The 144,179-nt window shown below is 34.7% G+C and overlaps 1 protein-coding gene across 1 annotated transcript; it reads left to right on the forward strand.

Moving 5' to 3' along the window:
• The first annotated feature begins 42,100 nt into the window (after positions 1-42,100).
• On the forward strand, positions 42,101-105,722 carry LOC145239783 (uncharacterized). Its single transcript, XM_080103280.1, has 3 exons — positions 42,101-42,292; positions 98,811-98,930; positions 103,270-105,722. Exons 1-3 carry the CDS (start codon positions 42,199-42,201, stop codon positions 104,706-104,708), a joined length of 1,653 nt encoding a protein of 550 aa, XP_079959406.1. The 5' UTR covers positions 42,101-42,198; the 3' UTR covers positions 104,709-105,722.
• The last annotated feature ends 38,457 nt before the right edge of the window (positions 105,723-144,179 follow it).

Raw genomic sequence — 144,179 nt, forward strand, 5'->3', positions numbered from 1 at the left:
ACAAAAAAGTGTGTACAAGAAGTACTATTTGTCTTGGTCTCGTTTGCGACGTAGACTGCTACAACTTGTGGGTTCCATTGATATATTTTCAAAAATTGAAGCAAAAAGACTTTTATACATCAAAACTCATTACAACAAGCTAAGAGTAGATTCATACATGCATCTCAAAAGTCATATAAATAACGATATCCAAGGAAGAGATATAGGTCAGATACACATTTTACCTTCTAGCGTCACAGGTAGTCCACGATATATGCATGGAAAGACCCAAGATGCAATGACTTATGTCAGAAATTATGCAAAACCAGATCTTGTTATCACATTCACAAAGAGGCAGGAAATTCACACGAACTTCCTCCTAGACAAACATGCCTCAATCGACAAGATCTATTGGCGAGGGTGTTTCGCTTGAAAATAATCAAAGTGATGAATCTAGTAAAAATCAGAAATCGTTGGCCCACTACAAAAATATTTGTACACAACTGAGTGAAAAAAGAGAGGCTTGCCTCATGCACATATTTTACTGTGGCTTACCAGAAAAATCAACTCCAATCAAATTGATTCCATTATATCAGCTGAGTTACATGATATACAAACTAATTCAACCTTATTTGAAATAGTAAAGATTCACATGGTGCATGGGCCTTGTGGTAATATCATGGCCGATGTACAAAAGGACAACCTAAAAACATTCTACTTGAAACTTAGTTTAGTGAGGCTGGTTATCCCGCTTATAGGAGAAGATCACTTTAAGATAGTGGCTTTGAAACTATGGTTGGCCCGCATGACAATAGGTGGATTATACCTTACTCTCCCTTACTTTCAAAGACATTCAATGCTCACACAAATGTTTATTTTGCAATTTTGTGAAGTTTGTTAAATATGTTTGCAAATACATAAATAAGGGATCTAATGCCTCCATGTTTTCCTTACAAAAAAATGTTAGTCATGAAGTTACTCGAGATGAACTTGGTAAATATATCGGCACTACTGAAGCATTTTAACGTATTTTTGGGTTTTCTATTCATGGAAGGTATCCTCCATTCCAACAGTTTGCAGTTCATTTTGAAAATCCTCAGAGAGTTTATTTCACCCAAGTCGCCCTAAATCCAAAACACGCAACTCATATTGCACTCTTAAATTGTGTGAACAAGATACTTTTGCAAAAATTCTTATTTATAATCAGGTTCCATCTAATTAGACATTGAGCAACAACACATGGCACAGGAGAAAACGAGGAACTGATGGTGTAAAATTTGACACTACAATTGGAAGAGTTTACTTTGTGAATGTTTCTTTTTGAGACTCCTTCTTCATGAAATAAGAAAACCGAATTCGTTTTCCCTTTTAAGAACTATTGATGGAAAAACTGTTGAAAATTACAAGGAAACCTGTTTGACTTTAAATTTGATAGAAAACCACAATCAGTGGGATAGAACTATGGCTGAGACTTCAGTGTTACACACACCTGTTTCTCTAAGAATTCTTTTTTGCAATAATTCGTAAAACTTACAAAGTAAGTAATCCATTAACATTGTGGCAGAAATATAAGGATAATTTATCTGAGGACTATAAATATCAGCACCTACAAAGATTCCCCAGGATTTAGCGAAAAAAAATATATAATATATAATTCTGTGTTGATTGTTATTGAAGCCTATGTGATCGCCATGAGAAGGGAGAAGCTCTACATATCTGGGTTACCTGAAACTCATCGAAGTGGAGTGAATAATTTACAGATGTTTTGCGAAAACTTCATATATTGATTCGCTAACCACGTGATGAAACTTTTGTTCGACTAAAAATATGCATATTGAACATGTGACCGATATAAAAGGAGGATTATATTTTTTAGATGCACCAAGAGGAACTAGAAATCTTTTGTCACCAATTTATTACTGGCCAAAGTCAGGCAAAGAAAGAAAATAACCTTTACTACAACAAGTTCTGGAATTGCTGCAACTTTACTCCCTGGAGATCGAATTGCAACAACTTTACTCCCAGGAGATCGAATTGCAACAACTTTACTCCCTGGAGATCGAATTACAACAACTTTACTACCTGGAGATCGAATTGCAACAACTTTAATCCCTGGAGATCGAATTACAACAACTTTACTCCCTGGAGATCGAATTACAACAACGTTACTCCCTGGAGATCGAATTGCAACAACTTTACTCTCTTGAGATCGAATTGCAACAACTTTACTCCCTGGAGATCGAATTGCAACAACTTTACTCCCTGGAGATCGAATTGCAACAACTTTACTCCCTGGAGATCGAATTGCAACAACTTTACTCCCTGGAGATCGAATTGCAACAACTTTACTCCCTTGAGATCGAATTGCAACAACTTTACTCCCTTGAGATCGAATTACAACAACTTTACTCCCTGGAGATCGAATTGCAACAACTTTACTCCCTGGAGATCGAATTACAACAACTTTACTCCCTGGAGATCGAAGTGCAACAACTTTACTCCCTGGAGATCGAATTACAACAACTTTACTCCCTGGAGATCGAATTACAACAACTTTACTCCCTGGAGATCGAATTGCAACAACTTTACTCCCTGGAGATCGAATTGCAACAACTTTACTCCCTGGAGATCGAATTGCAACAACTTTACTCCCTTGAGATCGAATTGCAACAACTTTACTCCCTTGAGATTGAGTTACAACAACTTTACTCCCTGGAGATCGAATTGCAACAACTTTACTCCCTGGAGATCGAATTACAACAACTTTACTCCCTGGAGATCGAATTACAACAACTTTACTTCCTTGAGATCGAGTTACAACAACTTTACTCCCTTGAGATCGAATTGCAACAACTTTACTCCCTGAAGATCGAATTGCACCAACTTTACTCCCTTGAGATCGAGTTACAACAACTTTACTCCCTGGAGATCGAATTGCAACAACTTTACTCCCTGGAGATCGAATTGCAACAACTTTACTCCCTGGAGATCGAATTACAACAACTTTACTCCCTGGAGATCGAATTGCAACAACTTTACTCCCTGGAGATCGAATTACAACAACTTTACTCCCTGGAGATCGAATTGCAACAACTTTACTCCCTGGAGATCGAATTACAACAACTTTACTCCCTGGAGATCGAATTACAACAACTTTACTCCTTGGAGATCGAATTGCAACAACTTTACTCCCTGGAGATCGAATTGCAACAACTTTACTCCCTGGAGATCGAATTGCAACAACTTTACTCCCTTGAGATCGAATTACAACAACTTTACTCCCGGAGATCGAATTGCAACAACTTTACTCCCTTGAGATCGAATTGCAACAACTTTACTCCCTTGAGATCGAATTACAACAACTTTACTCCCTGGAGATCCAATTGCTCACATATCATTTAACCTTCCTTCGGATCTGAGTACAACTGATAAACCTGTTTGCAATGTATCTAAAAATTCTGCTATTGCTGAAGTTCTCATAAGATGTTCTTTGATAGTGTTGGACGAAGTTACAATGCCTCATAAAAAAGCTCTAGAAACTATTAACAGAACACTGCAGGATTTGCGTAATTCCAACTGTTTGATGAGAAGTGTGACCGAAGTTGATTTTAGGCAAACTTTGACAGTTATTCCCAGGGAAACTAAGGCAGATGATTTGAAAGAATGTTTTTTTTTTTGGGGGGGGGGGGGTTACATGGAGGTTACCACTTATCAAGGCCCGGAAGCCACTCGGGGATAATGGTTATTGCATGTACAGTAATCATTAGTATTGGATATTTGATAGGGTGTCTTACTTAAGAGAGCGGTTTGTCAGGAATTTGTTTATGTTGGACTTGAAGACATCCAAGTTGTAGTCAGGTGGAAAGATGCAAACGGCACAGCGCATGTCACTAAGAAGGTTGTTTCTGCTGAGGTGGTTGACTACTTCTCTATTTAATATGTATTCCTACAATTCACTCATGACACGCAGGAGACTTATTGGTCTGTACTGAGAGGGAGATCGCCTGAATTCTTAAATACAGGGTATACTGATGAGGTTTTCCAGGGTGTTGGAAAGCACTTCTTCTTAAGGCAACGCTTAAACAGTTTTGTAAGTATGGGGGCAAGCTCTGGTTGGAGCTTTTTCAGCACTATAACTGGAATGCCGTCAGGGCCAGTTGCTTTACTGGAATCAAGGTTCTTGATTAGCTTAGCGACCTCACGCACAGATATTTGTATGTTACATAGCATGTTGTCTGTTATAGGAGGAAATACGGAGAGTTGATGGCCTTCGTCGCTTAGGGTAGAATTAGCTGCAAAGTTCTTGGCAAATAGTTTGGCCTTTTCTGATGCTGACGAGATGACCTCAGGTCCATTAATGATGGTTGGGATAGAATGCACGCTTCTGTTCAGGATTCTGTTTGCTATTTGCCAAAACTGGTGGGAACCAAGCTGCTGCTCAGCTACTTTGGATTTAACGGACTGCGAATATAGCTCTGTTGCATTTTTATTACTCTTTTACAGTGGTTGCTGGCAGTCCTGAATGCAGCTTTAGTCTCAGTACATCTATTACGTTGGTAGTAGCTATGAAAAAAGTGATTTCTGTGCACGATGGCAGCAGAACATTCTGGGGAGAACCATGGCTGGCTGTTAGGTTTTTGTTGGATCTGATACTATAGAGGACACATCCTTTTTAAACATGGAATGCAGAGGTAGATCAGATATGAATGTACGGAAGCTATCCCAGTCAGCCATGGAGTATCGATATACAGTACGGTGGAAAGGTACGTCTGAAGACCTGTTTGAAATCCTCTGTACTGTGGAAACGTGCCAAACTTCCTAAAATATGTAGGCACATTTACACAGAGATTTTCTGTCTGGACAATTTTCTAATACTCTTTTGAAACTTTGAAACTTAATATGAAGAACTAATTGAAAAAGTTTTTCCATTATTAATTTCAAATTTTACAAATCATGATTAGTTGTGTGAAAGGGCAATTATGGAACTGAAAATATTTTTTCCGATTCCGATACAATTACTGATTCCATACTAAATTCCCGATTCCGATATAATTACTGATTCCGATTTTTTTTTTATAAATCTCTAAATATTTAACTATAAAATAGTTATTTTATCCCGATTACTGTAAAAAAAAAACACACACACACACATCTTAAATGTGCATATATTTTCTAAAAAAACAAACAAACAAACAAAAAAAACACACTTGTGGGAAATGATCTATAGAGTTTAGTTTCACATGAAGTTTAAATCAACAAATATTTATCCTTTTATTATTATTACTAGATGCGGAAGATTCCGGTAATCGTCCCAACACTACTAATAAGTGAACATTGTTCGCGAGTCGTTTATGACCCAGCCCCTGAATCAAGGAACAACGATTTTACAGGATTATTAAAAGTGTAACAGAAATTCGAGGGTATCTTCTGTATCTTTCCAAATTGATTTAATGAGCGGCGGTAAATTTTTTTTTTCAACATTTTTTGAACAATACAAGAGCTGGATATAGTTTTCTCATTGTAACTAAATAAATATATGTGTTAGTCATTGTTTATATTTTTGGTGTATCTTATACATCCATTTTGTTTTAGTGATTACATGACAATCTTCTATGCAATTCTATAGTTCTATATTTTACAGCTTCATAATTTCTGATTTAAAGCATTTACTTTTGAATTTTGGTTATTAAAAAGTATCTCTAAAATTGAGATTGCGCTAGGAATTCCCCATAAGTGGGAGCAATTCCCCACAGTGAAAGGAACTCTCGTTTCACATAATTTCAATACTTTCTGACAATATTATATTGTTTTGCATGGTTTTACAATCTCTTTGCAATTGAGAAATTGAAATGGGTCAATGGGTGCGGATAATAGAATCTCCGTTTTGTTTCTGCTTTTTCTAAAATCACGATTTTGTTGGTCGCTCTTAGCTATGAAGGGCAACAAATTTGATATAAAAAATATATATATTTCCGCAAGATTTTACTTTTTTTTAAACTCATATTTTGCTTTGGTTTCGATACCCCAAAATTTGAAACTATTTCTTTAGACGCACACCCTCTTTTCATAACCTCTCATACTAACATAAATCAGAATCCATTTTTTAATATATATATATATATATGTGTGTGTGTGTGTGTGTGTGTGTGTGTGTGTGTGTGTGTGTGTGTGTGTGTGTGTGTGTGTGTGTGTGTGTGTGTGTGTTGCGGGTCCGAATGTCGGTGGCAATCGACCCTGTAAATGCAAGAAAAAGACGAAAAACGACGATGGCAAAGAAGAGATGACAAACGCAGTAGATATTGTCGTGAACGAATATAAATCCCTTCAGTTTTATTTTCCCAAAAGAAACTGAATGGTGGTAGGAGGTCTTAGGCTGAGGGTTGGAGTCCAGCTAGTGTTTGAACTAGTACAGCTACGAGGTCGTCGCCAGTGGCTACAGGAAATATGCGCTGACTTGCGATGCTGGGCTACCGGAAATCGAACGAGTCGACGGCGAGTAGTTTCTGCTGCAGCTACTGGGTTCGGCTATCAAGTGAGTCGGCAGCAAGTAGCTGCTGCTACTGCTGGGCTCGGCTGCTGTCTGGGGAGGTAGCCTAGCCCGTTCTGTAGTGGTTCGGCTACTGCTGATACTGTGTTGGGTTGAACTGCTGGTGGGGGCAACCCTCGCTGTCTGACGAGTCAGGCTGATCTGTCCCTTGTTAAAATAACCCGCTGTATTTATACTCGTCCAGCGGACGTAGTTGTAGACAAAAGTGGCTTGCAGCACTGGTCGTCGTTTTCGTTTTTGATTTGTATTTGTTTCTGTGTGTTTTTTTACGTACTGTAGGAAGTCATCTGTTTGAGATTCATGTGTCATATCAGATTGAAGCTGGGAAAGTTGGCAGGAATTTTACTGTTACAGTGTTCCACGGGATAATTATTCATGTCGAAGTACTTGTCAAAAGGTCATCGGCTGTGATGTTTATGTTTCGAATTGGGATCTTTTTTGATGAGCGGTTTTTTTTGGTTGAAAACGGCGACACACACACATTTACATATATATGTGTGTGTGTGTGTGTGTGTGTGTGTGTGTGTGTGTGTGTGTATACAGAGAGAGAGAGGGAGAGAGAGAGAGAGAGAGAGAGAGAGAGAGAGAGGGGGAGGAAGATTGTGTATATGTGCGTACGCGCATTCACGTATATGAATTGATCAACGTTTCCTTATTTTAAACGTACTTACGCTCGGCTTCATTTTATCAATTGTATAATGACAACGAATTGGATTCTTTCTTTTTTTTTTCTGTTTCCTTTTTTCAAACTAGATATAATCAAACCAAATGAAACTTGCTTTTGTTTCTTCTTTTAGGTCGACAAGCGCCATTGTTGAAATGACGCCAATGTCATCTCCAAAGGATTTCCTTTTCATATCTCATTTCTATTTTTGTATATAATATTTATTTATTTATTTATTTATTTGCGTTCCCCTAATGTCATACTCTCACCCTTGCGTTGTTGTCAGTCTTTCATTATTCAACTCACGTGTTTTTTTTTTTTTTGTGTGTTTTTTTACATAAAAACAAGCAAACAAATAAACACTTCATTCATAACGGCTCCTGAAACAAAAACAAAGCACACGGAGAATATAGATCTACACCAAGTGTTATTTCCTTGCCGAATCTGTTTTTTAATGGTATTCGCTCCAGACAAGGCATGAAGCCACTTAATGTAAGGAGCTAAAAATACTACGTCAACGTAAAAAATTATCCAAAGATAACTGTTACATGGATAGATCGCGACCCAGAAAATAGTAATTCTCCCTCCTTTGTCAGAAACAACGCTGATCGAATTTGAGGACTAGAAGACAAAATAAGGGAAAAGAGAGATTTGAGAAGAGCGAAAATAAACCCAAATTCCATTTTCTACTCTCCTTATTTGGTTAGAATAAACTTAAGTGCATGCTTGACTTATCCACCAGACTTGAGTCATAAATACTCACCAATTGTGAGAAATTAATCTCACAAACTCAATACTCCCTAGCTGGGGCAAAAATAATTCCACAATTACAAAACCATACCTTTAAACTCAAATTTTATTCAGTTATAACATCAAAGAAAGGTTATTGGTCCGGGTACAGTCCTTGAAAAATGGTGGGTCCGTTTTGCCTCCCAAATTGGGATCCAGTAGTTAACTCCCTTTGTTGGAGTGATAGCGTGCTTTTCCTTCGAAAAGGTCCATGATAATTCATGGTGTTTTCGGCAAGAGTTCTGGTGCCTTTAATTAGGCATAAATCGAGTCCTTTAGGACCCTAATTGAATTGAGAAAAGTTCAAACATTTAGGTGATATAAACACTATGAAAATGTTCAAACGATGCCATCCTTTAATTGGAATATCGTCGGTACAATATAAAGGTGTCTCTGCTTGTAGAGATTTCAAGTCCTTTTTTCACCAAACATTTAGGTGGTTTAAACCAGAAGAAATTGTTGCGGCTCCATTCTCGATAAGGCATTCTTCTCGAAGCCGACTTTTGGTGAGTCTCGCTCTTGCCGGATATTTTCGTCCACTGAAAAACAAAATGGATGTTTACAAAAGAGGCGCCAAGTAATTATCTTGGCCCATACAAATTAACCAATCACAGTCTGCTTACAAGAAATGTGCTTAAGACATGAAAATGGCATTGTAACTGATTTCTCACACAGTCTTAGCTATTTTACTGTTTAATAAGAAGCACATCTCGATACACTTGCGAGATTGTCAATAACATTGACACATCCCTCTCTTGGCAATTCCCTAATTTGAGCTGTGATAATCTTGGCATTGTTTTCAAAGATATTAACTTTTAGATCATCTTTATACATGCAAACCATCGAACCAATCAGCATCTCGCTTGTAGACGGTACATTGTCATCGTCACTCGTCGACAGGGTTGTCTCTAGAGCAGAACGAGGATGGTTTACATGTCCCGCGACAAAAGAGGGATTCGACCGAGTAATTAACTCCCGTTTGTCTGTTCGCGTGTTCGCACTTTTCTCAATAACCACATCTGAAACTTTTTTGAAATTTTGCACAAACATTAGTTATGATGAAAGTAAATTTTTACCAGAACGGATTCTCTGGTTGCCCTCCGCGCCCTAGGGGGGCATTTAGAGGTAAAATTGCCCCCAAATCTTTCATCCGTTCATTTGTTCGCTCTTTTCTCAATAACCGCGCCTTGAAGTTTTTGAAATTTGCATAAACATTAGTCATGGTGAAAGTAAATTTTTCACCTGTGGAAGGGGACCTAGCATGCTCGGCTTGTTTTATCCATCATTTTATCATTAATGTCAACAACAATAACAACAACAAAAAATAATGTTTAATTTTCAGTTTTAAGAATTGGTTTTGGAATCGAAAAAAAAAAAAAAGGCTCGCGTTTATCTGATTTCGATGCTGATTCCGATACCACAAACGTTCCGATTTTTCGCATTCCGCAACGGGAAAGTTAAACAACTCGAGTTCTTTTGGACTTAACATATACTGTTTTAGGTTGCCGGACTTTTCAACTTAAATTCTTTCAGATGATTTCTTGGTCAGAGGAGGTAAGAGGTGATCTTTTACCTTGTCCTATTGGGGGTCTCCAGCTTGGTTGGTGTGTTAGTTGTTTTTGTTTTACGGCATATCAACTCTTTTTAGGTTATTTAATGTCGAATCCAGTGATTTTTAAGAAAAAGTTTTAATAGAATATATTTGGTTTTTTTTTTCAAGTCGGTTTCTATTTAATTCATAGTTGGGACCCTAACAGGTACTACCACTCCAGGTCAGAATGGACCTGGGAGCAATGGCAATTAAAGGGTGGCTCCACACTCCTCAAAGCCCGCAAGCTGGGGCCTCACCATCGGATGTAGTTTAAAGTCATATCCAGGACCCTCCAGCTTGGACGAGGGTCCAAAAGCTGATGCACACTCTCCGACGGTCAGCAAGCAAGTCCTTTATCTGCTAAAAACAAGGGTCTTTTATGAAAAACTCCAATTCTGACCCCCATCTCTCTGTGATTAGCACTTCCTCCTCTGTCGTTTGGAGATTACTCCTCCTTCTATTTTCTTTCTCCTTAATCTCTTTATTCCTTTCCTTCCTTTTCTCCGAAATCATTTTCTCTATCTCTTAATCTCTCTCTTAATCCATACCTCTTTTTAATTCCCCCCCCTCTCTCACTCGTAATCTTTCCATCTCTTTCTTTCTCTTAACAGAAATGACTATTTTACTTCGTTGACATATTAATTTTTCTCCGAGATGTCTTAACAAAAACATATTATATCATTTCTCTGAAATCTGGGATATCCTAAACCTCCTGTCAAACACGCATCCAACCGCCGAAGTTTGACCAGCAGGATGAATAAATATCGCCCGATATATAATATGGGGTTACATCGTGTTACACACATTTTTTAATTTAATTTTTCTTTTTAGAGAAAAAGTTTGTGACAAGAAAATTACATAACAAATATCAGAAATTTTCTGTAGAAACAATCAAGCTTCTGGGCTTGACCATTACTCCTGATCTGAAATGGAACACGTATATCAAATCTGTTGCCAAGGCCGCTGGAAAAATGGTGGGATCTTTCTATCGATCCAGTAGATATCTCACTTCTGATGCTATTCTCTATCTATATAAGAGCCAGGTACGTCCAAGGATGGAATACTGTTGCCACATCTGGGCAGGAGCTGCTAGAAAGGACTTGTCCTGCCTTGATAGAGTTCAAAATAGACTTCGTAGCCTCGTAGGAGATGTCCTTTTCTCCTCCTTGCAACCTCTATCTCACAGAAGAGATGTTGCGAGTTTGTCTCTGATGTACCGTTATTTTCATGGAAAGTGTTCAACTGAGCTTCAATCTATGGTCCCCCCTCGCCAAACTTTCACAAGAAACACTCGTCTAGCTGTAAACACTATCAATAATTTCCCCCACTCTTTATCTGTGCCTAAACCTAAACGTAGATTCCATGAACAAAGCTTCTTTTTTAGAACTGCACGCCTGTGGAATTGTCTTCCGTTTTCCTGCTTTCCGGCTGACTACAATATGGTTGTGTTCAAGTCTAAAGTAAATAAGTTCTTGATGAGCCGTTCCATATAAGTTATCAAATTTACCAAATTTTCATTACTAATGATTACTATATTGACCAATTTCTACTGTACACTCTTTAACCCTTATCCTTGAGTGGCCTCTGGGCCTTGATAATGTGATGATGCCTATGTAAAAAAAAAAAAAATCAACGCCATTTAACGATCTATTCCGACAAAGGGTCTATAGTGGCGCAGGTGATTAATTTTATATTGTGTCAGGTTTGTCAATGCTGAACGACTGGACACAAGCTCACGTATAAATTTACATAATATTTTGATGTTATGATGTTTAGATTTTATTTTTACTGGTAGTAAAATAAATATTCATAATTCTATTATTATAACCAACAATAAAAATGAAGTTTAATTTTCGGTTTTAAGAATCGTTTTTGGATCGGAAATTGAACTCAATATTTTCTGATTTCGATTCCAATACCCCAAAAGTCCTGATTTTGTTAATTACGATTAATCACCCCAACACTAGTTCATACATGAAGAAAGGGATTATGACAATTTTACCTTTATGTTACGGGAGGATACTTCACTTCTAATTATTAACCCCCGGCTAGTGTTGTGTTAGCGACAGAAACAGCTGTTCGTCTCTCTTGTTACACGTACGTAGTTCCTCGATTAAAAATGACGTTTCTTAGTAGTGCTAATGCAGCATCGCAGTGATGTTGGGCATTTCTTATTTTTTACTTCTCCCTGCTGCTAAAGCAATACAAAAAATTAAATAGAACAACAATCGACTCCATTATGTGCTCTGGGATTTGATTTACTTCTCATAGTAATTTACAGCAAGTACACCAGGAGGAACTATGTCTTCCAGATCAATATCTATAGGGTGAGAGAAGCCTCGTCTATAATGTCGGACTCTGAAACGGTAAAATCCCTCTAGGTCCTCTGTCACGTATTTCCTCTCATGACGCGACTTCCTGTACACGTGGCTCTAATTTGACTTATAATGAAACATTTTATTTTCTCACTTAAACTAATATTACACAGAATTTTTAATTTTTAATCTTGTATTTACATACATATCGTCTAATCTTGCAATATTTAAATATAATTATCATTTGTATTCAGAGTATTGTCCACAAGGACCTGTGACTTAACAAAAAAAGTACTAGTTAACATTCAGTTGTTAGTGACATTCTTCTGGATGTTGAATGTTCAAGTACGGGCGATACTAAGAACCCAATCGTGAATTACTCCTACCCGGTCGTGGCTGACGGAACGAGAGCATGCTATCCTCGGGGATTAAATAAAGAGTTTCGTTCAAAATACCGTGTCGATTCCTGAATCCGACAGAAGGATTCCCGAGTTCGACAAGATACACATGAAGAAGGTCAGAGATTACGTCAGCCGAAACGTTGTGAGAATAACACTCGAGATGAGAGCAGTAGTCTGAATAATACAAATAACACAAATTACAAATTCTCATCTAAAAAAAAAACATCAGAAACAATTACTTTGTCATGTCTACGGATATCAGTTTCCATTACTTATGGGCTGCCGTTTGACAATCAAGCTTTTGTAAGCATTACAGTGTCATAAGAGAAAATAGCCTGCGTCAGAAATGTTCAATGTTTGTTTCTTTTTTTTTTTTAAACTATTTAATAGAGGTACGGTGATCTGTTAAAATATAACGTTACACATATTTACACACACGTTAACGTGTAGACACTTGGGACCCAACGCGTTGTAGACTCAGTCGCAAAGGAGACAAAGAATAGGAAAGAACTTCAACTTTTGTTTCAGTTTTTTTTTTTTTTTTTTTTTACATGGGTGTCACCACTTATCAAGGCCCAGAGGCCACTCAAGGATAAGGGTTAATAGGTATACATTAGTCATTGTGATTTTAGCATAGTAAACAGTGGGAATTTTGTAACTTGGATTACTTAGGGGGATGATTCAATTAGAACTTGTTCACATTGGACTTTTTTTCCATAGGTATCAACACATTATCAAGGTCAAGAGGCCACTCAAGGATAAGGGTTAAAGAGTGTACAGTAGAAATTGGACAATATAATATTTTCAGAAAAGATCTTTATTCCTCATTATCCCACCACGCGTCACTTCTCCTTACGGCTGTGACATCAACCCACGTCTCAAACGTGATCGTCATCTCTAACGTGATTCACTTTTTATAATCTTTTTCCTTGCCTTGTCGTGACGTCACTTCGCACATGGTTCGGTCATTTACATACAGCTGGCATACGCGGGTCCGTTACACACAGAGGCTAATTCTTTCCTTTTTATTATTCAAACTATTTCTTCGGGTGATTTTTACATACTCTTGATTGGATTCAAACTCCTCTGACCACCATTCTATTGTTCATTGTTCCGACATTCGACACTGTTTCTGCTTCGTTGTGTCTAAATATGATTTTGATAGTTTGACTTTCGTTGCTGGTGCTCTTCTGAGAAAAAACTGTTTGAACTTCTTCCTAAAAATGCTCTCAAGTGAATATTCAGTCTCACGCGCTATCGAACCAATCAGCATCTCACTTGTAGACGATACATTGTCACCGTCACTGATGGACGAGGTTGTCTCTAGAGCAAAACGGAGACGGCTTACGTGACGTGAGGTCTCGTCGGTAAATGCGGAATTCACACAGATGATACTAGTGATATGCTCCCTTTTTGAAGTTGGTGGTGTGCCACGTATTAGAAAACTTTATTCTCACGAGATTGTTCATCACGTGCGATTCATGTGCTTCTCAATAATCCTATTTTCTAACATTTATCTCAGCAATTGGTACTAGTCTATATATTAATACGATAGCGTGTGTTATTTTGTGTGTCACGCTTACACCTTTTTTCTTCCGAGTGATTGTCGTTTCATTGTTATGATCTTCTATTTCTTGTAATGAATAATTTTACCAAGTATTCTTTATGCATTTGGGTTTCGGTTTCGATTATAGCTGAAGGAAGTTAATTTATACACACACACACACACACACATATATATATGTATGTATATTCATATATATATACATATATATACATATATATTTACATATATGTATATGCATATACATACATATATATACACATACACACACACACACACACACACACACACATATATATATATATATATATATAGTCTTATTTGTAGTATTTCGAATTTTACTGGGGTTTATATAATTTAGTAATCGTTCATATACACATAAATGTTAAGCAAAAAAAGAGATGACTTAAACTGTAAGTGATTTTTGTTAAAACAATATATATATTTGATTTCGGTTTCGATTCCAGCTGATACATCTAAGTCATATGAATATATTTTTGTTATTTTTGAAATCGTAACTTTATAATCGATAGAACATTAACTCTATAATAATATATGCGAAATCTGTAATAAGAAAAATATCATATTTAAGCGTACTTTACAACCAGGCTATGCCGAGTGTCCCTGCTAGCTTAGCTGTGAAAAATTTCCCCCACTCTATATTTGTGCCTAAATCAAAACGCGGATTCCATGAACAAAGCTTCTTTCTTAGAACTGCACGCCTGTGGAACTCTGTTCCGTCTGCCTGCTTCCCACCGGACTACAACTTGGATGTCTTCAAGTCGAATGTTAACAAATTCCTAATGAACCGCCCCCTTAAGTAAACATTTCATCAAATCTCCACACTAACGTAATGTACTTGCAATAACCCTTATCCCTGAGTGGCTTCCAGGCCTTGATAAGTGGTGATCACTGTGTAAAAAAAAAAAAAAAAGAAAAAGATAAATACTTTTGCAGTTTTAACAAAAGTGCTTCAATAATATCAGGGCATCTCCATTTACGCTGAACATCCACAGAATGCCAACATCAATATATTACATATGAATGAGTCGCCTGTGGAATTTCCATAGGACCCACTAGCTAATAACTAATAGTAGATATACACGCATCAATATTTAACACTTTGGCGGGTTATCCTTTGCTGCCATGTTTTATCTCTACAGCATCGCCATCATCGTTTATTGGTTTCTAGAGGTGATTGAACCTTTCCGCTTTGCTATTCTTATGTCGCACAGAATGCCTAGTGTCTCTACTATTATATGAAAAGAACTTGCGCGCGCGCGTGTGTGTGTGAGAGACAGAGAAGGGGGAGAAAGAGTCTTTTATAGACTTCACAGCGGCTGGGTCGATTTTTTTAATGAAATTTCACACATATGTACTTTATGTACCTGGCAGTGTTCTTAGATATTTATTCGTTTGTTTAAGATGTTGTCTACAAAAAGAAAAAAGAAAAGAAAGCAAAAAAGATATAAATATTCAGTATTCTTTCCTTATTTTCTCAAAATAAACCTTTCCCTGTATCATAAGTCGACTTTACGACGAACAAAAAAGCAACATAGGTTTATGGCTTTTTATTCGTTTGTTTCCAGCGTGCGCAGGTAAACCAGAAGAAACCAGTGTAGATCCGAATTCGTCCCTTCCATATTTGCTTATTTCTGGGGTTCATGAAACCTAATTGATCCTATATTAGATTAGATAGATATGTTTCTCTAAATTTTTAAACATGGCTTCTCGGTTTGCAGCGCAACGTTAGCTGACCGATGTATTTTCTTCAAAGGAAACCGAACCATTTGATCTTCAACCGGCGACAAACTCTTTTCACTTGGATCAGCAGATTTAAAATTAGATGGTGTGAGCAGAAGCCATTACCGTTTTTTTTTTTTTTTTTCTTGTGCGGTGGCACAAATTGTGACCTACGTCTGATTGTGGGTGGACCCGGGCGGTGGGTTATGCAAAGGGCCAATAAAAGGGGTAAAGAAGTATCAATGTGGGTTCATCCCTGCCCCTCTTGTTGAACTGTCTTTGCAACAATGTCGCATTGTGAAGCCGAGTAAATTAACCTCACTTGTTATGCTCTAGATCGCAATTTGCTCAAGCGGAACTTGTTATAGAAGTCACTTATTTTCTTTCTTTCTTATAACTTGTTTCCCCTTCATTTTTTTTTATTTTTCTTTCTTTTTTTATTTCATCTATTCTTCCTTCTTTCACCTTTCCTTTGTCTCTCTTTTTTCCTCTTTCTTTCGTCTTTCCTTTCTTTTCCTTCTTTGTTGTTCGTCGTATATTTCGTTTTCCCTCTTTCTTTATTCTCTTTATTTATTATTTCCCCACTTTTCTTTTACCTACGTTCACCCCTAACAAGACATATCGCCACTTGGACGTAAGGGACCACACCTAGAAAAGATTAGCAAGATATTGGTTTACATTACATTTAAACTTCTGCATATCAATACAGTCAAGGAAGTAGGTAGCAGGAAGGGAATTCCAAAGTCTAGCTATTTGAGGGAAGAAACTATTAGAATAGAAAGCTTCCTAGCATTTAGGGACCTCAACAGTGAAGAGGTGTGATTTTGTTGCTATTTTCTTTCTTTTTTTCCTTTCTTGCAGCTTGTCTTTCGTTGATTTTTGCATTATTTTTCCTTCTTTTTTCATATTTTTTTCTTTTTATTATTTTCTTTCGTTTGTTCTGTTGTTCTCTCATTGTTTCATCTTTTCTTTTCTATTTTTTCTTTATTTTTTCTTTCTTAGATCTATTCTTCCTGCTTTGTTCTTTCTTTCTTTCTTTCTTTCTTTCTTTCCGATGTCTTCCCTATCCCTTCTTTTCAATTTTGTCTTATTTCTCCTCCCTTTCTTTAATCTATTCTTCTCTCTTTCTATTTTTTGAACTTTCCTTTCTTCCTTGTTTTTTCATCAATTCGTTTATTCTTATTCCCATTCTTGCTTTCACCCTTTCTTTATTTTTCTCTGCTTTTTTTTTGCATCAATTCTTCTCCTTTTTCATTTCTTTGTTACCTTAATACTTTCATTCATCTTCCCGTTCCTTCTCTCTTTTCATTTTTACCTCCCTTCCCTTTTTTCTTTATTTCATTTTTTTTCTTCTTTTCTTTAATTTGTCTATATTTCCTTTTATCTTTACGTCTTTCTTTTATTTCTGTTTGTGTTTCTTTCGTTTTGTTTTGCTTTCTTTCTATTTCTATTTCTATTCACACATTTTTATTTCCCTTTTCTTTCTTCTTTCTTTTTAATCTACCTTTCTTTCTCCTTCTTTCTTTCTTTCTTTCTTTTTCTCTCTTTCTTTCTTTTCTTTCTTTCTTTCTTTTTGTTTTGTTTTCTTTTCACACATTATTATTTCCCTTTTCTTTCTTCTTTCTTTTTATTCTTCCTCCATTCTCCTTTTTTTCTTTTTTCCTTCTTTCTTTTGTTTTGTTTTGTTTTCTTTATATTTCTATTCACATATTATTATTTTTTTTTTCGCTTTTTCTTTTTTAAAATTATGCATATGAGCGCGTGAGAAGATATCAGCAGCAGCAAAGGATGACTGGCTTGCAAAGAGATTAGCAGCAGATGCAGTAGCCAAAAAGCGTGCGTATGCAAATTAGATAGCGTGCACGAGTTGGTGCGACAAGAAAAAGAGAAAAAAGACACCATGTGCTCGAGGGAGAAGCAAAGTGCGCATCGACGAAAATGGACATGTTAAGTCGAGGGCGAGAATGGGCCGGCTGTGGCCGGCTTGCGGTCAGATGAAGAAGAAACGCACCAGGCTAGATAGACATATGGCATCAAGAGACTTCTTAAGTTGTGTTGAGACGGGAGAGTGGCGGTAATAAAGACTTTTGTTAAAAAATTTTTTTTAAAAATGCTGACCCAGATTTTTATTTATTTCTTTCCTTTGTTTGTAACTGCTACATTATATTCTTTCTTTCTTTTTTATCTTTATTTTTCCTTTCTTTCTTTTTTCTTTTTTTCCTTTCTTTCTTTTTGTTTTGTTTTCTTTCTATTTCCATTCACACATTATTATTTCTGTTTTCGTTCTTCTTTCTTTTTATTTTTCCTTTCTTTCTCATTTCTTTCTTTCTTTTTCTCTCGCTTTCTTTCTTTCTTTTCGTTTTGTTTCTTTCTATTTCCATTCACACATTATTATTTCCCTTTTCGTTCTTCTTTCTTTTTATTTTTCCTTTCTTTCTCCTTTCTTTATGTCTTTCTTTCTTTCTTTCTTTTTGTCTCTCTTTCTTTCTTTCTTTTTGTTTTCTTTCTATTTCCATTCATACATTATTATTTCCCTTTTCGTTCTTCTTTCTTTTTATTTTCCCTTTCTTTCTCCTTTCATTCTGTCTTTCTTTTTCTCTCTCTTTCTTTCTTTTTGTTTTGTTTTCTTTCTATTTCCATTCGCACATTATTATTTCCCTTTTCGTCCTTCTTTCTTTTTATTTTTCCTTTCTTTCACCTTTCTTTTATCTTTTTTTAATTCATGGACTTATCTTTCCGCCTTTCTTTTTTCACTCATTCTGTGTTTCATCTTTCTTTTTAATTCCTTCTTTCTCTTTATTTTTTCTTCTTTCATTCGTTGCTTTTTCATCTTTTCCTCCCCCTCCCTTCACTATTTCTTTATTTCATTTTTTTATTCTTTTCTTTAATTTTTTTATCCCCCTCCTATTTCTTTACTTTTAACTTTGCTTCTTTTTTTTTTTCTATTTATTCATATTCCATTATTTCGCACTGATGATATTACCAAATCAGACTATTTGAAGTTACCGATTGGAGACACCAAATATTGCGTTGTTGTTGTTTTTTTTCTTTTTCTTTTCTTTAGCAAAACTTAATTGTATGCTATAATGCGAAAAACAGACAAAAGAACACTTTGTCTCTACAAAACAACCAAACCAAACATTTTAAATAAATATTTGAAGATTAAACTTTAAGCAGAAAAACCTTTTCCCAAATTACTGGAATTGGCATTAATGACCTGAGAAGGGTTGATATGCCGTAAAGAGTTTAGTCTCATTACCATTGGGTCCCAATTTCGAATCTCGATAGATTCAGCCACTCTGATGAGTCGTAGACGACGAAACACGTGTCAGCAGATATTTATATTTTGAAAAAAACAAAACAAAACAAAAACAAAAACAAAACAAAAACAATATATATGCGATATGTGGGTATCAAATTGATTAAAGGGAAAATTACTCCCAATTCGCATGAAAAATGCACTTTCGTAAATAATTAAATTCATTCAAAACGTATAGCAAAAACAAATTATATATATATATATATATATATATATATATATATATATATATATATATATAAATCCGTAATCATGTCTGTTTGTTTGTTTGTTTGTTCACAATTTGATTAATATATACAAAACTTCCTGCTGAAAACGGTTATCTATATAAATTTTATTTACTATAAGATTTTCTATATAAATAAATAGCATCACGATCAATATATATACACTATATATACACTATATTAAAGGCAATGTACATAATAGAACTAATCTAATTTGCATATTATATTAAAGAAAATCTTTTTAAATAATTCGCTCAATTAAAATTACTGATTATAGTAATGTAATTGATGTAATTGTTCTATTTAAGAGTATTATTCAAAGTTAATTTATCTAAATTTTTTTAATTCAAGTTATTTTGTACTATTTGCTAAACTGGCACATTTTAAGTAATTTTCACTGATATTTCACTTCTGGTTATGAACGGATATAGTTTTTAACCAAATCGAGAGATATGGTGATAAAATGATTTGTTTTAATTATTTATTTTCTATAAATGTAAAAGTTACAAATATTGATAAAAAATAAATAATTAGACTAAGGATGATTTTATTTTTCGACGAAATATTTTAAATCGTTAGCCCTCTATTAAAGTCTCGGCTATAAATGTCGATTCATTGTAAGGTGTGAGCACATTTACCAAAAGGTTAAAATTTATTTCCTACGGACGATTTTAAAATCATTTTTCAACTATTCACTTGACTGTCTGAATTTTATTATCGTTTCCATAATACTTTGAAAAAGAAACAAGGTAAAGTAATGCTTTTTATATAAGATATATTCCTACGCGTTTTTTTTTTTTTTCACTTTTTTTTCTTCGATTTTCTTTGGAGAAAGATCTTATGTTTTCCTGTCTGAGTAATTGATTTAGTTGATAATATATATTTGTGTGGGGGAGTTTCGACGTAATTATGGGTTTTTTTGTGGGGAGGGGCGTCGCTTTATGTCTCAGCGTCACTCAAAGAAAAATAATTGCAGAAGTACAAAAATGCGGGTGTTTTTATCTGTTTAGTACTTCTGCAGTTTACGAACCGTGCTATTTTTTAGATATGATTTACAAGTGTAATTCAATTTTTGCCGTATCTTTTGTTTATTAAATTTTTATGTGAAAGTCCTTCCTTTATTAAAAATGGGGTACTTTTATATACACAACCACGCATAGTTTATCCGAAAAATCCTAATTTACATTTTTGGGAGCAACACAAACTGAAAACGGACCTGTACAGTTTTCTTTTTTCTACGTAATGTAGAACTTTCGTTTACATTTTTACCAGTGGTACAAGAAATGTCGTTTACCCAGAAGTTTTGGTTTCGAACCTGTAATTACATAAATATTAAAAGAATGCCAATTAGTATTGTGTAATGCAAATATATCCGTAGCAAAGCTCGGGTAAATCGGCTAGTATATATATATATATATATATATATATATATATATATATATATATATAGGATCAATAAGTTTCCAGACTTTTTTGTACAGGGCATTTAAAATTTTCATAGACTCTTGAAAATTCAGTATGTTATTATTATACATCTTTTGAGATGACTGACCAATTTTTATAATTTCAGATTCAAATAGACAGCTACAACAAGGATTGGAATACACCCTACTAAAGCCTGTTTGTCACAGTTGGTGAATTTCAAAAATGCAATCTAGACATGAGGACACTTTAGAATAACAATATGCAATAAAATTTTGTTTTAAACTTGGAAAAATGCCACTGAAACGTATAGAATGCTTCAGACTGCTTTTGGGCCATCTTACATGAATCGAGCATCAGTTTCGGAGTGGCATAGGAGATTCAAGAAAAGCAGGTGGTCTGTGAGGGATGATAGGAGGAGTGGGAGGAGTAAGGAAGTTAGAACACCATAGTTGATTGGCCAAATAAAGAATTTTCTCGATAAGAACCATCGTTTATCTATAAAGACAATAAGTGTTCAGTTTGATGTCAGTGTGGGAACTGTACACACAATTATTGGCGAGGAACTAAAGATGCGGAAGATTTGTGCAAATTTTGTCCCAAGAGTGCTCCATCCTTGTCACAGACGATTTGACCAAGATGGGTATCAAGAAAGTTCCTTACTTTCCCCATAGTCCAGACCTTGCTCCCTGTGATTTTGGGGTATTCTCCAAGCTCAAAGAAAACCTAAAAGACTGTCGTTATGAGACAATCGAGAAGATGAAAGAGGCTGTGACAAGGGTATATTGACATGTTTGCACGAGAGGACTTCTATAGGGCCTTCCAGAAGTTGTTGGAACGATACAACAAGTGCATTGCAGCTAGAGGAGATTACTTTGAAGGGGATTAGAGTTTCATGTGTGTACTATCAATAAAAGTGCCCATATAGGAGCCTATTCGTGACCAGACATACACACAGACCTTCAGCTGTATATATATATATATATATATATATATATATATATATATATATATATATATATATATATATAAAGCGAAAATATATCTATGTATGTGCGTTCGCTTTTTCTGTATGCCTACAAAAGGCTTCTTTCAGAGAAGCGATCGCTCGCCTAACTTTTTAAAACTTTTTATATCACATATAAATCGTAATATCTGACAGTTAACAACGAAGCTCGCCTGTCTATTTAATTTGCTCGATTTCGGGAAGATAAATATTCAACATTTGTCGCTCGCCGCATGTGAGTTAGTCTTTTTCCTATAACATCTTGGAAAAATAAAAATCCCGCAGTCAAACTTGACCTCATTAACTCATTAAAACGGGCACCTGCCAAATTTAAGTAATTAAATAAATTCAAACGCGTTCCCGTTAGCATCTCGCGGTGGGGCAATGGTTAACGTCGCACGCTTTTTTTTCCACACATTAATTTACAACTTTGCCTCAAGGGTTCGGGTTCGATCCTAATACTTACTTTTTTTTAACCCCCACACCTCCAAACACCCGGGCAACGCCGGGTACCCCTCGCTAGTATATATATAAAGCTGAACGTCTGGATGTGTGTCTTGTCACGAATAGGCTCCAATATGGTTGACTATTATAGAAAAATGATCACATATAATGATAGAAGATGTATCGAGACACAGGAATGGGTATGTTTGATCTGGCATAATGATGATTCATTAAAATTGTGAGGTCTGCGTACGCGCCTTGTCCACAAAGTATGAAAATAAAAAATTTAAAAATAAAAAAAAACGTTTACAAGTGTTTTTGATATAGATGTACATAATAATACTTTGATAAGTATGTTTTAACTTAAATAGGGATGGTATAATAAAATTGTGGGGTTTGCGTTCGCGCCTGGCCTCCATAGAATGGAAATAGACACAGACTTTAATAAAGACTTTTCATATCTATCTGCGTAAGTATACTTTGATAATTATGTTTCAGTTTGAAGAAATATGGTATAATAAAATTATGGGGCGTTTAACAAGGTTTTTTAATATAGATCCACAGAATATTGTGATAAGTGTTTCAGTGTGAACAGGTATGGTATAATAAATTATGGGGTTTATCTATTTTATTTTTACTTTCATGATATTTTGATTTGGTTTTGATACCCCCAAATTCGAAGCTATCTCTTTACAACCCATCCTTTTTATAACCTATCATACTTTCATAAATCAGAGTCCATTTTCTGTAGGCTGTTTTTTAACCCAGTCAACGACGGATACTTTTGCTAGTATATATATATACTTTGGGGATTAGAACAAGAGTCTAAAGAGCAGAGTATATTTTAATGTATTATTGCATTCAATAATACAATTAAAATAAAAGAAAAGAAAACAGTGCTCGTTGTAATGTAGATATATAATAAGCTCAATAGGCATGTATATCCTAGAGCTATTTTAATATTAAGTAAGATGATTGATAATTTATAATTAAAATTAAGAATTAAAAATCGATTTCATAAGGAAGAACAAACAAAATCAATAAATTGTACGATCGTTTCAGAAACGATGTTTTTATTGTGATAGACATTGAGTCTTGGACACTAATTTTATCATATAGCACACACACACACACACATATATATATATATATATATACATATATATATATATATATATATATATATACTGGTAGCCAAATTGAATATTGAAATGCTCATATCTTTAGTTCTATGGGAAGATCTACATGAAAATTTGCAGGCTTTTTGAAGATTATTATGCTATTCTATGGTCAAAATTTTATAACAATTAGTAAAAAAAGAAACAATATTTTGAAACCAATAAAATATGCGTAAATTTTTCTACATTTGTATATAAAGTGTCATAAACTCTTATCACACGATTTGGATTCTAGGGAAAATGTCTTAATGATTAAACTTAAAGGGTCTTAAGAAGAAATTGAAATTCAGGGAGTCTTACTGAATTGGTGTCCAATGACTATAGATCAAGCTTAATACAAGTCTGCATCATTAAATAACCCAAAAATGGTTAATAAGACGTAAAATAAAACGAATAAAACAACCAAAACATTATTTTCATTCTCGGCTCCCAAAATCAACGGAGGTTGGACTATTCCTTTAAGGACTTGTTCCCTGTTGATTGCGGTGTAATGCTGATTCTGTGCAGTTCTAGGAGGTTCACCCTTCCAGGCTTTGTCTTCTCTCTTTAAAAAGAGCTTAGTTTATTGCTAATCGCCTGGAGTGCCCTTACTGAGGAATGCTGATGGGGCTTCTCATGTATTTTGTGTAAGTCCCCTCCTCAGGGGCGCTGAGTTCTGAATCCCACTTTCCGACTCTGGTGCCACAGTTCTTGCAGCGGGAGAAAACTAAATATCCCATTTTCCTTTTCTTTCTTTTTTTTTTAATTTTTTTTTTCCTTTCATTTATATTTATTTTTGTCCTTCTTACTTTCGTTCTGTCTATCATCTTTCCCTCTTTCCTTCCTTTTATATACTTTGATTTATTTATCAATTTCATAAATTCTTTCTTTCATTTTACTTCTTTCTTTCCTTCTTTCTTTAATGAATTCTTTTATTTATTTATTTATTTATTTCGTTTTTTTTCTTCTTCCCTTTTATTTCTATCTTTCTTTCTATTTCCCTACACACTTCATTTTAATTTTTCTTTCTTGCATTTTCCCCCTTTTTTTCTTCTTTACTTTGCCTTTTTTATCTTCTTTTTTTTTTTCGATTGTATTTTTGAAAACATTTTCTACACAAAAAACAAAACGAAAAAAAACCAACAAAAGACGAATCGACAAATAAATATGATGTAAGTTAACCATATCACATTACTGGTCTTTAAAATTGGTCGCCTTGTTTTTTTTTTTGTTTTTTTTTTATCGTCGATTATTTTATTTTAAGGTGTGTACAACGGACTTATTCAGGGTCCTTAGCTGACAGGTGACGCCACTGGCGGCATTTCGTTTCGTCCGTTTTAGTATTTTTTTATGCACTGGTGAACCCCAATATCATGCCAACCATGTCTATTCCAGTTTTTAGTTCAACACTGCTTGAGATTTATAACTACATGCAACCTAATAGAATCCATTTATCCAATAAACGCATCATATCTATATAAGAAAAGGATAAGTATGCATACAATATATATTTACTTGTATGTAGGTCAAAAATCATTGGGCCGTTTCTTATAGAATCGGGAACAGAGATTATTTGCACACGCGCGTGCGCACGCACACACAGTGGGTTTGGGTCTGCGTAGAAAGAGAGTGAGAGAGAAAAAGAAAGAGAGAGTAAGAGAGAGATAATACGGAAAATAGATGATGAATATAGAATTCAATAAATTACAAGATTTACTGATCTATTAAATTCAAACAATGAATTATAATAATGAAAATTTTTAATCCATGGATTTTCAAAGATATTCATTTTTCATCAGAGATAAACATTGCATCACTATTAAGCATACATTTGAAAATAGAAAAGTATAATGAAAAAATATATGTCTTGGAGAAAATAAAACGGTTATTAAACAGAATAAAAGAAGTCAAATTAATAACTAAAACAGTATGTGCAGCCAAAGGAAGAATCTAGAATCCCAGCGTAAGACATATCGGTTAGGGATTTTTATCTTCGACCCCCAAAATCAACAGAGATTAGAACATTCCTGTAATGCCCTGGTCCCTGTTGATTGCGGTGGGATGTTAGTGCTGTGCAGTTCTAGGGGGTCTACCTTCCCAGGCTTTGCCCTTTCTTTTTGCAATAAGATAATTGCAGCTTCTCTTCAAAGTTTCGGATTTTTTTTTTTATTCATGTCCAAACGCATTTTATTTCCTTTTGCTGGATTGGTTGTTGCTATTTCTTCTGATGAGTTAAGGGTGAAATAGATTCACTGACTGATATAATAACTGAATGAATGATTTTGCGCTACGAAACAGATACTGTCAAGAATGTTAAGTGTCAACTCAATTAAAAGAATAAATTGTAAGATGGTCAACATAATGAAATTTGGAATATAGACTTTTGTAATTTATTCATTATATGCTCTGTAATTACATTGAGCTTTTTAAAATAAGGATTGGTATATATAAAAAGGAAATGAATAAAGAATGTTTCCACAGGAATATATATATATATATATATATATATATATATATATATATATATATATATATATATAGTCATCCACATACAGTACTGTTTCGCTGTATCATAACTCATCAGTGCGGTTAGACAGGCAATTCTCAAGCCAGGATCAAAACCTGACCGCCCGTACGACAGTCAAGGCTTTGAACCATTACGTCAATCCCTCCGTACAGAAAAGGTTTGTATCATTTTATGTCACCTAACAAATATTAAATTAAGGTATAAAACCTTATACATCGAATCCTTATTCTAGTTTTAATAAAAAGTCATTACACGATTTTGATTCTTGGAAAATGTCCTAATGGTTAAGCTTAAGAAGAAATTGAAATTCAAGGAATCTTATTTACTGTGAATACAAACAATGCAAATCTAAGGCTTGTTCCAAAATTCAGAATTGTCGATTAATTCGGTTGGTCGTAAATCATATAAATAAAAATATATATAAATTTATGGTGACAGTCACATTGTAATTAACAACACGAACTGACGACCTAGGTGTGTTTGGTATAGTATTAAAATTCCTATTAACCGACTATTTAGTGAAATAAAAAAACTATTAATCGATTATTTAGTAAAGTGTAAAATATTATGAATCGATTATTTAATAAGGATAAAAAAGTATTAATCAATTATTTAATAAAATACAGGGTGAAACGATAAAAATGTCGCCCTAAAGAAAACACCACTTTATTTAAAAATTTTTATTGAAATAAAAATTCAGATGACTTGATTATGTAGTAGAGCTGACATCTATTCAATGTAACCGTCTTCAACCTCAATCACCGCCTCGATCTGGGTCTGGAATTGGGAACATACCTTTTCCACAAGCGCTGGTGAGAGCTCGGCGAATACTCGGCGGATGGCGGCGATCAGGCTGGCTTTGGTGTTGTGAGAGGTCATGTTGGTGATGGTTTCGACATATGACCAAACGAAGTAGTCCAGCGTGTTCAGGTCGGAGGGGGGGGTATGAGTGGCCAGTAAGAGAAAGGTACAAAATCGTAGCACTCCTTCTGAAGCCAAGCCTGAGTCTCTTTGGACCTGTGGACCGGCGTCGAGTCCTGCTGCCATGCTCAGAATCTGCCAGCGGCCACCTGATTGCACCAGGAGATCACCATGCTCCTCAGCATATTGTTGACTTTCAAGCCAACTTCGGAGATGTGAGGTGACATGATATGACCCTCACTCAAAACCACACCAAAGACTGTGATCGGAAACTTCGTTGAGCTGTGGCCTCAAGCGTAGAATTATCCGGATGTGCATTTTAAAGGGGCTGGCAATGGTCCTGTTGTTATATTGGTTGGTTGGTTGGTTGGTTGGTCGGTTGTTTTACGGCATATCAACCCTTTTCGGGTTATTTAATGCCGAATCCAAAGATTTTGAAGAAAATTTTTTTTAATAGAATATATTTGTTGTTTTCACGTCGGTTTCTATTTAACCCATAGTTGGGACCCTAACAGGTACTACCACTCCGGGTCAGAGTGGACCTGGGAGCAATGGTAATTAAAGGGTGGCTCCACACTCCCCAAAGCCCACAAGCTGGGGCCTCACCACTGGATATAGTTTAAGGTCATATCCAGGGCCAGGGGGGCAGTCGACGTATTCTAATGCCCCACCGACAGGGCCATCTGTTGTCATAACTTGAATCAGTAGAGAGCATGAGTTGTACAGAGGCGCATCTCCAATCTCACTAGTTGAACATTATGTCACTTTCAGACATGATAGAAGGCTCCTATCGCTCCTGGGATTTGTACACAACTGGCCAACTAGTCGATGGTCGTTAACAAAAGAAAAAAAAAAAAAAAAGAAAGGAAAACCGGTTTTCATTAAACAAAAATGGAATCATGTACTCTTTTTTAGACGACAATTTTATCGTTCCAAACTGTATAAAATACTATGAAGCGATTATTTAATAAGGATAAAATACCATAAATAAATCATTTAGTGAAATATAAATTAAATACTATTAATCGAATATTTGGTAAAATATAAAATACAATACATCTCATATTATAATCGTATAAAATGATATTAATCCATTATTTATTGACGTATGACATACTAATCAATCAATTATTTATGAAATATAAAATAATATTAATCGATTGTTTAGTACAAATATAAATTATCTTTAATCGATTCATAATTGCATAAAAATATTATTAATCATTTATTTAATAACATAAAAGTATTAGACGATTATTTAGTGGAATTCAAAATACTATTAACCGATTATTTAGTGAAATATGACATGATTACAGTCCATTATTTAGTAAAATAAAAATACAATAAATTGATTGAAATTTTTTTTTTGGGGGGGGGATACAAAATTTAATTATGGCTAAATACAGACCAATCAACATAATGATTAAAAAAATAAAAAATGAAAATAAAGGTTAGCTAGCCAGGTTTCGTTCCTCGCTCAACAGAGCTAAATCGAGGAAAATACGATTTTAAAAAAATAGTCATGAATATGGCGCGGGATTAAAAAAAAAAAAAAAACGAAAAATAAGTGGGGGGAAAAAGTACATAGAAACCAAATTAAGCCCTAAAAGATTTTCTTTTTGCTTGCAAAGACAAGGTCTGAAAGACTTAAGAAAAATAGTTTCTAGAATTTTTAGACGAAAGGGTGAGTGCGACTTACTGAAGATCGTAAACATGTCAGCACCGAAATTCGTGGCACGCGCATGGTTATTTATGAGGTGCTCGCAAATCGAAGAACCATACGTATTACTCAGAATATCCGAAGGTGAAAAATTTGAATACCGAATCTTTGATGGTACGTGCTGTTTCAAACGAGAATCCAATCTTTGCGATGTTCGCCCAACGTAGTGCGCTCTGCAACTACATTTGAATAAAGAAATAATGGAATTATTATTGGGAGTGGGGGAACATCTTTACAAATGGATGACAACATAGGTCTGGTTGAAAAAACAACGCGTGGATTCGATGCAAAATAACGCCGTTGTCCAGACAAAAACGGTCACTGATAATACCTTGCCAAGGTAGACGAAGGTACACAGGGCATCTATTAGCTACAATTTTTTTAGATTTGTAAAAATCGGAAACTTTCTTATTAATAGTAGTTTTAACAATATCTAAGGGGTAACCATTATTACAAAGGGTCTTAGTAATAAATTTAAGCTCATCATCCAGATTAACTTCAGAACAAATCTTTTAGATCTTAATTTGGTTTTTATGTAATTTTTCCCCCGCTAATTTTTCTTTTTTGCAGAGTCCATTCTTGCCATTTTCTACTATGGAAAGTCTTTGTGTATGCTCTTTTAGACAATTTTCGTGACACACTTGTTTGGTGTTTCTGTCTCATTTGTGAGGCAGTCTTGTACAAAATGTTTGGCCAGTTTTGTTAAAGGAATTGTTTTCCTGGCTCTTATTTATTGATCTTGGTGTACAGGTTAGAACGTTAAAATTGTCGCCCTAGAAAAGACGACATGATTTCAATTCCGTTTGATGAAAACCGGTGTTCTTTTTTTGTAGCAGACCAGCTACGAGCTATCAGTTGTGTACAAATCCTAACAGCGATAGGAGCTTTCTATCATGTCTGAAAGTGACTCATGTTCTCTACCGATCCAAATTATGACAATAGGACCATTGTCATCCTCAAAATGCAAATCCGGATGACAGGTACGTGCCCAGGGTGATGAAAACAAAGAAAACAAATGAAGAGCGTGGTGATCCCCTGGTGCAATCAGGTGGCCGCTGGCAGACCCTGGGTATGGTAGCACGACCCGGCGCCAGCCCATAAGTCCAAAGAGAATCAGGCTTTGCTCTAGAAGTAGTGCTACGACTTTGTATCCTTCTCTCACTGGACATCCCTTCTCCTCCGACCTGAACCTGCTGGACTACTTCGTTTAGTCATACGTCGAGAACATCACCAACATGACCTCCCACAACACCAAAACCAGCCTGATCGCCGCCATCTGCCGAGTATTGTCCGAGCTCCCAGATCCATTTCGAGGCGGTGATTGGGGCTGAAGGTGGCTACATTGAATAGATATCCGCTCTACTACGTAATAAAGTTACCTGAATTGATTTTTTTCAATAAAAGTTTTAAAATAAAGCTGTAGTATTGTTTTCTTTATGCGACAATTTTATCGTTCCACTCCGTATCACCACAGGTTTTGTGGTACCCACCATACGGATGATAATGAATTCCTCCACTTATCACAAAGACCAAGAGAACAAGTTTCGGCATTATGCACAAGTCGTGCACACGTGGCAGTTGAACTGACGTATAAAAACTCTGTTTGTTGTATTTCCTTTTCTGTTCAACACAGTGCATTTAGCGTTACGGTTGCTCTGCTCGTGTGTGTTGTGATTATAACTGCTACTGTCTTTTGTTGAATACTGTGTGTTTTGTCGTTGCTGGTCTTTTTATATCAGGAAATACCGGCTCCAAATCTGTCTGCTTTCGAATAGAAATAATTGTTAATTCGAAACTATAACCACTTTCGGGGTTTTCTAGAGTTAAATCGTGCGGACGTAGTAGAGAGCACTATCCGTGCCTTCTGAAAATTTTATTTCGCTTCAGAATTCTTTTATTTTCTTTGAGGCTTCTTTTGTGTATACAATGTAATGAAGTATGATTTAGTTCGTGTTTTATTTATTTGTATCCTTCTCATTGTCTCCAAAGTATAGAATTAAAAAAGGTTCTGTATATTAATAAAATATTAAAAATATTGTTCAATATTGGGCTAAGTTTTCTTGTATATGAATTTGTAAAAATAGTTTTACTGAACGGGGCACCCCCCCCCCCAAATAAAACAAAACAAAACAAAACAAAAACAATTTTGCACTTTATCTCATTCTTCGACTCCTAACGCCGTAAACAAATACAGAAGAAATCAAATTAGGGACATTTTTTCGTATTACACCGTCCGTTCTCTCACTTCATATTCTGCTATTACATGGAGAATATATTTTTTAAAAATACCTTAGTCTACAAATAATACATTACAAAATCTTCTTTCAATGGCGTTCTTAGAATGTGTATAGCAAAACGTCCACTACATGTTTTTTTTAAACTCAAACTTAGAAAAAAACCGGTTGTTTTTATGAATTACTAGCATTTCAGTGCGGCGTTGCACAGGTGTTTGGAGGTGTATGTTTAGCAAAAAAAAAAAAAAGCGGTCAATTTTTTAAATTTGACCTCTATTATGACCCCTTAACATTTATTGTTTTGAGCTCATATTAAGTTATTAAGTTAGATCCATGTCCAAGGAATCTATATCTAAAATTTCAAATGTTTAGATCCAAAATTGACGGAGGAGTTTGGTAGAGTTATCCAAGGTCAAATCGTTGAACTTTGACCCCTTAACAGCCAAATTCCTGGCCAAAAATGAATCACAAAGATTTTCCTGAATCTCAGTACCCTGTATATCACATTTCGAGTCTGTAGACTAAAAATTAACAGAATTATTGCGTAGGGAAATGCACACAGATACACAGACACACAGACACGTTCCAAGGAACCTATATCTAAAATTTCAAATGTTTCGACCCTAAAATTTTCGGAGGAGTTTGGTAGAGTTCTCCAAGGTCAAATCGTTGAACTTTGATCCCTTAACAGCCAAATTTCAGGTCGAAACCGATCACATAGATTTTCCCAAATCTCAGTACCCTGTATACCAAATTTCGAGTCTGTAGACTAAAAATTGACAGACTTATTGCGTAGAGAAATGTACACACACACACACACACACACACAGATACGTTCACTTTTATAGATATATAGATATAGACAGTGAAAAAAAAATCCTATGTAGAAAAATTGCTTTCCTCACAAAATATAAGTTGCATATTAAATTATGTCCACCAGGGTGCATTACGATTTCTTAGAAAACAATTCAGTGATTTTAATGAAGTCATTTGTGAAATTCGGTTTTTCTAACTTTAAATTTATTTGATATTCGCCATTTATTATTATAATAATTAATTCCCGGGCTACACCAGGTAGGAACAGCTAGTTAATAATATGCTTTGATTTTATTATTATTTATATTTGATGAGAAAGGGTTGATTTATTGCCTGTAGCTGAAGGATTGTAAAGTGCTTGTGTTTACATCAAGACTGGCCATTTTGAGGGAGATGGATTCCGCACATAAAAAAACTAGCAGGGATGGCCGGAGTTGCCCAGAACCGTATAAAACAAAGAGAATAAATGAAGTTGCGTTTGAACACACCTGCTATTCCTAGCATATTGATGACTATCATTTTCTATGCCGAATAGATCTTGTATAAAAACACTATAACAAATTACAGTTATATTTTTCCCCGGCGACACAATCTTTGTACATATCTGCTCTATCCAGGATATTGAGCACTTTGGATTGACTGACTTATACTCCTTACCATATATGATAATGTGTCATTCCTATTTTAACTCGCAGGAAACACCATGTATTTTGTCTAATATATAGCACAATTAAAATAAATAAATAAATAAAAATAGAAAAATAAATACAAAGAAAGTATTTCTCCCGGGCAACGCTGCGTTTAAACACAACTGCTCTACCTAGGAAATTGTGCACTCTTGCATTACTCTATACGAATTACCAGATAATATACTTGGCCTTGTATTTAAATTTGCCTTACTGGGAATACAAGTAGATAGGGATAATATACAGCATTAATTCCTATGTTGATTTATTTCTTGTCATTTGACAGAACACCAACAGCTACTACACTTTTATCCTATCCTTAAGGCCAGATAGTACTAATAGTTTTGACACACAGCAGTATTAGATAATTCGTAATTACTTTTTTTTTTTGTATTTCATGTTTAGCGATCAAACGATCCCATTTTTTTAATGGGTGTGGAGAGTGATAACGTACATAGGTAATCTTGACTGATCGCTTACTTGTTCATTTTTGGTACCGTGCTGAAATAATAACGTTATTATTTTGAAAGCCATTCTTAACATGGGGAGTGGGATTTGTAACTATTCTGTGCTTCCACTTAATTTAATAATAAAAAAAAAACATTGTGAAACTTGAATTTAACCGGATTTTTTTTTTAAATAGCGCAGTATCAAAAATGCATAAGCACCGTTATGGCTTTCAGTTGTAAAAAAAAAAAAAAAAAAAAAAATGAAGGAATTTATTTTTGCTTTTTTTTTATGAAAATAATGCATCGTAAATTGTAACAATTAAAAAAAAACAAAAAAAATCCTAATTTTTACAGGAACGAAAAAAAAAACCCCTTAAGTCCGTATTAACGAAATCGATATAACTTGAAGAAAAATTAATTTTTCGAACTAACGATATTATAATTGAATTACGCATTGTTTATTTAATATTTTCACGCAAAAATATTATAATTACAAAAAATATTTCTTTTTTAAGGTTGCATTTTTTAGCGTAATTTTTATATGTAAGATTCTAATATTTTCATTGCATGAATGAACGTGTAATCATCAGCTTAACGTAATTTTTATATAATCTTGAAAAATAAAGTAAAATTTTAAAAATTTAAAAGAAGGAACACAGAAAATAGTTAAATTAAAAAATGGTGAAAATCACACAAACGTTCACTATAAGTATCTAGGAATGCACGGCTCTGAAAAACAAACAAATAAACAAAAAACAGTCGTTTATTTTCTCTCCCGATTCTCTCCTCCAACCAGCTGACGTCATTTTCAGATACACCGGTAGAAGTTTTTATGTGCTTCCATACTTTTTTGAATTTTGTCGCCATATTTTATTTGGTACTAGCCTGGGTGCCCAGCGTTTCCCGAGTGTTTGGAGGTGTATGTTTTGAAAAAAAAATTGTAGTAGGCAGGTAAGCTCGAACGCGTACCGTGAAGGAGGAAAAGAAAGTGAAAAAAAAAAAATAGTGATGTCTTTGCTGTTGCGCCCTTCGCCAAACCGGAAGTGACGTAGGTTTTAATTAAGGCTAGTCAATCGAAAAGAGGGAATGACTTTCGAAAATATCGGCGAAAAAAGCGACCCCTTCTTGTAGAAAAGTGCCCAGTTGAGGGTGAAGGAATTAATGTTTTTAGCCATTTTTTTTTATATTTGTCGTCTGAAGGGTCGAGCTTCAAAATGATACCGGTCTTGCGGGCTTTGGGGAGTGTGGAGCCACCCTTTAATTGCCCCAGGTCCACACTGACCCGGAGTGTCAGTATCTGTAAGGGTCACAACTATGGGTTAAATAGAAACCGACTTGGAAAAAAAAAAATATATATATATATATATTCTAGTAAAAAATTGTTCTTCAAAATCACTGGATTCGACGTTAAATAACCTGAAAAGGGTCCATATGCCATGAAACAAAAACAACCTACCAATCAAAATTCAGGTTACTAAGTTTAACAAAATGCGCTTGAAGGTCGGAGATTACATCGGGCCAATGGCGTAGCAAGGGTGGGGGATGTCCGTGCCGGAGAGCGGTATTTTGAAAGGGTAAAAATAGAAAAAATAAATAAAAATTAAAAACTAACAAAAAACAATCTGAAATTTTATACCAAAATGAGTCTTTAAGTTTGTAAAAAAAAAAAAAAAAAAAAAAAATCGGAACTTTTGGAGGTATCGGAATCGGAAAAGTGTGTCCCTATTTTCCGATTTCAAAATCGATTATTTTAATTTTTAACTTAATTTTTCATTATTGGTACAAATGATAAATATTTATTGCTTTTTTTTTATAATTATCACTAAAACTAAAATACAATGTAAATTATTTTACTTGTAAAACAAACACTTTTTTGTTAATTTGCATACATTCAATAGGTAACCTTTCAAAGAAAGCAGTTGATTTACATGTTCCAAAAATATTGAAAAATTAAACAAAACATTTTTGTCAAGAAAAATACTTTCAAACATCACTGATAATTAAATGATGCAACGGAAAATTGGACTCTGCAAAATTAGCAACAGAAAATTATGTAATTTTGGAATTGTAGAAACAATTAAGCAACTACAGAATAAAAATTGGCTGAAAACGGATTTTGATCGTCCTATCGGGAAATATAATTTTAAATAGAAACTAAGCGCAACACCTCAAATACTATTTAAGTGGCTTTCTATTCGATAGTTTAAATATTGCTGAATTCCTTTCAAGTTTCGAACAGTCACGGAGTAGTTAAATTTTTTTTCTGAACTATTAACAAATTTTTATAAACGCTTTCGTATTTATGAATAAACCGAAATATATTATGATGAGTTAAATCTGGTTATAGGATTTTAATTTATTGCTTTTTTTTTATGTAATGATCGTAAAAATAATACAAGAAAAGTGTCCTTAGAACGCGCACCTAACTTAGAAAAATCGACTTATTTGCTTTTAAACAAGAGTAAATATGTAAACATATGCATATTTCTGTGAAAGGCACTTGGATCCTATTTAAAACTATATCGTCTTTAAGAATGGTCTTAAAATCTATCTTCAATTGACATTTATTCCATAGATGCTTAATTTACATACCTTGCCAAAATTAGTTCTCCGGTGTCTAATTTTCCTAAATTCAATTACATTAAGATAAAAACGTAAAAAAAAAAGTGATTTTAATGTTTTTGATTCATTTGGGATTTTATCTGTTTTGTTTTATTTAAATTAGATGGTGGGTTTTGTCCGATGTTCTTTTGTCCGATGTTCTTTTGTCCGGTGTGCTTTTGTGCGGGTTCCCCAACTAGCATTGGCAAAGTTTACAAGGAGTTATCAAAAAGTGTACTTACAAAAACAAACTTTAGATAATTTCAAAGAATTAGCCTCAGATAAATTGGACAGTAATAAAATTAATGAATTCAAACCTTTCGCATCTATATCCGACAACATGTATTGATTCATTTCTTTTTTGATTTCAGTTTATATATATGTATTTGTTCAAATGAATTGAGCATTAACAGGATTAGTAGATTCAAAACTTTTCACACTTATACGCGACAGCACGTGTTGGCTCATTTCCTCTTTGATTTCAATTTATGTGTCTATCTATTAAAACAAAATGTCTGAATGAGAGAAGACTTAGATGGCAATATAGAGCAATAAAATCTCAGGCGACTAATAAAAATTATTTTTGGTAAATACTATTTTTGATTCCGTTCGGCAATTTAGTTTTCAAGTTTTCCATGCGCACAAGAGGATGCACAAAAGACATTGAAAATTTGCCAATATAAGATGTAAGTGAACTTTAAAACCTATTTTAAAGACATTTAAAATGTGTTTCATGAATTGGAAATTAATTACTGACATATTTTTTTAATTTTTGTTTCATGTTTAAACTTTTATTTTAATGTAATGCGAAAGTTCGAATTGTTTCTTTTGTAAAAGTTAAATGCATTCTTTTACTAGGTAGAAGAGTTACTTGTCTTGCCTTTGGTAACATTTATTCGTTTTGTATTTATTTTTTCTCCCCCCCCCCTTTTGCTTTCTTAGATAGTCTGGAAAATCATCCATCAGGCGAGAAGAAATAAACAAAAAATAAATTTAAGAATTTAGAGTGGGGGTCATTTTCACTTGTAAATTTAATGTAAAATAAACCTCCATATTCGAGCTATTCTAGCGTTTTAGGGCAGTTAAGCAAAAAGTGTTTTTCTTGGAATATTTTTGTTGATTTTTCTATAGAAAAGTTGTTTTTTTCTGGAAAGTTGAATTTTTTAAATCCCCCACCCCCACCCGTAAATTAAAATTATTTTCAAAATTGAAAACTTCAGTGGCCACAATACAAATTGGACTAGATTTGAAGAAAATATAATAAAAAGTTTTACCATTCGATTTTTTATTCTACATGAACCTCAACTTTTGTGAGCGGTCATAAAAAAAAAGCATATAAATTATTTTTTTTTTTTTCTAAAAAAAATCTTAAGCCATCCATTCCTTGGGCAATATTGACTAAAGACGTGCGCAAGATGGCGGCCGCGGACGGATGTAAAAAAAAAAAATGGAACAGAACGCAAATTTTAGCGAAACGAAATTAGCGAGTCGACTGTACAGCCTAGTAAGAAAAAAAACAACAACATTAACTCGACTGCTGGTAACAATAACTAATAATAAGCGTGCTTGAATGTTTAACTACTCTGGTTATAAATATGTTAATAATGAAATGAAATTATTAAGAAATGTTTTTGTTGTTTTATCTAGACTGTAGTTTCACACAACATTTTAATAAACAAAAGATACCGTAAAAATTCAATTTCATCGTCAAAAAGAAAGTGCTTATGCAGAGAAATACCGTGCTATTTTTTTTTTTTTTTTTTTTTTTTTTTTTTGTAATAATATGTTTAATTTTTTCAGAATATTTTCGTGAATTTTCAAAAAAAAAGGTACAGTAATGAAGAGAATGAAGGATAGCAGTTCGGCAATCCGTAAAAAGCGAAAAACAAAAGAAGAAGAAGCAAAAGAGAATAAAGACACACTGTTGAATTTCATGGAAAAGACTTCTACGGCCGAAATGGCGGAAACGAAAGGTGAAAATAAGAAGTTGATATTGCTAACGTTGATACTCTTACTTCGGAAGTCGACATTGACAGTCGATACATCAAAAACTGTCAATGATGATGATGTGTGATAATGATGCGTGTGAAGTTGAAGAATTGGAAAGGCAATCACTCGTTGGCGTGAAAACATACGCTGCAACCGATTTTATAGATCTTGATCTAAGGCCTGTTGCGATTAACCATGAAATTCGCGCTATGCTTATCCGTGCAGCACCTCGATCATGAATTCAAGGAAGTAGCGCGACCAGGAACAAAAACAAAAGGCGACATTAGAAAGCTAACAAAAAACTGGTTCTATCGAGGTTTGCAGAACGGCGAGAAAAGTTTGCGAACAGGGATGGTGTATTCTACTTCTAGAGAAGCCTTATTTTGCTTCTGCTTGTCTGTTTCTAACTGGACTGTCGAGTTTTTTTCTGCTGATGTGGGTTTTATGAATTCGTAGAAATTAAGGCCAAAAGTATATGAACACGAAACTAGCACATCTCATGCTCAGGCGTTCCTCAACTGAAAGGAGCTAGAGATCCGACTTGCTGAAGGAAAGGTAATTGATAAAGTAAAGCAAAACTTGAGAAGGAAACTAAAAAGTGGCGTGAAATCCTAGCTAGATTGCTGGACATTATCAGGTTTCTCGCCAAGCATGATGATGAAAGAGATCAAGAAAACAAAGGGATTTTTTTTACAATTGGTAAATTTATTGGCCAAGTGTGTCCCTGTGCTCCGTGAACATTTGGTGAAAGTTAATCTGGGAAAGAAAATCACTACTTCTTATCTGTCACCAAAAATTCAAAATGAATTTCTGAGAATTTTGGCAAAGCAGGTGAGAAGGAAAATCATCGATCATATCAAGGAAAGCAAGTAATTTTGCATAATTTTTATAGCACTCCTGAGGTATCTCACAAGGACCAGATATGCGAGGTGTTGCGCGACATAAAAATTGACGAAAATGACGTAAAGGTGGAGGAGTCGTTTCTCCGCTCCATCGAGACAAAGAGTAAAAGCGCGGAGGAAATTTCTGAACTGATTTTGAGTGAACGATGGGATTCAGATTGGTGAATGTATTGGCCAGGAATTTGACAATGCAGCTGTTATGGCAGGCCACCGATCGTGTGTGCAGAAACGCATCTCCGAAATCAATCCAAAAGCTCTGTTTGTACCATGCACAAACCATTCACTAAATATGGCTTTTGTATATGCAGTTTCTGTAGCGGTTAACTCTGTTATATTATTTGACACACCGGTTATTCTCGTTCTTTTCTGCATCTACACATCGCTGGGACGTATTGATTCAGTTGACCGGTCTAAGTATCAAGTGGATTGTGGAAACTAGATCGAGTAGTCGAGCAGATGCTGTAAATGTTGTGGTAACAAAATTATTAGAAGTCATCTTTGCTTTAGAGCAGCTCACGGAAGAAGGAGAAAATGCAATCACAAGATCAGATGCATCTTTAATTCTCAGCTCGGTACTGTCGTTTCCGTTTCTTTTATTTTTTAACCTTCGGAAAACTATTCTCCTAGAAATCAATGATGCCCAGAAGTATCATCAAACAAAAGGGCTGTAGCAAAGTTCTGTCAGACTGACGGCGTTGAGAGATTGCCTTTTTCAGAATAGAGAAAAGATGGTGGACACTGCAACGGACGAGTAAAAAAAAAAAAAAAAAACAAGCAAAAAAAAAAAACAACTCTACTCTGAAATGGGGATAAGAATGGAACGTCGTGTCAGCGTAAAGAAACGAATGGATGGTGAAGGATTGACTGATGCAACGCTGGGGGTTGATATTGAGTTGGGACGGGAAATGCTGTCTGTAATAGACAGGTTGATTGAAGAAATATTTTGCAGATTTCAACAAGTTCACGACGTTTTTCTTACACCGTCAAATCTGTTTGATGATAATTATGATTATTAGCTTGATGAAGTTAACAAACATTGCCGAAAGGAAGAGATTACAGTATTTTGTGAAAGCTTCAGGAAGAGACAAAATCAATGGACTTCTTGACCTTTATAATTTCATACAGAGATACTACCTTGGAGATTCTGTTCCTAATATTGTGATCTTGCTGCGCATTTTCCTTGCCCGAGTTATTGGCGTTGCCAGCTGTGAGCAGTCTTTCTCGAAATTGAAGCTCGTAAAGGACTACTTTCGATCAACAATAAGCCACATAAGGCTTACAGACTTGACAATCCTCTCCATAGAGAGGGTACTTGTCAATGGAGTGAATTTTTTTATAGTTATTGATAACTTTACCGAAAACAAAAAAGCGCCAAAAGTTTGTTTGTAAATTTTCAACCAACTTGCGGCAGTTCTCTCATAAAAAATAAATTTATAGCATCATTTGCAATTTACAGATAAATTTATTAAAAAAAAAAATAAAACTATTTTTAAAAGGCTTTAAACATTAGTAACAACAACAAAAGTAAAAATAAAAATGATTTTATCATTCATAACATTTTCAGGTTTTCAAATGTTCTCATTTAAATCTATCATATTTGTTTGTGTAGCTAATTAATTTAACAATATTTTATAATTTGAATTATGCGCTTTTGTTTTGAAAAATATTTGGTTTCCTTTGTTTATGTATCCAGTCTGTATTTACTTATTTACCAATAATTTTAATAATACGTTTTTGTTTTGAAAAATCTTTGGTTTTCTTTGACGACGATTGTATATGTATAGGAGCACTATAATAAGAGGAAAGTCTAGAACTAAGTAGCAGCAGTCTAAAATTAGACCCTTGATTGTAGTTTCATGAAAATAAATATTTGGGGGGCTTTTTGGAATTTTGAAGGTTAACAGGTTATCAAATGGGTAAATATTCAGAACACCGACCACTCTAATTTGTTTTTTTAGGAGTAATCGAGGTCGCTGACAACGAATCTGATACTCAAACCGGGGGCAAATTTACCGTTTGCATGGTATTAACCCCTGAACCCACGAACTACTTTCCGCCATTTTACAGCTTCCGTTTACGCTACGCGCGTGCGCGGCAGCATAAACGACGGCTTGCTTCACCTAGCAAACTGCCTTCTCACATGGCGTACCAATTTTAAAATTAGCTGAAAAAGAAATAAAACAAAAGGAAAGCACTCCAAGTTGGGGAGTAGGGGGAGGGGGTAATTTAATTGTTTGTTTTTTTTTCCTGGGACATAGAATTTTCAAATTTTCAAAAAGTACATTATAGGACTTTTTGGGTGGAAAAAAATTACGGACTAACATTTTTTAATGACTTACAATTAAAGAAAAGTACAACAAATTGGGGGACCCTTTTTTTTTTTTTTGTCTCACGTAGTTTTTAATGCGATTTACAAAAACATAAGCACCAAACATTTTTAATGTTTTTCGTTCTTTTTTTTTGCGGGAGGGGGATTCAATTATAGAACTTATTTACCCCCCGCCCCCGCCCGTGCCCCCAATGTAAACAGTAAAATCTTCGAAAAATGTTAAATGGTGTTCATATCGGTAAATGTCGGTGCGTTGCTTTTTTAAATTTTGAAAATTTTATGTTCCAGGAAAAAACAACAACAACAATTAAATTACCTCCCCCCTCTCCCCAACTTGGAGTGCTTTCCTTTTCTTGCTTTATTTCTTTTTCATCTAATTTTAAATTTTCCACGGAAGATTGGTACGAGAAGGCAGTTTGCTAGGTGAAGCAAGCCGGCGTTTATGTTGCCGCACGCGCGTAGCATAAACGGAAGCTGTAAAATGGCGGAAAGTAGTTCGTGGGTTCAGGGGTTAATACCATGCAAACGGTAAATTTGCCCCCGGTTTGAGTATTAGATTCGTTGTCAGCGACCTCGATTACCTCTACACAACCAAATTAGAGTGGTCGGTGTTCTGTTGTAACGTATCTGCATATTTACCATCAAGTAAGTGAGTGGGGGGGGGGCAAATCTTTCGATCGCCCAGGCGGCAAAAACAGCTGCTACACCAACACCACTGGATCGGCCGAATCATTATAAAATAAGAATTAAGATGAAAAGTTCAATTATTCCCACTATCACTCCACATCTAAAAAAAAAAAAAAGAAAATCTGAAAAATTTATTTTTTGTTCTTCTACAGAATTTGAACCGATTTTTTTTTTTTTAAGATTAAGTTCGGTTCAAATTTTATAGAAGCACCCAATCTTATTGTGTTTTGAAAATAGAATACCTGTATTTGCATTAATATGTATTAGCAAATTAAAAAAAATATCTGTATACATTATTTTATACACACACACAGCTTAAATTATCCTCATGTGCTGAATACTTAAGAATTCGGCACATGATTACTATTTAAGGTTTGTGTGTGTGTATGTATATATATATATATATATATATATATATATATATATTTCCGTGTTATATATATATATATATATATATATATATATATGTATATATATATATATATATATATATATATTTCCGTGTTATATATATATATATATATATATATATATATATATATATATATATATATATATATATAACACGGAAATTACATAATTGTTATTTTTTATGTTATTGCTCTGTTTACCACATTGAGCTCTCATACCCGGATTTCCTCCTGGAATTATTCCATTATAACACTCTCTCTCTCTCTCTCTCTCTCTCTATATATATATATATATATATATATATATATATATATATATATATATATATATATACACACACAACACACACACACACACATACATACATGCATACATACATACATACATATTGGGTTCTATTGTTAAAAGATTTTGGCAAAAACCAAACTGGTTCGCTACGAATACCGAACTATCCAATTCCAAACCTTATAAAACTAAACGAAACGAAACTTATTTCATATAGCATTCTGTATTATTATTATTATTATTATTATTATTATTATTATTATTATTATTGAAATCACTTGAGAAATTTAAATTTAGGATAAGATAAAATACAATAAAAATATTAATAAATATACTCTCTCAATTTTAATTTGTTTTAGAAAAGAAAATTCTCTAGTTTTTCTACACGTTCACGTTCAAACAAAAGTTTGAGTTGGTTTGTCCGGGTTCGTCATCAAGTCATCACCAATGCAAACCTTTTATATTATAAAAAAATGTCTCGATTAGTTACCATAAACCTTACGCTCAAAGATGGAAGATCAATCATGGTTTCTGTAGACGAAGATAAGGTTGACAGGTTCAGCAATGGTAAGTTTTCATACGAGTTTTATGTTTGAAATTCGTTGATTTTTGGCGGAGGGTAAACGGTTTAGATGACAAGTGTGTTATGGCAAACGTTCGTTTGAACCGTTAAACCTTTATTCTGGAATAAAGGTTCGTTATTCTGTTAAGTTTTATAATGTAGTTTTATAACATCGGAAAAGAAAGAAATGTATTCTTAAATTATTCCGGTTTATGCATCGGTCGTTTCCTTAGACAAGACAAAAATAATTATCTTTTATTTAGCAGATAAAATCTAAAATGTATGTATTTTTTTAAAGTTTTCATTTAAAATTAAGCGCGCTTTGTTATCTTGGTAATAAACACAATACCCCCCCCCCAAAAAAAAACGCACAAATTTATATTTTAATACAAATAAAATTCCGCTAAACAAGAAAATGAAAAACATTATTTAAATAGTATTATTGTAGATTAACACCCTCCGCTAAATCACTCCGTCTAAAAATTACATTTTTGTAATTTTAGGCGATTACGTGTGAAAACTCTGAAAAATTTACCGAAAAGAAAAAAAAACTTAGAACTTGGATTGGGGGATCAGTTTCGTGTAAAAATTACGATAAAATGATTCCCTCATTCCAGACAATAAGGTAATTTTTTGAGGTTATTATTTATAATGATTATTATTTTTTTAAATCATTGCTTGCGAATGTCGTTTGAAGTAAAAACAAATATTTAAATTTTCTGTTTTATTTGGTGCTTATACAGAATTTGAACTTAGCCAAACAACAAACTAAACTGACTTTTGTCGAACTAAAACCTAGAACTTAGATTAGGGTTAAAAAAAAAAAGATTAGATTTAATTTTTGTAAATTATTTATTTAATGTTGAATATGACTGGTTTATGCAAAATAGAGAAATAATTTTTAAATTTAAATTTTGTATCATTTTTAGCTTACTCTTAAGTTATTCGACAAACGTGCAGTTTTTCAGTTTAAGTTTATAATTTTAAAATCTTTCAAAAAATATAAACGTTTTATTACTTTTTTCAAGTTGGTGCAAACCGAAAAATATGAAATGTGACTAGACATTATTCAACAAAACAGTAAACACCTGTTTAAATGGGTTTTAACTAATAAAATATAAATCACGATTTTTAATGCAAAATAAGTTATCTAAAAATGATGCTGAAACCCATTTCAGTAAGAAGTGATATATTAGAAAATTATTCTAAAAAAGTAACAAAACAATATCATGATGTATTCATTTTATGTTTCAAAGGTTCATCTCTCTCTCCCATGTTTTTAATCTCCTTTCTCCATATACTGAATTCAAACTTTTTACACCGAATTGACAGTAAGCATAAACTTTATTATCGTCGGTACTCATGCAGAGAGTGATCCGTGCTGAAATAATAACGTTATTTTAAAAGCCATTCTTAACATGGGGAGGGGGGGATGTTTTGTACCTATTCTGTACTTTAACCTTACAATTGAATAAAAAACATATAATAAAACTTTAATTAAACTTAGAAATACGATTTAAAAAATAGACGGATCACTCTCTGCATTAGCACCTTATCGTCTAAACAAGTACAAGTGATATCGATTTGTGTTAAAATAAAACCATTTTATCAAATACGTTTTCGTATCTCTATAAGTGTAAAAACATGGCTTCGTTTATAGTTTCACAAACCAACAAACCTTACATCGGGTTTTTATTCCGAAAACCTATTCGTGTTCGTTTTTTATCAACCTACGCCCTAATGTTTCTACAGAAAACATTATTCCGTTATTCCGATTCATACGATTCGGCATTTGAACTACTACTACTACCAAACCAGTTTTCGCAAGTTTAATACTTGCCTCTTTCGTATGTTTGCGTCCGTATCGCTCGTCAAAATTAACTCCCCTCCCTTAAAATATTATAAAATAGATCCGTTTTAAAACAAACAAACAAAACATGGAGTTTATTGTTGGTTTTTAATTAGCAATGAAGAGAAAACAATGATGACCTCATCTTTTTTCTTTTTCATTTTTCTTTTTTTGTGTATTTTTAACTGTGCTAAGAGTTACAGCAGTTTCACTTTTCTTTCACGGAGTGAGAGAGGAAGAAGAGGAGGATGGAGTAGTTCAGCAGCAGCTGTTGTTGGTTAAAACTGAAAAACACACGAACGGTCGTAGCAAATAAGTTTCTCCCAAAAAAAAGAAACGGAACATATTATAACATTTTTAACAATCACATGGGGGGGGGGGGGGTAAGTATATATGTTACCTCGCTATTTTAAAAAAATAATATTTTAAAATCAAATTCAATTTTTAGGATATATGTATTAAATTGTTAGGTGAAAGTACAGACTACAAAATACTCCCCCTCTTCATGTTAGGAATGGATTTCTAAAATAACTTTATCATTTTAGCGCGGTAGCATAGATCCATAAGTACCTTTTTTTTCTTCTTCTATTTTATTTACATTAATAATAGGAAAACTGGTCAATGAATGCACCCTGGTTGTCCCACTAAAGACTTATCTGCAAAGCGTGTTTATTCCGAAAGCCGTTCTTAATATGGGGGGTTTATTCCAAAAGCCGTTCTTAACACGAGGAGGTTGGGGGTGTTTATTCCAAAAGCCATTCTTAACACGAGGAGGTTGTAGGTGTTTATTCCGAAAGCCGTTCTTAACACGAGGAGGTTGGAGGTGTTTATTCCGAAAGCCGTTCTTAACACGAGGAGGTTGGAAGTGTTTATTCCGAAAGCCGTTCTTAACACGAGAAGGTTGGGGGGGTGTTTATTCCGAAAGCCGTTCTTAACACGAGGAGGTTGGCGGTGTTTATACCGAAAGCTGTTCTTAACACGAGGAGGTTGGGGGTAAAACCTCTAAAAAGCAACTCTTTGCAAGTCTTCAGTGGAACCATTGGCCACATTGACCGGAAAACCTCTAAAAAAAATTTAATATATTCTGTTTTATTATTCAATATCTTAAATAAATCAATAACCTCTTCCCTTTTTTTTTTTTTTTTTTTTTTTTTTTTAATAAATAATAAATTTTATAATAAAAATAATAAATTTGTTTTTCTTTTCTTTTTTTTTGTTGTTATCGTATATGCTCTTAAAAAATGTTTGATTCTCGTCCAAAATTATTTTTATATTAAAAAAACAAGATATAAAGAAAAATCTGTATGACGTACGTATCAATGACGAAACCAAAATATATTCCAAAAATCACGTAAAGTGAAGTAATTTTATTTTTTTACAAAGAAAATCATTTTAAGCGATTGATGGGAATTCGTAGGTGTTACAACATAAATCCATTGTTGAGTTATCTCCCTTTGCTTCTTGAATTTTTTTTTCAAAATGACGGGCGAGACAATCACTCCCTGCATAGTCATAACATGTGATTTTCTTATTTAAGATTACTTGATTGATTTATATAATTTTTGGAATATGATATTTTCGTTTCATCATGGCTACATACATCATGCAGAATTTTCTCTATTTTTGTTGAGTAATATATAAGGGGAATTCAAGCAGCAGATGTTCATATTTAAAAAATGTTTAAAAGTTCCTGGTACTCTGTTTTCCCACAAGTATAAAGTTAGACACATGGTTTGTTTTGAATGTGAAAAAAATCCAACTTTTCCCAAAAGCCGTACTAATGTTGGTTTATAGTCGTGTTTACATCATGGGTTCAAGTCGTGAAAGGAGCAATATATTTCGAGATTTTATTAGTTAAGTATTTTTATATCTACCAGTTTATAGTGATAAGACAATGCCATAATATTTGACACCATTCTATTTTAGTATACTATTCAAATAGTCATGCTAATAAATGCGCTGCCTAGCGTCGAATGTTAACAAAAGGGATAGACAATTTCCATTCATATCAAGTCGGAAATGACTCGGGGAAATTTAGCCGATTTACTCAAGAATTACAGACGTTAACTTTGTCAACTGAAATTCTACCTTTACTTCAGTAAGTGAGAGGGGAATCTATCGCCATACTTTCCTTAATCACTGTCATTAATCAGGATGCTGGAAGTAAAGGTTTTACTGGGCTGACAGGATCTGCCTGATAGTCAGAGACCGGAACCTTGGACTAAGCACTAAGGAAGCTGTCCTATCAGCAGGTGCAAAATACTGGGGCTGCTGTATTGCCATTTGGTGAATGGATTCTGGACCATTCAGTGACTTCTGGTGGAGCTTCTTGATACCATATTAGTGGATAACTGTTATCGCTTTACCTTATCATGGTCTAAAACAAAATATTTCTTCACTTCTTTTTCTCCCTTACTTTTCCTCTTTGCCCTGCTCTAACCAAGTCTGTTGACCAATTCCACAAATCTTAAAACTCCATCATGAAAAGTCTCCAGAAAGAATACACGATTAAACCCAGACCCCCTAACATCCAATGTAGACCCCCCCCTCCCCACCACTACCATGTCTCCTTCTTCAACATCAAGGGTCTACATTCCAACCTTCCAGAGGTTGAAATCCCAATTACAAGAGACCAAACCAGACTTATTCTTCCTAAGCGAAACTGACATTGGGCTGACTATTTGCCTAGATAAGTTTATAATTAAAAGATATTATAATTAAACATCCAAATCTGACCCCCAAGATTGCCGTGGATGTGGAATATGTGCCTATATTAGAGATGGCTTTCCATGTGATAAGGACATCTTCAGAGAAGACCCTAAGTTTCCCTATATGTGCTTTCGGATTGCACTTGCTCACACTACTGCATTTATATTGGCCCTCTATTGCCCCCATAACAGTGAAGTTACTAAGTTACTATCTTTAAAAGTATATCTGAGAAAATTGACAACATCCTGTTTGTTCATCCTTCGGCTAACATTCACGTCTGTGGAGACTTCAATGTTCACAATGTGGAATAACTCAAACAAGACAGATAATGAGGCAGGTCTGTCACAATCTCTCCATTGCTTATGACCTAACTCAGATTGTTCACAAACCCACCCATGTGCCCGACACTGATGGTCAATATGCAAGTCTCCTAGACATTTTTCTCACAACTTGCCCTGAGCTATGTTCATCTTCCATTTTGTCCCCACTGGGATTTTCCGACCACTCAATTGTCTCCATTTAAGATAAAAACAAAATTTAATAAGTCCTCCAACATACCTCTCCATCGTATAGTATATCGATACTTTATGGCTGACTTGGAGAGCTTTCATACATTTATATCAGATCTATCTCTGCATTCCATGTTTAAAAAGAATGTGTCCTCCATAGTATCAGACCTGACCGAATGGTTAATGGTAGGTATAGACCACTTCATACCCTCCAAAAAATTCCAACAAAAACCTAACAACCAGCTGTGATTTTCTGCAGAATGTGCTGCTGCTATTGCGCACAAATCACTATTTCTATTGCTTCCGACATAATAGATGCACTCAGACTAAAGCCGCCTTCAGGACTGCCAGCAACCACTCTAAAAGAGTAATAAAGAACATGAGAATTGTATGCTCAGTCTGTCACATATAAAGTAGTTGAGCAGTGGCTTGGTTTTCATCAATTTTGGCAAATAACAAACAGGATCCTGAATAGAAGTGTGTGCTCTATCCCAACCATCATCAATGGACCTAAGATAATCTCGTCAGTATCAAACAATACCAAACTCTTTGCCAAAAACTTTGCAGCTAATTCTGCTCTATGCGATCAGGGCCACCAACCCCCTGTATCTCCTCCTGTCTCTGAAAACATGCTATGCGACATACCAATATTTGTGGGTGATGTTGCCAAGATAATCAAAACTCTTGACTCCAGTAAAGCAACTGACTCTGATGGCATTCCTATTATAGTGTTCAAAAAGCTTCAACCAGAACTAGCTCCACTACTTACAAAGCTGTTTAAGTATTGTCTTAAGAATTGCTTCCTAACACCTCTGGAAACCTCATCAATATATCTCATATTTAAAAATTCAGGTCATCAGTCATCTCTCTTTCAATACAGACCAATCAGTCTCCTGTGTGTCATGAGTAAGTTTCTGGAATCTAAATAGAGAAGTAGTCAACCACCTCAGCAAAAAATAATCTCCTCAGTTACATGCAATATGGTGTCCATTCTGCTAGATCTACAGCAGATGTGCTAATGTTTTTATCTCCTAGGATTAGCGAATCTCTTCTTTCTAGGGCAATTGCCCTTGACATATCAAAGGCTTTTGATAGGGTATGGCATGAACGTCTACTTCACAAAATCTCCACTACAGTATAGCTGGAAATGTCTTTTCAATTATTAAATCATTTCTCTCTGATAGGTTCATAAGAGTCGTAATTGATGGGCAGAAATCAGAAGCTGACAGTATTAATTCTGGAGTCCCTCAGAGTTCAATCCTGGGCCCAACTCTCTTCTTGATCTACATCAATGATCTTCCAAATCATATCCTAAGATCATTTGTAGACATTTATGCTGAGGAGAAGTGCACACCAGTGGAATTCTCTTCCGTTTGCCTGTTTCCCACCTGACTACAACTTGGATGTCTTCAAGTCCAACATATACAAATTTCTGATGAACCACCCCTTTAAGTAAGACACTTTATCAAATCTCCAATACTAACGATTACTATGATACTATCCCATTGATTACTGTACATGCAATAACCCTTATCCCTGAGTGGCTTCCGGCCTTGGTAAGTGGTGACTACCATGTAAAAAAAAAAAAATGACACTACTGATAGCAACACTTCAAAGGCTGTAAACAACCAAGTTGTCTCTGATTCTCTCTCCTCTGATCTTGATCAACTGGTGCAATGGGGAAAAAGATGGTTAGTTAATTTTAATGCATCTAAAACCAAGCTTCTATTTTTCCATCATCAACACACTGATCCTGTCTGGCATCAATTGAAATGCATGGCTCTCGTCTTGGGGAGGCTTCATCTTTTGACAAGCTTCTAGGTCTGACCTTTACTCATGCTCTGAGAGGGAACACATATATCAAATCCATTGCCAAAGCTGCTGGAAAAAATGGTGGGGTCGTTCTACTGTTCCAGTAGATATCTCTCTGCTGATTCAATTCTCTACATGTATAAGAGCCACATGCGTCCAAGGATGGAGTACTGTTGCCACATTTGGGCAGGAATTGCTAGAAGCAGCTTATCCTGCCTTGATAAGAGTTTAAAATAGACTTTGTAGCCTAGTGACGGATGCCCTTTTCTCATCTATGCAACCTCTTTCCCACTGAAGAGATATTGCGAGCCTATCTCTACTTTGTTATTTTCATAACAAGTGCTCGTCTGAGCTCCAGTCTATGGTTCCCCTTCACCAAACTTTCATAAAAAACACTTGTCTAGCTGATCACTACTAATAATTTCCTCTACTCTGTATTTGTGCCTACACCTAAACGTAGATTCCATGAACTAAGCTTCTTTCTTAGAACTTCACGCCTGTGGAACTCTGTTCTGTTTTCCTGCTTTCCAACTAGCTACAATATGGTTGTCTTCAAGTCCAACATGAACAAGTTCTTGATGAGCTGTCCACTTAAGTAATCAAATTTACCTAATTTCCAACACAACATTTTCCCATTTACTACTGTACACTCATTAACCCTTATCCTTAAGTAGCCTCCTGGCCTTGATAAATGGTGACTCCTTTGTAAAAAAAAAAAAAAAGAAAAAAAAGGTGTTTCTACAAGCATCCACGTTTGTAAATTTTAGTATTTCTGCAGTTTATGGAGGGTGCTATTTTTTTTTCTTTAAGATTTTCAAATTAAATTAAATTTTTACTGTATCTTTTGTTTATAAAACTGTTAGGTTAGCCCCCTTCCCATGTTAAGATTTCCCTAGCTTTCTCCCACTGCAAGAACTTAGACACCAGGATCAGAAAGTAGGATTTAGAAGTTTGTGCCCCAGAGGAAAAGCACTCTGACCTGCAAAAAGTGCCTGGGCAGCCCCGTCGGCATTCCCCGGTGAGAGCGCCTCAGGCGATTAACAATAAACCAACCTCTTCTTAAAGAAAAAAGGCAAAGCCTGGGAGAGGAGACCGCCTAGAACTGCACAGAACAAAATCCCTACTGAAAAATCAATAGGGATCAGGTCATTACAGGAATGATTTAGTCTCTGTTGATTTTGGAGGTCAAAGATTAAAATCCCTAGCCCTCTTCCCATGTTAAGAATGGATTTCTAAATAATGACATTATTTCAGCATAGTTTGTAAACTGTAGAAATAAGTTTTGAATGACTTTCTAAAATCTTGCAAAAAATTTGAATTATTTGGAGTTTCCTTCAATATTTTTTTTTAATTTTCAAAATATTAATATTGTTTTATTTATCCAGATTTCATGTATATTATTATAATCGTGATTTAAAAAGTAAAAAAAAAGTATTTGGGTGCCATCAGCTAGAATCGAAACCAGAAGTAAAACTGTAGCATTCAAAGCTTGTAATGTTACCACTGTACCAACGTGATACGCATATAAACTGATTAAAAATTAAAAAAGTAAGATGAATGTACAAAATGTATAACAATTTTTTTCAACTGCACAGAACTCCAAGCATCTAGTGAGAATCAAATTCATGACATCAAGTGGCATTGATGGTGTTTATCGTTGACCCTCCAAAGAAAACTTTGAAGGAGTATTTGAAGAATTTGTCTTCAAGATTCTTGACTCTGCACCAGATCCAATTAGAAGTAGGAGGGCATATAGACTTCCCATGTCTTTGTACAATGAGCTGCAAAATCCCTGATTCCTACAAATCCCAATACTTTTTAGAGTATGCTTGCTACCAACTCCCAAGGTGGTTGATAATGATTCACAGTTTATATTTTTCAGTTACGATGTTCACTTCAAAGTCATCTATAAAAGTAAAAATATTTACACTTCTGCAACTTTTAATGATGGAATATACTTTAATGTGCTTGAAAATATAATTACAATCTATACAAAATTGCCTTTTATTTGCTTTGCTACAAGCCATATTTTGTTATTGTTAATACTTATTAGAAATTTTATTTTCCTCTTTCTCTGTTTACGTCCTCTTCCTTTTTCCCTACTATTAGTGTCTTTCTACTCTCTCCATCCCCTTCCTTTCCCCCCTCTAATTGGCGTATTTTCTTCTCTCTTTCTCCTCTTCTTTTCTCCCCCTCTCTTTGTGTATCTGGTGCTACTACTTCTTGCTGTGTCACGTGGGATTCGATTGGCTAAAACATTGAGCGCGCTATTTTAAAAAGAGTGAAACCAGCAGAAGCTGGGGAAGGAAAAAAAAACGCCAGAGACTGGCAGGATACTAAAAGCACCAGAGCGGTGTTAGGCTTTGAAAGCACCAGAGCGGTGTTGCGTCAAACTGAATTACACCAGAGCGGTGTTGCAGTGAACTGAAAGAACCAGAGCGGTTTTGCGACCTTTGAATTACACCAGAGCGGTGTCGCGACGTTTGCAATACAAGAAGAAAGTAATATTAACCATCGAGATTATTAAACTTACCAAACAAATCCTGAATGGAATCGAAATCAGATAAAATTATAAATTCGAGAAACAAGCAAAACAAAGTCTGTTTTCAATTTCCCATGACAACAGTTGGAATTACTGTTTTATTCGATAAAATAGTATCTATACACTATTTCCGAATGAATATTAATTCGATATTAAATAACCTAAGAAAGGGTTGATATGTTGTGGAAAAAAAAGCAAAGTAAAAGAAATAAATTTGGTAACGGATCTTCCATCGATTTATTTCTAGTGGTGAGAAGTCAGATAAACTCAATTGGAAGCTGCTAATGATTTATGCATCTCAATTCTGCATTGAATAACAAAAAAAAAAGTAAGAAGTGTTGGCGTGTTCCAACTACGCTGAATTTTTTTTTTGTACAAGAATAATTGTTAAAAGAATTCTTAAGAACCGCCAGAAGGACTGATTTGGCAGCCCAGTCGAACTATACATTTCCTTTTCTATCATTCTTTCCTTTTCTCTTTTTCTTTTTGATAAAATTTTATACCAGTTTACGTTGATCTCTTTATTTTTTTATTATATTTCTTTTATAACTTTTAGTCTCGTGCAGCGGGATAAAATTTGTTGAACGTAACGATAAAATTTCCGTTACTCTGCCAATACTACATGTCTTATGCACTACTGGTAGTATTCCTACCCGGAATGGTTTTTTACACCGGTCTTACTAAGATTTATGTAAAGCCATTTTTTTTTCTTCTTAAACCCAAAGTTTAGTTGTTTCTTTAAATATTTCTCTATACGTAATTATTGCTAATTATTTTATCCAAATTCTATAAAAAGCATGTTCACCTGACTGTGGCTGTTTTATCCCTCTATTTTCGTTCTACATTCTGCCTTATTGAGTGGCCATCTTGTCTTGTTCAGTTTCGGGTTATGGCGAACTTTTAAGACGTTTGTCTTTAAAAAAGAGGTCTTTGTTTCTGATCTTTTTTCCTGAACAGATCGCTATTGCATCGTTTTCTCACCGTTCTGCTTAGATTTATTTAGTTAACATGGCAACTGTTTCTGTGGACTTCTTGTTAAAGTAACTGAAGTATACCCGAGAGAAAATATTATTTATATTTGAGTTTCTAGGAGATTCAAAGGAAATTGATGATTCCAGATATGTATTGTATAAGACCCTAGTAAATGAGCAATTGGCATCGGTGGACCTTCTTGAAGAGAAGTTGACCAATGTCTACCTGGAAGAAAATATCCAGGATAAGATAGTGGAAGCTTTCAACAAAGAGAGCTCAATATTCAAATTACAGACTCTAGAGAAATTGGCAGGACTTTCTCCTATTAAGTTAAATGGTGACTCCTGTCTTAAGTCTTTAAAAAAGGACAAAGGGATTAATTTGACCCCGAAAATTGAATGTCCTAAATTCCACGATCAGGACTTGGAATCTAACAAATTAGCCTTCTTGAACTTTCATAGGGTGTTCTTGAATTGTGTTTCTAATTTGGACAACGATGCGTTGAAGCTGGTGGTATTAAAAAAACACTTATCGGGTTACGTGTTCCAACTGATAAAGCGTCTTTCTGTATCGGATGAGAATTATTCTGTAGCTATAGATCTAATATGCAAAGAATTTCTAGATGAAAACTGTATAGTAGAGTCTATCTTCTCTTCCTGGTTAGACGTGGACTGTCTATACGGCAGTTCTCCAGTGAAAAAATACTTGAATGATGTGAAAACTCAAGTACATGAGTTGAAAAATTCTTTTAAAATAGATTTCCTAAAGGACGGTTCACCAGGAAATAGCTTGATGAGCTTTATAATATTTAACAAGCTCCCTGCTTCGTTTAAATCAGAGTTGATTCATAAATTGGATAATAATTATCCCTCCCTTGTACAAATTTTGGATAACAGCACCGATATCCTTAGAACCTTGGAGTTTTGCAGGAACAACTCTAGAAATCATAAGGTAGTGAATTATGGAAGAAAATCTTTTCCTAAAATTAATCTTCCCTTGCAAAAGAGGAAGACCTCTACCTTGGAAAATTTTCACATTAATGCGTCTAAAATTAAATATGGTTGTTGTTTTTGTCGATCTAATAATCACAGGGTTTATATGTACAAATCATATCCGACCTATGCCGACAAGATAAAAAGATGTAGAGAATTGAAGATTTGTTCTAGATGTACTAGTAATCTACATATGGATAATGTATGTCCTCTAAAAGAAAAGAAATCTGAGTTGTGCTGGTCATGTAATGAGCCTAGCCATCTTAATGTTATGTGTCCTGGATCGATTAAACCAATCGTCTCTTCTAACGCTAGCTGGTCCACTAGCGGGTCTTCTTTGTTACCTGTAGTTAACATTTCAGCAAATTTGTATGGTAAAGAAGTTACATTTAATTGCCTGTTAGATACAGGTAGTGAAAAGTCTTACTTGTGTAGAGAATTGTTACATGGGTTTTTTAATGAGTTACTCCCATTGAAAATTGTAGATTCAATGTTAAGACATTTCTAGGTAATGAGACAAAAAATTTTAAGAAGATAGTTCTAAATGTCAATTTTCCGGATAAATCAAGATCTGTGCCTTATTTGATAGGCGAGCATCTGGATGTCCTTTCAGATTGAAGGACTCTGTAAAGTGGTCACTGACTTCAAGGATAACAATGTAAATTTAGCCACAGATTTTTCGAATATCAGAGATAATGTTCTTTCTGTGCATGGTCTGGTAGGTATTGATATCATAAAATATATGGGACCCATGCAGATAATCAAACTGAGAGACAGATTTGCGTTTGAGTTGTCTCAAGGAATAGTCTTGTTCGGGGACATTAATAACTTTAAACACTGCCAGTCTGTGCAGGAACAGGCCAAGCTGAATTATAATCGTATTGTAGGAGAATTTTCTTCTTGCGACATCACGCATGTCTACTTTGTTATGGATACGAAATCTGAATATTTCGACCCTTTGTACTGCTTTGACGAATCTGCGGTTGAAAGAAACGTCGATAAAATGTTTAACTTGGAACGTTTAAGTATAATCGACAAAGTGACTAGTGATTACGATACGGCCGAAAATCCTGCAGATTTCGTCACAAGGGGTATTTCTGTGACTAAATTTATTAAAGAAAGGGATTTCTGGTTAAAAGGCCCACCTTGGTTACATGCAAATGTTTTGGTTTGGCCTAATTATAATTTAGAGTGTCTCAGCGAAAAATGCCAAGAATTAATCACTGCCCACATGAGTAGTGGAGAAGAACTAACAAACACTCCTATAATAACTTTGGACAAGTTATCTTCTCTTGATAAATTAATAAGAATATTGACGGTAGTTTTTCGGTTCATTGCCAAGTTAAGGATGATGCTATTGTCAAGTCTAAATTATACTTGATTAGTTTAGCCCAGAGTCAATTCTTCGGTAAGGAGAGGAATTTCTTACAACAAACCAAAGTAGAAGAGATACCTCAGTTAGTATTGAAATTCAATTTGTTTTTAGATGAAAAGGGTTTAATATGTTGTCGTGGTCGAATCGATAGTTCTGACTACTTTTCTATTGATGTGAAACACCCTATTTTGTTACCAAAATCTTGTCATATTACGGATTTGATAGACAGGCAATTAAAACTGTCCTGGCTAGTTGTGCCTTGTGTAAAAGGTATAATGCCTTGTCTTTTAGATATCCGAAGGTAACTAATTTACCTAAACATAGGGTAAATCTTGTTAGACCTTTTCTGCACACGGGGATAGATTTTACTGGGCATCTGTGGGTTGTAGACAATAGTGAAGTTAAGAAAATATATATCTTAATCTTCACTTTTAGTCTCGTGCAACGGGATAAAATTCGTTGAACGTAATGATAAAATTTCCGTTAACTTTCTATGAATCATGTGGTGGCCATTTTGGATTTTCCAGTCGCCATCTTGGATTTTTCACAGTGTGATGATGACAAATGGTAATGCTCAACAGAATAATACTTCATGTGATGATAAAGCCTCACCATTTATTTTACCTGTTTTTTATAATGTTTCCACTTAAAATCGTTAAAATGAAACTTAAATATACTAATTACTATGCTAATCAGTTCATAAGTTACCAAATGAGATGGTCGTGAATACAGTTATCTGAAGCTTCGAGGTATTATGATAATATGTTCAAAATTTCATCATAATACCTGTAAAAAAACTGAAAATACAGCTTTTTTAAAGATGGGTTAGTCTGTAAATTGAGCAAATTTCCTACTATTTTCAGTCACAAGCTTACGTTATTGTTTATTCACCTAAACTTGTTTTCTGTTCTTAATTACTGATATTTCTTCACTCTCTTTGAAAATCATAAATTGTCATTCCTTGACTAAGTGTATGTCTAAATATAAGGCCTATATGTATATGATTACTTAAATAAACTGTCACAAATTCTTTTCTAAATGTTGAGTTAAAAGGACTCGTTAATTTGCCTCCAAGACGACTGCCTGCGTCTGTTTTGCATGATAAACATTATTCCAAAATTTTTTATACTCCTAAACTCTACCGAAAACTGTATATTCTAATCTAGATTAATACTGTATTATTGTAAGTTATATCATCTCTCCTGTTCCAACTGGACACCTAACCAATTGCTCTTCTCAAGCTGCTATAAAGTCGCATACTTTGCACGTACATTGGGAAAGGGGTTTAGCTTCCAGTCCTAAACTTTAGAAGGCTGGACATTTAAAAATCAATAAATACTAAACATCTATAGATTTCTATTGCAAATGTATGCATTAGGTTAACTTATATTCTATAACTTATCTATAAAATAGATACATATTAGCCATATTGTGTACTTAGATTTAAAATGATCTATACTATTTTAGTATCATTATTTTTATTTACTTAATTTCATTTTATTTTTATTCTATGCTAATTTTCTTTGTATTAATTTTATTTTCTGGTAATCATTTAATTTGTATTAATTTTATTTTCTGGTAATCATTTAATTTCTAAACATTCATACATGTTGTGTCCATTCTACTACGACAAAAAAAAAAATCCCTCCAAAAAAAAAACAACAAAAAAACAAAAACAGTCCTAAACGATCATGTATTCTTTCTTCCTTTATTGTTTCTGTTCCGTTTTCTCTTGTATAAATGCCTGCGATTGAATGCCTTCACCACTAAACCGGTAAAATCTTTGCTAGTTGCAAATAAATAATTATTCTGATTCCAAATCACTGCAAATGTTTCTACGCTTTTAAACATTATCTAAACTTGTTTTAAAACCCTTTAATCTCACCTTATCATCATCTTTGAATCCTAACATAACCTTAGCTCAGACCATTTCTTCTAATTCAAATTAATTTTAAAAAATTGAGCCGATACTCATTGTCATGCAAAATACATCTCCAAATTTTAATGAAAAGAGGGATTTTATCCTTAAACGTTAAAAGCCAGAAAAAACTTTATTTTAGTAATATATTTAATATCTACAATTTGTATATGTTCGTATCTACTATAAATTTGTCCATATTTCTATTTATACTTAATTATAAATATTGAATTCACCATAGCTTATACTTTACTCCCAGTCATACATGTACTGAATTCTACTTCAAATCATAGATATATCGCTACTACATTTTATATTGAATAGATACATTTTATTATCCGTCTTATCGTCTCAATTATTCAGAGTTTGTGCATCAAATTTTATTTTAATTCCTATTATCAATTGAATCATACCTTAACATTCTATCCTATTCCTAAACTAATATATAAACAATACTTTAACCAAATATTAACTCATCTCTCTCAGACCAACCAGTTGCAAATTTAGTTGCTTCCACCTCATGAGTTTTACTTACTCTTTTTCCAGTATTAATGAAATGGAAAGCATAGTAATGCCCTTTTCATTTTTTTTGAGGAGTGTAATTTTTCGGTAGATATTTAACCTTCAGTAACTAACCCAATAAATATTAACTACCTGCTGAAATATCTGGTTTAGGACCCAGCTGCAGGGCTAACCCTCTCGATGCTGATGGACCCATAGATCTCAAGTCATCTGTCTAGGAGAAGGAAAACTCTGAAGCTAAACTTGTGCTACTAATTCCATATGTCTTGGCAATAAATAAAGTGGAGGGAGGCCTCTTCAATTTTGGTTGACGACCTTTGTAGAGCTGTTGACTCAAATAAATTTCCGGTTTGCAAACCTAAACTGCTTAAAGAGTAGATAGGCTCTGTCTATCACCCGGCTTTCATACTCCATCTTTGCCTATTAGCCAGGTGTAGAGGTACAATCACAGGGATTCGACAGAAACACCCAGTGGTTTCCTGACTAGGGCAATGAACACCGTTCCCCACTTCCACCATATTCCCATCCCCTAAAACTAGGCACTTTGGTAATGCTTGAGTGCCATATATGCCTATGCAATTGGGTGATTTTTGTCTGACAGGTTGAGAGTACCGGTTTGACATTTACTGGCAGCTGTTTCTGATTGCTAGTACAGGAGCCCTAGCACTTTTGTAGCGCTTAGAGCAGCTGCTCCATCATCAGTTGTATAATATCGGGATGGTTGTAGTGCCATGTCACGCATGGAAAGGGACCCTGCACCCATCTCTGATGGACTTTCCTGAGGCCACAATCCTGTAGATGAAGAGTCGGCTGATGGTCTACTTGTGTTGCATGATGGTCTACTTGTATTGCATTATGGCCTATTTGTGTTTATGTTTGGTATTCTGCACAACCACTTTGTCAAGCACTTCTCAACCTTAAAGTGAAACTTTTAAATAAAATAAAATGGAGTTCAATCAACAATTATGATCAAACCAGGCATAAACTTAAACAAAACCAATTTGCCTCCTCCCTTGAGGTTTACATTCACGAATATCCGTGGGCTTTGAACTAATTTAGATTATGTTGAATCATTTCTCCTAGCAAACACCCGGGATATCTTGGCGCTAAGTGAAACTAACCTACGCTCCTCCATCTCCTCTAACCACTTTAACATGTCTGGTTATCTCCCACTTTGCCATAAGGACTCAGACAGACATATGCACAGACTTGGAGTCTATATTCGGAACACCCTCCTTTTGACAAGAGAATCAAAAGAAGAACCAGATGACCAGGCCTTTATGTGCTTTAGACTTAACCTGTGATATAGTGTTAGCTATTTATATTTTCTCTACCACTCTCTCTCGACTCAGCACTGTACTCTAATCAACCAAGTCTCTGACAGCATAGATACAGCACTCTCCCTTGATACTAGCATGCAAGTACATGTATTTGGTGACTTTAATGTCCACCACAGTAATTGGCTTGGTTTCTCTACTTACACAGACGCAGCTGGTTGCATAACACATAGCTTCTCCATATCTCATTCCCTACCGCAGATAGTTACATTTCCGACACCTTTCTCAGACATGCAAGATCAACAAGTCTCACTTCTAGATCTATTTCTGACCACAGTTCCCAATAATTGTGTGACAAATACTCATAGCCCACTTGGGAATGCTGATCATGCTATGATAATAGTAGAAATGGCCCTAAATTCTTGACTCAAAGCTGAAGAGCCATTACTCAAAACGACAAGGTATTATAAGAAGGCTAACTGGGAAGCCATCTAGGATAACATCTGAGATCCTCCATGGGGGAATATTTTTCTTTTCCTGCAGAGCAGTATGCAAATAAGACCACTGAATGGTTCAAAGCGGCAAATCAAGCTTATGTTCCCGTGCGGAAGTTCTACAGCAAAACCCACTCTCCCCAATGGTTTACTTCTATTTGTGCAGCTGCCATTGCTCAAAGGCAGCATTCATACTGCATATTTATCCAACATAAGTATAGTACAAACAGAAGAAGTATTTAGAAGCTAGAAGTAATTGTAAGAAAGAAATAGCAACAGCTAAGAGAGAATACCCCGAAACCATTAGAAAACGCATCAAAGCGCAGAAATTAGGAACTCATGATTTCTGGAAAATCTACAACTCATGAGCAATCAACAATTCCCCCACTATCCAATAATCATGAGGTTGTTTGCATGACAACCGAGAAGACTAACATGCTTGCCAGTTGGTTTGCCTCAAACTCTAAATTGGACCCAGCAAACCACTCTCTCCCTGATTTTCCTTTGCGAACTGACACCACACTAGATGATCTGAAAATCACCCCTTCTCAGGTGCATGATATCATAAAAAACCAAGACATCTCAAAAGCATGTAGACCTGATCTCATCCCAGCTGTACTATTAAAAACATGCTTCACTGATGTTGTTTCAGTCCTCTCTAAACTTTACAATAAATGCCTTAACGAATCTTGCTTTCTTTACTGCTGGAAAACTGCTTCTGTGGTACCAGTTTACAAGAATTCTGGCAAAAGATCGCCCCCTTAACCTTCTCCCTCTTTTCACCAAAATATTTGAGTCCCTAATTAATCAAGCTCTAGTGCATCAACTTACAGTTCCTTAACTTCTGACTGATCAACAATATGGTCATACATCTAAACAATATGATATAAATGTGGGTGTGCCTCAGGGGTCGATCCTTGGACCTTTATTAGTCCTAATATTCATAAATGACTTCCTTGATAAAATTGTCTCTGAGATGTGTATATTTGTGATGACACCATGCTCTATAACAGGCATGAAGGGAGAACAAATGGACACTTCTCTAAGGAAATGGCAGAAACACTAGAGGAAGACTTCCAATCTGTAGTGAAATGGGGACAAAAATGGATGATCACATTCAATGCTGCCAAGATTAAGCTTGCTTCCTTCAATAATTACAAGAAACATTCTCAACCATGAATAGCTATGGCTAAAGATACATTACCTGAAAGTACTTCTTTTAAACTCCTTGGCTTAACGTTCACAATGAACATGAATTGGCACAGATACATCGAGAGAATTGCCCAGATTGCTAGAAAGTTACTTACGCCTGAAAGTATCCTGTACGGCCACCATTCGCCCATAAGGCCACCATTCGCCCATATATGGAGTATTGTTGTCACATTTGGGCTGGTGCATCTGCTACTAGTCTCTCCCTCCTGGACAGGGTTCAGAAGAGTCACCAACCTGATAGGTCCTGAACTGTCATCTAGGCTTCAACTTCTGTCCCATCGACGAAGTGTTGCATCTCTTTGCCTGTTTTACAAGTATTTTTATGATGGATGCTCTGACAAACTACTAACTCTTGTATCCCCTCAACGTAAATACTTCATCAAACCCGACAAGCAGCAAAGTCTCACCCCTACACACTAGAAATCCCTAGATGTAAGAAAGCCTTCTACTTCAATAGTTTCTTCCCCAGAACTGCTAGGCTCTGGAATTCTCTTCCCCAACTGTACTGACATGCAGAAATTCAAGTGTAATGTGAACAGACATCTTACTGCTCAACTCCCTACATAGTATCCCTGAAACTTATGTCCCTGATAGTAGCCTCTACATCAAAGTGGCACTGTGCCTTGTTTGTCGTGTAAATGTAATTTAAAAAAAATACCATATTCTGCTAAGTTTTGTATTCAACTATATTATTTAATAACCTACTTTGAATAACAAATACTTGACAAGATTAAAAGATGTAAAAAAATTCATATTTCATATACAGGCATCTACATTTTGAATGGAGTGTAGGAAGTTGGGTAGTAGTGTATATCCTATAGGTATTTATTTATAAAAAAAATCAGAAGGTTCTATTAATATAATTGACAAGGTTATATATAAAAAAAAATTGTTGAGATAATGCGAAGGAACCTGCACTGGTTTTTGAGATAGGTAGAGAACATTGGAAATCTAGGGAGACTTGTGATCACCTGCATTTGAGAAATTAGCACAGGTCATCGTTAGTGAGAGGTCAGTGGTGATGGCCTGTATAAGAACTCCTAGTGAGTTAATAATGATAATATCCCGATTACAGAGAACCAAGAAAACTGAAACCACAAAATGTATGCCCTCTTTCTAAAAAAAATAGTGGCATCTACATCGAATGGCAATTCACCAAAAGGCAATGAAAGGTTGCAGAATTTCCAAGGAGGGAGAGCACTAACTAGACCTCCACTGGAAAAGTGCAGAGAGCAATAGGCCCCTGGGAAGGCTTTTTACCACCCAAACCCCAGGGAATATCTGTATTCGTTTCTATCAAGACATCACAGATAAGCAGCTGTTGTGATAATGTGAAGTCATCTGCAGAGAGGTTGAGAACACTGGAACTCTGGGGAGACTTGTTGTCACTCAGACTCCAGGGAACACCACAGGTTGTTGCCAGTGAGTGATCACTGGTGATGGCTGGTGAGAACTAGTGAGTGAATAATAATAAACCTGCCAAATCTTAGATTTTGTGGATCCAGCAGTTCACCTAGTGAATATCAAGAGGCAGAAAAACGCATTTTTTTGGGGGGGGGGGGGTAAAAATGTCTTTCTTTTTTTTTTTCTTTTTTTTTTTCTTTTTTTTTTAAATTTAAGATAATTTTGCACCACTGAATTAAAAAATGACATCCCTTTCTCTTGATCAGATTAGGTTTTTACACTAAGTTTATTTTAAATAATCTGATCTTTTGAATAAATCAATTACATTTTTGTGACATTTTTACTAAACCAGCAACGATAATGACATATACCCATACACTTAATGTCATATACTTGTAGTTTACACTTTTTCTTCATCACATTGTTTTTATCTTTGTTCTTTCTTCTGTTTGCTTCTTCTCAACATTCACTGTTTTTTTTTCTTCTGTTTTTCGAACACATTTATAGATATGTCAGCGTCATTTGTTTCAATATAGATTTTATAATCTATATTAATAATCGGACAATTCCACTATTTTTCCCGATTCCGATACAATTACTGATTCTTTTCTAAATCCCTGATTCTGATACAATTACTGATTCGATTCTTTGTACATTTCTAAATATAAAGTATTTGGGGGTGGATTGCTATAAAAACCTATTAATGTGTGTATATATTTTCACAAACGTAAAAATACACTTGTGGGGATCACCTATAGATTTTAGTTTTACTCGTAGCTTAAAATCAATAAATATTTATCATTTCATCATTAATCCAAGTCGTGGAAAATTAATTCAAAACATAAACAAAAAAGTTATCAAAAGATTCTTTATTGGAATGGTAAAATAGGTGCAAATTTACTGGTTCCGATTCCGATACCCCCCAAAATTCTGATTTTTTTTTCAATCCTGATTAATTGTCCAAACACTAATCTATATGTATATTCTAATTACCGCTGTTGATTTAATATTATTAAATTGGGCTAGTCTTCAGGAGATATGAAAAAAAAAAAAATATATATATATATATATATATATATATATATATATATATATATATTGGTTATTAATTCTAGTTTTACACTCCAATCGCCTGAGGCGCTTCTGCTGGGAATTCTGACGAGCTGCACAGGCATCTTTTGCAGGGTCAAAGTGCTTCTTCTCTGGAATGCTGACTTTTCAATCCCACTTTCCAACTCTTGTGTCACAGTTCTCACAATGGGAGAGAAAAGCAATAAAAAGAAATAAAAAACAATATTGGTTGTTAAAAAAAAAGTTTGATTCAGATTTTGTGGATATATCTTTTCTTTAACGTTGTCTAATATGACAAATTTATGGAAAATAAAAAAATTGCATTCAAAGTTTGCATTTTCAGTTTACTCTTACTTGGCAAAGTGCAACAATTTAATTTTTAAAAAAATTGTTTTGTTTTTTAATTTAAAACTGCAAATATTTAAACGCATAAACGTTTTCACGGTTTTTAAATTTCTACTTAAGAGTAAACCAAAGATATAAAATTTGACTGTAAACATTACCTTCATGCATAAATTAATTGTATTAACTTAAAATGGAAAATTCCACATGAGGTTAGATTAAGCAAGAAGATAGAATTGTTCATTAGAAGTCAAGTTAGAGTTAAGGCTACATGTACAGGAGCGTCATGGAAGTTCAAAGAAATACATGGTGAAAAGCACAGAAAAGTCATTCTGTTTGGTCTGTAAATTAAGAGAAGTTTGTCATTTTTTTCGGATCTCTTATCTTTCGTCCATACCTCTGAAGAGTGACTAATTACAATGTAAAATTTTACAATGATGTAAAATAAAACCTTGCAAAGTATTGTCGCCATTGCACAAGAACGTTGTTGGCATTTTCTTTTTTAATTGTTATCTGTGTATATTGCATAATCAAATTGACACACCGGTTCCCGTTAGATCACCAAAGTTAAACAACATTGAGCCTGGTTAGTACAAGATGGGTGACCATTTGGAAATTCTAGGTGCTGTATGTGCTCTCCGCTTATCTCGGCATTTGTTTCCAGTCGTCCTGTACGTACACTTCACTTGCCACTGGTATTTACCAATATTGACTCAGGAGAAGTGTGGTTGGAGATTGCGCACCTCTTGCCACAAAAATTTCATGCGCAGGCACCCCTAAAGAAGCCTGTTTGTTATTTTTGTAAACCAATGTTGAGACGTCACTTTGCACTGAGAAACAACTTAAATTAAATACTTAAATTTAATGAAATAAATAAAAAGTTGAAAGTAATAAAAAATATGAAAAATATTGGACCACTTAAATGTGTCCTTGTAGATTAGGTGTTAAAAATAAAGTTCAAAATAGAAAATTTCGTGCTAGGTTATTTTAAGCAAAGTCATTGATTTTCTATTAGAAATATAGAGCTACATGTAAGTTGGTGTGAGTGTAGCAAGATTAGATTTTGGATGCGAAAAATAAAAATTTCATGTAAGGTTAGTTAAGCAAGGAGATGGAATTTTTCATTAGAAGTCAATAGGGATATGTGTATCTGGATATTGTGTCACAAACAGGAAATGGTAATGATATGTAATTGATAAGCTGGGTAGATCTTTCTCTTTTGTTTTTATGAAAATCGCCCCCAAACAAGGCATGAGACCACTTGATGTAAGGTGCTAAAAAATATTACTTTTGAGATCAAAAACTATCCAACAATAAGTGTTTGATAGATAGATTACAACACAGAAAACAGCAATTCTTTCCCCTTTATCAGAAACATCGTTCATGGAATGTGAGGACTAGAGGATAATATAATGGAAAGCAAGAGTTAAATCCAAGGTCCACTTCTGCTGTAAAAGAGAGCAGCCATACTTTTGTTATATATATATATATATATATATATATATATATATATATATATATATATGTTGGTAGGTAGAGGTTATGTCAACTAGTATGAATTTCAAGAGTGTTTCATTAAATGTATTTCAGAACAACCTGATGACGAACAGAGATGAGCCCAGTGCACCTAGTGAGTGAGGCAATAGGGGTTCGGGGGTGAGCTCCCTAAACAAAACAAGTTAGAAGCAGGTGCCGAATTGTGAGATGGAAATTGCAACACATGTTTGACTCAGGTTTTTGAGGCAGTTTGTAGCGAGGAAGCAACTAATTCACACATACTCGCAATGTGAGAATTTAAATGAATCTCTTCGAGATTGTCCGTTTGTCGACCAATTCTTAAGTAAGGAAAATAAGAAATTTATTTTAACTTACGTTTTATAATGAAGAATTTTTTGTCTCCCTTTTTGTAAACGAATTTCTCACACCAATAAACAATTATATTCTACGTACCCATTTTGGAATGAAGTTCTCCTAAAAAAATTTCACTTAATTTCATCAAATAGTTTTGTTTTTACAGCTTGTTTTCAATCTCGGGAACATGGAATTTCTCTAATAAATCGCTTAATTGATATCAAAGGGAAGTAATCCATTATATTTCGACCAAAATCAATGCTAATGGCGTAGTTTTGTGAGAACATGCCAACCGGATGCTAACGTCTCCAGCATAAGAGACAAAATAAAAAATCGGCATTTGCACATGACTCCACGCATCGCTTCCGTTTGGAAAAAGAAAAATAGGAAACCATAAAAGAATTATCAACCAATGGCAGAGCTCCTCGCCGAAAATAAAGGCCTAAAATATCACAGCCGCTAGGAGCCGGTTTACGACTATAAAATGAGGGGACCAGAAAGAAAAAAAAAGAGATTCGCCCAGCTGCGTCAGTGAACGCACGGACAGTCTTCCACCCGACCTAAAGAAATGAAGAAGAAAAAGAAAAGAAAAAAGAGATTCGCCCAGCTGCGTCAGTGAACACACGGACATTCTTCCACCCGACCTAAAGAGATGAAGAAGAAGAAGAAGAAATAAGGCACCAGTGAACTGAAGCCAACTCCGCTCTCACGTTATGGGCCAAGATGCCTTCAATTCTAACAATGCCTATTTCACACAAACCAAAGAAGAAAAAGAAGAAGAAAAACACAGGAGGCGAAGACGCCGCGCTGCTAGTTGTTGATAAATGTAGTCGCCGCTCTCAAGTTAAAAGCCTGGACACATATCACCGAAGTAGCACGACCGGCCGCCCACTTACCACCCCCGTCGTCTGAAAAGATAAGTACGCTTTGTTTAGTTATACAAACATACGAAAGTTCATTCCTTATCAATGCATACACACGCTGGACTACCATTCTCAATTTTCCTACAACATTTATTTCTCTTCCCACGCACGAACAAACAATAGTGACCCGAACTTGAGATGAAAACACATTTACTTTTCTTGCTACAACACCAGTCCTGCAACGAACATTGGTTACATACGCGCGGACATGTTATAACTAAAACGTTCATTTCTTTCAACAGCAAATAAACAACGTTTACCTTCTCCATTAATTGAGTCTTTGTTTCCTTCAATTCCTCATTCGTTTAATTATTCTTTTGTAACGGGATTGGGGTATTTATATATCCTAGTCCCCCTACAGTTTAGATTGACTGTTTCGAATGCCTCGAATGAATGCTTTTAGCGATAAAAACAAAACTACTTGATGATATTAAGTGAATTTTTTTGAGAATTTCATTATAAAACGGGTACGTAGAATATAATTGTTTTGTTTTTTTTTAATTTTCGTTTTTTAATGGGGACGTAAACTGCACAAGTACCGCGATCATTTTAGAATTTACAGTGTGAGATCAGTTTCAAATATAAATTTAACGTAAAATGATCATCGTTTCTGGCCACTCTAATTCTTTATGGATGTTAACTAAATTGTTTCCCACTAAATTAAGTTCGATTTGCGACGTTGTAAAACCATATGTAATCGCTTAAAAAGTAGACACACCCCCTCCTCCAATAAGCGCACATAATTTAAAATTGGTAACACACTACAATGTTTTGGAAAAACAGCTCATTTTACGTTAAATTTATTTGTGAAATTGACCCTCTATTTTAAATTCCTAATCGTTTTATATTTATTTATTTTTTTATAATCAGGAGTGTTTATAGGCAATGTTTATATTTCATTTTTAAATAGTTACGTGTAAAACGGTACGAAGATGTAAATAATGTATTCTCGTGAAATTATTGGTGTTTTTTATTCCGTTTTCAGTTTTCGCCCATCGCAATTATAACTTTTTGTTGCAAAAAGAAAAGTTCGATTCTGGATTCGATTTTGGATCAGAACAAAAATAAAAAAATGACCCTAGTCTAGAAGAAGTTCTTCAACAATTACTATATTAATACAAAAAAATGGAGGGAAGGTGGTTAGCCTCGTTTTAAAACAATATCCCCACCCCCGCAAGAACCGTTCTACAATTTATTATTAATCAATATTTATTCAATAATTGCCCTTTTTTCCTAGCTGGCCAAAATGGTCCGTTTTCTGTTGCCCAATTTTCCGGACATCTGAAATTCATTTACGATTTTTACCGAGTGAGTAAATACTTTTCAAAATATGTATTTTCAAGCATGGAGGGATGCCGTGTTCCTCTTTTAAACTATGAGTGAGAACCTAACACCTCCCATCAGTGTAAATACTTATTTACAAATAGTCATTTTAAAATTTGGCAGTGAGGGGTTAGCCATATTTTAAACTAGAGGGTAGAGAGCTGAGCCCGGCACTTCTCCAACAGTCCTAATTTTCTGTTACTAAAATGCGGTTTTTCCCTATTTATCCATTTTTACCATTTTTGCCGTTGCCACTTTTACGCTGCTATTTATTCCCTTGCAATTTTACCGAGGACCAAGAACACATAGCTTCTAAATAACAATATTTATTTTTAAATATCATTGGGGAGATGATTTCGTTCCCATTTAAAACTAGCGTAGCCCACTAAATCCCTCTTCAGGACGGTCTTAAAATCTATTTTGAAAATTAAAATTATGGATATTGTAAATATCATGACCTCTAGAATAAATGTGCTATTGTGATAACTGAAATGATTCTAGATAGTGTAAGATAGAGTATTACCACAACTTCCAATTTCACACACATTTGATGATATTGTGCCTAATCTTTGAAAATATGCTGTATATTGTACCCAATAAATAATTCAAAGTGTTCTGATATTACACTTTATCCTTTATGTCCTCTGCCACTGACAGAAAAATCCTTCTAGAGACAAGTTTCATTTCAATCTTTCTGAGAAAAATCCTTCTGAGACAAGTTTCATTTCAATCCAGAGTATCCCTTTTGGGAGAGTTGGATTCCCTATATTAAAAACCGACCTTGTGTCTAACACTATCTTCAGGTAGGGGACGACAAGTAAATAGAATCACATGTAAACTAACTCACACATCCCAGACAAAATGAGATTCTATATTTTTAGGCGATTATGTGAACATATTAAAAAAAACAAGAAAAAAAAAAAACTAATTTAAAATTTAGAGAGTGGGATCAGTTTAGTATATATATTTAAAGTAAAATCGTCTTCATTTTCAGGCCATTATAAATTATTATGATTGTTCATTAAATTCTTTTACAACTTACCCTAAGTTAGACTGGTAATTTCATAAAACCTGCATATTATCACTTAAAAAGTAACCTCCCACATACACAAACGCACAGAACTTACATATTATAGCAATCTTTGGTTAACTGTCCTTAAACGTTAGAATTACTTGGATATGGAGGCTCATTTTCTGTTAAATTTACCTGTAAAAAAGACACTATAAATTCTTAAATTTATTATTTTTTTGCTTCTCGTCTGGTGGATGATTTTTCAGAATAAGAAAGGAAGAAAAGGGGGCGAAATAAATGAATACGCAACGAATAAATGTTACCAAAAGCAAGCAAAGCTACATTTTCAACTACCTGGATAATTTTTTCTTTTCTTTTCTTGCACTTTAACTTATTTTAAAGTGTTTTTTTAACTTAAAATAATGTTAGTGTAAAGCCTATTGAGTTAAAATAAAATAAAAATGGTGATATTATTTAAGCCATATTCGAGCCTCGATAATAGCTCAGAAATCAGAAATCAAAATACAGATAAAAACGCACCCAAGAAATGTCACTATGTTCACCCGATGTTATGTGAGAACAAGAAAAAAGGCCGACATACGACTTTTAACTCTCGATAATGACTCAAAAATTAAAAATTAAACAATATACTAGTAGAAACCCACCCAATAAATGTTACCAAAGGCAAGATAAGTTACACTTATACCTAACAAAAGAATATATTTGACTTTTACAAGAAAAAACCCCAAAAAAAACCCAAAACAATTCGAACTTTTGCATCACATTAAAATAAATATTAAACAAAAATAAAGTAAAAGTATGCTGGTAATTAATTTTCAAATCATGAAACACATTTTGAATATCTTTAAAATAGTTATTTAAAAATACACTTACATTTTATGTTGCCAAATTGTTGAAGCCAAATGGTATCGAAGATGTTAATTACCCCCAAATACTTTCAGTTGGTGGTCTAGGTTTTTATTGCATTATATAGGGGAGTGAGATTCGTGGGCCCTAGATGGCATTGGCGCTGCAGGAATCCCTAAGTATAAACATAAATGATACTGGCAGAATCAAAGAAAATCACACGGAAGCATGACATTTCACGAGTTCATTTCAAATTCAATTCAAGGCCAAGCCTTTTCACACCTTTCGCCATTCCTTGTCATATTTGCCAATGCCGAGTAAGGGAGTGGACAAAAACCCAACCGGACAAAATCCAACACTATTATATTCTGCTTTTGATTTAATTAGCAATAATGTTTGATATTATTTTTCTTGACAAAATATTTCTTTAAATTTAAACAATTTTTTCAATGCCTTGAAAATAAACTGCATTCTTCTTGAGGTTATCTAGCGAATTTTCACAAAGTTTCAAGTTTTATTTTGTTTATTTTACGCAGATAAAATAAATTTAGATCTTCTTTTAATGTTATCATGATCTATAAAGGTTAGTTTTATTAATAGTTTAAAAGGAATAAATATTTATCAACAGTATCAGCAATGAAAAATGCACATAATAAAATATTAAAAGAATCGGTTTTGGAATCGGAAATTAGGCACAAATTTTTCCGATTCCGATACCCCGAAAACTACCGATTTTTCCGATTCTCGATTCCGATTAATCAGTACAACACTAGTGTGTATATATATATATATATATATATATATATATATATATATATATATATATATATATATATATATAAAGCGAGATAAGACACTGATAGAATTCAGATCAAAAATCCTGATAGATACTACTTGAAGTAATATATTCAAGGAGATCCTAGCCAAAAATGAAAAGCTCAATATTTAAGAATAGAGCAATATATAAGTTTTGTGGTTAAATTTTAAATTCTGAAAAAACAACATATAGAGACATATATTCGATTTAAGAATTTATTGTTTGACAAAAGGAATATATAGAAGGGGTTATTTTAATTTCCTTAATCCATGGATTTTCAACAATGCCTCATATCATCAGAGGAAATGAAATGCAGTTAGCAAAATGTTCAGCTGTGAATTTATGCTATTTTGCTTTTCAGCACAATTATTGAAAAATTATTTTCAATAATTGTGCTGAAAAGCAAAATAGCGTCCATTCGCACCTGAACATTTTGCTAACTGCATTTCATTTTCTCTGATGATATGAGGCATTGTTGAAAATCCATGGATTAAGGAAATTAAAATAATCCCTTCTATATATTCCTTTTGTCAAACAATAAATTCTTAAATCGAATATATGTCTCTATATGTTGTTTTTTCAGAATTTAAAATTTAACCACGAAACTTATGTGTGTGTGTGTGTGTGTGTGTGTGTGTGTGTGTGTGTGTGTGTGTGTGTGTGTGTGTGTGTGTGTGTGTGTGTATAAAATTTTAAAAAATGGGAATCTCGATGTGAAGTTAAAATAGACAAGAAACAGGAATTTTCCAGTTGAAAGTAAAAGGTTAGGCTGACGTGTATAGGATGTTGTGTCGTGGGAAAATATACATGGCAGAGAAGTGAAATTAATTCTGCCGCTTGGGTATTTGATGTCAAAGTGAATGGACGTTTGTTTTCTAGTTGCCTTCACCCACCCCCCTGCAGGGCTGACTGGAAAGATATGGTTATTAAGATATACTTGCTATAAATTGCTGTAAAATGTCAATCAGATCCCAGAGCAAATAAGGGATTTATTTGTTGTTTTTTAATTGCTTCTACTATTCCAACGAAAAAAAGAAAGATAAGAAAAGATAAATATTTCTATGACTCCCTTTACAGCTAGCCATCACTACTTACAACGTGTCAGTCAGAAAAAAAAATTGTATTTTTATAATTAATCAGTGAGTATATATATTACCTTTCATTTTCTTCATCATATTTTTTTCTTTATTTTCTCTTTTTTCCCTTTTTTTTCTCTTTTTTACCTCCTTTTTCTTTTCTTTCTCTTTTTTCCCCCTTTTCTTTTAGACAGTTAATCAATGATTATGTCCATAAAGAGCATTACCAGTGTCAAATACGGGTATAATCTATCAGGTATATGCATATGGAAGTGAAATCTGGCCAGTTGGGGGTTACATGAAAAGAACTCACCACATAAAATTATAATAGTACCTAAAAAGATACTAATAGATGATTGGAATTTTTTGGTCTCCTGTAAATTCACCCTTGTCCGTTTGTCCATTCGTTTGTTTGTACGTTTCTCAATAACTACGCCTTGGAATTTTTTTGAAATTTTGCACAAACATTAAATTGATATGAGTAAAAAAGGAACAGAACGTATTTTCCAGGAAAACTCTGGTTGCCCCACCCCTAGGGTGTCTTTTGGGTTAAAATGGCTAAAATTGACACTTTTGTGCTTATTAAAAAAAATTGATGCCTTGAATTTTTATAAAACTTTCTGAAAAGTTGTTACTAACTTATTTCTATATAATTTTGTTTGTCTATACTTCATGCTAACTTTTGGGTATACCCCAGGGGCTCTTTTAGGGCTAATGAAAACACTCCATTTTTTGGGACTATTTTACTATATTTGTCCAAAATTTTCTGTGTATGTCTATTTAGTAGTTTTGCATAATGCTGAACTCAAATTTAAATATGTTAAGACCTTGGGGACTTTTGGGGCTAAATTGGGTTGGGGGGGGGGATAATGGACTTAGTCGTTTCTTTTTTTGAATGGTGCAGAACTCAAGTTTACATATATTAAGACCTAAAGCTGCACCGTTTGTTCATATACACCAGAATTTGATGTCCCTTGGGGACTTTTGGGGCTAAATGGGGGGGGGATGCTGAACTTAGTCATTTTTTTTATGCCTTGTTCACTGTGCACTCACGAGGGACCATGCATGTATCATTTGTTTTCCTTTTTTCTTTTATTCTGTAGTAAGAAAAAAAATATTTAGTCATAAATAAATTGGTGCCAACGACTAAATCCACCCATAATCGATCATAATTTATTATCTTTGCTCAACATGTTAAGTGTTAGTAATCGATGGATTCAATGTTCAAATGATGCTTTGATCGAAAAAAAGTTTGAAAGTCTTTGAAGATAAATAAAATGTTATTAGAAGTCCATAAATCTGGACAAGTAAATGGTATTCAAAAGTCCGTACGTATATAAATAGTTAGTGTGTAAGGCTGCCAAAGTATATATTATTTGAAGGTAAGTTTGTGCTGAAATCTTTAAAAAAAAAAATAAGTCCACGTGTCACCTCCAATAGCCAGAGGCTAACGGCAGGATTTGTTTGCACAGCAAGAAAGAAGTATGATCGTTAATCTGAGTGATTTCGTTGGATAACTTTGCATTCTTGTCAGAAAATTAAGTTAAAAGCGTAAATGCACTTCTTTATATGAAAAGTAAGAACTGATACACAGCTACATGAGAGGTTGTTTCTGATTGGTGAAATCCTGACATCCAATCGAAATTGAGAATTTATTCTAATCAGTATCAAGGATTCAAATCGGCGAACATTGAATGGTTTCTACAAATGTACTTGCTGTAGCTACTACAACTACTTATTGCAAAGACATGAGCATATTCTGATTTTTTTTTCAGATGTACTATACCTCTCCCCTCGTTTTTTTTTTTACACTATACTAACTCAAAGTTAAAAAGAACAACAAAAAAAAAGCAAAATAAGAATCCCATACTAACATATATAAAACTCACAGTCGATGTATACATAACTACTACTACTACTACTACTACTACTACTGATTTTAAAACTGCTTTTCTGTGTTGTGATAGGGCCTACCACTGCTACAATTCCCTTCATAATTTAGTTTTACAAATGCTTATTACAAAGGCATGAACATATTCTAACTCTGCTGGGGCATAAAATACCTTTTTTTTTTCGATCATATGAACTTGGATAACATTTGAGAAAGTAACATAAAAACTTTAACTACCTCAAACACAACAGACAGTCATAAACCAGTTCATGTGTAAGAAGTGTAAGACAATCGAGATGGATGAGAACTCAGATGTGGGGAAAATATATTTGAATGGTGAAGCTGTTGAGGTTGTTCAAAAATTTTGTGATCTTGTTGATACCATTGGAGCACAAGCAGGAGCCGGTGCTAATGTGGTTGCAAGAATTAGGAGTAAATGGAGAAAGTTCATGGAACTTTTGCCATTACTAACTAGCAGAGCATTACCACTGTCAAGTAAGTGAAGAATCTATCGGGTATATGTATCGTATCAAAATTCCTACTATGACAAACCCGACATCCAAATGGGACTTTACACTAAATTTGGTGCAATTCTGGCCAATTACTTTGAAGGTTCTAAATGTTTATTACTTATTATTATTATTATTAGTAGTAGTAGTAGTAGTCGTAGTATAATTTTGATACTCTGTAATATATATGTATCATTGGGTTGTTCAGAAAATGATGACCAATTTCAGAACCAAACATTTAATCATCACATTCGTGCCGGATCCATTTAATGAGCTGTTTCATCTTTTTATTTCTGATGGTCAGAAACTGTTGAAATACTGACATCAAGTGCTGTAGACATTTCTCTGATATTTTAATGTGGGAAGGGGGTCTGGTACAATTCAATCTTTTATATTATTAGTTAGCATTGAGGTACACAAGACATGTCGTGGAATGACTTTACTGGTAGGTTGTGAGAGGATAACCAGTTTGTGTGCAAGAAATGTAGAATAATTTAGATGGATGAAAACTCGAATGTGGAGAAAATATATTTTGATGATGAAGCTATTGAGGTTGTTTAGATGTTCTATTACCCTGATGATGCCTTTGAAACACAGGGTGAAGCAAGTGCTGGTGTGATTGCAAGAGTTAGGAGTAAATGGAGCAAGTTCATGGAACTTTTGCCATTACTAACCACCAGAGCATTACCACTGTCAGGTAAGTGAAAAAAATCTATCCGGTATATATGTGTATGCTGTGTATTGATGTATGGAAGTGAAACCTGGCCAGGGACAATTACATGAAAAGAAATAATATGAGAATGATATGAGGGGTGTATAATTTGAGCCTTGAAGACAAGCTTAGATCTGATGACCTCAGAGGAAGATTAAATCGGAACAATATAAGGCTGGTGCTACCAGATCAGGCTGTCTATTGGCTTCCTGAGATGAAATGCACCTACATCGATTTTCTGTTTTTGTTTTCTATTCTCTTTTGTAAAACTTAATTATGTTCTACAAAAACATAAACAGCAGCCCCCTTCCCTTCCCCTCTCCTTTTTCCTTCCCTACTTCCTAACCCCCATCGGTGGGGCATTAGAATACACCGACTGTCCCCTACAGAGAATAAAAGCCTCTCAATGGGGCCACCTGTTGGCCATGGGTGGCGACCCGTAATGCCTAGGAAAAGGATCCTGGTGGTTGAGCAACTGATATCTAGGGAAATTAAAGGTATCAGTTGCAACACTTCACTTTGGCCTTGTACAAACTAGACGGGTGGTCGGAGGAGCCTGATCCGATCAATCAGCTAGTTACGTCAAGCCCTAACACATCTACTTTCTATCAATTTCCTCCAAACTGTAACAAATACAGTTCTACCCTATATCACTGTAAACTATATAAATATTTTCCCCTCTTTTTCATGTGTTAGAAGGCGGCGGCTAGGGTCAAATGTGCCAAATGAATAAAGTCATGACATGGCTGTATAGTGCCAGAAGTTACTACAAATTACTTGGATTGTGTAACCTAAGGATTATAGGTGCTCATGGCTCCCATTTTGGACATGTATACTGTTTTATGTAGCCATGGTATAACAAGGCAAATGGGTTTCCCCCTTAACATGCCCCAATATTGGACACCGAGGTGGGTGGGGAGCATAAACAATGAATTTTAAAATATACATATATGGCCAATTACAAAAATTCCAAGCGCTTACATGTTGACTCGGATAGTTCAGATAATGAACTACACCAAGCATTCTCAAAATTTATTGTATTGGAATCCACTGAAGAAACCAATATAACAGACTTATCACCATTTATTATACACAAAATTACATCAGCATATATTACCCCAAAAAATGTAAAAACTTTAAAAAATAAAACCCTACTGGTGGAAGTGGAAAGGGAAAAACATGCAACTTTTCTCCTAGGAATGAAAAATTTCTACAACATAAATATCAAGACTTATCCACACAAGAATGTGAATGCATCCAAAGGTGTAGTAAAATCGAAAGACCTCTCAATGTGCACTACTGAAGAGATAACAAAAGGACTTTAGAACCAAGGAGTAACAAACGTTAAAACAATTACAATAAAAGAGAGAATCTGCCTATACGTACGAACACTTACATTATGCAGTTTGATAGACCCACTATCCCAAAACAAATCAAAATTGGGTTCAACGTGGAAAAAGTTGAACCCTTTATACCAAACCCACTTTGGTGCTTTAAATGCCAAAAGTTATTCATCATGAGGATGCATGTAGTGGACGAGCAGTTTGCGGCAGATGTGGCCAGAGAAATCCGGACCACACTGTCAATGACTGCAATCTTGATTGCAAATGGGCAAATTGTGGAGAAAATCATCCTGCTTATGCTAGAGCATGCAGAATCTGGAAGAAAGAAAAGGAAGTAGTGTCAATAAAACATACCAAAAACATCTCGAAGCCAGGAAAATAGTAGATGGTTACATGAAGGAAAAGAGGTACTCTCAAGTCACTTCAAGTTGTATATCCTTCAACATCACTAACCAAAACTCCAAATACGAAATACTAATAAACGAATTGCTACAATTGGGACCAAACGACTGGCCCAAATTTATAAATGAAATCAGACCAATCATATCAAAAATTAATCATCCCATTAAATCATCAACTAACGTTACCAATAAAACAAATTTTCAACCAAAATCAGAACATCCAAAAAATAAAGTCGATCAAAAAGACCACTAAAATCACCAGTACATCGTGCAGATGCTGAAAAAGACGAAACTAAGGAAAAACAAAACCAGTCAAAACAAAGACCACACAGGTGACCAATATGCTTTCCCCGTTGTGGACAAAACCACACTTGAAAAACAAACAAAAGATACATATACCAAAAAACAAAATAATATAAAGAAATTACCACAAACAGAAGCCACTACTACTACTACAAATAGATTTACGGAATTAGAAGACCTGGAAACTGAAGTTACTCCTCAAACCAAAAAAAAAAAATCATCATGAATTACAAGATAATCCAATGGAATTGCCGTGGATTGAAGGCAAATTACAATGAAATTTTATTGTTGCAAACCAAATTTAATCCTTTGGTTATTTGTCTCCAAGAAACCTTCCTTAAGAATGAGGACAATTTGAATATAAAACACTATCAACAATATAACTAAATTCATAATACAGGACTTAGAGCCTCTGGTGGTATATCAGTATTCATTAAAAATAACATACCCCAGAGCCAAATTGAATTTTAAAAAAATTTACAAGCGGTTGCCATAAGAGCAACTTTACACAAACAGATAAGCATTTGTTCTTTATACATACCTCCACATGAACAAATAGATGAAAATGAATTGGAGAACTTAATAGCACAAATACCCAAACCCTTTATTTTCCTAGGGGACTTGAATAGTCACAACACCTTATGGGGATGCAAGGAAACGGATAGAAAGGGAAAGAAAATTGAAAATCTAATAAATAAAAATAATCTATGCTTGTTCAACCAAAAAGAAGCCACTCACATCAATCCAACAAATAGATCGCTTAGTTTGCTTGATTTAACTATATGTGATTCTTCCACTTATCTGGATTTTTCTTGGAGCGTATTCGACGATGCCTGTGGTAGTGATCACTACCCAATCATTCTCAAAAGCCATGAAAAAATATTTGAACATTAACAAAGCCAACTGGGAAAAATTCAAGAATCTCTGCTCAGAACAATTGACAGAAAACAACATTTACACAAACATTAATATTAGTAGAAGAGTGCATTCCCAAAAACACTACTTCAGGAAAAAAAAATAGACGATGGTTTAACAAAGAATGTAAAGAATCAATAAATCTACGAAAAGCAGCATTAAGAAAATTTAATAAAGAACCAACAACAAGCAACTTAATTGAATACAAATTGCATAGAGCAAAATCACACAGAATAATAAAGAAAGCCAAAAAATAATGCTGAGAAGAATATGTCAGCAAGATCAATGTTTCCACTAAACCAAAGACAGTTTGGGAAATGATTAAAAAAAATTCTGGAAAACATTACCCGATATTTTCAGAGAACTCTTCTTCAAAAAATTATAACAAAGAATTCCAAACTATCAAGAAAAATATTGAAAAGTACAAGCTAAACTTCAATTCCAAAAACTTTGAAGAATATAATAAACCTTTTTCAATAAGAGAATTGGAAAATTCCATAAACAAATCGCACAACACAGCCGTAGGATCAGATGAGGTCCACTATAGTTTTTTGAAAATACTTCCAAAAATTTAATTGGAACGTTTACTAAAAATCTACAATGACATCTAGATAAAAAAAGAAGTTCCCAGAATCTTGGAAACATACAACGATTATTTCAATACCAAAACCAGGAAAAGATTCTTCAGATCCTGGAAATTATTGACCAATTTCACTAATAAGTTGCATGTGCAAAACATTAGAGCGAATGGTAAATCATCGCCTAATTTGGTATTTAGAAACAAACAAACTAATAACCAATGCACAGTGTGGTTATCGTAAAAATCGTGAATGTCTTGACCATTTGGTCAACTTAGAATGCTATGTCAGAGAAGCCTTCATACGAAGGGAACACGCCACAACTGTCTTTTTCGATCTAGAAAAAGCTTACAATACTACCTGGAAATTCGGAATTATGAAAGATCTATTCAACTTTGGACTTAAAGGTAGAATTCCCAAATTTATTCAAAATTTTTTAACGAACAGAACCTTCAGGGTACGGATAGAGTCTACTCTAAGCAATATAAATAAAGAGGTAGGTGTGCCACAGGGTAGTATATTATCAACAACCCTATTTAATATAAAAATCAACAACATAGTAAAGGAACATACTCCTGACATAAATAGAACATTGTACGTGAATGATTGCTCTATAAGCTATCGTTCCAAGCACATCCATACTATTGAAAGAAAATTGTGATACAGCATAAACAAAATGAATAAATGGGCAAAAGAAAATGGTTTTAAATTTTCAAAAAATCAAACCAAATGCATTCATTTTTGTAATCAACACAAATTACACAATGATCTCAAATTACAACTCGATGGAGAAGATATCCCCTTTGTTGATGAATACAAGTTTTTAGGAATGATTTTTGATAAAAAAGTAAATTTTATTCCCCACATAAACTATGTTAAAAAAAAAAAAAATGTAATAAAGCACTGCAATTTCTGCATGTTGTAGCTCATACAAACTGGGGAGCTGACAGGCAGACCTTATTAAACATTAAACTTATTAAACAGATCTCTAATTCGATCAAAAATTGACTATGGCAGCTGTATATACCAAGTTGCAAGAAAATCTTAAGTTAAAATTCTAAATCCCATTTACCATACAGGACTGAGACTTGCACTGGAAGCTTTCAGAACATCCCCAGTAGAAAGTTTGTATGCCGAAGCAAAGGAGCCTCCACCTAACCTCAGATATAACAAGTTAGCACTGCTATATTATACAAAATTGAAGGCAGATCCTGACAATCCTGCACACGACTGCACGTTTTATCCCAAGTACAAACATTTATTTCAACAAAAAGAAAAAGCCATTAAAACATTTGGCCTACGAATGGAACCCATTATTGAAGAAGCAGAGATCCTGATAACAAAAATTCATAAAACATTTACTCCAAAAATACCTCCTTGGAACATTATAGTACCAAAAGTTGACTTAAGTCTTAGCAAACACTGTAAGGGAAAAACTCACCCTCTTGTTTATCAAGAAGAATTTGAACAAATCAAATACAATTATCCTAAACATGCATACATTTTTACGGATGACTCAAAACGGGTAGATGCAACAGGCAGCGCAGCTGTATATAATATAAATATTAAAAAGAAGCATCTCTTGAAAGAAGCCTCAATTTTTAATGCAGAGGTTTGTGCAATAGATTTAGCACTTGATCTCATCTTCAGGGATAACAACACAAAATATGTAATTTTCTCTGACTCCCTATCAGCTATAACAGCAATAAAGACACAAAAATTTAACGACCCGTTGTTAGTAAAACTACAGGCTAGAATAAGCGAATTTTTAAAAACAAAAGAAATTGTGCTCCGCTGGATACCTAGCCACATCGGTATCAGAGAAAACGAATTGGTAGACACAGCAGCAAAGGCTTCTCTAAATGAAAATCAAGATGAAAACTTTAAAGTCCTCTATACGGATTTAAAAAAATATATAAATGAATGCATAAAAAAACAATGGCAAATTTATTGGAATGGTTACACTAACAATAAACTATATGCCATTAAACCAACAATTGGTAACGGGGAACAATATTCCAGGAAAAATAGAAAGGAAGAGGTTGTATTGACGAGATTGCGTATAGGTCACACATACCTAACCCAATCATATTTACTTAAAGGAGAAGACCAGCCAATGTGTATTGCATGTCAGGTTGCGCTGACAAAACATTTTCTTACTGAATGCATTGATTTTCTGCCTATAAGACAAAAATATTGCAAAGACAGCAATATAAAAGAACTTTTCGAAAACATAAAAGTCGAACACATAATCGATTACCTTAAAGAAATTGGTATATATACAAAAATATACATTTTCATATACATGTGAATAAGCAAGACAATACAAATCGATATGGATTAGTATTTCTAAACTAATCCTTTGCACTTTTAATATACATAAGTATAATTAAATAAAATTTTACTTTCTTATACAAATTAACACAAACGTAACTACACCTTAGTAGTAAATATTTACTAATACAAATTTAACACACGTAATGCAAATTTATTTCAAATATTTTTATGTAAATATAACACTTATATGAATTTACACAAACGCAACTACACCTAAGTAGCAAATATTTATCATTACAAATTTACACACATAACATATTAAATTTTTTTTTATTGCAAATTTACTCGCATTTTAATACATTTTATGCATTTACTTTTTTATTTTTGTATTAAAATGTTTACGAATTTAATCAAATCTTAGTGCAAACTATACTTCAACTATAAATATATTTATTCAAATAATTTTGTTTATAAAAAAAAAATATATATTTAAACACTAAACCACTATTCGGCATGCCGTTAAACACACACACACAAAAAGGACAATATAGGGAGATGTTTGCAGAACAGGAGACTTTGATGGTATGATCATATTGAAAAAGAAATGGGCGAGTTCTTGTGTTAAGTGTATAACAGTTAAGGTTGCAGAGAAAGTGTAAGTCATAGAAATGAACTTGAGGGATAAATGAAAACCTGACCAGAAATAGGTTAGTTTGGAAGTCAGTTCTTTAAATCTGTCCAACACATGCGAGCATGTAAAACAGATGTTAAACCGAATGTGATGAGAACGACGATGAAATATCTTGGTATAAAATCAAGCTGCTTCATTTTGTTTGTCTTGCTTTCATAGCAAAAATTGAAAATTGGAAGTAAAAACTGACAAGGGGAAGTTGAGGACATGCGTTGCATGGGGATAAATGACATGAGAAAGATGAGTGTGCAATGCGAGTCGTGAAGGCAAGCTTAGATCTGATGACTTCAGAGGAAGATTAAATCTAGATAGAAAATGTAGAACAATTGAGGTAGCAGGTTTGGTGCACAGTGGAAGGTCACCGAAAACATGGGAGGAAATGATGAAAAATTAACTTTAGAGAAAAACTTATAGGTCAAGACCTGGCCATAGATAGGTTAGTTTGGAAGTCAATTTGTAAAAGCTTTCCAACATATGCCAACATATAAAATGGATGCTAAGCTGAACATGATGATGATGATAATGATGATACACTATAAACAAATCTATGGTTGATACATAACCTTTCTTTATGTAAAACACAACTCCTTAAACAATAGAAAGAAAAGAAAAAAAATATGAAAAAATATGTTTTATTCTTTTGGTTTGAGAAATTCCAATTGGAAATTCTCACCAAGAACAGATATTAATATTCAATATACAATTGGAATTTGTCTTTTCTTTTTTTCTTTTTTTTTTATCCCCCCCCCTTGTGCCTGCATTATAATAATTTACAGATGTTTATTGTAAAGACATGAGCATATTCGGATTCTTTTCGGATATACTATACATCTCCCCTCGTTTTTAGACTATACTGGCTCAAAGTTTTAAACAACAACAGCAACAACAAAAGCAATATAAGAATTTAATACTGAAGGATATAAAACTAAAAAAACTTAGAGTCGAGACATACACTTTCTCCTTTATTTATAAAACGGCTCCATTATACAACTGAAAAAGAAGAAAAAAAGAGTAAATATGATGAAATGGGTTTTGTTTTTTAGGGGTTGAGAAATTCCAATTGGATAATATTACCCTTTTTTCTTTACCGTAATTGTTTTTTCTTTATTTTCTCTTTTTCCTTTCCTTTTTCTTTCTTTTTCCCTTTTCTTTCTTTTTCCCTTTTCTGTTTTTTCACCTTTTTCCTTTCTCTCCTTTTACCTTTTCTTCTCTCTCTCTCCCTCTCTCTCTTTCTCTCTCTCTCTCTGTCACCTGTTTTCCTTAATCTCTTTCATCTCTTTTAACTTTTTTTTTTTTTACCTTGTTCCCTTTGTTTCTACTTTTTTCTTTATAATAATTTCCATAAGTTGCAAAGCCATAAAGTTCACATGATAAACTTACTTCAAAATTATGGTTCTCATGAAAACAATGTTTTCTTTTATAACCTAGACGATCACAAGAATTAAACAACAACCACAACAACAACAAGAACAACAACAACAACAAGAACAACAAAAAATAACTAAAATAAAAAAAAAATAATAACAAACAAAAATATTATAGTCTGAACTTGTAGATATTTTTTATGTGTTCGGAGATCATTGATTTTTCTTTATTTATTATTCCTTTCTGTTTGTTTATTATTATTTTTTCCCATTGTGGAGCCAAAAAGCTGTTGACGAACTCATTACAGGTATTTGTGTTGTCAGCTTCCCAGGCTAAAGTGCATTTGAAACAATGCCATTCTCTCATGGGCGAGCATCTGTTGCCGACTGTCTTAGACACCAATTTATTTGCATACGTCTATGAATGGATATATTGTGGCGCAGACAACTTTTTAAAATAGCAGAACACTTTAATCATTATAGAAAGACAATCACCAGGAGACAGCATCATTTTGTATCCGGAGGCACATTCACAGTAATCTCCATATTAATAAAATGTTGTGGCCACTTCTTGCGCGCATGCGCGTGTGTGTACACGTGGTAATTTTAACATGTTCCGGCGATAGAAACAAAATGGAGGTCCGGTTAGAGTTTTATGTAAAAACGGAAACTGACTGAAGGTAAAACGAAATACAAAACCAACACACTACTGAATAAACGTGGTGGGACATGTCAATATTACCATTAATTGTTTTTAATGCACAATTATTTCTATCAGTTTCAAACCGTTTAGATTGCACTTAAAACACTAGTTTAGTACAGTCACGAATTCGGAATAGCATCGTATTTCTAATATCCCTTTTTTGGTGGAATATTTTTCAAAAAACAAGCAAAAACTGAAGATTGAATACTTCAAATAAAGATATGAATTTCGAATAATAAATATACAAGAATTCTTTTGATAAATTTTGTTTTGGAATAAAATAGTTTTTATTTCGTTTCAATGTAATTCAGTTTATTTAGTGTTCTGGTTTCGTATTTCGTTTTACTTTCAATCATTTTCCATTTTTACATAAAAACTATATTCTGAACTCCATTTTGTTTGTATCGACGGAATATGTCAATATTACCTATATACGTGTGTTTGTGTTTCTCATCTTTACGTGACTATCGTTTTTTTTTTTTTGTTTTTTTTAACTTTTATTATTCACTTGTCTATTGAAATAAAAAAAAATGCACGAGTATAAAATAAAACTAAATTAAAAAAAAAAAAAAAATTGCGAAGCCAAATCCACCAGAAAGCCTTTTAGTTTCTTCATAAACAAGTCAACCATTTTAATCTTTTATTAATAGTTGAAAAAAGAATGCATTACTTCGTGATCCTTTGAATGCCGTTGAGAATAACCTTTCCTGCCTTAGAGTACAAAACCAACTTAAAAATCTAGAGGAGAGAGATATCCGCTTCTCTTCCCGACAGCCTTTTTCTCACAGAAGAGTTAGTTACTAGTTTTTCTTTACTCTATCGTCATTTTCATGGTATGTGCTCGACTGAGCACCAGTCTATGGTCCTCTTCCCCTGTAAAATATTCATAACAAAAACTCATCTAGGTACTTTTTTCCTCTTTATTAAGTCATTAGCCTGGGTGCCCAGCATTGCCCAAATGTTTGGAGGTGTGTGTTGAGCAAAAAAAAAAAAAAATTTAGTAGTAGACAGGCAGGCTCGAACCCATACCACGAAGGAGGAAAAGAATGTAAAAAAAACAAAACAAAACGTGATGTCTTTGCTGTTGCGCCCATCGCTAAACTAGAAGTGATGCAGGTTTAAATTAAGGCTAGTCAATCGAAAAGAGGAGATGACTTTTGAAAATATCGGCGAAAAGCGACCCCTCCCTGTAGAAAAGTGCCCAGTTTAGGGTGAAGGAATTAATGTTTTTAGCCAATTTTTTTATATTTGTCGTCCAAAAGCTTCAAAATGATACTGATCTTGTGAAAATCCGTCTCCTCTGTCGAAAGTTTTAGGTAGACATACATACATACATACATACATACATTTAAACAGACAGGTGAGATTTATATTATAGACTAGCGGGGGTACCCGGTGTTGCCCAAGTGTTTAGAGGTGTGTGTGTGTGTGTGTGTGTGTGTGTGTGTGTGTGTGTTGAGGGGGGTGCGGATCAAAACAAAAGAATAAGCGAAGTAATAACCCTGTTTAAATATTATAAAAAAACAATAAACGAACGTGATGCAAACGAACGATGTTAAAATTTCTTAAAATCAGAAAAACAAAAACTAAAAAAGAAAACGCGAACGTCATGGGGGGGGGGGGAACAAATAAAAACGAACGATGTTAAAACTTGTTAAAAAAATCTGAAAAATAAGAACAAAAAAAACAGCAAACACGAAAATAGGTGTGTGAAAAATAGGCAGGGGTAGATGGAAACTAAAAGTAATAACCTTGTTTGAATATTAAAAAAAAAAAAAAAACGAACAAAAACAAACAAGAAAAACAGCAAAAAATGTTTTGAGGGAGGTAGACTCGAACCCAAAGCCTTGAGGTTAATAGTCTGATGATATAGCACAACACCCCAAAGGCAGTGACTTTAGATGAGTCGAAAATAAGTGTTTATAAACCCAGGTAGTTTTCTAGGCCAAATCTCATGCCATAGCAGCAGCAGGAGGAGCAGCAAATTCACAGCGCGAATTTTGTAAGATAGAAGTGGCTGAAATAAAAGATTTTTATGACGTCGTTTCGTAATTGTTAGATATTATCATCTCGATAGCATATAAAAAGTTATAAGAATGAGCGAGCAAGCCGAGAACCAGCCGGAAAAAAGCCTTTGCCGGACATACAGAAAAAAATGCACACACACACACACACACACACACACACACACACACACACACACACACACACACATTTTCGCTTTTATATATATAGATGGTCATAAAACTGTTTGCAATAGACAGAAGTTATTAGGGAATGCATAAAACTTAAAATAAACATCACGGACTCTAAAAATGTGACGGTGATACATGTTCATTCACACAATTCTGAGGCAGCATTTTCAAAACTGCAGAACACAATGCAAACGGAAATGACCAGTGCATCTCTGAGCAAACACCGGTGTGATTATCCAGAGGGTGTAATATGAAATTATATACTCCAGAAGGAATATGTAGTATATATCTGATGGCAAAACACTGTAGATGCTCAAGAGAACCAGAGAACACTAGGGACCCATATTCCGAGTGGGAACGAATCATTGCCTTGTAAAGTTTAGTCAAAAAATGCCATTTATGAGGGATTTGGTAGTTTAGGATATGCAACATGTAAAGCTCCCTAATAACCCTGTTGCATACATAAGACAATGATCATCAAATCTGAGATTGCTAAATATTATTACTTCCTGATAGTTATGACATTTTGGGAATGGTACAAATGTGTCTTGAAACCAAATCCCATGGACAAGGACAGGAGAGAGATATCTATAGGACAATATCACAACTGTTTTTTCTAGGTTGAACACCATACCCTAGTCCCTCGTCTACTCAGACGCAAAAATAAGCAGCAACTACAGGTATACTGACACTATGTAAGGGTCTGGGTGTAACACAGAAATTTATGTGACATCGGCATAAGAGCTTGCGAACACAGTTAAATCATCAGTTAAAATGAGATGCTGCATTGTCCATTAATGTCAGCAGGTTATTGATGAAGATCAAAAATAACATTGGTGCAATAACATTTTCGTGCGGCATTCCAGCTGAGACAAGAAGCTCATCTAACAAACGGCCAGCAACCAAAGTAGCCTGTAGTCGATCAAGCAGATAGTTTCAGATCCAAAAATAGAGCTTGCCTTGGACGGCAAGCAAGGGTAGTTTCTGCTGCAGGGTCGAGTGATGAATGGTTCCAAATGTGTTGGTAAGATCTAAAGATGCTGAAATTGTGCACTTCTAAGCCTCATGTTCTGAGGCCAAGAGTTGATAAAGACAGGCAGCTTCTTCTGCAGCAAAGTGTGATTTTAGAAAACTGAACTGAGGCATGTGGATGAGCTTATTTTCTATGAGATGTGAATGAAGGCAGTTGTTCACAATGTGCTCTATAACCTTGACAAGGCAAAAGGTCAGAGAAATTGAACGATAGCTAGAGAAATTCGATCTATCAGTTTTGCACTTGTAGACCGAAACCACGGTCGAGGTTTTCCATAGAAGAGGCATGCGATCAAATACAAACGACAAATTAAACAAATGAGCCAGGGGCTTCGATGAGTGATCACACTGATTTAGCAGAATATTGGGAATATTATGTGGCCTCATACTCTTTCCAGTGTTATGTTTATGCAGTTCACAAAAAAATATTTGGCGTGAGCCGAATATCAGTAAGTAAGGGCGCACCTGTCGATGGTGTAGTATAGTGCACTACTTAGTGTCAACTAAAAAGTGTTGCTTTATCAAATGATGCGCTGGCGGTAACTATTCCATCAGACAGCTCAGGGATGGCATCAGGTGCCGAAAAGAATAATTGCATGAAGATCTTATCAATGATCTTGTTGTCCTGGTGCCGATAACTGTCTGCTTTGATATGCTTTATTTCAGAAGATAGTTGCTTTTGTGCATTTCAAAATAGTTATAGATCGTACTCAGAATGATATCAAGACAGGCAGATTTATTAATAAGCTACAAGCATCAGAATTCTGGTGCTAAAAATGGCAATGAGTGATTATGCGTTCTTGCATGTTTGGACACATGAGCTGATGTTACCAAGTGATGCTAGAAAGTTGCAAGCAATATTAGGATCGTCATATATTCCAGGGCAGAGCATTGATTGCGGAATCAGACCAATTGGTAACAGAGGCAAAGTCAATCTGTTCTGCTATGTCCGGAATTTCAGTTGAACTCATAGCATTTTTTAAACCAAAGGAAACAATTGTATGGTCTGATGTACCCACAGAAGGGTCCAATGATGGCACATTAAATATGTCAGGTACAGATGTCGAAATAGTATCTAATAAAGATGGATGTCCAGTATGAACGTCAGGGGATGTTGTTGCAATCTTTATAATTTGAGTCAAATCAAACTCTGTACAAGTCTGTCAGATAAGAAACATTATGATCATCTGCTAACCAATTTGAGTTCCGACTGTTGAAATTGCCGAGTATCATATGTGTCGTGCGATACACGGTATGAGTCAATAGATGATTTGGTGTGCAGCCAAAAAAAAAAAAAATGCATGTCAGCAAATTTGCTGAATAGGTAGAAATAGATAGCCAGGTAACCTCATGATCTTTGCACTTGATGGAATCAAAATTACTTAAAAATGGCATTGTTTTTAACATAAGTCAGAAGGCTACCATGAGGAGGCATTAATGTTTTGATCTCTGTGTAAAATGACGTCTCCAGGAATATCCACTTCACAGTTAGACACATTAGAATTTAAGAACGTTTCATGAACAAAGACATGCAGAGGGAGGGTTGAGTTCATCGAATTTACTAACCCGCTAATATTAATATGTCAAAGTTCAAACATTTCGAGCAGATAATTTGAGAATGTTGAATCTCTCAATGTAGCTGGGGCACAATAAGTGGTTTGCACGGTGTGAGCCGCTGGAGTTGCAGCATTTGAGAGGAATTACTGTTTTTGTGTGGTTTGGTAAGCAAGAGATTTACTACACATGGATATTCAATGCGAATGTCAACTAGGAAATCATTCTTCGACAAGTTTTTTGTCGAACTCGTTTGTGATAACAGTGGTCATTTTCATGGTGATGGTCGTTTCATCCATTTTGGATAGTGATGTATTTTTGCTGTAGAGGTTGGCAGAGAGTTGTCAAGAACAGAGTCGTGTTGGTTAGCAGAGCGGCATTCAATGAACAGTTTGCTGCTGTTGAGGAGTTGAGCATTGGTATTCATTGGAACTCGGCCAGGATATAGAGCAATGATAGACTGCTTGATTTTCAGAGAAGAGAAACGAGAGAGATTGAACACTTTTAAAACTAGAATGGACTGTGAGGTGTCGGCATGGTAAACATTGTGTCTGCTGGAATGAGAGTGAGGGAGCGCATGAGAGGTACCACTGTTTTTATTTTGACCCACAGTCTGTGTTTTTTTTTTTTTACAGGAGATTCACTAATCCTATGTGATATAACCGTTAGCACATCTGCTGTAGATCTTGCAGAGCGGAAACCATATTGCATGTCACTAAGAAGGTTGTGTGAATGTAACCTGAGATTGAGAGATTTATGCTTGCCTTGGCTACAGTTGAAATGATCTTCGTTTCAAGAGGTGCAATCCGAGCATCGATTACGTTCTTTAAATCATTGACAGAGACAACAGGTAATTGTATTATGCTACAAGAGAAAAAGTCATGGACAGCCGCGTCAAACTCCAAAACAGAGCAATTAAGATTATTTTGCTGCAATTTATGTCGAGCAGCTCACTTTGTTTTCAGACCGCACACGTGACAAAGATAGCTGCCAAGACTTTCATTGATGAGCAAGCTGATATCACAAATTGAGAGCCCAAAACGTTCATAATGAACATAATTGCTGAAAACGGAACATTTGACTTCTGCATCATGTGTGCAGCAGCACTGCATCATAGAGGCATAGTAAGAGAAAAATCACCTAAATAGGTACTCAACTATCACGATCTTTTTGAACATAAGTTTTTATTTATCCTTGTTGTTATTGTTGGTTTTATGGCAGAAATTTAAGAGCACGGAACACAATTACTTGGAGATAGTAAAAATAGTTTTCCTTTCTTCTTTCGTATGCCTTAAACTGAAAAGCAAAGTTTAGTTTCCAAAACTTATCTGCTTGAGGAACACAATACACGAGTCTGTTTCCAAACTGACTACAACATGGTTGTTTTCAAGTCCAATGCAAACAAATTCTTGTTGAGCGACCATCTTAAATCAAATTCTACCCAATTTCAACCATCATTACTAATACTCAGTGTTGTGTCATTGTTCACCTAACAAGCTCGCTTTTATCCTCAAGTGACTCTTGGACCTTTATAAACTGTGACTAATATATATATACATGTGTGTGTATGTGTGTGTGATTTAAAATAAACGTGCTTTACAACTTTTAGGGAATCTTGTATTGAATGAAATGAAAGTTTTGAAAACTATTTGCATGCAATCATTCTATTGAGATAAAAAAAAAATCTTAACAAAAATAGTTTATTCTTATAACAACTTTGTTCAACCAATAATGCAATAACCGAACGACACCGTAATAATGAGTTAAATTTTGAAATCCAATCGTAAAGAATAATTTTGTAATTTCTTCTCTTCTATCTATCTTCTATCTATCTATCTTTCTTCTATCTTCTTCTTTTTCTATCTTTTCTTTCTTTTCTATCTATCTTCTATATATCTATCTATCTATCTATCTATCTATCTTCTTCTATCTATCTATCTATCTATTCTATCTATCTATCTATTCTTCTTTTCTTTCTATATAAATAAAATGAACTCAGTTTTCCCGTATGAGTTTGACCTTAATAGGATTAAAAATTGAAACATTACATGCAAATCTATTACACACAGGCTGCAACACATTATCTGAGGTGTGTTATAGGCATATTAGCTTTCCATAACGTCACTGATCGTAGATTCCTATATTTCATCTGGTGAGAGTTCGCTGCAAAAATCGCTTAAGATCAATGGAAGTAGTAAACTCTTCTCTCTCTATTAGATTCCTCCTTCCATCGCCACCCATTTACACTGGACTTGACCGTTCACACTAGAAAATTACGAGAAAACACTGGTTTGCGTTCGTAGTTGCTTAAAAAAGTGGATTGGCATACAGCTATTCTAACGGTTACTTATTCCATTTTCTTTTCTTTTCTTTTTTTTTACATTTTTTTTTTATTTATGTATTGTTCTTTTTCTTTTATTACCTAATCCAATGGGTACTTACGCCATCTTTCCCTTTTTTATTGCTTTTTTTTTCTCATTATCATTTGCAGTTTACACAGAGAAAATCGCGTTTATTAAAAAAAATAAACGAAATGAACTAACCATGGATTCCATGTTTTACAACAAACTCTTACAGTCGACAACTACTACTTGCGTATCCAACTGTATTTATGCAACGTTCCTTTCTTTTCCACCATGGAGTTTTTTTTTTCTCTGAGTTTCATCAGTTTTTTTTTAATTTTTCCTTTACCAACTGCGACTGATTTACGGTCAGGTGGGTGGAATACAGCTAGGCATCGTTCACGGCGCTATCACCGCGAACGTCCGATTGGAATATCCCCTTTAAATGGGGAGCTGGTTTCCACCCCAATCATCTTCGGGAAGCTAAAACTGACCTGCATTGAAACAAAGTAAACAAGCGCCAAAAGACTGCCCGCAGTAATTAAAAAAAAATGACACGTCATCGTAACGGCCCCGCGATGACCTCATTAAGTGGCCAACTGTCAATCAAACCTATGGGATTTTTTAACCCTTAATTTAACACGCTTCTCACTTCCTAGGTGGTTGCCTATTTTTCCCCCCTTTCGTTTCCACCTTCGCGCCAAGGCTTCGGAGTTCAATCCGATCTTCCTACTAAAACTTTAATTTTTTCTTTTAACGTTTTTTTTTTAACACCCACACCTAAAAACACACGGGCAACGCCAGGTACTCACCGCTAGTAAATAAATAAAAACAAAAAAGGCAAACGGCATTAAAAAAGGAGGAAATTAAATTTAAAAAGACTCTCAAGCAACTTAGGGTAAGTGCAGTTTGTATATAAGTGTGTGTGTGTGTGTGTGTGTGTGTGTGTGTGTGTTCCTTTATCATGGACATAATATGCATGCGTTCTATTATAAAATGCCGGGCTATATTTATAACTAACAGTGCTATCCCGGGTTGTCCGAGGCCATAAAAAAAAGTGGTTGAATGGTGTGTGTAATATTTTTATATTAAAACTTCTCTCACTCTGTCTATCTTTCTTTGTCCTTTCTCCACTTTTCTGCACCCCTCTCTTCCATCCTTCCTTCACCTCCCCTCTTTTTTTTTTTAATATATTGAAAAAAATAATAATGTAAATTCTTCACCTCTCCTTTATTTAATAGATAACATGGGAAATGGCTGAAAAGCAGTCCCTTCCCCGGTAAAACCTGGTCTAGTTGACCCCTAAAGAAAATACATCATTTTTATTTTTAATTTTATATATTATTCTCCCAGGGCAATATACTATCTTTGTAGGTATTTATTTTGTAGTCTTTACTTTTAGCTGGACACACACACACATCAAACAACAGTTCTTTTTATAAAAGACTAGTGGGGGGGGGCGTCTGGTGTTGCCCGGTCGTAAAATACGGTTAAATAAAAAAATAAAAAAACGGGATTTAGGTGCCATCAACCAAAAGTAAAATTTTGTAAGCAAAAGAAAAAAAAAAAACTGTCGCATATTGGATGCGAACTTGCACTTAAGTTCGTAAGATAGAACCACTTCAATGACACAGATGTTATGATGTTGCAAATTTTGTTTTTAAAAATGAAACAGCGCATGCGCAATTAACAAACAGTGTCAAAACCAAGAGGTTTATCTGACCCCCCCCCCATTCAAGCAAAGCGACATTTCTACATGAAATAATTGACGATTTTTTTTTCTAATTTTTCGATATTATGTGTCCGAGAGATCATTCTTTCTAATGGTACCACGTTCATGCCACTTCGATGTAGATGACAAAAGTTTTAGCGGACATACAAACGCACACGCACTAACACACAGACGACTGAGATTTATATAATAGATCAACAGGAGTATCTGGTGTGACCCGGGGCAAAAGTGCGACATATTTCTATTAAAACTTTTATCCCTCTACCTCTCTTTATCTGTCTTTCCATCTTTCTCGCTTATTCATTAAAAAAAAATCCTTTTAACAAAATAATTTTATTAACAAAATAAATTTTCGTTTCTTTGTAAAAAAAAAAAATAAAATCATAAAATAAAAAAATAAAATAAAAAAAGTCAGTTTTTTTTTTTCTTTCCCTACCCGGACAACGCCGTATAGGTACAACTAGTAAGTATTAAAAATAGACCTGTTCATTAACAAAAATATATGAATATAGAACAAAATAGATATTTTGGGCTTTTACTCTGACCTCTTGCCACATTGGGAAGTTCATCAAGTGCTTCTTGTGACTTTCTTTTGATGCTTTTCTTGTCACACATGCTTCTTATATACAGGATATCCCACAAAATAACATGAAACTTATATTTAGGTCATCATTATGTATTTCCACACCCCTTTCGCCATGTACAAATATTATAAACCAACCTAAACCAAGTAATGGGAAGAGATGAATGGACACGGTCACAAGATAGAACAAAGGCCCGGATGTAAGAATATTTAGATGCAGGTGTATAATTAAAAATAATGTTAAAAACAGTATTTTTTCCCCCGTAAGTTTGTAACGTTGTCCTTGAACCAATACGTTGTAGCCTCAGTCGCAAAGCAGGCAAGGAATAGAAAAGAACTTCAACTCGCTTATTTTTTTGTTGTACAACAACATTTATTTCCCCGTTCTCTCATTACCGCTGTGACGTCTCTCACGTGATCGTCTTCTCGAACGTGCTCTCGAATGTCATCCACGTCTCTAATGTGATCGTCTTCTTGGGCATGCTCTCTTCTTTTTATAGTCTTCTTTTTCCTTACCATGATGTCATTTCGCTCACTGTATTTGCATATAGCTGTCTGCGCTATGTTACAAATTAAGAGGAATGATAAATTCCATTAGATGTCAAAAATTAGAATTAGGGTTACATATCAAAATATGATGTTATAAACAGCTAGCTGAAATGATATGTGGTGAAAAAGAAAGAAATTTGAACTGAGAAGTTGCTGGTAATGTGTAGACACAGCAGCCTGGAAAGAAAATGGTCGCTGAGTTTGAGTTTTATATAAAAACTGAAACTGAAATACTTACTCCACGTAAAAATTATCAATATAATTATTCATAAGAGAAGTTTACTTCACTCAAAATAAAGAAGTATTTTTTTCATATTGAACAACAGAATTCATGTTTTGAAATTGTCCATCTTAAACCATCAATTAACTGCCGATAACGGCTCAATACGTATGGTAAATTGCAGTCATACCTCCAAGAATTAGCTATTATTTGATGTTTGGCAATCCATTGAATTTTTTCAAAATTGTCAGCCAGCTTCATGGCAAATTGAAATATTATTTTTCAGTCCGCATAAAATGATTGTCATAAACATCATTTACAAGACTTGTATGCATTCAAAGAACTCAATATTCATTTTCTTCCTAAGCTGTTCTATGTCTCACATTACAATCACATGGTTTTGCCAACTTCCATTGACTAAGGGTTAAATTCCGACCTTCCATCCATCAATCATTCCTCCATTCAACTAACGGCTTCTTATGTAATATCAGGATCATCGATGCCTCTGTTCAGTCTCAAAAGACAAAGGATACCCTCGTAGGGGTAGCTGTGCATGTAATTATGAGAAAAGGGTTGCACAATCTCCAACCACACCTCTCTTGAATCGGCACTGCTTGAGTCCAGTGGCAGGACAACTGGAAACAATGCCAAGATAAGCAGAGAGCACATACAGCACCTGGAAATCTCAAATGGTCACCCATTTTAGGACTGACCATGTTGAACGTTGCTTAACTTCGGTGATCCAGCAGGAACCGGTGTGTCAACGTGATTATGCCATACATCAGGATTATATAAATAACAAAATCCTGTCATCTCATGTAACGATAAACACTCATAATTTTTTCTCTGTAGAAGAGAACTTCTTTTTGCATTTTTGAAGCATGTGGTTATATAACAGTTTCCTCATCTTTACGCAGTCTTTTGAATTGTCATTGAACTCTGCCTATGCCGTTCTGTGTACATATTATCCAGCTGCCTTTTTCCTAAGTTATATTGCTGTTTGATCCCCACCAGAGAGCATTGTAAAAGAATAAGTTCTTAAAGAATATGGGCTGTTGGATAAGAAAACAAAGAGGCATCACTATCCACTGAGCAACAACCGATTCGACTATGATAATAGCTTAACAATAGGAAAGAAGAGACAGAAGTAGAGAGATGTCACTATCCACTGAGCAACTAACTACTTTGACTAAAATGACAGCTTAACAACAACAAGAAATAAGAGACAGAAACAGAGCAGTCACTATCCACTGAACAACCAACTTCTTTGACTACAATGACAGCTTAACAGGAAAGAAGAGGTGGAAACAGAGTGGTCACTATCTACTGAGCAACAACATGAATGAAGAGAAAGAAATAGAGACATAACTATTTACTGCACAACTGTTCGATTACGATGGTAACTTAACAACAACAGGAAAAAAAAGGAAAGAAAGAGAGAGGTCACTATCCACTGAGCAACTAACTACTTCAACGGAGTATGGTCACTATCCACTAAGCAACAAACTACTTTGCCTACGATAATAGCTTAACAACAAAATATATTAAAAAAATGTTTGATATTTCTGATATGCAATGAAATATAAAAAGATTAAAATAACATGATTACTTTCCGTTATTCAAGAGCATGGACAACAAAATAATTAATCAGTGTGTGCAACATGTTTCCTCTAAAACTCCTCTCTCTTGCTCACTCTATCATCTTTCCCATATCTCTCTATCTCTCTCTCTCTCTCACCCCCTGTCTCTTGACTAATTTTGTTCTTGTTGATCCCCCCAAAATATCCATATTTTCTCTAAAGCAATGCAAAAGGAAGGATATATTAGTTTTGTGGGTGTGTGTTGTGTAGTTTCTGAATTTAATATTAACTCACATACACAAGCAAACAGACAACTCATTCTTTTTGGCCCCAAAACACCTAACAACAAACATTTAAAAATCGAATTTGTGTGAAGTTTTTTGAGTTTCATTTAAGTATCTGGTAATTGTACAATATAAGGACTGTGCTATCATTGAAATTGTTCGGATGCCTAATGGAAAATGCTGAAAGTGCCGAACCATTGAGCACCTTAACCCTGATACAATAAAAAAATCATAAAGAAAAAAGGTTTGATGGTTTTTAAAAAATCTAAATATTCGTCTTAATTTGAGCAAAACAACTTATAAAAAAACTAAGAAAAGAAAAAAAATGGTATAAACAAGAAAAAAATGATATAAAAAGAAAAAATTATATAAAAAAGAAAAAATATATAAAAAGAAAAAATATATAAAAAGAAAAATATATAAAAAGAAAAAATGATATAAAAAGAAAAAATGATACAAACAAGAAAGAATTATACAAAAAAGAAAAATTATATAAAAAGAAAAATTATATAAAAAAATTATATAAAAAGAAAAAAATATATAAAAAGAAAAAAAAGAAAAATTATATAAAAAAATTATATAAAAAGAAAAAATTATATAAAAAAGAAAATTATGCAAAAAAGAATTATATAAAAAAGAAAAATTATACAAAAATGAAAGAATTATATATAAAAGAAAAAATCATATATAAAAGAAAAATAAATAAAAGAAAATATCATATAAAAAGAAAAAATCATATAAAAGAAAAATATAAAAAATCATAAAAAGTCATATTAAAAAAATCATAAAAAGAAAAAATTCATATAAAAATAAAAAATCATATAGAATGAAAGTCATATAAAAACCATAAAAAGAAAAAGTCATAAAAAAGAAAAAAATATAAAACAATAGTTGTTTATTAAAAAAATAAATAAATATGTATTCATGAAACTTGTCTTGGAATGAATATTTTTCTTTATTTTAAATTTTTTCTAAGTTTTGTAAAAATTGTCCAATAATCATTCAAGAATATTGCTTTCGTTTTTTAATTAATTTTTCATTGAATTACCTTCATATTGAGAGAAATATAGTTTTCATGGAAATAATTGGGGATAAAAAATCCTGAAACTTTCACTTAGCATCTGCCATTTTTCATAAATCGCTTGGACGATTCCAACAATAGCATGGTTCGTATACTGCATAAATACCAGGTATCTTAGTTACTGGATACTTAATTACTTATTTCTTTCCCAAGAGATTCTGCATAAATTTGTAACATAGAAGTAGGTTCAACTTTTTGTAGTGTAATGTCCATTTAGATCTTTATGCGTGATGTTGCTTCTTACGGATATGTGTTACGTGTCTATAGAGAGAAATGATCTTGTTTTTGTATGAGGAAAGGGATACTACGTAGATATCCATTCACTCACCTTGCTGGGTATGAAGAAAAAAGAGTTACCATAGTTTTGGTGTTAAGGAAAAACTTTTTTCTCTTCAATTTAAATCAATTTAATCATAGCTTCATCAACACAAGACATAATCGGGAAAGAGTTATATAGACAAAAATAGAAAGATTTGTTGAATCGGTAGGTATACATGTACTATATAAAAATAAATTGGAGTCTGTTTTTTTTTTTTTATCCAACCTAGCCCAAGTTGTGACTAAGAGCGACACAGGAATCAGATTATCTTGAGGTTTAAAAACTGATTGTTGAAAATATGTAGGAAAAGGTTTGGTGGAAGTGTTATGTTGTTAGTTTACCGGAAAACACCGGAAACTATTAAAATGGTCGATTATTATGTATATTGTTAGATAGAAATATTTTGAAGATGTGAAAAGTTATGTTAAATCGAAATATTTACATTTAATAGTTGTCAGCAGTGTTAATCGATGTTAATTTGACAGATGAAATTTAAGCTAACCATAATGTAAGCAAAAATATGTGACAAAATACTCAGCAAAGATCTTTAGGCTACGTGTAGTGATGACGTAATAAAAATATAGATTTTGAGATGTACATGGGGAAGATCAGTTTCGATACGACACACGTTAGACGGATGGGAGTTTTATGACTTGACGCCGAATGGAAATCAGAAAGGTGCAACTTAGAAAAATGTAATCTTATGCAAAGCATGCCAACTCTGGAAAAGAAGCCAGCAAAAGAATAAATGATTATATATCAAAATATAATTCCTGTCTAAGCGCTTTCACTTTCGGAAAGAAGCACCTTCAATTTCAGGACGCATGGAAAGAAGATTTGAGGTATGTTTTTGCTGGTGATCTAACCGACAACGGTTTCTATAAACTGTTAATTTCTGTATACAGACAGCAGCACCTAATAGAGGATATACTAGACGAATCACACGCAGAACGTGAACACTCATAAGAAACTTATAGAAATACACATCTGTTAAATAGATATCCGTATATATATATATTAAATTGTGATTCAATGAATTTCAAAAAACTCTCATTGAAATGAGATGAAGTGGTTGAGTCCTTATTTATTACTTTGACTTTGACTTTCCCTGTCTCACTGATTTTTGCAAATAGGGTGCATACCTTTATAAGTATTTGCTAATATTTTCTCTCCTCTGATGAGATGGTAGACATCGAAACCCTATAGGTTAAGGAGATTAATTTTCTAAAGCATTCTTTGTCTTGCTTAGAATAATAAAAATTCTTTGATATGAAACTCAACCACTTCATTTCATTTCAATGAGAGTTTTTTTAAATTAATTGAATTACAATTTAATTTATTTGCTCTATCTTGCATATCGAGCAATTCTTATTTAGATGGGATAACTTATAGAATATTACTGCCAGTAATATTTTGTAAACTTTACAATCTCACGTTTCCATAACAACTGATTCTTAAATAAAAACTATTCTGAAGTATATATATCCGTATATATATATATATATATATATATATATATATATATGATAAACATATATGCGCTCGCTATACGACTACAAATGATTATACACACCCCAGTATACAACATAACAGTTTATGCCGTTACAAAACTCCTTTATATTTCATCCGTTTGAATCCCTTCTGCTAAGTAACAAAAGTGTCTCTCATGCAAAAGTGTTTTGACTGGATAACGTATCAATCACTCTATGAGTGAGTACAAGTTAGAAGAAAAGGGAATTATAGAACTGCTGCACACCTATTATATTTATTGAGGAGATTCGCTTGTAACTTTAAAGATACTACATTAAAAAAAAAAAAAAAGACTGAAAATTACATACTTAGTAACTTTCAGACGTTGATCATCAGGTAATTTGGCGCTATATTTTCTCCAGCACAATGAAGACTCAACAAAAAGGATTTTATCGTTCACAACCCAAAATGAACGAACTCTCTTCTTCGGGCCGTCTCCTTTCACACCTCCTGATCACGACGTCATATCTTCACACGTAGCTTTAATTTTTTTTTTTTTTTTTTATAACCTTTATAAATAATTTCCCTTTCACCTTCTGTGTATCTAACTGGAACTTACACGAGCAAAGTTTTTTTCCAAGAACTACCTGCATGTGAAACACAATTCCTTGGTACTGCTTCAAAGCTGGCTACAACGTGGTCGTTTTCAAGTCCAATATTAACAAATTCTTGTTGAGCTGTCCTTAACCATCGTTATGAATCATTATGGTGGTGTCATACCAAACACTTAACACACCCCTTAAGTCATCCTTGGTGACTCGTTAGTACATTAAAAAAACTTATAAAATTTTTATTCCTCTGCTTAATTTAACCTAATGTAGAAAATTCCGTTTTTAAAACTATTTTTACACATCTGCAGCTAAATATTACTACAAACAACATTAATATTTTTAAAAGATGCATATTATGTCCTCTGTCTTATTTTCTGCATTTCTTTTTTTAAAATTTCTTTCTTTTTTTCTAAAGGTCCTGATAAACTGTTGGATGCACTTGCTAAAAAATATCCACATGAACTGCCTACGAAGCCGGTGTACATCAGTGTCCAGGACCATTCTAGTGGATTGTTAGGTGAAGGAGACAAACAAGGTAAGAGGTTTTTAATTAACAGATTTAAAAAAAATTTATTTAAATTGTTCCAGAAAAGGCATGAAGCCACTGATATAAGGAACTAAACAAAAAAAAAAATAAACTATGTCAGGGTTGTGAATTCCGTGATAGAATCGTTGATTGAATTTTAAAATAAAATATGTATGAGATACGTTTGCAAGCCAAATTACAATGCAATATTATGAAAAATAAACAAATATTTATCCTATTAGAAATTTCTGTACTGTCTGTCTGTGGGTGTGTATGTGTGACGTGGTTTAAGTCAGCCTACAGGCAACCCACCCAGTCAATTTAGGTACCAAAATGAAGCTTATGACCCAGCGGATGTTTTAGTGGTATTTATATCCATGTTTGGTGTATGGAAATGCAAAATAAATGCAAAGTAGTAGTGGTGATAGGAGATAAATCGGTGGGAGTAGCAGCAGATAAAAAATAGCAGTGGTGATAAGAGTTAAATTGGTGGGAGTAGCATCAGCAGCCATTAGGCAAAGTGGTGGTGAGAGGCATTAAATCGCTGGGAGTAGCAGCAGCAGTCAACGATTAATATTGGTTGAAAAATACAAAATTTTTTTTTTTTTTACTTAAAAAAAAATTACTTCCATTTTCTCCGTCTGATTAAAAAAAAAAAAAAGGGACTATCTCTGATTTGACCCGGGTGGTCAGTTTAGATCACCGGTCATTAAAGTAAATAAAATAATACTTTTACCCATGTATCTTAGATTTTTATTTTGTTAATATTAGTTGCAAAAAGTACAAGAATTATTTTTTTTTCTTTTTAAAACTAATTACTTTCATTTTCTCCGTCTGATTACAAAAAATAAAATTGGACTTTCTCTGATTTGACCAGGGTGGTCAGTTTAGACCATCGGTTATTAAATAAAATAATGCTTTTAGCCATGTATCTCATATTTTTTTTTCGTTAATATTGGTTGAAAATACAATTTTTTTTTTGTTAAATTAGTTTGAGGAGACATCTCCTACAGGAGAACCGATGAAAAAAATAAGTAATTGCTAACTTTAGTTTCGTAAATATTGGTTGTGTAAATACACTGTATTTACTCGCTTTTCTTTCACAATATGCAGCCATCTGGCTGCAACGGGGCTACTTGTTTGTTTAAAATTTATATATTTCAGAGTCAAACTCCTTCCTCAGAATTTTGTACAATTTTTCTTTTTTTTCTAACTTGTCATGATGTTAAGTTGGAGAAAAGAAAAATGTATAAAATCCTCCATAGAAGACAATGGAAGTGGTTCTAAATCTCTTCATATCAGATATGCTTCAAATATATTTATCAAATTTTAATGAAATTTAAACCATATTCATAAGACACTAATTTAAAGAGTTTTTCAGTTTCTTCCAACTATATTAGCTAAATGGGATGAAGAGGTCAGTAAAAAATTTTTAAAAATAGCATGATGTTATGAGCATAATGAAGAAGTACATATCATTCTTCATGCAATCCTGAGCAACGTTGAGTCTTCCTGCTAGTACATATATATATATATATATATATATATATATATATATATATGATGATGATGATTGCAACGTCTTGTCAGACGAGTGCCACTCCCTCAGACATTTAAAGTCCATGAGCCCCAAAATTACTTCCATCACTATAGGACCATTTTAATAGACAAATGCCTGAGGGAGTATCTATACACAGATGATGTTACAGAGTCTTAGCTTTGTACGACAGCTAAGTTTCTCTCTCGGTTCAAAATGTTGAGATCCAGCAACAAGTAAGAGCAAGATAGCCAGCAACAAGTTAAACTGCAGACCAGCTTAATGCGGGTACTGGTCTCTTGCTTTATGGTTTTTTAAATCAGATTTGTTTCTCTTAGAAAGGTTGCCTTCACCACGGCTTAAGGAGCCCTCTCCACCCCAACACACACATATATACACACAAACACACACGGTGCTAGTTGGCCGTTGACCATATATATATATATATATATATATATATATATATATATATATATATATATACTTCAGAATAGTTTTTATTTAACAATCAGTTGTTATGAAACACAACCACTTCATTTCATTTCAATAAGAGCTTTTTTTAAATTCATTGAATTACAATTTAATATATATATATATATGTGTGTGTTATAAAAGAGAATGGATGGTTTATAACAGCAAAATAATGAAAATAAAAGCAGACAACCCTTCAAGTATGAAAAAATAATTGTTCATATTTATGTCATAACTATTATCCTTATAAGGTCCTTTTAAGAAAAAAAAGTTGAGTGTTCTGTAGGGAGTTAAGTATAAGCAGTTGGCCTAAGTGCAAATGCAATATTCCAACTTCCTATCGTTGAATATTTTCTGACTGTTTACTGTTTATGCCTACTGATATGTGTGTGTATGCGTGGATACGGAACTTTAACCAACTTTTCTTGGATTTTACCGTTATTGAATATTCTACTCTTCATCAGACCATCCATTCATGTGAAATCATTTTTCTTTTTTTCCACATTCCCTCTGCTTCACTATTTTTTACCAAATAAGCTCTATGACTTACTTGTAGTTCCATTAAATACTTTGCAAGCAAAATCCGATTCCACATTTTGCTAATTCTTACCCTCTGATGAGACGGAAAGTATTTCTTTCGAAACTCCATGGATTAAGAACAATCAACTTCTATGTTTCCTTTTTGAAAATTAAATCAGTTTTTAATTCTTCTTAAAGTGTTTTTAGCATATCTTATTAATTCTTTGTTATTATTATAAGCTCTATTTCCTATTTGGTTTTATTGAGCTTTTACATCTGGTTATGATTACTTTATAAATATTAAGTCTTTAATATTTATAGTATATTTTAAGTTTGCTATTTTGGATTATCTTGGTCAACTTAATTGTAATTCTTATTTCATTTATATATATATATTATGTGGGTGGTTTAGAACAGCCAAACAATAAAAATGAAAGCAGGCAACACTACAGCACAGAAGCTTACTACGATTTATCATCATTAGTAACACAACTGGAGTCTGTTTCGGAGGCCTTCCCATTTACACAAAGTTCCCACTGTGAATGAATAGAAATTTATTTATTCAACTTCTTTACTTTCTTTTCAATCCCCACCCCACACACAAAGCAAAATCTCTCCAACGCTTTAATCCATGTCAAAACCTTTGAACAATAAACAATATTTTATGTGTGCCTGCCTCTGCACATGTACAATCATCGAACTCACAATGTAGATGCGTAAGCTTCAATAGTTCCATTCTTGAATTACTGATCTTGTAAGATAAAAAAAAAAAAAAATAATAATGATAATGTTGTTCATCAAATTCTGTCTGTTTGTTTACAATATTACGTCAGCTGCCTTGACAGAGTACAAAATAGACTTCATGGTTTAGTGGGGGATGCCCTTTTCTCTTCCCTGCAACCTCTCTCCCACAAAAGAGACGTTGCGAGCCTGTATTTGTTTTATCGCTATTTCCATGGCAGGTGCTCGTCTGAGCTCCAATTCTTCGTCCCCCCCCCTCGCCAATCTTTCACGAGAAACACCCGTCTGGCTGAAACTACTGTCAACAATTTTCCACACTCTTTATCTGTGCCTAAATCCAAACGTAGATTCCATGAGCAAAGCTTCTTTCTTAGAACTGCACGCCAGTGGAACTCTCTGCCGCTTGCCTGTTTCCCACCTGACTACAACTTGGACGTCTTCAAGTCCAACATAAACAAACTCCTGACAAACCGCCCCCTTAAGTAAGACACTCTATCAAAACCCCCAATACTAATGATTACTACAATACTATCTCATTGATTACTGTACGTGCAATAACCCTCATCCCTGAGTGGCCTTTGGGCCTTGATAAGTGGTGACCTCCATGTAAAAAAAAAAAAAAAAGCTGATATCTGAGCTTGAAGATGGATGCCCTGGAAAAGTCACTTCTGATTAATGTTTAGTTTTAAAATATGCAAACAAAGAAATGATTTGTGGCGATTTTAAATGGTACTTCTTTTTTTTTATCATAAATTGAATTCATTAATAAGAAAAAAATTAAAGTAAAATGGTGAGGTACACGCAACTTGAACAAGAATCATTCGATCTGTAGTCGAATGATTTACCACTGAGCTATATCTCCAGCTGAACATAAATCTGTTTTTTTTTTTAATGCTCTCATTCCATTACACCGTGAAGCAAAATATTGTACTTATGATGAAAACAATAATCTGAAGAATCAAAATAATACGAATTGTAAAAACATATTCCATATTTTATTTTTTGTCTTCTATCTGCTTGACCTTATTTATTTATTTTTTAATCATTCTTTAAATTTTTTTCTTTCTTTTTTTTCTTCAGAGATAACTTCGGAGGAGATTACAATCAAGGAGCGCCGAGGTCAGCCAGGATCGTTTTACTGGGAACGGAATGACGTACTCACCTTGATTCGCCTTCGCTCTGAAAAAGAACCAATATTCAACAAGTTTGGAATTCGTAAAAAAGATGTGTGGCAAATGATTGCTGAAGAGTTTCAGTCGAAAGGCCTGGATGTGACCAGTGGTCAGTGCGAGCAGAAGTGGAAGAATATTACCAAGAGTTACCGTGACACAGTCGATTACAGTTACTTCAGCAACACGCATAGGGAATGTCCATTTTTTAAAGAGCTGGCTGCCATTTACCCTTACGATCCGAAAGAGAAACATGCCGCCCAACAGTCGGGGCTAAACATGACTGGAATGAGTGGGGGAGTTAGTGGACTGGGAACAAAGAATACCATGACCAGTACAATTGTCAGCAGTTCACACGAATTTCCTAACTACCCCAGCATGGATACAGCCAGTAGCTTTTCTGCGAGGCCAGTTGAAAATTTAGCCCTTGACATACAGCAAGACGCATACCTACAAGAAGTTACGCCCGATATTTCGGTAGAGTCTCTTTTTCAACCCCCGGAAATTAAGCAAGAGATTATAGACGATGACGATGATGATGATCCTGTAATTGTAATACCAACCTCCCCGCAACCGCAACCCGAATCCCGAGTTCTGACACCACCTTTCCCTGCGGTGCCTGTTCAAATTCAAACACTACCAACGACATCAGTGGTTGCGTCATTATCATCAAACCGCGCCACATCTCATTTTCAAACTCACCCGTTACCGCAGCTGACCTATGCATCATCCATTACATCACACTCTGACATTCCTTCTTCATCATCAATTTTTTTACCATCATTAGCACCTTCCAGTTCACCATCTTCGTCTCTCAGTCAGTCCACTGTCAAACAAGAATCCATTTCCCTGCCTTTGTCTCGGCAGTATTCCTCCCCAGTTTCAAACATTTGTCTGCAACCTCAGATGTCTTCTCAAACTCAACAAATCGGCAACTCTTCTTCGCAAACCTTTGTTAATTCGGCACATTCGCAGCCTCTGTATTCGTCGAGCGACCCTCCTCATCATCAGACTACAACAGTTAGCTCCCGCCCTCCCTCGAGAAAGCGGCCTCTTGAGAAATTAGGCTTTACATCTTCTAGTAGCAGCAATTCAGTCACTGATATGCTCGCGTATCGGCGTCGACTTTTGCGGAAAACACCTTTCTCTATGCCAAACAGTGTGGTGGACACACTTAAACAGATGAACGAGGAGCGACGAAGAGAACACCGGACTCTATTAAACACGTTAAACCAGCATCATGAAGACATTTTGGATCTTTTTAAACAACACCAGCAGGAATATTTACACCAGGAGGAAATCAAACAAGCTCTTTTGTCCGAGCTTATCGAGCGACTTGCCAAACATTAAGTTCAAAGGATATTCTTGATGTATGGCAATCCAATCTGTGCATTAAGTAATAAAAATGCTATTTCAAACTAAGCTGTGAGAGACAGATAGAAATAATATTTTGAACTTGAGCATGACAGATGGATGAAAATGTTATTTCAATCTTAACCATGATAAAGCGGTAAAAATGTTATTTCAATGTTAACCATGATAAAGCGGTAAAAATGCTATTTCAAACTTGAACATGGCAGACAAATGAAAATGCTATTTCAAACTTAAGCATGACAGACTGGCATAAATGCTATTTTAAACTTAAGCATGGCAGACTGGCATAAATGGTATTTCAAGCTAAAGGATGACAGACAGATGAAAATGCTATTTTAAATTAATCTGAGAGTCTGCCAAATGGATAGGAGCTTTCAAAGAAATGCACGGACCTATCCAATAAAAACACTAAAAAAGAACAGGTTTAGCAATTAAAATGCTATTTAACATATGAGGGCATCTGATACCTCTACAAAGCATGGAGTATTGTTGCCACATCTGGCCTCATCTCTCGCTTTTAGACAGGGTCCAAAAAAGAGTCTCCAACTTAATAGGACCACACTATCAACCAAACACCAATCCCTGTCCCATCACTGAAATGTTGCATCCCTGTGCCTGTTTTACAAGTACTTTAATGTAACGTGCTCTGACGAACTGAAAGCACTTGTACCCCCTCAACATAGATACTCCCAACTAACCTAACAAGCAACAAAGCCTCACACCTACACTGTAGAGCTCCCTAGATGCTGGAAAGCCTTTTGCTAAAATAGTTTTTTTCCATGAACTGCTAGACTTTGGAATTCCTTCCCGGGTCTCTGCTTCCCTGATTGTACTGACATACAAAAATGCAAGTATAATATTAACAGACATCTCGCTGCTCAACTCCTTACTTAGTGTCCCTGTAACTTTCGTTTTAAATAATAGACCCTTATATCCAAGTGGCACTGTGCCTTGTTTGAGCTGAAAATTAGTAAAAAAAGAAAAAAAAAAGTTAAGTGTTATAGACTAGAATAATCGACACAGAACCTCTTATAGGTATGGACATCGATCTAATTAAGGTGAACGTATCCAGCTCACTTCAATAATCACATATGCAAATTTAACTTTTATGAGCAAAGAAACAGAGGCTTCATCTTGATAATAACTGATAATAAGAAAAAATGGAAAAAAATAATCCCATATTTGAATTTTGTGAGCAAAAAAAAAAGAACAAACTTAATCTCAATAATATCTAATAATAATAGAAAAAAATGAATACAATTTCTTTCACATGATAATACAGATACAAAAATATTCACCTGTTATTATGTAAACAGAACAAAGAGAGAGAAAGAAGAGAAGCTTGTCTTCTTTTCCTTTATGGTTAGTTTCGTTTCAATGATTTCAAGTAGTGAAGAGAAATTGTTAAACAGTAGTGAGCGGGAAAAGCCTGCTAATATCTTGTAAAAACAAAATTAATAGTAAAGGAAAAGTTAAGAATGGCAGACTAATGGATTGACCTACAAAATGCTTTTACTAAATATAACTCTGACGGAGTGGATGGCCAGACTTACAGATGGACAGAGAGATGATTGGGTCAATTTTTTTAAATTGGGGAAAATCCAGCTCTCAACAAAAGGACACTCTGGATTAGAACAAAACTAAACATTGCCTCAGTCTTCACTAACCAAGGACAGAATTGACTAAGTATGGCATTAGAACAGATACTACACTTTCCATTATTTATTTGCATAAAATATAAACATATTACATAATAAACAAATTAGGCACAAGGCCAATCAAAAGTGTGAAGGATTATGGGTGCTGTTGGTCATTCATTCCAGTTGGTTTTCTACTTAAGCTAAACCCAAATTTGAAAAAAATCTTTAATTAAACATAAATGTATACAGAAATTACATTTCATTGGCGAGGGTGTAGGGTATAAACAAAAAACAACAAAACTTGGTTAGTAAGGCCTTTCCAACCCTTTCTAAACAATAAATTGCTTACTGTTTTCCAGTTTGCCAAAAACAAGTGTCACGACCCGGTTAATGGATGACCGAATTGATTGGCAATCAGATCGAGACACATAAATTTATTTTATTTGATATCCAATGGCTCATCAATTATCTTCAGTTAATCGTCGGATGTCGGATCAACCAGCGAAATATATCATTAAGGGGAATGGAACAACAGAGCAATGAATGACGAAACAAACACTCAATCAAAGTTTAAAATTCAATAAAGACTTTTATATACAAAAAGGAAGAAGAAGAAGCCACGATAAAAAGAATGAGTGAGATAGACGTATCTTTGGAATGTTTGCCAGATGTATGCGACATGCAATTACAATATAATATGTAGAAAAGTTTGTGGATAAGAAAAGATATTAGCATGAGATAGGCCAAACTTAGCTGTTTTGTCCGTTAGGGTAAAAAACGGATCATAAGTTCACAAACACGATAACCAAAAAAACAAAAGGTGAGATGGCGAAAGTCTATCTTTTCCTCGAATCATAATTCCAAAGAAGAATAAATGTTGAGTTCAATCGGCAATACGATCGTATTTGAATAATAATCCGCAATTCAATTAATTCAAATCTCAATCTTCGATGAGGTTTGATTCTCGGAGATAATGTTTACACACTGGGCTGTGCCGCTTTCTTTACGCCAACTGCCGTATATCTTCCTATTTTCAAGTCCCCTCGTGTTCAGCTTTCCCGCCTCAAATGTTCGCTGTCTGGTTGCCATGACGACGTATTTCCATTCGTTATGGCGATTGTCACACCCAACCTCTGCCCCACTTCCCCCAGCCAAGTGACTGCCACGACATATCTTCACAGAGAGAGGAGGTTGTCTGGCTGATTAGGTCTTAGGAAGAGAGAGAGATAGCGAGATATATAGAGAGTAAGTATAAACGTCAGATAGATAGAGAGATTGAATGTTCGCTTTGCTCTGACGTCACACAAGCAGGTCAACCTCTAAGTTGGAATGGGATCTAAGTATGGTAGGAGAAAAAAATGGAGAGGGAATTGGAGAATAGGTGGAGTTCTTCCAAGATGAGTGCACATGGAGGAGAAAGACTAAGAGTTATTTATTGCAGTCTATTATCTTCATCTTTCTTAGTTGTTGCTTCACGATGTTTCGGCTATTCTTCTGGCCTTCATCAGGTGGTAATCACGACGGAATAGGAACTATGAATTTCCTAACTGCATCCTCATCAATTACTGCCATGCATACTTGTTGTCATCTCACACGTTTTGGCCAAGTAAGCCTCTGACCGGCTTTTGGTTAGGATTGAAACTGCTATCTTCAGACAATTCTCACCATGAACCGTAGAGATTCAACGTCTCTATCCACTGCGCCACAGGTCCTGAAAGGTTATCAAGGTTGGATTTTTGGTCTTATAAATTCATGTTTGTTTATTATCTGATCTTCCATAGTTGGATTCATACCGAATGGTAAATATATTATTTAATTGGAATTCATTATTGAGATGATTATTATTTATTAATTTATTTATTGTGGACTATTATTCTCATCTTTATTGGTTGTTGTTTCACAACGTTTCGGCCAACTATTCCTCTGGCCTTCGTCAGGTGGTAATCGCGACGGGATAGGAATTCGAATGATAGTTCGAGGTGAGAATTGTCTGAAGATAGCGGTTTCAATCCTACGCAAAAGCCGGCCAAAGGGTTACTTGGCCAAAACGTGGTGAGACAACAACTATGGCTGGCAGTAATTGCTGAGAATGCAGTTAGGAGATTCAGAGTTCCTATCCATTGCGGTTACCACCTGATGATGAAGGCCAGAGGAATAGTTGTCCGAAACGTTGTGAAACAACAACTAAGAAAGATGAGGATAATAGTCCGTAATAAATATAAAAAAAATTAATCAATAATACTCATCTCAATAATTAATTCCAATTAAATAATATATAAAGACTAAGAGGTTAGAAACTTGAAAACTTACCCTGGAGTCTGACAGGACCTGGAACTGCATGCAGTATGCTTTGGCAGGGAACATGTATTCGTAGTTGACCCCTCTTTTCACACACAAGCATGCCACTTTTATCCACCGTCTTTCAAATTCCAAGGGATGTAATCTTTTTCTACCACATCTGATCTTGACTTCAGCTGGTGCTTGAAGAACGCGATGAAATCCTGATCAGCAAAAGATTTAATCCCTTGGTCCACTCTTAGGTGTGATGTCCATTCAGATTCTATGGGATCTATTTTGGTCATTTTATTTACACCCCGATGTATTGGGAGAGTTTTTGGTGAAACAGCAACTTGTATTCAATTAATTATATTAAAATCTGGTCACTTCAACTTAATTATTAGATTAGGGTTAAGGTTTCGAATGAAGCAGATTTCATTTTTTTCCATCATATTTTCCCTTTTGGTAATAGTTTCAACCATTTGTTTGATTAAAAATTCGATAATATGCATAAACGCTTACTTTCTTAAGTGGTCTTATGATTTTGACCAGGATTGTATATATAATCATCCTTCATCATGATAAAGGACTAAAAATCTTCTAGGAAAATATATATCAGTAAATAATGCATCATCCACCATATTCTCTGGAACTCTGACCAACAGATTACCAGAAACCTAAAATGAATTAGTTTTCTTTTTCAGGTGGAAACGTAAGATATTTTATGAATGTGGCTTTAAGAAGCTGGAAAGAGATCGTCAAGAGGAAAGGAGACTACATGGTTTTCCTTTTTTAATTTTATTTTTTATGGGGCCTTAAAATAAGGACAGAACAGTTGTTTTATGAAGATGTGTGAATACGTCTGCATCAGCAGAAGTGTTTACTGTTGGTCAGTTGAACAAGAAGATTCAGCTTTCTGTTGATTTGTATAGGCGATCTGCTATGAAATGTCCAAAATGTTGTCAATTTTGATGGATTTCGAAAAGATGACTTGAGGATTTGAAATATGACTATGAAAACAAAAATGAAGATCTAAACAAAAATTATATATTTTCAATTAAATATCAAAAAATTTCGTTACTGGTGAGTTTAAATCTTGTTTTTTTTTATTATTGTTTTTATATGCATCTTGATTGGTTATTTTGTCTTATCGCATATCAACCCTTTGAATCCAGTCATTTTGGTAAATGTTTTTATACTTCAAATTAGTGTAGGAATTTTTGTAGCAATTTTAAAATAACTTGTTGGTATATATACTTACATATGTATATATGTGTATTTATGTGTGTGTGTGTGTGCGTATTTGTGTATATGTATATACAGTAGAACTCCAGGATACGGCATTAAAAATTAGTAACAAAATACAGTACAGTATATAATACATATGTATATAATCGAATAGCATTATAAATAACACTGTAAGGCGGGACAAATGGCATAACTAGGTGCCAGATAAACATCGTAACCTGAAAAAAAACATATCCTAGGGCCACCCCGTATCCCAGAATTCCACTGTAATATATATGTATATATGCGTGTGTGTGTGTGTGTGTATATATATATATATATATATATATATATATATATACAGGGTGAAACAATAAATTTGTCACCCTAAAGAAAATAACACTACAGCTTTATTTTAATTCAGGTAGTATTATCTATTCAATGTAGCCGCCTTCAGCCTCAATCAATTGATATGGGTCCGCAACCAGAAGCATGCCTTTTCCACAAGCACCATCGAGAGCTCGGCGAATACTTGGCAGATGGCAGCAATTAGGTTTATTTTGGTGTTGTGAGAGGTCATGTTGGTGATGTTCTCGATGTATGACCAAACGAATTAGTCCAGTGGGTTCAGGTCAGGAGAGAAGGGGAGAAAGTTGTAGCACTCCTTCTGAAGTCTAGCCTGGGTCTCTTTTGACTTGTGGGCCAGTGCCGGGTCCTGCTGCCATATCTCAGAGTCTGCCAACAGTTACCTGGTTACACAAAGGGATCACCACATTCTTCAGTAGATCCAGGTGTGCTTTGCTATTGACTTTCAAGCTGAGTTTGAAGATGTGAGGTGGAATGAGTCGCCCTCACTTGAAACCACACCAAAGACAATAAATGTGGCTGGAAACTTCATTAAGCTGTGCCCTCAAGCTTTGAATCGTCCGGATTTGCATTTTGAGAGTGTTGGCAATGATCCTGTTGTCATACTTGGATTGATAGAGAGCATGATTTGTACAACAGCGCATCTCCGATCTCGCTCGTTGACCAGTTGTGCTACAATGTTCAACTAATAGATGATCTGCAACAACAAAAAAACAAAAACGGTTTTCATCAAACTGAAATAGAATCATGTCGTCTTTTCTAATGTGACAATTTTATCGTCCCACTGTGTATATATGTGTGTATATGAGTTTGTGTATGTATATGCATGTATATTATATACATGCATATATATATATATACACACGCATATCTATATATACATATATAAATAATGTATATTATATACATGCATATATATATATATATATATATATATACACACGCATATCTATATATACATATAAAAATAATGTATATTATATACATACATATATATATATATATACATATACACATAAATATACACACGCATGTGTATATAAATATACACACGCATGTGTATATATATATATATATATATATATATACACATACATATACACATACACATAAATATACACACACATGCACATATATAAAAGTCACTTTGTGTGTGAGTTCCTTCCTCATAGGTTCCGAAACGGCTGAGCCTATCTTTTGCAAATTTCACGCAAAGCTAATTTATTTGTCTGGCTGTGATCTTAGATATGTTTTGTATAGAAATTCATCCGATAAATATCAAAAATCGAAAAAATCTGTCTTTAAAATAACTTTTCTCTCTACATTGTATTTTTACAGGTGAATATTTTACGTAACACCGGCCCAGGAATATAGTAAAATTTCAGTAAATTATTTTTTCTTAAAAACAGATTTATTATAATCCGGAGATATAGCTTAGTGGTAGAGCATTCGACTACAGATCGAATGATCCTCTGTTCAAGCCCGGGTGTACCTCAACATTTTATTTTTATCTTTTCTTATTAATAAGTTCAATTTACAATAAAAGAAGAGGTGCCATTTAAAATCGCTGCAAATCATTTCTTTGTTTGTATATTTTAAAATTAAACATTAATCAGAAGTGACTTCTCCAGGGCATTCATCATCAAGCCCAAATATCAGCTTACGTGATATTGTAAACAAACAGACGAAATTTTATGAACATTATCATTTTATATATATATATATATATATATATATATATTGTATTGGTAGTAATTATTTGTTTGTTTAAAACAAAATATATAAGTGTGTCACCCAAAAGAGTGCTCAATGTTTAGACAGAGCCAAAATAAGTGAATTTAGTTTACAAACAAATGGCTACACATAAGCATACATGTTTCAGAGTTGTCCTTGGCCTGACAAAGCGATTCCCTTACTGGGTTTTCGCTGAAACATGTATGCTTATGTGTAGCCATTTGTTTGTAAACTAAATTCACTTATATATATATTGCGAATTAGTCCACCAGGCAAATTATTCCTCATCTCTATATAAATAAAATGAACTCATTTTTTCCCGTCGGATTTTGACCTTAATAGGATTAAAAATCAAGATATTTCATGCAAATATAATATGCACAAATGGCAGAATAATATCTGAGGTGTGTTATAGGCTTATTATTTCTCAAATTCCTCGATAATCTTAGATTTCTATTCTTTTTCTACTGAGAAGTCACGGCCAAAATCGGTTAAGATCAATGGAAGTGGTAAAATATTTTCTCTCTAATAAATTCCTCCTCCCCCTGCCACCACTTAACACCGTTTGGTGATCGTTCACAAGGAACAGTTGAGAAGAGAACACCGGTTTGGCTTCGTAGTTCTTTCATGTGAAGTTATTTAAAATCACTAAACTAAGCTGCAGTGCTCTGTGGCGTAGTGGTTAGGGTGCTGGACAATTCACATTATATTTTCACGTTCGCGCTGACCTACCGTAGTCGTTTTTTTTTTTTTTTTCCTAAACAACTGGAATGGACTTTTCTTGGTGGCCGAACTGTTAACGTTGCAGATGTTTTTTTGTTTTTTTTTCACACTTTATTTTCCTACTTTTACTCATGACTCCGGGTTTGATCCTTCCTACTTACCTACCATAACATTTTTTAAAACTCCCCCCCCCCCCGTCCCGGAAACAAACACTCGGGCAACGCCGGGTACCCCCGCTAGTAATAAATAATATTCAATAGAGGATTGATTCTATAGTAATACATCAGCAATCTGTGTAAATTAAAATATCATGTTTAAGCGTATTGTACGACTGGGCCATGTCAGGCTGCCAGCTAGAATATATTAATTTAATAATATAACAAATTTTTTATATAGTTCAGATCGATTTTTATTGGAATCAAATTCTAATTCAAAACTGACATTAAATTACAGTATACTATAACTGATTTTTCATTTCTGATAGGTACTATCATTCCGGATCAGATTTGACCTGGGAGTAATGGTAAATAATGGGTAATCTTCAACCCACCCCAACTCCCTACCCTTGAACAAAAAAGAAAGTTTGTAAAGTGGGGCCTCTCCGCCAGATGTAGCTTAATGTCATACTAAAATTCATCTATCATATCTGTATGAAGCAATGTTGATCCTGGCCAGTCCTAAATGGGTGATCCTTTAGGAAGACCAGATGTTTTATGTAAGAAAAATCTTTTCAAATGAAAGTTAATCTACGAATCAATCGCATATAAAAACTTGTACAATTATATTCCTCCAGTATGTGAAGCTTATTTAGAATTACACTTGCTACTGATGAGACGATTAACAAAGTGTCCATGTATCAATTTCAATGAAGTATGGAGAGCTGTGATCCCTATCAGAATAGTTTTTTTACAAATGCCACCGTACTCCATCAAGTGCATTACATGGTTAGAGTATGAAAATTTTAGATTATTGCTCCTTAGTATTGACCATGATTGATCGTTTATTCTCATCTTCAAACCACGAAGTATTACCTATTGTTTGTTAAGAAGTTTAGGGAAACCTTGGATAGACGAAGAGATGTTGTGCAGAATAGACAGTGATTTCAATAGGATCTAGCAAGAGAAGAATAGCTCAGAGTTAGTATTTACCGCCCTTCCACTATGGGAAGATGTGACACAAGGCCAGAAGGTGGGGATTAAAATATCGGCTCCCAAGTGGCAGAGCACTCTAGCCTACAAAAAATGCCTGAGCAGATCCTCTGGTACTCCTTGGTAGAGATGCTGCAGGCAATTAGCAACAAATCAACCCGAAAACTCAAAATGTGAGGAGGTAAAGGCCATCTAACTTCAATGGCTCAGACTGTTGGACTGATTGTCGAGGACGTATCCTCAACTTGGTATGAAAAACACTACAATTAAGGTCACAGTGACCCCTCCGTAACCTAGTTCCTGTTGATTGAGGTGTAATTAAATGTTTCTGTGCACTTCTAGGAAGTCCACCCTTTCGGGTTCTGCCTTTTCTCTTTGAGAAGGAATTGGTTTATTGCTACTCGCCTGAGACGCCCTTACCGGGGAATGCCAAATGCCGATGGGGCTGTCCATACATACTAGACTTTTTGGCCCATTATAAACTGCCAAAATTTATACTCCATTGACTTAGAATGAGTACTTTATACCAAATTGAGAATTGAACATGATTAAATCTGTACTCATTTTTGTATTTACTACTAACCGTTATTAACCCCTGCATACCATATTACTTAGTTCACTGCATCTCATCATAACAAAAGTCATGTAAAATTCCAGTCAGATCAGCCCAGTAGTTTCTGAAAAAAAAAAAAAATTAGAGTAAATGTCGTATTGTGTTGACTAATCTCTAATTATCTTTAAGTGTGCATCAAGCAGATACTATAATACTTAGTTCGCTGCACCTTATCATAAATGCCCATACAAAATTTCAGCCAGCTCGGATGTGTAGTTTGGAGACAGACTAGGAGAACTATAAGTATAATAGTTAAGTGTCCTGCAGACTGCAGTATTTTTAATAGTTCATGTAAACGTTGTCCACATCAGTCAACAAAAATAGTAGTATGATGTTGCTATAAATGCCATTTTCAATATGGCTGCCAATTGTGTATACGTTGGTCTTGGAAAAGATTATAATCAAGTGGGGAAAAAAGAATTATTGCAAAACATTTGCGAAAGCATTTCAAGTCATTTTCTTGGTCAATGAAGTCAAACAGGCCTGTTTACAATCACTGCCCGTTTTCTATTAAACGCAGATAATTTCACACTCTACTAGGGTCTGCAATTGTTAAGTAGACATTGTAATGAGATCTAGTCTACATTTAATGGCGCTTAGACCGTACAACATTGTTTGGGCATTACAAGAACTGCAGCCTAACATATGGCGCTGCAGCTGCCTGTGTGTCTAGTATTGCATGTGTTGACGTGTGTATGTAGAAAAAGGGTCAAATCTCAAGTCATCCTATGAGTTTTGTCCGGATTTCTACATTTGGAAATTTAATAGTAAGTGTGACACTATCGACGTTGCCCCCCCCCTCTCTCCAAGTGTTAAGAAATAAAAAGAGAAAAGTAGTATAACAAACAAAAAAAAGAGAAAATAAGTTTATCAGGTGAACAAAGGTATAGGAAATAGGGTTGGTGGAAAGACAATGTATAAGAAGTTGTTCACCAAGGAAGACAAAAGGAAGATGAGGTAGGATTATTGGGCAAGGTGTGGCGATTATTGGAACAAAGAACTGAACAATGGGGGGCAATATATTCTAGAGTTAGGAATGACCGAGTTTTACGGCAGTTAGCGACAGAGTTGGGGACACTTGTGATTTTGACACAGTCGGAAGCAGATCGTGGCTTGGAGAGATGAGGTAAATGAATTGATCTACGGACTGACGATCACAGCCTCAGCAGTAGATATAGATATGAAAGGAATAAAAACTATATATATATATATTAGAAAGCATACTTGATGTAAGGTGCTAAAAAAAGAAATACTACTTCAAGGTCAAAAACCAGCCATTGACAAATGTGAAATGAATAGATTTAGACCCAAAAGACAGAAATTCTTCCCCCTTTGTCAGAAACATGGTACGTAAAGACTAAAGGATAAAACAAGATAAGTGAGAGTTACAAGGCTGACGAAAGTAAATGCAACATTCAACTTGTACGCTTATTTTTTCCTTTCATTCCATTTTTTTTTTTTTTTTTTTTTTTGTAGCGGAGGATTGTTCCATCGTCCATGCGTGGCATCTCACCTGCAACAATATCATATACAGTAGAACCCCGGGATACGGCATAAATATTAGTAACAAAATACAGTACAGTATATGATAAACATGTATATATTCAAATAACATAATATATTACACCGTAAGGTGGGGCAACTACTGTATAGGGACCGGAAAAACATCGTATTCCACATTGTAACGTGAAAAAAACGTATCTTAGGGCCACTGTATCCCGGGGTTCTCTGTATATGTATTTTGACACATTTAATAAAATTTTACTTTACAGGTAAAATTGATTAAGATTTCAAGGCTTTGAAAATATAGTAGATGTATTTGCAGAACATACGTCTTTATTACGTTTTCATTAACATTAATCTCACATGTTATGTTTTCACACACGAGCAATCAAGATACGAGACAATTATTTTTATACATACGTGCGCGGGTATTTATGTGTTGGTCTTTTATTCTCTGCATTGTCCTTTCTTTCGTCGTCACAACATTTCATGAGTGGCTGTGATCATCTAGGATTGTCGATTATCGCGTCTTTAATTTAAGCGAAATAAACTTTCCATTCATGTATGGCACAAGGAGACTTTGCTGAGTTCTTCAAGGTTTTATTAGAAAGAAATTACTCATGGAGAGAGAGAGAGAGAGGAAGAATTATTATTTACTTTTTAGTTTACTACTATTAAGAAATGGACGACCCAAAAGAAAACGGTATCAAAAACAGTTCAGCTTAGATTCAGTTTCTACATCGTCTGGCCATGTCCCATCTGCATTGCTTTCCGAAAGAGACTGAACTGGAAACTCCCTACTTTTCTCGTTCGAAAATCTGACGTCATCTCATATCGCGCTCGTTCGACAATGTTTTGTTTAGGGAGTTTGACCTGCTGACCCCCCCCCTCCCGCATATCATCCGTCTGTGGGTACAATTCTGTTTGCGGCTAAATTATCCTGACATGTAAAAATTATTGATGTGACAATCCCAATATTTTTCCTGATTCCGATACAATTACTGATTCTATTTTTTTTTTTTTAATTTATTTTTGGAATCCTTTGAGATGAGGCTTCATAATTTGTGCATTCCTTTTTTTTTTGTGAACTGTTATCCTCATCTTCACAGTTGTTGCAACTTATGATTAGAACTAGGACAACAGCATATTCTTTTCATTGTTTTGACTCTCGAGGGTGTATCCGTTGATATCTTATATGCTTTTATACAGTGATGTGGTTCTCGGTTGATTAACTGTGTCTGTGTCGGATATATACTCGAGAGTCAAAACAATGAAAAGAATATGCTGTTGTCATAGCCCTACTTATATATATTATACCAGTTGTATCGATTGGTTTCCTAGATGTAAATCCAATGAAACTCGCATGATTATTAAAGAGTGCTCAATGCAGGCCAGAGCTGGTATATAGTCTGTTTATTATACAAACATTATTAGTTACATATGTGCATACATGTTTCAGTAGAGTCCTAATTCAGACACAGCACTTCATCAAACCAAAAAATAGCAATTCTTTTTTGGTCTGATAAAGTGTTGTCCCTGAATTGGGACTCCACTGAAATAAATATGTATGCACATATGTAACCAATAATGTTTGTATAATAAACCGACTATATATATATATATATATATATTCTACGGTACCAGGTGAGCATTGTCTGAAGATAGCGGTTTCAATCCTACCCAAATAAGCCAGAGGATTAGTTGGCCAAAACGTGGGGAGACAACAACAACTATGGAAGGCAGTAATTACTGGGGATAAGTTACAAGACTCAGCATTCCTATCCCGTCACGGTTAATCACCTGAAGAAGGCCAGAGGATGAGTTGGCCGAAACGTGATGAAACAACAACTATGAAGATGAGGATAATAATCAACAAAAAGAATGAATGCACAATTATCGATTCTGTTCTAAATTCCTGATTTCGCTGCAATTACCAATTCTGATTCTTTTTAAATTTCTAAATATGGATTTTTTTTTTTGTTTTTTTTTTTTTGCATGTAATATGTCTATATTTTCGCAAACATCAAAATACACTTGTTGGGGTGATCTATAGTTTTAGTTTAAAATCAATAAATAATTATCATTTTATTATTATAGTAATACGAAACATGGAAAATTAAGTTTTAAACGAAAGCAAATAAAAGCAATAAAAAAGAATCGTTTGTTGCCATCGAAAAATCAATACAATTTTTTCTGATTCCAATACCGATGCCGATATTCCCAAAAGTTCTGATTTTTTTTTTTTCGATTCTCAATTCTGATTCCAATTAATTATCCAAACACTAGTACAAATGTGTCCCCTATCAATATTCACACTAGCTAACCTAATCACTACTTACTGACGCTGGATCCTAATGTTATGTTATTATCTTCCGGAAAATACCGGTTAGTCTTGCTGATAGTTGATTATGATCGATACGAAAAGTTATGTTTGAGAAAAATAAAACTGTTTACAGTAAATAATATACAAAATAATTATATATTTTGATTAGTTACGTGAGTGATGACTAGGGCTGTGACAACAGCATATTCTTTTTATTGTTTTGACTTGAGTGTGTATCCGTTACTATCTTATATGTTTTTATATAGACTGATGTGGTTCTCGGTTGATTGACTGTGTCTAACTGTGTCAGATATATACTTGGGAGTCAAAAGAATGAAAAGAATATGCTGTTGTCACAGCCCTAATGATGACGTAATGGATTTTAGATTTACATTCATCATACGCACAACATTTTGAAAATAATACGGATTGCCGCATTCAGATAGTCAGTCCGTGACATTATTGACTTCAGCGCTGCCACCTACACGGCTAGGGATCTTTATTTTGCTCCCCCAAAATCAACAGAGATTAGACCATTCCTGTAATCATCTAGTCCCTGTTGACTTTGTGGCGGGAGTTTAGTTCTGTGAAGTTCTTAGAAGTCCACCCTCTCAGGCCTTGCCTTCTCTCTTTGAGAAGAGGATTAGGTTATTGCTAATCGCACGAGGCGTCTTCACCGGGGAATATTGACGGGGCTGCCCAGGCACTTCTGCAGGTCAGAGTGTCCCTCGTTAGGGGCGGGGGCTGACTTCTCAATCCCACTTTCTAACCTTGGTGTCTAAGTTCTTGCAGTGGGAGAGAACTAAAAACTTTTTCGAATCAATCTAACCCCAACTTTCGTCCAGGTTAAGAATATCGGCGGTATCAACGGCACACCCATTTTCATAAATCTTAGCTGTGTTATTTTTTGTTTGTTTGTTAATATTAAGTGATCAAGCAAATGTATAAGTAATGGAAAGACCAATTGACAGATTGGAAACGAGTTTAACATAAAAATATGAAGACACATCTAAGTCTAATTAACTTTACGCTTCCGGGTTAAGGTCAAACTGAATGCCTCAATGCCTCAAATTTGTTTGATTTAAGTTGCTAATTATGGCGAGTGCACAAAAAGGGGGGGGGAACAAAGAAAGAAAAGAGAAAAAAGAAAGAGAAGAAAAGAGAGAAAAAAAAGTACTTTAATTTCTAGGCGTGTTCGCATCATGATCGCAATATGGCACCAGTTCAATGAACACAAAATGGCTACAATTGTGGAATAGCGATTATAAACAGTGCATTGAAATTTGAGGTGTGAAACAAAAACGAGAACGTTCCACCCAATAACTGCACCACCAATTTTTTTATTCAGTTCAAAAACAGAATGAATTAGAAAGGCACTCTATAGAGTGCATACCTGCACCAACCGTCAGCAATAAAAGATACTTTAAAAAAAAATTTTTTTTACTAAACTAGAATTATGGACTCAAATTCTAGTAGATACTAACAATTAAATTATTTTTAATGCCATATTGCTAAAGCAAAATAAATTGTTTGGTGCAGTAAAAAAAATTTTCTAACTCTATTGATAATGCTTACCAATTTATTTATTTTTTTAATCATCATTTATGTTTAAATTCATGTTCTGGAGCATGATGCAAACCATAAGTCATGCCAAAGTTTATAATTATTTTGTTAAGATAATGTTTTCAGTTCTGTTCATAGAAGAAAATGCTGAGGGTTTAGCAGAGAAGCCAGCAAAATACTGATAGAAATCAACGCAATATATGTTGCGGTGACATTTATTTGTTGCATTTCTATCAGTATTTTGTTTATTTTTGGACTTTTGAGCCATTATTGACACTCCGAAGACAACATGTTCTTGTCGGCAATGATGTTGTCAATTTAACTTACCAACTCTGCATTACTTGTTTTTAGACTGAATAAAGCTTTAAAATATGTTAAAACGCATTTGCATTCCTCTACCTGCTCTACAAGTATTTTAATGGTGAATGCTCTGACGAACTATGAGCCCTTGTACCCCCTCGAAGTTAATACCCACAACAAACCCGACAAGCAGCTAAATCCCGCCCCTACACAGTAGAAATCCCTAGGTGTAAAAAAGCCTTCTACTCCAGTATATTTTCCCCTAGAACTGCTAGACTTTGGAACTATGGAATGATGGACCGAACATTTTAGAGATCTATTTGAAAATCCACCTGAAATAAATGATATAGTTATTGATGGTCTCCCTCAAAAGGTCGTCAGTGAGATAATGATTGATCCCAGCATTAATGAGACCAAAAGCACATTAACAGAGATTAAATTGGAAAAGTACTAGGACTTGATGGGATACTTGTTGAATTATTGTTGTTTGGAGGTGATAGCATTACCAACGAGGGCCATGCACTCATCCTTGCTGTTTGGCATGGTAATGCTATCCCTCAAGATTGAATTGATACAATAATGATCCTAATTTATAAAGGAAAAAGTTCAAAATCTTAGTGTGGTCATTATAGAGGAATTAGCTTGCTTGAAGCAATGGGAAAGGTTTTAGCAAAGTTAAATTTGTTAAATCGTTTGATGAAATGGATTTGTCCCTCTATCATCCCAGAGAATCAATGTGGTTTTAGGTCTGGCTGCGGCACAATGGACATGATAATGGAAAAATGTATGGAGCAGCGAGTGTCATCATACCAAGTTTTTATCGATCTGACAAAAGCTTCTGATACCATCAATCGCAATGCACCCTGGAAGATTCTTAGGAAACCAGGCTGTCCTACTAGTTTTGTGGAGATGTTTCAACAGTTACACCATAATACAAAAGCTCGAGTGAACTTTAATGGATCTCTGTCTGATCCAAAATCAGTTGATAACGGTATGAAACAAGGCTCACACATTATTCTCCATATATTTCACTGTGGTGTGTGCTTTTAGCAATTGCGATATTGAGGTGAAGTTTTGGTTTTGTACATCAGGTAAACTTTTTAGCTTTAGACATTTCAACACAAAGTCGAAAACTTTTCAGAACCTTGTTCTTGAACTTTTATATACAGATGATGCAGACTTTATTTCACATTTAGAAAATCATTATAAACAAGTTATCAGAGGCTTGTAAAGCTTTTGGACTTACCATCAACCTCAAGAAGACATGTTATGTAATCCCCTTCTACTGGAATGCCATACGTTGAACTAAACATCTTTGTTGATGGTAAGAAGTTAACCGTTACGGACAACTTTGTGTATCTTGGTAGTATACTGAGTAAAGGCTGTATGCTTGATGCTGAGATAAATCACAGAATAACCAGAACCAGTTCTGCTTTTGACAAACTGGAGAAACGTGCGTGATCAGATCGATAAATCGCATCAAAGTTTTGTGTTTACGAAGCATACGTTATCACTACACTGCTATATGGGTCAGAGACTTGGACAACATATAGAAGGCATCTCAAGTTATTAGAAAGATTCCATTAAAGTTGTATTCAGACAATACTTAATATTAACTGGAAGTTTCTAACGCCTGACACTGTAGTTCTTGAATAAATCAAATAACACCAGTATAGAAATGAAAATCGTTCGAAGTCAGATGAGTTGAACTGAACTTCTGCTTAGGATGGAGGACAAAAGATACCATAAAAAACTGTTTTATGGCAGGATAGATCGGGGTAAAAGACCACAACATAAACCGAGAAAAAGGTTTAAAAAGTTGCTGAAAAACAACTTGAAAATACTCGAGATAGATGTAAATAACTACAAAGGCCAATCAAAAGATTGATCACAATAAAGAAAAACTACCAGAGAAAGATATAATGTTTTTGAAAAGCAGCATGCGGATCTTGCTGTCTTAAAACTTTTACAAATCTAGCACTTGTAAATCTCTAAACACACTATGTTATCTCTGCCTAAATGAAAAGCTTGATATTTCAAGCTTTTCATTGAATTTAATGGCAGAAGTAAACTTCCAAATAAAAAAAAATTAAACTTCCATTAATTGTTGCAATGCTTATTAATCTACATATAGCCTCTGAATTAATATGAATACTACTTCAACTAGTAATAGTGATAACTATAACCTTAATTTCATCTATTAACCTAGGATCTCTATCTTGCCTTCTACCATGCATGCTCCTCTCCCCTGTTATCCCTTCTTTTTGTACATGTGAGGGGAGAAATTTTGGGTTCATACCTTTTATTTCAACAGTATTAGTGTATAACTGACGACAGTACATCCAAACAGAATATATAAACAAAACCTATAAAAACTGAAATTATTGTATAGAATTTGACATAATTGATTTCTACACACACACACTCACATATTGGGTTGGGTTTTACCATAGTTAATGACGTGCAGTGGATCTGATCCTAACAATGAATTGCTCACTACCCCACCTCCAGTAAAAATGTAATACATCTTAGGGGATGGGCCACTGACATGTGAGCTGTATCTGCAGTGGAAAGGGGACAGCGGCCATCCCAAATAAGTAGCTCTAAACAGACGTATGGGAAAATGAAGTGAACCAAATCGGGTTAAGTGAATATTTCGTTTTGCTGAACAATCAATGGCTTATTCAACTCAATATTATTAGCAGATGAAATAAATATTAGCAGATGCATGTTAATGCATTTCGCTTATTTAATGATTTGTTACTGTTTATTTACTCCAAACAAGGCACAGTGCCACCAAGTCGTAAGGGGCTACAGTTTGGGACCAGATTTGCAGGGATACTATGGGGAGTTGGGCAGTAAGATGTTTGTTCACATTACACTTGAACTTCTGCATGTCTGTATAATCAGGGAAACAGGGGCCTGGGAGGGAATTCCAAAGTTTAGCAGTTTGAGGGAAGAAGCTATTTGAGTAGAAGGCTTTACGGCATCTATGCATCTCTACAGTCATCATCATCATATCTTATCACAATAGAAATTAACCCATCGCATGGCAGGGCTGTTTGCCTCCTTATGGTCTTGGTTTGAGCAATGAGGACCCAATCGGCAGTTTTCCCTAAGGTGGTGCATCGTTTGTACCTCTCCACATGGACATAAAGGTGAGGTGTCTAGGCCCCACTTGTGGAGATTGTCTTTTGTTTTGCCTACTTTGGCTCTGGCTCTATTTAGAGTCACCCAGTTTTTTCTACCAAGGTTTGAACCCTGGGGGCGTGTTTCTTTTGGGTCTGATAGGGCTTCATTTTTATTCCTGCTGTTATAGTCTCGCCATCGTTCCATCCTATAGGAGGCAGCTTGCCTGGGATCGATTTCCTCTGTATTGATGAAGCTACTGCGAGATTTTAGTCTTTGTCTCACTGATTGGTGGCCAAACAATGAGTGCCTGTGATCGTTAAGCTGTTTGTACCGTTCTATTCTGGTGATGACTTCTCGCGCCTGATATGTGGTGGGGGAATACCAGTTAGGCAGTATAGAGCTCGTAAGGGAGTTGGTCTTAGGGCAACAGTTATTGTACGGTATGCCTTGTTCAGCTCTACATCAATTTTATGGGCATGGCATGATCTTGCCCATACTGGGGCACAATACTCCGCTGTGGAATGGCACAGTGTGAGAGCTGTTTGCCTCAGTGTTTTGGGGTCGGCACCCCAATTGCTGGTGGCAAGCTTACTAAGAAGGCTGTTTTGTTATGACCACTTGCCTTTCAATTTGGTAATGTGTTTTCTAAAAGAGAGTGTTCTGTCCAGAGTTACTCCCCAGGTAGACTGGGAAAGGTTCATGTATAAGCATGCTGTCATTCCACATGACTCTTAGTCTCCGATTTGCTTGGTGATTATTAAGATGAAAGGCGCAAACCTGGGTCTTGTTTGGGTTTGCATTTAAGTACCACTTTTTGTAGTACCTAGAGAGAGTGGCTAGGGCATCAGAGAGTCTTTCTTCTATGATGTCAAAACTATTTGTCTGGGTGGCAATGCATAGGTCATCGGCATATATATATATCTTTGTATATCTTTGTATATTTGGGTATTGTGGTTGGTCGTTAGTGTAGATATTGAATAGGGTTGGAGCCAAAATTGAACCTTGTGGGAGGCCATTGTTTTGGATAAACCATCTACTCTTTTTGCCATCCATCTCAACATGAAAACGTTGATTACTAAGTAAACATTCAATTATGCTCACCAATGCTGAGTTTTGTATCATTTGGGCTACTTTTAGTATGAGTGCCCTGTGGTTGACAGTGTCATAGGCTGCTGTAAGGTCTACAAACACAGTGCCTGTTATTTTTTTGGTCTCAAATCCATCCTCAATGAATTGGGTCAGGTTTAAAATCTGGCTACAACATGATCAACTTGGTCTAAAGCCAGCTTGGGCAGCTGAAAGTTGTTCTTCCACTGTTTCCATTATTCTGCCAAGTATCATGTGCTCATATAGTTTATAGAGAATGCACGGTAGGGAGATAGGTCGGTAGCTCTTAGGTGATGTGGGGTCTTTTCCAGGTTTTAGAATGGCTACTACTCTTGCCTTTTTCCAGATTTTAGGGAGTTTGAGGGATGACACACAGTTATTTATTAGGGCCAGTAACCACTTTCTTACAGTTGTTCCAAAGTGTGTTACCATCTCTGTGGTTATTATCTACAGTGTAGGGGTGGGATTTTGCTGCTTGTTGGGTTTGTCAGAGGTATTTACATTGAGAGGGTACTAGTGCCTTGAGTCCGTCTGAGCATTTACCATTAAAGTACTTGTAGAACAGGCACAGGGATGCAACATTTCAGCGATGGGACAGAGGTTGGAGTTTAGCCGACAGTGTGGGATCTATTAGGTTGTTTTTTTTTTTTTAACCCTGTCTAGGAGCGAAAGACTAGTGGTAGATCCACCAGCCCAGATATGACAACAATACTCCATGCATGGGCGAATAGTTGCTTTGTAGAGATGTAGGATACTCTAAGGGGTGAGTAACCTTCTGGAGTTAGTTCAGCTATTGTTCCCGCGCCCCAGTTATAACACCCCCCCCCCTTCCCAAAAAAGATCACTTTTTTCTGCAATAACCAGTGTTTATTGTTCGTGGAAGGGGGTGGCAGTGACTAAATGGTTAACACATTGACACAGACTAAAAATCTGGGTGTGCCAAGTTCGAATCCAGTTCATGCCACAGAAATCGTTTCATCAAACCCACACTTGACCTTGTGTCTAACTTCCTGAAAAGAAGATAAACTAAATAAGATAAAACTTTCTTCTGTGCAACAGACCATGTCTGGATTTTTAAACTGTGACAAACCCAACAAAGCGATTATTTAAAAAATTTCCTTTGGGGTTTTACAATAATATAGTGGGGTCTGTGTTATAAAAATAATGATGGGGATGAAGATGGCTAAGTAGTTAACAACACACACTAAAACCCTGTGTGTGCCAAGTTTGAATCCAGTTGTTCCACAGAAACATTTTCATCAAACCTCCACCTGATCTTATGACCTGACCTCCTAGAGCCAAAGTAAATAAAACAAGCCATTAGTCGTGCTGCTGTGTAATGAATGAATGCTTGAATGTAGGATTGACATGAAATTCTTAAAGATAAACTAAAATGACCGAAAAATGGGCTGAAATGACTTAAATAAATAAAAAGTAAATGACTTAGAATGACTTTAATGAACTTAAGGATGAATTGAATGACCTTAAGAATGACTTGAATGCTTAAAAAATAACTGGAATCCTTCAAAAACAACTTGAATGATCTGGAGAATGACTTTGAGACTTCCTGGTTGTAAAGTGGGTGATCATTTTACATTAAATTAATACAGAAAAGTGATCCCCCACTTTATATCACAAAATTACAAACATAAGTACAGCATGTAGTAAGAACAGATACTACACTTTGATCTTGTCCAAAAGGCCAAGAAAAGCTGTATTTATTTGCTCCCCCACTGAGGAAATTAGGCACAAGGCCGATTTTTAATGTGAGGAGTGAAGGGGAAATGGGGACCAACTCCCCGGGGAGTAGGGGAGCTGGATAGTAACAATTGGTATGAAGGGTTGCCCCTACATTGACCAAGGTCTTATTTGTGGGGTCGGCCCCACATATGGTCTTTGCTTGTAGTATCTGTCGGAGCAAATACTCCACTTCGATCTTGGCCAAAAGGCCAAGAAAATCTTAAAAAGCTAAGAACAGCATCTATTAACAACAGACCTTTGATCTTAACCAAAAAGGCCAAGCACAAAAGTGTTAGGGACAGACCGACCAACCGACAGACCAACCGATGGACCGATAGACTGATGGATCAACGGAGTGACTTATAGAGTCGCTTGCACACGACTAATAATAGGGGTGTATTAAGGGTGGTGTTTGTTGCAGAGTTGTAGCCATTAGTTCATTTTTAGGTTGAAGTTTAAGTCAGTGAAAGGCTGATATGATCGATATTTGGCTCTTTGTAAACCTTTTCGCACATATTCGCTAAACGTTTTAACACTTGATATTAAAACATTTAAAATGCTATGGACAAGTTTTTTTTTAAATTTTGTTGGCGCCATCTGACTACTGTCGTTGTCTGTCATCAGCTTCTGCTGAAATAATTAATGTTATGGTACTTAGCTTTGGACACAAGTGAAAAAACTATAGATAAAAAAATCTCAGTTATCAAAACTATGGATAAAATGCATAAAGGGCAAACCTTAGAAGTTTTCTGAATTTAAAACGACAATTATATCTACAATTAAATTTAGACCCCCTCCCCCAAGAATAATGAGATTCGGGCAATAGTTACTGTCATTGTTATCGTCATTGTTGCTGTTACTAGTGAGAAGGAGAAGGAGGAAAAGCAGTGAGTGAAACTTTTGCACAAATGTTGTGTCTGATCTGCACAAAGTCTTCCTCATTGGTCGCAGTTATTCGTTAACCTGCTAGGTTGTAGGCTTTTACCCTCTACACTGAGAACAGAAAGGCTCAGCAGTTGCATACAAAGTCGGGGAAGGTTTTCCTCAGAACACACAAAGGAATGGTGCAGAAGAAATGTTGTCACTCTCATTCCATAGATGTGTGGTTCCATGTCTGACACATCTTTCCTTGCCACATACATCAGCAGACACGACTAGAGGATGACACATCCTGATGCCAACTCCTCCTGAATGCCCTGTTTTCCAGGTAGCTCTGACATTATCACGTTTTCACCCTCTCCACTACATGCGTATTTTGGAGGGAGTGTTGGTGATGTTTAAATACATCCTCACATCTTTCAGAGGGGGGTTTATTTATCCCAAAATGTTTTCCAAAAAATTACTTTTTTAATAAAATATGAAAATGTACCACAAGGCCAAAATTGGGCAGGTTGGAATGAGGAGGGGGGGGGGTCGGGTCTCACTTGTCTGATTTATTATCTAAACTGGCTCCAAAAAACCACATTCACTCGATGGACAAACATACTTAACATTATCCCAATGAAATTTCTGAATTTTTGAGATGAGGATTGGTTATTCATATTATTTGGATTCATCGGCGGACTACTGCTTTCATCTTATTAGTGATATCTTAATAGTGATATTTACGACTAAAAATACAAATAGGTTTTAGGGTCCTAAAATTTGCACTATAACTGCATGCAAGAATTCATGGTGCAGTGGTTAGAGTTGTTGGAAAAATCAGTTGTAAAAGTGATATTCTCCTGAAGGTTGAAGGTGCAGTTCTCAGTGTAGGTGATTGAAAAATACACCTACGAATTACTTAGGACCTCTATCCAATCATGGCTGACGGAACAAGAACATGCTACCCCCATGAAGTAAATAAAGGATTCCATTCGAAATTCTGTGTAAATTCCGGCTAAATTCTCAAGTTCAACAGAAACATTCCCGAGTTCGGCAAGATACACCTGAAGAAGGTCAGAGGTTACATCAACCGAAATGTTGTGAAAATGACATTCAAGACGAGAACAGTAGACCTATGAATCCAAATAATACGATTATTTCTAATGTTTTTGAATGTTTAAGTGAAGAATCATAATTTGAAAGCAAGCTACTCCCCCCCCCCGTGTATTAAATAAATAATAAATAAAGTTTGATAAACTACAACTGAAAATGAAACGTGAAAATGGCATGAAAAATGAGAACAATGATTTGAAGATTTTTTATTCATAGGAAAATGTACGTACAAGTTCATCGATTGGGGTGTGAGTGGGGGGGGGATCCTAAATCAACCAAAAATAACAAAGAGCTATGTAACCAAATAAAATGCTAGGTGTGGTGATTATGTCACCCCCTTCAGCCGGTCGGTTGAGATGATCGTCGACCTCAGAACTCTTCCACTCCAATTACGGCAGCCTGAAAACGACCCGACTCTGGCGGTTTGCAGCTCACTATTTTCGTCCTTCCAGTGACCACTGCCGGTGATAATTCTTAGCCGTTTTAATGTTGCTGGTATGGGTAGTGACAGAATTATCAGTTGGTCGTCTAAATTTATACTCCGGACCTGACATTGTGTACTCACTTACCGGCGAACATCGTCGATAAGAGAGCCGTGGATTTTAGTGTGGTGAAATAGGAAATAAAAACGATTCCACACACGAATAAACAATTAATCTGGGTTTATTCACAATAATAATGGTCTAATAATATTTCAGAGTTTGAAGGAAGTTGGCTGTAGCTATTTTAAAATGGTAGCTTGTGACTCGAGTTCAGATAAGTTTTTCGGCCATTGGAGATACGTGTTTTAAGTCAAAAGCCCTCTCTGCCCGACTTTAACACCATCTGAATTCGCCAAAATCGAATTCTCTCTTCTCCTTCTCTTCTCACCCTCCTCTCTTCTCCTTCTCTTCTCCCCCTCCTCTCTTCTCCTTCTGTTCTTTTCTCTGTGTTCGTGGAATATATACATATCCATCAATGCCCTTTAAACATCACGAGTTTGTATTTGTTTACAACAAGAAAACTTGCCTGTCATCAGCTTTCAAACCTTGTTTTCTAAAATAAACAACCGCCTGTGATTTCATCTCGAATTCTGTGTTTCAAAATAAACAGCCAGCTCACTCCAAACTCTGACCGTTCCAACAATAAGTATCTCTTGACATACTTTTTCCTTTGTCTGTTCTAACCAAAGAGTCATTTGATCGTCCTATTTTTTTGTTCTTTTGGCTCTTTCTCTATAACGGCATATCAACCCCATAACTTGGTTACAATTAGACCCTTCCAAATCTATCGAGCTATGAGCTGCTCACTGTTTTCGGGGTTGTTTCAAGAGTCGAAAACAAGCAAGTTGAATCAGTTGAAATGTACAGCTTATCTAGAAGCAGTTCAGTTATGTCTTGGATTGGGGGGGGGGTAAGAAATGGATTGTTTTATTTAAATCTGTTAAAACTCTGCTCGTGTCTTTCAATTGTAGGTGTGTCTCTTTTCTTCGTAAAATTATCATGGATGATCCTACTCTCAATGAGAAATCGACTTCGTTTTTTTTTTTACTCATCAAATCTTTCTTAGAGTTTGGATATTTGATCCCTTGTGCTTTCTGCTTCTCGTAAAATCGGTTCTGATATTTTCTATCAGGCTATTGTCATTTTTTTGCTGGTGAATCTCTATCACATTTTTGATGAATTGTAATTTCATTGGCCTTACTCCTTTTCTCTGCAATCTCTCTCTCTCTCTCTCTCTCTCTCTCTCTCACACACAGACGTGATGTTGATCAGCCTTTTCTGTAAATACTACTATGGCATGTGTTCTTCAGAAGTGTTTGATTTGTTCCCTGCTTCCTTTTGTTCCAGATTGTTTCTCATATTGATCTAGCCATCTCCATCAATTCACTGTTTTGGTACCTCACTATAACACAGCTTCCTATTCCAGTAGCTTCTTTCCAAGAACTGCATACTCGCGAAACTCGCTTTCTATAGACTGTTTTTCTTCTACCTACATCCTTGGTCTTTTCAAGACTAAGGTCAATCACCTTTCGTTCTTGTTAGCTCCTTACATGAAGTGGCTTCATGCCTTGTCTGGGGCGATTGCCATTAAAAAAGTAAGTTTTTAAATGGAGAAAAAAAAAGGGGATTTTTGGTGGGAGGGGGGATAACAAGAAAGAACTAGATCGTGTTGTGGCCATGAATAGTGACTTCCGAGATAGATATCATTTTTTTTAAGTCGTAGTAAGAACAAAATGGGAAATAGGCATCTAGGAAGATTGTCCGTCTACGTGTGGCGTTTAAGTTTAAAATAGCATTTTTTTCTATCGATTGACTGGACATATCGTGTTGTTCATTTTAAATAAAGAAGACATTGTTGTTAGTTTTGTTGTTTAGTTTCATTGTTTGTTTGTTTTTTGTACATAAAAAAATTTATTGGTCTTTTTTCTTTTTTTTTTTTTTGCACAATATCACTTTGTCTTCTCGTCATCAAACTATATGTTTTTCCGTCATTTTTTTTTTTTTTTTGCTGCGTTGGCCTTAATTGCTTGTGTCAGCAGAAAAGGCCTTTCAAGACGCTTATCGGGTTGACACCCATCCTGACCCAAATGTGGTGGGAAAGTTCGATGTAAACTTAATCTCAGAGCTAACCATTTTTACAAGATTCATTCTCATTTTTTTTTTTTAAAGAGCGGTTCCGTCTGAGAACACACCAGAAAACAAGAAACCAACAACTTGGTTAACACTTCTGTACTTGAGACGACAGAGGCGCATTCGAAAATTCATATTTGTTTGTGGTCACCATGATTATCATGAATGTTTATCAGGACTAAGTTCAAATTAGATTGAAAGATCAGCCAGTTGTAATATGCAATGTGTTCCACAGTAATTTTTTATTTAATTAAATAGAAAATCTATTTAAAACGTATTTTCGTAAAAAATCTAATCTAACAAAATATTAAAAAATATTTTCAGAGGAAACTATTCAAAAAATATATTAAAACAAAAAAAAAACAAAACATTTCAGCAATAAAAACGTTTTATTTGATTATTTGTAATAAAAAATCTTATAAAAAAATAAATAACAAACTATTAAAAATATTTTCAAAAGAAACCACCGAACTGAGTTCTTAAAGGAGCTGACGTAATTATTTACTATAATAATTATTAAATATCTACAGACACTAGTGTTTCATCCTTTCGGGAATCATCAGTGCAGGACTGCAGGGTGTCACGATTACTGCCGGTCGGGAAATTCGAACCCGGTAATGAAGTCATCTCTGACTCCATCAGCAAGGAACGAATATATATATATATATATATATATATATATGTGTGTCTGTGTGTGTGATAAGATATATAATATATAAGGATATATTCCTATATCACTCAGCTACTATTTGGGAAAAATTTGAGATCCAAAAGAAAATAAGACGCTTTTCTTTTTGACCACTGTATATATGATTTTGAATTTCATTAAAAATAGAATATATTTAAAGCTACGAGGCTGATGAAAAACCACATAACCCCCCTCCATTATCTTCTCCTTTGGAAGATGGTCTAGTATCTGTTCTGTAGTTATGAGACCAGCATTATCCCTATCCTTTAGGGGGTAGTGTATATGTCCGGTTGTCATACAATATTAGCACGTTATTGTTTGTAGCACTAATAGTCATGGCGTAATGCATACATTGGCTTAGTTATTGTTTATTTTTCTTCTTCTTTTGCTTTTAATTGTCATCATGTTGGCCAGGCTTAATTAGTTGACACTTTATGTACACAATAATTAAAACTTTCGAAAGCGTACTTCCTGGCCAACACCAATTAACAAAGTCTTAATCGCGCCATTGTAACCCGAAGTTTTAACAATGGCGGACAGACTTTAGATGCGTCCGTTCGGTCTGTGCATTTAGCAATGAAAGATTTTAAACGTGACAGACCAATAAAATTATGTTTTTTTTAGAGGAGTTTTACAGTCTGCCTTATGAAAATAGCGATGGGTTCTGTAATGGATTGGGGTAAGAAATGGCTTGTTCCGTTTAATCCTATTAAGACTCACCTCATGTTTTTAAATTGTAGGTGCTCTCAATGAGAAATCGACTCTCTTTCTCAACAACTTTTTCTGAACAACTTTTTTCTCAACACTTTTTTCTAAACAACTTCTTTCTCAATAACTTCTTTCTCAACAACTTCTTTCTCAACAACTTCTTTCTTAACAATTCTTTCTAAGAGCTCATATATCAGATTCATTACTCTTTCTGATTCTTGTACAGCTCTAAACACTTTTTCACACTTACGGTATTCTTTCTCTCTACAAACCTACTATCAAACCATGGATGGAAAACTGTTGTCATATTTGAACTGGTGAATCTCTGTCCTATTTACGAGTTCTTGATAATTTACAGAAACGTATCCTTAATGTGATTCAACCAACCCTTTTTTCTTCTTTGCAACCTTTCTTTCACAGTCATGATATTGCTAGTCTCAGTCTTTTCTATAAACACTAATATTTCATATGCTCTTCCGAATGATCTAATCTTTCCCCTGCTTACTTTGTTCCAGTTAACTTGACTCGTTGGTTTACTTCTTTTTATAAAGTTGCTGTTCTGATATATCATTGTAATACAATTCTTTATTCCAGTAGCTTCTTTTCAAGAACTCTGGACTTGTGCAACTCTTTTACTGCTGCCTGTGTTCCTCCTACCTATAATCTAGGTCTTTTCAAAACTAAGGTCAATGAACATCTTTGGTCTTTGCAGCAAACATCTTTCGTTCTTGTTAGGTTCTTACATCAAGTGGATTCACATCTTTGTCTGGGGCGATAAAAAATGGGGATGAAGGTGGCTAAGTGGTTATTAACATGGGCTGAAAACACTTTCATCAAACTCACTACTGACCTTGTGTCCAACCTAGTGAAGATGTAAATAAAGTAAGAATAATAGTATGGGGTCCAGAGGTAGGAACAAAAAAGAATGACGTGACAGAGCAACCAACAGACAACAACTTCTTATGGTGATGCTTGGACGCATCTTATCTTGGACGTGTCCATTTGATCTCCATGATTAGTGACGAAAATGATATTTCAACTTTTAGCAAACAGACCAACAGGACGACGGACGTGCACATTTTATTTCATGCATTCATTCATTTCATATGAAATCAGATGATTCTATTGTTGGCATTCGTTTCTTCAATATCTTTCTAGTTAGAATTATTTCTAGAAAAAAAACATCCAGATTATCAGTACACTTAGACTTAATCACCGTCAGCAAATATTCTAATGGATGATGAAGAATATTGTTCAAGGTATTTCACATATTGTTGCGTATTGGGATGATATACTTTACGGCCACCTACCACTCTACCACCAATAGCAATGGCCAAGAACACATTACCCGAAATTACTTCCTTTAAACTCCTCGGCCCAACGTTTACAGGGAACATGAACTGGAATAGATACATTGAGAGCATTGCCAAGGCTGCTGCGAAGAAGGTGGCCTCTCTCTACCATACTAGAAAACTACTTATGCGTGAAAGTATCCTGTACCTCTATTAGGCCATCATTCGCCCATGTATGGAGTACTGTTGTCACATTTGGGCTGGTGCATCTGCTACTAGTCTCTCACTCTTGGACAGGATTCAAAAGAAAGTCGCCAACCTGATAGGTCCTGAACTGTCAGCTAGGCTTCAGCCTCTGTCTCATCGACAAAATGTTGCATCCCTCTGCCTGTTCTACAAGTACTTTAATGGTGAATGCTCCAACGAACTACAAGCACTTGTATCTCCTCAAGGTGAACACCCCTGACAAATCCGACAAGTAGATAAATCCCACCCCTTCACAGTAGAGATCCTTAGATGTAAGAAAGCTTTCTACTCCAATAGTTTCTTCCCCAGAACTGCTAAACTTTGGAACTCCTTTCCAGGACGCTGCTTTCCCAACTGTACTGACATGCAGAAGTTCAAGTAATGACCCTGCAACTTATGTCCCCGATAGTAGCCCCCTACTTCAAAGTGCCCATTTCTACTGCTGCTGTCGTTGTCGAGTTGGTATTGAAACAGTGGACAGGAACAGAGCTACTGAAGTGGATGATGATGATGATGATGTGCATCATTCGTTCTTTTCAAATGAATCAGATGATTATTGTTGACATTCGCTTCCTCGATATCTTTCTGGTTAGATTTCTTTCTAGAAAGATATCAGTTACTTATGGAGAGACAATGTGAAGGTTGCCAACGTCACTAAGTTAAAATTGTTTCCATGGAACAAATTGGGTTCGAAATGGCACACCCAGCTTGTCATTAACCAACGTCACGTCCCTGCCATGTGAATGTGGGAAATGTTAAGGAAAATATTATCCTGAGAGGAAATAATTTGAAGAGAAACAAACAATACTAAAAAAAAAAGAAGAAAATTACCCCCCTTGGATTTTATGCTGCACCCGCCAGATATTATAACACATGATTCCTACTTTTAAAGTATTAAAACAAAGTTGTTGTTTTTCTGAAACTTTATTTTGTTGGCAAGCTTTTTTCTGAAACTTTATTGTGTTGTCAAGCTTTTTTTCTGAAACTTTATTTTGTTGTCAAGCTTTTTTTCTGAAACTTTATTTTGTTGTCAAGCTTTTTTTCTGAAACTTTATTGTGTTGTCAAGCTTTTTTTCTGAAACTTTATTGTGTTGTCAAGCTTTTTTTCTGAAACTTTATTTTGTTGTCAAGCTTTTTTTCTGAAACTTTATTTTGTTGTCAAGCTTTTTTTCTGAAACTTTATTGTGTTGTCAAGCTTTTTTTCTGAAACTTTATTTTGTTGTCAAGCTTTTTTTCTGAAACTTTATTTTTTTGTCAAGCTTTTTTTCTGAAACTTTATTTTGTTGTCAAGCTTTTTTTTCTGAAATTTCTTTTGATAACAATTTTTTTCTGAAACTTTATTTTGTTGGCAAGCTTTTTTTCTGAAACTTTATTTTGTTGTCAAGCTTTTTTCTGAAACTTTATTGTGTTGTCAAGCTTTTTTTCTGAAACTTTATTGTGTTGTCAAGCTTTTTTTCTGAAACTTTATTTTGTTGACAAATTTTTTTTCTGAAACTTTATTGTGTTGTCAAGCTTTTTTTCTGAAACTTTATTTTGTTGTCAAGCTTTTTTCTGAAACATTATTTTGTTGTCAAGCTTTTTTTCTGAAACTTTATTGTGTTGTCAAGCTTTTTTTCTGAAACTTTATTGTGTTGTCAAGCTTTTTTTCTGAAACTTTATTGTGTTGTCAAGCTTTTTTCTGAAACTTTATTGTGTTGGCAAGCTTTTTTTCTGAAACTTTATTTTGTTGTCAAGCTTTTTTTCTGAAACTTTATTTTGTTGACAAATTTTTTTTCTGAAACTTCTTTTGTTGGCAAGCTTTTTCTGAAACTTTATTTTATTAGCAAGCTTTTTTTCTGAAACTTTATTTTGTTGTCAAGCTTTTTTTCTGAAACTTTATTTTGTTGTCAAGCTTTTTTTCTGAAACTTTATTCTGTTGACAAGCTTTTTTTCTGAAACTTTATTTTGTTGACAAGTTTTTTTTCTGAAATTTCTTTTGTTGGCAAGCTTTTTTTCTGAAACTTTATTTTGTTGTCAAGCTTTTTTTCTGAAACTTTATTTTGTTGTTTTTTCTGAAACTTTATTTTGTTGGCAAGCTTTTTTCTGAAACTTTATTGTGTTGGCAAGCTTTTTTTCTGAAACTTTATTGTGTTGGCAAGCTTTTTTTCTGAAACTTTATTTTGCTGTCAAGCTTTTTTCTGAAACTTTATTTTGTTGTCAAGCTTTTCTTCTGAAACTTTATTTTGTTGTCAAGCTTTTTTTCTGAAACTTTATTTTGTTGTCAAGCTTTTTTTCTGAAACTTTATTGTGTTGTCAAGCTTTTTTTCTGAAACTTTATTTTGTTGTCAAGCTTTTTTTCTGAAACTTTATTTTGTTGCCAAGCTTTTTTTCTGAAACTTTATTTTGTTGCCAAGCTTTTTTTCTGAAACTTTATTTTGTTGTCAAGCTTTTTTTCTGAAACTTTATTGTGTTGTCAAGCTTTTCTTCTGAAACTTTATTTTGTTGGCAAGCTTTTTTTCTGAAACTTTATTTTGTTGACAAGTGTTTTTCATAACTTTATTGTGTTGTCAAGCTTTTTTTCTGAAACCTTATTTTGTTGACAAGTGTTTTTCTGTAATTTCTTTTGTTGGCAAGCTTTTTTTCTGAAACTTTATTTTGTTGACAAGTGTTTTTCTGAAATTTCTTTTGTTGGCAAGCTTTTTTTCTGAAACTTTATTTTGTTGACAAGTGTTTTTCTGAAATTTCTTTTGTTGGCAAGCTTTTTTTCTGAAACTTTATTTTGTTGACAAGTGTTTTTCTGAAATTTCTTTTGTTGGCAAACGTTTTTCCTGAGACTTTATTTTGTTGACAAGTGTTTTTCTGTAATTTCTTTTGTTGGCAAGCTTTTTTTCTGAAACTTTATTTTGTTGACAAGTGTTTTTCTGAAATTTCTTTTGTTGGCAAGCTTTTTTTCTGAAACTTTATTTTGTTGACAAGTGTTTTTCTGAAATTTCTTTTGTTGGCAAGCTTTTTTTCTGAAACTTTATTTTGTTGACAAGTGTTTTTCTGAAATTTCTTTTGTTGGCAAGCTTTTTTTCTGAAACTTTATTTTGTTGACAAGTGTTTTTCTGAAATTTCTTTTGTTGGCAAGCTTTTTTTCTGAAACTTTATTTTGTTGACAAGTGTTTTTCTGAAATTTCTTTTGCTGGCAAGCTTTTTTTCTGAAACTTTATTTTGTTAACAAGCTTTTTTTCTGAAACTTTATTTTGTTGACAAGTTTTTTTTAATGAAATTTCTTTTTTATGCAAGCCTTTTTTTTCTGAAACTTTATTCTGTAGGCAAGCTTTTTTTTCTGAAACTTTATTTTATTGAAAAACTTTTGTATTTTCTCTGCGACTGTCTTCATAATTCTTCAGTTTGTGTGAGTTGTTCCCTAAACTGTGCTCATTAAAACATAAATGAAAAAAAAATCAAGTGAAGGTTGCCAACATCCTTGGTGAAAGTTCTTCTGTGGAAGGAACTGCATTTGAATTTGGCACACCCAGGTTTCCAGTCCATATTGTTAACCACTTAATCACCGTCAATTCCGTATTTTATGCTTAAGCTTTACCAACCGATGAATATGCTATTTCAAACAAAAAACTTGACAGACGGACGGACAAAGCCTCTTATAAAATACTTGGACCCATCTTAACTAAGATAATCCATTCGATGTGTAATGAGAATACTATTTTATTTCTTTTTACTAGCAGGTCGCCTGGCTTTGCCTAGTTGTAAAATATGTATAACATATTTTATTTTAACTCATACACATTTCTTATTTATTAGTCAATTCTCTAATGATCATTTATTCAATATATAATAATGATTTCAAAAGTTAAAAAAAGATGATTTGGATCCATCTGCTAGAAGTGAAACCAGAACGTTTAGTGCTCTAGCCTTAGTCATATGTATATCTCCAGCATTGCTACCATCTAAGCTATCAACAGAGGGATACAAAAGGGTAAAAATTAATCGACTTTGAGCTATGAATGTTTAATTTTGTGCATGTGCAAAAATAGCAGTAGTAGTAATATTTTATTCGACTTACCCTGCCAAGATAAACTGTTTTTTTTTCAATTTTGACCCCTTAGCAGTAAGTTTTGCTGGCTAAAAACCAAATTGAAAGTGTGCTACAAGTCTAAATACCCTATATATCAAATTTCAATTTTGTAGAGAAATTTGGTAGAGACTATTTGCACACACACACACACACACACACACACACACACACACACACACACACACACACTGACACGGTCTTATATATATATATATATATATATATATATATATATATATACACACACACACACATATATATGTCTATACGTCCTGGATATGACCTTAAACTATATCTGATGGTGAGGCCCCAGCTTGCGGGCTTTGGGGAGTGTAGAGCTACCCTTTAATTGCCATTTCTCCCAGGTCCACTCTGACCCGAAGTGGTAGTACTTGTTATGGTCCCAACTAAATAGAAAATGACCTGAAAAAAAAATACTCTATTAAAAAAATTTTCTTCAAAATCACTGGATTCGGCATTAATTAACCTGAAGAGGGTTGATATGCCATAAAATCAAAACAACCAACCAACTACACTCATACACACATTGAAATATATATATATATATATATATATTTCCGTGAATTATATATAATGTAGAAACAGCAAAAATAAAATCCTGCGTAATAGTGAAATGAAACCAATCATCTAGTAAGAAACCGTAAAAAATCAATAGGTAATTAATTTATACTCGCTTTCAAAGGAATATGCAAATCAGTTAATCTTCATGTAATTGCTCATATGTCCAGCTAAATATTCCGGAAATGACATCATTTCTATTCAAATTATGGTGGGAAGAGGAGGAACATAAATTGAGTATCTTTGGATTTAGAAGTGCTCTGGAGCCTTCCTTAATTTTACTTGGGTGGTTCCAATAGTAGTAATTACTATTTTGTTAAGTGATATACGTCAGTCAATTTGAAGTACTCAATATACTTGATAGACCAGGTATGTTTAAAAGCGGCATTATTCGGGAAAACAGCAGCACTGTTCTTTGTTACACTATTTTATGCAATAAAATCTACTCGACGTTACCTGGCATTCATAGTAGTATCATATCGTCGCAGTGATATGTATATGTCAACAGAAAGTGCTCAATATCATGGACAGAGCAGATATGATTAAAGGCCATGTTACCTGAAAAGACAACATTATCATGTTTGATTATACTATTTTATGCAAGAAAATCTACTCGACATTGACTAGGATTCATAATAAGTGCTACTAAATTATCATATTTGGAAACTGGTATCTGGTAATAAGAGTACTTAATATCTTAGATAGAACAGATGAATTTAAGCATGGTGTTACCTAGGAGAAATATCTCCTTTGCCTTTTGTTACTATGTTGTATACCACACAAGGTACATAGTGTTGCCTAGGAGCAATACGAGTAATAATACAAATGTCGGGTAACTGGTTTATGTTAGTCAATCCAAAGTGCTCAATATTCTGGAGAAAGCAATAATGTTAAATAATCGGGTTGCCCGAAAAAAACAAAACAAACAAACAAAAAAAAAGTATCATTATGTTTGGTTATAGCATTTTATACAAGAAAATTACTTTGTGTTGCTTAGGAGTTATAATAGTAATAATATAGTATTGTCTCTAAAGTCTATCATCGGAAATGCGCCACCCAACTATATCCCATCAAATCTCAGACACATGAGGGCGGAGATCCTCATATGATACCGAGTCGGGTATGTGCTAAAGTGCTTATATCTCCATTAGAGCTTCCGTGCATATGGTTAAACAATGAAGCAAGAATGGCAGGTTATATTGGTAGATTAGTAGAAGGCTCAAAAGTTCAACCAAATCAAAAAAAGAAAAAAAAAAAATGCGGAGGAGAACACAGAATTGAGTTTTATCATTTTTTATTTTGGTTCTTGTTTTTATTTTCTTAGACAAATCAACAACTCAACAGCGCTGCAAGAAAAATATCAAAAGAAAGGCAAATATGATAGAAACAAAGTCTTTCAAAATTCTCAGTACCCGGAAGACCCATTGGGCTATTGAGACTAAAGTTCACAGGATATCGGAAACTGACAGTCAATAACTTGTTTTGTTGGAAGGATTTCTCGTTGAGTCAAGTATATATCTATATATCTAAAAAAGTGAAAGTGTTTGTCTGTCTGTGTACATTTCCCTACACAATAACTCCGTTAACTTTCAGTCTACAGACTCGAAATTTGATATACTGGGTACTGAGATTTGGAAAAATCTTTGTAATTGGTTTTCGGCCAGAAAATTGGCTGTTAAGGGGTCAAAGTTCAACGATTTTTCCTTTGAGAACTCTACCAAACTCCTCCGCCAATTTTGAGTCTAAACACTTTAAATTTTAGATATAGGTTCCTTGGACATGGATCTAACTTAATAACTTGATTTGAGCCCAAAACAATAAATGTTAAGGGGTCAGAATAGAGGTCAAAGTTTAAAAACTTTGACCACTGCGGTCTCTACTAAATTACTAAGGACAATTTCTGGTCTAAACATTTGAAAGTTTACATAAAGGGTATACAGAGATAGGGCAAGCTTTTGAATTGGTTTGGGTCGAACATTTGAGCTACAAATATATAAATCTATGTATATATGTTTGGATGTCTGCCTTAAACTTTCGACAGAGGAGAGTGATTTTTACAAGATTAGTATTGTTTTGAAGCTTGACCTTTCAGATGACAAATACCGAAAAATTTGCTAAAAACATTAATTTCTTCACCCTCAACTGGGCAGTTTTCTACAGGGAGGGGTTGCTTTTTTCGCCGATATTTTCGACAATCATCCCTTTTTTTCAATTGTCTAGCCTTAATTTAAACCTACATCACTTCCGGTTTGGCGGTGGTCGTAACAGCAAAGACGTCACGTTTTTTTCACATTCTTTTCCTTCTTTGCGGTACGGGTTCGAGCCTGCCTTCCTACTACCACTTTTTTTTTTTTTTTTTTGCTGGACACACACCTCCAAACACCCGGGCAACGCCGGGCACCCACCATGCTGGTATATATATATATATATATATATATATATATATATATATATATATATATATATATATATAAAGCTGCACGTCTGTGTGTGTGTCTGGTCACGAATAGGCTCCTATATGGTTGATTATTATAGAAAACTGATCACATATAATGATAGAAGATGTATCGAGACACAGGAATGGGTATGTTTGATCTGGCATAATGATGATTCATTAACATTGTGGGGTCTGCGTACGCGCCTGGTCCACAAAGTATGGGATTAAAAATTAAAAAAAAAACGTTTTCAAGTGTTTTTAATATAGATGTACATGAGAATACTTTGATAAGTATGTTTTAACTTAAATAGGGATAGTATAATAAAAGTGTGGGGTTTGAGTTCGCGCCTGGCCTCCATAGAATGGAAATAGGCACAAACTTTAATAAAGACTTTTCATATCTATATGCGTAAGTATACTTTGATAATTATGTTTCAGTTTGAAGAAATATGGTATAATAAAATTATGGGGTGTCCGTTCGCGCCTGACCTTCATAGAATGGAAATATGTCAACAAGTTTAACAAGTTTTTTTTTAATATAGATCCACAGAAGATTGTGATAAGTGTTTCAGTGTGAACAGGTATGGTATAATAAATTATGGGGTTTATCTATTTTATTTTTACTTTCATCATATTTTGCTTTGGTTTTGATACTCCCAAATTCGAAGCTATTTCTTTACAACCCTTCCTTTTCATAACCTATCTTACTTTCATAAATCAGAGTCCATTTTCTGTAGGCTGTTTTTGAACCCAGTCAACGACGGGTACTTTCGCTAGTATATATATATATATATATATATATATATATATATATATATATATATATATATATATAGGAGGAATCAAAGGAAGAATAAACAACATGTGGAGCGACCGTATTGCATAAATGTATTCATTTCAAAGTCAGTTAAATTCGATTAACAAGTATCGAATATAATACAAGATTTTCTTTTGTTTTTAAAAGAGAGATTTAAGAGAGATATAGAACGAGGAGCAATGAGACACCAACCTGCTTCATTAGTTAAGTCCATATGAGGGACATTAATCTATATATATAAAAGCCAAAAATCTGTGTGTATGTATGTATGTATGTATGTTTGTTTGTAACGCTAAAACTTTTGACAGACACAACCAGAGTTGACAAATTTGGTATCATATTTAAGCTCCATCACCTGGATGACAAATATCGAAATTTCACGTCAAACGGACCACTAGAAGTGGGTCAACTGATCAGTTTTCTTCAAGGGGGGCCCCCCAAATCCCAAACATCTGTGTGTATGTAGGTTTGTATGTAACGCTAAAACTTTTGACAGACACAACCAAACTTGACAAATTTGCTATCATATTGAAGCCCCAAATTTCCACAACCTGGCAAATACTGGTACACGCTAGCAAATTTAGATTTGCAATTACAGAATATGATTCTAATTTTTTCCTTTGCTCTTTATTCTAACACTACACTAAGTTTACTGTGTTATTTCGCTACAGTTGATATTGTGTAGAACAATAAGAAAATCATAGTGAACAATGCATTCAACAAAATTTCACACACATTTTTAGATACCTATATCTAATAAGTTCAAAAGAAAGGACACACTTAGGGAGGTATTTTGGTGGTCAAGTCACTAAATAGAGATTAGCTGGTTTCCCGGCATAGCCCAGGATGTAATAAAGATTGACTGAAATACATGTTCTAGCTGGTTTCTAGGCGTTGCCAGGGATGTAATATAGACACATTATGTTGTATATTACCTGTTCTCTTCTCCCTAAGGTAAAACAATTTCATATACATGCTGTAAATTACCTACGCTAGGGATAAAACATGAACAATACCAGTCCTAAGGTAGATAAAACAAATAATACATAGAGATGAAAGATTCCTCTCCCCTAAGAATAAAACATATATTCAATATCTGCTTTTGTTTTTTCATTGTTTATACGGTCCCGAGCAACGCCGGGTAGCCCTGCTAGTCTATATATATAAAAGCCAAACGTCTGTGTGTATGTATGTTTGTTTGTAACGCTAAAACTTTTGAAAGACGGAATCAAACTTGACAAATTTGGTATCATATCGAAGCCCCATCACCCGGATGACAAATATCGAAATTTCACGTCAAACGGACCACTAGAAATTGGTCAACTGATCAGTTATCTTCGAGGGGGGCCCCCAAAAAACCTGTCATTAACGCTAAAACTTGAGATGAAAGATTCCTCTCCACAAAGAATAAAACATATGTTCAATATCTGCTTTTGTTTTTTCATTGTTTATACGGTCCCGAGCAACGCCGGGTAGCCCTGCTAGTTCATATATAAAATTCATAGGAAGTATGAGGCCTTATACTTCCTTGAGCAAGTCCGTTCCATAGTATAAAACAGTCAAACGGAGTTATTGGTTCCAAAAAAAATAAAAAAAAAATAAATAAAAACATCCGACGATCTTGAATGTTCGATGGCGCTCACAAGAAGTCGCGTTTATTAGTTTAAGTGGCATCGAATTCATTCCTTCAATACCATTCAGATTGAAATAGTGTTCCATCTTTCTCTCCCACCTCTTTTCTTGTTTTCACTATACCCAATTGATGGCCTTGTAAATACCAACAATTTAGGGAGTCGCCCTCTTCACGATTACAAAAATAGTTCTTCTGTTTTTACTATGTAATCAACCGGCGTGGAAATTTTCTTCCATCCTCGCACGCGAGCGACTTTTTCGCTCGCTTTCCGGCGTCTGATGGCATCAGAAAAGTGTCTCTTCCAGACAGCACGTGCGTTGTCGATGGGTTGGGGGTCGCCCCCTCACGCACGTCAATCATACAAATAAGGGTCGTTGATTGGCTAACCTTGATGGTATGTGATGGCTTACGTGCCGAGACTGCCTTGTCTTATGGCGATGCTGTTTTGCAGGCTACTTTGCGTTGCCTGTCGCCGGAACGTCACAGGTCACGCTGTCTAAGAAAAACAATGTCACTATTTTGTTATACAAATTATACTAGAAATCTACTCGGCATTTCCTGGTTTTCATAATAGTAATAGTACGCCTATTAGGGTGCGGATGACAAAAGATTATAGCAGAACAAACAGACAAACACACACACACAGGCGACTTTCCTTTAGATAATAGATTATTATTTACTTATTAATAGTTTTCACACAGACCATCAGCAAAAATTTCTCTTCAAGAACAACCTGTGTTGTTCCCTGGAATCTGAGTGACTGGTAGACAAGCTTGAGATAGATGTCGAAAGATACATCCTAAGCCTCATGCATTTAGTAAGGCGAGTTTCTAGATTATTACTTAAATACCGTAACCAAGATCACTCAGCTACTTCAAGCGAATATATCCCTTTCGCACAGCTTATCAATAATTTATTTGTGTTTAACAAACATAGAAACAGACAAGCACACGACTCTTATATTTGTATAGATTTTCAAACACAAATCAGTATACGCATTCT

This window comes from Euprymna scolopes, chromosome 19 (genome assembly GCF_053919585.1).
Source record: "Euprymna scolopes isolate OS-2025 chromosome 19, ASM5391958v1, whole genome shotgun sequence".
NCBI lineage: Eukaryota > Metazoa > Mollusca > Cephalopoda > Sepiida > Sepiolidae > Euprymna > Euprymna scolopes.

Bases quoted from the DNA above. Each gene is read 5' to 3' on its own strand.
- LOC145239783 (XM_080103280.1), top strand. From the start codon at position 42,199: ATGTCTCGATTAGTTACCATAAACCTTACGCTCAAAGATGGAAGATCA. The intron at 42,293-98,810 runs GTAAGTTTTCAT...TTTTTTCTAAAG, and splicing joins GGTTGACAGGTTCAGCAATG to GTCCTGATAAACTGTTGGAT. The intron at 98,931-103,269 runs GTAAGAGGTTTT...TTTTTTCTTCAG, and splicing joins AGGTGAAGGAGACAAACAAG to AGATAACTTCGGAGGAGATT.